The sequence below is a fragment of the Salmo trutta genome, chromosome 12, assembly GCF_901001165.1.
Source record: "Salmo trutta chromosome 12, fSalTru1.1, whole genome shotgun sequence".
Classification (NCBI taxonomy): Eukaryota; Metazoa; Chordata; class Actinopteri; order Salmoniformes; family Salmonidae; genus Salmo; species Salmo trutta.
In genome coordinates, this window is record NC_042968.1 from 42,328,236 (window position 1) to 42,440,175 (window position 111,940).

General features: G+C 45.8%; 2 protein-coding genes and 1 long non-coding RNA gene across 3 annotated transcripts; 1 reads left to right on the plus strand and 2 right to left on the minus strand.

Moving 5' to 3' along the window:
• The first annotated feature begins 2,624 nt into the window (after positions 1-2,624).
• On the plus strand, positions 2,625-72,192 carry LOC115203572 (calcium and integrin-binding family member 2). Its single transcript, XM_029768353.1, has 6 exons — positions 2,625-3,058; positions 3,764-3,798; positions 45,275-45,386; positions 51,621-51,768; positions 53,153-53,348; positions 70,810-72,192. The coding sequence occupies exons 1-6, from the start codon at positions 3,008-3,010 to the stop codon at positions 70,829-70,831; spliced, it is 564 nt and encodes a 187-aa protein (XP_029624213.1). The 5' UTR covers positions 2,625-3,007; the 3' UTR covers positions 70,832-72,192.
• A 27,348-nt stretch (positions 72,193-99,540) lies between these two features.
• LOC115202542 (E3 ubiquitin-protein ligase RNF12-like) lies at positions 99,541-101,244 on the minus strand. The gene is made up of 3 exons (XM_029766667.1): positions 101,221-101,244; positions 100,856-101,128; positions 99,541-100,645 (listed from the first exon to the last, which is right to left on the minus strand). Exons 1-3 carry the CDS (start codon positions 101,242-101,244, stop codon positions 99,614-99,616), a joined length of 1,329 nt encoding a protein of 442 aa, XP_029622527.1. The 3' UTR covers positions 99,541-99,613.
• A 1,839-nt stretch (positions 101,245-103,083) lies between these two features.
• Positions 103,084-106,673, minus strand: LOC115202719 (uncharacterized). Its single transcript, XR_003880028.1, has 3 exons — positions 106,583-106,673; positions 104,116-104,205; positions 103,084-103,823 (listed from the first exon to the last, which is right to left on the minus strand). It is a non-coding gene; the product is annotated as an uncharacterized LOC115202719 (long non-coding RNA).
• Between the last annotated feature and the right edge of the window lie 5,267 nt (positions 106,674-111,940).

A 111,940-nucleotide genomic window follows, 5' to 3' on the forward strand; every position in this document is an offset into this window, starting at 1 on the left:
CACACACTTATCAAGAGAACATCCCTACTGCCTCTGATCTGGAGGACTCACGAAACACAAATGCTTCGTTTGTAAATTATGCTCAGAGTGTTGGAGTGTGCCCCTGGCTATCCCCTGGTTTGCTTAATATAAGAAATTAGAAATGATTTATACTTTTTCTTTTGATAAATAAATATATTTTAGCCATTACATTTACTTTTAATACTTAAGTATATTTAAAACCAAATACATTTAGACTTTTACTCAAGTAGTATTTTACTGGGTGACTTTTACTTGAGTCACTTTCTATGAAGGTATTTTTAGTTTTACTCAAGTATGACAATTGGTTCCACCACTGCTACTTTGTTGTACAACTCAACTATGTACTTCATAGTTGAGTGTCAAACTCATTCCATAGGGCCGAGTGTCTGCGGGTTTTCGCTCCTCCCTTGTATTTGATTGATGAATTAAGGTCCCCAATTAGTAAGGAACTCCCCTCACCTGGTTGTCTAGGTCTTAATTGAAAGGAACAACTAAAAACCAGCAGACACTAGGCACCTCAAACTCTACTCTGGACCTTGAAGCCAGATCCACTGCGTTTTTTATCCTAATCAGGGACTGATTTAGACCTTAGACATCAGGTGGGTGCAATTAATTTTCAGGTAGAACAGAAAACCAGCAGGCTCATAGGGCAGGGTTTCCCCAACTCAGTCCTGGGGTCCCCCGCCTGGATGCATGTTTTGTGTTCCCCCCCCCCAGCATTGACTACACAATCAAAGCTTGGTTATTTGAATCAGCTGTGTAGTGCTAAAGCAACAACAACCAAAACGTGCACCCGGGGGGCCCAGGACCGAGTTTGGGAAACCCTGTAGAAGGGTAAGAGTGGAAGACCCCTGCATTAGATCCTCCATTGAACGAGTTTGACACCCCTGATTCATCCTCCATCCAATCCTTTCTGCAGTACATATCTCCACCACCAGATGGCAGGCTTCCCTTCTCTTTATTCACCACGCTAGCTTCATCTGTACAGAAACAAATTCAGACTATGGATATAACCTATAGGACTATAGATTCAGATCTTTATGGATCTAACCTATTATTAAAGGACTACAGATTCAGATCTGTATGGATCTAACCTATTATTAAAGGACTACAGATTTAGATCTTTATGGATCTAACCTATTATTAAAGGCCACAGGGTTTTTATATATGTTCTTTGTAACTGCCTATTTACCACCACAAACCGATGCTGGCACTAAGACCGCACTCAGCAAGCTGCATAGGGCCGTAAGAAAACAGGAAATTGCTCAACAAGAGGTGGTGCTCCTAGAGGCCGGTGATTTTAATGCAGTGGAACTGAAATCATTTTTGTTACCTAATTTCTACCAGCATGTCACCTGTGCAACTAGAGTAGACAAAACTCTAGATCACCTTTACTCCACACACAGAGACACATTCAAAGCTCCCCCACGCCCTCCATTTGGCAAATCTGATCATAACTCTATCCTCCTGATTCCTGTTTACAAGCAAAAACTCAAACAGGAAGCGCTCATTGATGCTAAGCTACAGGACTTTTTCGCTAGCACAGACTGCAATATTTTCCGGGATTCATCCAATGGCATTGAGGTGATATGAACCTGCCAGATAAGCTAAATGCCTTCTATGCTCGCTTCGAGGCAAACAATGCTGAACCGTGCATGAGAGTACCAGCTGTTCTGGGGGACTGTGTGATAACAGTCCAGGGGCCATATCATTATCACATGTAAAGTAGCCTCCTACTGTAGGGGCCATATAATTATTACATGTAAAGTAGCCTACTACTGTTGGGGCCATATCATTACCACATTTAAAGTAGCCTACTACTGTAGGGGCCATATAATTATTGCATGTAAAGTAGCCTACTACTGTAGGGGCCATATCATTACCACATGTAAAGTAGTCTACAACTGTAGACTATAGGGGCCATATAATTATCACATGTAACAGGGGCATGTGCCTCCATAAGTGAACTACAGCGATCATGTGATTTAAATGTAAATGTAAAAAAAAAATGGAACTGTGAGCTTATTGGTCTGTTAGAATTAATTGGTTGTGTGCTGTGACTGGTTGCAGGTATGAAGACACCTATATTCCTATAAAATATTGGCTAATTCCCTGTTCTGTAAATCTGTAGAGAGTAGTGAAAGACAGACTGGTAGCCTGCAAGCTGGAGTTCATTCACAGTTCACACATTTTCCATCCAGTCTCTCTGTTATGTTAATGTTTTACATGTAAGTATCCTAAGTACATTGGTACAAAGGGCTTGCCTATTTTATTAGCATTTACCAGTCTAGGCAGTCTTCGACGTTTGTCCTTAATAGTATTGCGTAATCTTCACTGTGAGTCATTTTAACTTCTATTACATTTTAAAACGACAGATTCCTCTATGGATATGATTTATATTTCTTAATATTTTTATATTCAAAACTATAGTGACATCTGTTAGATCTATATACAGTAGCTTCTGTTAGATTTAATGTATATAGCTTCTAATGGTGTTTTTAAAAGCGCCATATACCGTTTCCATAGGAACCCATCAGGTAGCTGGACAGATCTGACCAGTTGGCTGCCTAAATGACGCCGCCTGCTGGCTTGTCTTGGTCTGCAACGGTAGGCTACTGTATCGGTACTACATCCTGAAACACTCCAGTGACGAGACAACATTGAACAAGGGCAGAGTCAGTGGTACCTGACCCACCCTCGCCACGCTGCTGCTCCAAGGATGCAGGGAAAGGAATATATTTGTCTTTTTCGTCACACCTCTTTACAAAATCACCTGTTCGGAAACGAGGTCTAGGCCTACTTTCTCTGCGAATTTGCATTTCTAATCAACGCGTTTTTGTTCGTTTAAATCCACGTTTGGGTTTTATGAATCAAATCTTTCACAAGATAATGCGATGATGTCGTCTTAGATGACTGAAACAGAAATAAGCACGTCACGAACGTCCAATGTAATGTATCTGTGTGATGGGGGAAATACTCAACCAGGATGGGTAATAAGCAAACGATATTTACTGATGAACAGTTCGAGGCATATCAGGTAAAATGTGTTCAAATTGTTTTTCTTTCATCTCGTTTAGGCTACTTAATTTCCATATTGTTAAATCAAAATACATGTAACAACAATATTTATTGTGGATTAAGTAACTTAGATAGGCCTATTTATATTTATTAACCCATATTTTTAATTAAAAAAAACATCAGGAAATTAATCTGACATGATGAATTGCAAATGGCCATAATGGAAAGTAAGTTTATTTTCAGGCAAATGTATCTTTCTTTTACACACTGAGATAATTTTCCGCACGCTATTGTTGTTTATTGTTGGGTGGTTGAGATAAGTCCCAGGGAGGTGGACTACTGGCTATATACTGTGAGATTCCATCCCTAACGGAACCCTATTCCCTATTACCAGAACCCTTATCAAAAGTAGTGCGCTGTATAGGAAATAGGGTGTCATTTAGCTGATACACTAAATTATCACGGAGGTGTACAGGTTTGGTTACCACCAAACAAAGGAATAAATATGCTTGTTTCATAATAGCGCCACGTAAACCTGTGTATGATTTGATTTGTTGTAAACCCCATTGAGCATGAGGTACCTCATCTAAACTCTCCCAGGGTTTAGTGCCCAATGGTTGGCATCAAATGAGGGCGGCTGCCACACCGCCCATCTTTTAAACCTGCTCGCTTTTTCGTCCTGTTCATTCAAACGGGATTTTAACGTTCCTTTGTCTCTTTACAGGACTGCACATTCTTCACACGCAAAGAAATCCTACAGTAAGTTTATTTTATACGGTGCATGTGCTTTACCATCCGTATGTTAACACAATGGATCTGAGACTGTTCATTCCACTTCCCTTTATTCATGAAACACATGATGACCATGGACTGAGGCTGCAATGGTTACTTAACCCAGTGAGCACAAGACGTTGAACATACCTATTGTCTTGTGCTCATAGGGATTATTGTCACACAGCACAGGAGGTTGGTGGCACCTTCATTTGGGAGAACGGGCTCGTGGTAATGACTGGAGCGGAATTGGTGGAATGGTATCAAATACATCAAAATCATGGTTTCCAGGTGTTTGATGCCGTTCCATTTGCTCCGGACATTATTATGAGCAGTTTTCCCCTCAGCAGTCTCTGTGTAACCAGTCCAGTCTTTAGAATTCACAAACTAAAAATGGGTTAATGCACTTCTTTCCATTGGAAACCAAGCCCAGCCAGCAGCTGCAGCCTTCATTAGTTTAACCAAAGCCCAGCCAGCAGCTGCAGCCTTCATTAGTTTAACCAAAGCCCAGCCAGCAGCTGCAGCCTTCATTAGTTTAACCAAAGCCCAGCCAGCAGCTGCAGCCTTCATTAGTTTAACCAAAGCCCAGCCAGCAGCTGCAGCCTTCATTAGTTTAACCAAAGCCCAGCCAGCAGCTGCAACCTTCATTAGTTTAACCAAAGCCCAGCCAGCAGCTGCAGCCTTCATTAGTTTAACCAAAGCCCAGCCAGCAGCTGCAGCCTTCATTAGTTTAACCAAAGCCCAGCCAGCAGCTGCAGCCTTCATTAGTTTAACCAAAGCCCAGCCAGCAGCTGCAGCCTTCATTAGTTTAACCAAAGCCCAGCCAGCAGCTGCAGCCTTCATTAGTTTAACCAAAGCCCAGCCAGCAGCTGCAACCTTCATTAGTTTAACCAAAGCCCAGCCAGCAGCTGCAGCCTTCATTAGTTTAACCAAAGCCCAGCCAGCAGCTGCAGCCTTCATTAGTTTAACCAAAGCCCAGCCAGCAGCTGCAGCCTTCATTAGTTTAACCAAAGCCCAGCCAGCAGCTGCAACCTTCATTAGTTTAACCAAAGCCCAGCCAGCAGCTGCAGCCTTCATTAGTTTAACCAAAGCCCAGCCAGCAGCTGCAACCTTCATTAGTTTAACCAAAGCCCAGCCAGCAGCTGCAGCCTTCATTAGTTTAACCAAAGCCCAGCCAGCAGCTGCAGCCTTCATTAGTTTAACCAAAGCCCAGCCAGCAGCTGCAACCTTCATTAGTTTAACCAAATCCCAGCCAGCAGCTGCAACCTTCATTAGTTTAACCAAAGCCCAGTCAGCAGCTGCAACCTTCATTAGTTTAACCAAAGCCCAGCCAGCAGCTGCAACCTTCATTAGTTTAACCAAAGCCCAGCCAGCAGCTGCAGCCTTCATTAGTTTAACCAAAGCCCAGCCAGCAGCTGCAACCTTCATTAGTTTAACCAAAGCCCAGCCAGCAGCTGCAACCTTCATTAGTTTAACCAAAGCCCAGCCAGCAGCTGCAACCTTCATTAGTTTAACCAAAGCCCAGCCAGCAGCTGCAGCCTTCATTAGTTTAACCAAAGCCCAGCCAGCAGCTGCAGCCTTCATTAGTTTAACCAAAGCCCAGCCAGCAGCTGCAACCTTCATTAGTTTAACCAAACCCAGCCAGCAGCTGCAACCTTCATTAGTTTAACCAAAGCCCAGCCAGCAGCTGCAACCTTCATTAGTTTAACCAAAGCCCAGCCAGCAGCTGCAACCTTCATTAGTTTAACCAAAGCCCAGCCAGCAGCTGCAGCCTTCATTAGTTTAACCAAAGCCCAGCCAGCAGCTGCAGCCTTCATTAGTTTAACCAAAGCCCAGCCAGCAGCTGCAGCCTTCATTAGTTTAACTAAAGCCCAGCCAGCAGCTGCAACCTTCATTAGTTTAACCAAAGCCCAGCCAGCAGCTGCAACCTTCATTAGTTTAACCAAAGCCCAGCCAGCAGCTGCAGCCTTCATTAGTTTAACCAAAGCCCAGCCAGCAGCTGCAACCTTCATTAGTTTAACCAAACCCAGCCAGCAGCTGCAACCTTCATTAGTTTAACCAAAGCCCAGCCAGCAGCTGCAACCTTCATTAGTTTAACCAAAGCCCAGCCAGCAGCTGCAGCTTCATGAAATAAAGGTTAAAATCTCACCTTTCTGGTAAAAATATAGCTGTTTTTAAGCTAGTTTCCCGCAACTCTACCCATTTTGTCATGGGGCTGAGAGAATGTTGTTAGTTTTAAACCTAAATTCCTGCAACTCTAGACATTTTGCCATCGGGCTGAGAGAAAATGTGCATTTTCTGAAATTGTACACATTTTTCCTTGGCTTAGGCCATGTTCTGAAACCTGTGTCGCACGAAGCAATTTGGACACAATTTCTGTTGCCGATGCCAAGTTACAAGTGACGTCATCAACTTTGCTGAAACACAAACCTGTCATACATCACATCATGTTTTCATAAATGATTTGTTTATCCAAATGTTTAGTAATTGTAACCACATCAATATAGACAGCTAGTTGCCTATTTGCCAACCACGTTTTTGATGTATTTGATACCCTTGATGATGAGCTGAGTTTAGCTAGCTAGCTAGTGCAGTTCATGTTAAACAATTTACAGTTGAAGTCGGAAGTTTACATACACTTAGGTTGGAGTCATTAAAACTCGTTTTTCAACCACTCCACAAATGTCTTGTTAACAAACTATAGTTTTGGCAAGTCGGTTAGGACATCTACTTTGAGCATGACACAAGTAATTTTTCCAACAATTGTTTACAGAAAGATTATTTCACTTATAATTCACTGTATCACAATTCCAGTGGGTCAGAAGTTTACATACACTAAGTTGACTGTGCCTTTAAACAGCTTGGAAAATTCCAGAAAAGTATGTCAAGGCTTTAGAAGGTTCTGATAGGCTAATTGACATCATTTGAGTCAATTGGTGTTGTACCTGTGGATGTATTTCAAGGCCTACCTTCAAACTCAGTGCCTCTTTGCTTGACATCATGGGAAAATCAAAAGAAATCAGGCAAGACCTCAGAAAAACATTTGTAGACCTCCACAAGTCTGGTTCATCCTTGGGAGCAATTTCCGAACGCCTGAAGGTACCACGTTCATCTGTACAAACAATAGTATGCAAGTATAAACACCATGGGACCACGCAGCCGTCATACCGCTCAGGAAGGAGACGAGTTCTGTCTCATAGAGATGAACGTTCTTTGGTGCGAAAAGTGCAAATCAATCCCAGAACAACAGCAAAGGACCTTGTGAAGATGCTGGAGGAAACAGGTACAAAGTATCTATATTCACAGTAAAACGAGTCCTATATCGACATAACGTGAAAGACCGGTCAGCAAGGAAGAAGCCACTGCTCCAAAACCGACTTAAAAAAGCCAGACTACGGTCTGCAACTGCACATGGGGACAAAGATCGTACTTTTTGGAGAAATGTCCTCTGGTCTGATGAAACAAAAAGGGAACTGTTTGGCCATAATGACCATCGTTATGTTTGGAGGAAAAAGGGGGAGGCTTGCAAACAGAAGAACACCATCCCAACCGTGAAGCACGGGGGTGGCAGCATCATGTTGTGGGGGTGCTTTACTGCAGGAGGGACTGGTGCACTTCACAAAATAGATGGCATCATGAGGGAGGAAAATGATGTGGATATATTGAAGCAACATCTCAAGACATCAGTCAGGAAGTTAAAGCTTGGTCGCAAATGGGTCTTCCAAATGGACAATGACCCCAAGCATTCTTCCAAAGTTGTGGTAAAATGGCTTAAGGACAACAAAGTCAAGGTATTGGAGTGGCCATCACAAAGCCCTGACCTCAATCCTATAGAATATTTGTGGGCAGAACAGAAAAAACACTGCCTTGACTGTGGGCTTTCAGCTAACTCCTAGTCTCCAGTCCACACTGCCTTGCCTGTAACTTGGAGTGTCTCCAAAGAGAGGGCATCTCTGTCTCCCCCCTCTCCCTCTCTCCCTCTCTCTCCCTCTCTCCCTCTCTCCCTCTCTCCCTCTCTCTCTCTCCCTCTCTCCCTCTCTCTCCCTCTCTCTCCCTCTCTCTCCCTCTCTCTCTCTCTCTCTCCCTCCCTCCCTCTCTCCCTCTCTCCCTCTCCCCTCCCTCCCTTGTTCTCTCTTTTTGCTGGCCTCAGTATTCTAAAGCAATGAAATTCCTGAAGGGTTGCTAGTGCCCTTCCAGAGTGACTTATGGTAGGAAATCGCTCCCCGCTTACAATTAAAAACCTGTAGGAGCTTGTTTTTGTTTTTTTTAAACCAATAGCCATTTGTTTTCTTGAAATATACTGTAGGTCAGGGCCACTTCAATAATCCTCTGAAGTTGCAAAGCTGCATCGGCAACATTAAAATGACGTATTGGATGTAGATTCCTATTAACACACACTTATTGTCTTTTGATGCGTTGTAGATGACCAATGTATAGTGTAGTGCTGGTCGTTTGCTGATAGTTGCAGACTAATTTGCTGTAATACTCTGTACTCTCTCCTTGTTAATCAGACTGATACATCTGTCTGTAATACTGATACTCTACAGTATATATTTCTACCCTACAGTATATACTGCTACTCTACAGTATATACTGCTACCCTACAGTATATCCTGCTACCCTATAGTATATACTGCTACCCTACAGAATCTACTCCTACTCTACAGTATATACTCCTACTCTACAGTATATACTGCTACCCTACAGTATATACTTCTACCCTACAGTATATACTGCTACCCTACAATATATACTTCTACCCTACAGTATATACTGCTACCCTACAGTATATACTCCTACTCTACAGTATATACTCCTACTCTACAGTATATACTGCTACCCTACAGTATATACTGCTACTCTACAGTATATACTTCTACCCTACAGTATATACTTCTACCCTACAGTATATACTGCTACCCTACAATATATACTTCTACCCTACAGTATATACTTCTACCCTACAGTATATACTGCTACCCTATAGTATATACTGCTACTCTACAGTATATACTCCTACTCTACAGTATATACTCCTACTCTACAGTATATACTGCTACCCTACAGTATATACTGCTACTCTACAGTATATACTGCTACTCTACAGTATATACTGTACAGTATTTTGTCTGGGAAAAACTAACTAAAACTTGCTGAATGTTTGCGGAAAATTTAATTCTTAACAGAGTCTGTATTTTCTGTAACGGTTTAATCCTTCCCTTGTGTTGGAAAAGGATATCCACTTATGTTCCGGGTCAGTTTGACCCAGGACAGTAGCCCTTATCACCATGTCGATCAATCCATCCTACATTCATCGTTTCAAGTTATGAAGTGAACATGATCTACCTGTCCAATAGTCAGTTGATTCCCTTTTAACCAGACATCCCATAATAGGGGATTGTTTACTGTCAACAACACCCTCTTTCTTCCACTGATTCTGATTTCTGGCTGTGGTAACACACCTCTCTGTTCTGCTATGGTGAACCCCTCCAGGATTTATGGAGGCCACTTTTCCATTCTGTCACGACTTCTACCGAAGTCGATACCCCTCTTTGTTCGAGTGGTGCTCGGTGGTCGACGTCACCGGTCTTCTAGCTATCACTGATCCATTTTTCATTATCCATTGGTTTTGTCTTGTTTCTTTTCACACCTGGTTCCAATTCCATTCATTACCTGTTGTGTATTTGACCCTCTGTTTCCCCTCATGTCCTTGTCTGAGATTGTTTGATGTTATTGTGTTCGTGTTGTTTTTATTAGGTGTGCGACGGGTATGTGTACCCATTTAGAGTTTTGTATATATTCTCTTTTTGGAGTTTGTTTAAAAAGTGTATTAAACTTCTCCACTTATATTAAGTTTGTTTCTCCTGCGCCTGACTTCCCTGTCACCTACACACACACACACACGTCGATGACAGATTCTCGGTGGTTAAGGAGTGGAGTAATCTATAATTGTTTTTGTCGACTCCACACCTCTACGGTTCTGCTTCTCACCTCATAGTGCTTTAAGTGACTGAATTTGAATGTGTGTTCCAACTAAGGTATTAAGTAAACAGTAGAGATGACTTATCCATGAGTCAATTCAATTCCCTCCATATGTCCCATAATAGTTCATCTAATTTAAAACAACCTCCTCCTTGATTCCACTTTCTCCACGGTCTGTTTTCCGGGTGTGGTAACAGTTGGTACACCTCGGTTCCTCTGGACGTTGCTGTTCTTCAAACTGAGAGCCACTTCCTTTCTGTTATACCAGGACAGGATGTACCTCACCTCAACTTCCTTTCTGTTATACCAGGACAGGATGTACCTCACCTCAACTTCCTTTCTGTTATACCAGGACAGGATGTACCTCACCTCAACATCCTTTCTGTTATACCAGGACAGGATGTACCTCACCTCAACTTCCTTTCTGTTATACCAGGACAGGATGTACCTCACCTCAACATCCTTTCTGTTATACCAGGACAGGATGTACCTCACCTCAACATCCTTTCTGTTATACCAGGACAGGATGTACCTCACCTCAACATAGTTCATTCAGACCAGAGAGGTTCTACTGAGCCTGGTTTTCAGAGGTATGACGCACACACTGTCCCCAAGATGGATGGTTGCAATCGCCAGCGATGTGCCACAAATGACCCAATAAAACGGCAGCACACCAAGCTGTAGTGTGAATCATGAGGAGAGGAGGGGCACCTGGCCGCCCGGCTGCTAAGCAATATATGGATGGGATTTACTAAGTCATTAGTAGTGGGGCTAGCTCTCTCTCTCTCTCTCCCACTCTCTGTCTCTCTCTCTCTTTCTTTCCCACTCTCTTTCTCTTTCCGTCTCTCTCTCTGTCTTGCTTTCACTCTTCTCTCTCTCTCTCACTGCCTCTCTCTCTCTCCTTCTCTTCTCTCTATCTCTATCTCTCTCTCTCTCCATCTCCTCTCTCTCTCTTCTCTCTCTCTGCAGGCTGGCTGTGTGGGGTAATGGTGTCAGAGCTATAAAGTGAGGTTTTATTTGTGAGCTGATGGATTTGTTATAGGGATCCGTTTCAGTAATGTTGGTAATCAAAGGACAAAGTCATGATGAAATGACATAGGGTGACAGTGGAGGAGGAGTTCCAGACTCCAGGGCCGGCGCCACAACCAATCAGTTGGACGGGGCATTTCATTTCCATGGGGGGGGGGGTCACGTGACCTCCTACTATGTGCAACATTTTCTATGGGTTTTATATTAACTGACATGTCGTTTTACTCTAAAAATCTATTCCCTTTTAATGTGCCGTGAATACAACCAGTCATGATGTTTTAATCTGATTTGTCAGACAAATCACTTTAAAAAAAAATGAGGTTACCATCCAAAATTGAGATGACGCTGGAGAGACGAAGCAGGTACTGGGAGTAAAACACTTAATAAAGATGGACATGGAACGAGACAGGAACAGCGTCAGCAGACTAATACTAAAGACAAAAACAATACAATGCAGCAGCAGGGAACAGAGCTGGGAACGGACAAATATAGGGGAGGAGATAAACAGGTGATGTTTGAGTCCAGGTGAGTCCAATAACGCTGATGCACGTGACGAGGGAAGGCAGGTGTGCGTGATGCTGGGCAGCCTGGCGCCCTCAAGTGCCAGGGGGAGGGAAGAGCGGGAGCAGACGTGACAGTACCCCCCCTCTTGGGGCGCCACCCGGCATCCCACCTGGGCGAACCGGCCGAGACATGGGCGCTGGGCAAGCCGGTTGGGGCGTGGAAGCCCGACGAACCGGCAGGAGCGTGAGAGCCTGGCGAGCCGGCTGAGGCATGGGAGCCTGACGATCCGGCTAATGCAAGACGCCTGTCGATCCCGCTGCAGAGAAAGGGAGCCCGATGATCCGGTTGAGAGTGACGTGGGATGGGAAGCAGCCGAGCCAAGGAAACCTCTCGAGCCAGCCAGGGCGTGGAAGCCCGACGGGCTGGCTTAGGCACCCCCGGTTCCATCGGCGGCGGAATCCACCCCAACGTCACCAACAAAACAAAAAACTCCTGGACCCAGCTGGGCGAACAAGAACTGACGATCCGGCTGAGGCCCGACGTGGGATGGGCGCCAACCGAGCCAGCTAGGGCATGGAAGCCCGACGAGCTGGCTAGGCACCCCCGGTTCCATCGGCGGCGACCCAGAACCGTTGCCACCATACCAACCGGAACGCCAGTACTCCCCGATGCTTCGTATGAGGGCTGCTGCATTCTGCCACATGGAATGACGCTGGAGAGACGAAGCAGGTACTGGGAGTAAAACACTTAATAAAGATGGACATGGAACGAGACAGGAACAGCGTCAGCAAACTAATACTAAAGACAAAAACAATACAATGCAGCAGCGGGGAACAGAGCTGGGGAACTGACTAATATAGGGTAGGAAAAGAACAGGTGATGAGTGAGTCCAGGTGAGTCCAATAACGCTGAAGCGAGCGACGAGGGAGGGCAGGTGTGCGTGATGCAGGGTAACCTGGCGCCCTCAAGTACCAGGGGGAGGGAAGAGCGGGAGCAGACGTGACACGCTGTGCACCCGCCAACCTTCCTTCAATTCGCAAATGGCTGAAACTATCTCACCAGGAGAAAGCATCCGATCGAGTGAAACAGCGCCCCTCTGTCTTACTATATTTTTATTTATTTATTTATTTCACCTTTATTTAACCAGGTAGGCAAGTTGAGAACAAGTTCTCATTTACAATTGCGACCTGGCCAAGATAAAGTAAAGCAGTTCGACAACATACAAAAACATAGAGTTACACATGGAGTAAAACAACATACAATCAATGATGCAGTAGAAAAAATAAGACTATATACAATGTGAGCAAATGATGTGAGATAAGGGAGGTAAAGGCAAAAAAATGCCATGGTGGCAAAGTAAATAAAGTATGGCAAGAAAAACACTGGAATGGTAGATTTGTAGTTTGAAGAAAGTTAAAAGTTAAAATATAAATAATATGGTGCAAAGGAGCAAAATAAATAAAATAAATAAATACAGTAGGGGAAAAGGTAGTAGTTTGGGCTCAATTAAAGAAGGGCTATGTACAGGTGCAGTGATCTGTGAGCTGCTCTGACAGCTGGTGCTTAAAGCTAGTGAGGGAGATAAGTGTTTCCAGTTTCAGAGATTTTTGTAGTTCGTTCCAGTCATTGGCAGCTGAGAACTGGAAGGAGAGACGACCAAAGGAGGAGTTGGCTTTAGGGGTGACCAGAGAGATATACCTGCTGGAGCGCGTGCTACAGGTGGGTGCTGCTATGGTGACCAGTGAGCGGAGATAAGGGGGGACTTTACCTAGCAGGGTCTTGTAGATGACCTGGAGCCAATGTGTTTGGCGACGATTATGAAGTGAAGGCCAGCCAACGAGAGCATACAGGTCGCAGTGGTGGGTTGTATATGGGGCTTTGGTGACAAAACGGATGGCACTGTGATAGACTGCATCCAGCTTGTTGAGTAGGGTATTGGAGGCTATTTTGTAAATGACATCGCCGAAGTCGAGGATTGGTAGGATGGTCAGTTTTACGAGGGTATGTTTAGCAGCATGAGTGAAGGATGCTTTGTTGCGAAATAGGAAGCCAATTCTAGATTTCACTTTGGATTGGAGATGATTGATGTGAGTCTGGAAGGAGAGTTTACAGTCTAACCAGACACCTAGGTATTTGTAGTTGTCCACAAATTCTAAGTTATGTATATGTAACCCATGTATCTGATGCTGTCTGGACAAAAAGAGTATGACATGCCAGACAGCATCAGATACATGGTCTACACATACTGAGACAGAGAGGTGCTGTTTCACTGTCCAGACAGCATCAGATACATGGTCTACACATACTGAGACAGAAAGGTGCTGTTTCACTGTCCAGACAGCATCAGATACATGGTCTACACATACTGAGACAGAGTGGTGCTGTTTCACTGTCCAGACAGCATCAGATACATGGTCTACACATACTGAGACAGAGAAGTGCTGTTTCACTGTCCAGACAGCATCAGATACATGGTCTACACATACTGAGACAGAGAGGTGCTGTTTCACTGTCCAGACAGCATCAGATACATGGTCTACACATACTGAGACAGAGAGGTGCTGTTTCGCTGTCCAGACAGCATCAGATACATGGTCTACACATACTGAGACAGAAAGGTGCTGTTTCACTGTCCAGACAGCATCAGATACATGGTCTACACATACTGAGACAGAGTGGTGCTGTTTCACTGTCCAGACAGCATCAGATACATGGTCTACACATACTGAGACAGAGAGGTGCTGTTTCACTGTCCAGACAGCATCAGATACATGGTCTACACATACTGAGACAGAGAGGTGCTGTTTCACTGTCCAGACAGCATCAGATACATGGTCTACACATACTAAGACAGAGAGATGCTGTTTCACTGTCCAGACAGCATCAGATACATGGTCTACACATACTGAGACAGAGGTGCTGTTTCACTGTCCAGACAGCATCAGATACATGGTCTACACATACTGATACAGAGAGGTGCTGTTTCACTGTCCAGACAGCATCAGATACATGGTCTACACATACTGAGACAGAGAGGTGCTGTTTCACTGTCCAGACAGCATCAGATACATGGTCTACACATACTGAGAGAGAGAGGTGCTGTTTCACTGTCCAGACAGCATCAGATACATGGTCTACACATACTGAGACAGGGAGGTGCTGTTTCACTGTCCAGACAGCATCAGATACATGGTCTACACATACTGAGACAGGGAGGTGCTGTTTCACTGTCCAGACAGCATCAGATACATGGTCTACACATACTGAGACAGAGAGGTGCTGTTTCACTGTCCAGACTGCATCAGATACATGGTCTACACATACTGAGACAGAGTGGTGCTGTTTCGGTGTCCAGACAGCATCAGATACATGGTCTACACATACTGAGACAGAGAAGTGCTGTTTCACTGTCCAGACAGCATCAGATACATGGTCTACACATACTGAGACAGAGAGGTGCTGTTTCACTGTCCAGACAGCATCAGATACATGGTCTACACATACTGAGACAGAGAGGTGCTGTTTCACTGTCCAGACAGCATCAGATACATGGTCTACACATACTGAGACAGAAAGGTGCTGTTTCACTGTCCAGACAGCATCAGATACATGGTCTACACATACTGAGACAGAGTGGTGCTGTTTCACTGTCCAGACAGCATCAGATACATGGTCTACACATACTGAGACAGAGAGGTGCTGTTTCACTGTCCAGACAGCATCAGATACATGGTCTACACATACTGAGACAGAGAGGTGCTGTTTCACTGTCCAGACAGCATCAGATACATGGTCTACACATACTGAGACAGAGAGATGCTGTTTCACTGTCCAGACAGCATCAGATACATGGTCTACACATACTGAGACAGAGGTGCTGTTTCACTGTCCAGACAGCATCAGATACATGGTCTACACATACTGAGACAGAGAGGTGCTGTTTCACCGTCCAGACAGCATCAGGTACATGGTCTACACATACTGAGACAGAGAGGTGCTGTTTCACTGTCCAGACAGCATCAGATACATGGTCTACACATACTGATACAGAGAGGTGCTGTTTCACTGTCCAGACAGCATCAGATACATGGTCTACACATACTGAGACAGAGAGGTGCTGTTTCACTGTCCAGACAGCATCAGATACATGATCTACACATACTGAGACAGAGAGATACTTTTTTACTGTCCAGACAGCATCAGATACATGGTCTACACATACTGAGACAGAGAGGTGCTGTTTCACTGTCCAGACAGCATCAGATACATGGTCTACACATACTGAGACAGAGAGGTGCTGTTTCACTGTCCAGACAGCATCAGATACATGGTCTACACATACTGAGACAGAGAGGTGCTGTTTCACTGTCCAGACAGCATCAGATACATGGTCTACACATACTGAGACAGGGAGGTGCTGTTTCACTGTCCAGACAGCATCAGATACATGGTCTACACATACTGAGACAGAGTGGTGCTGTTTCACTGTCCAGACAGCATCAGATACATGGTCTACACATACTGAGACAGAGAGGTGCTGTTTCACTGTCCAGACAGCATCAGATACATGGTCTACACATACTGAGACAGAGAGGTGCTGTTTCACTGTCCAGACAGCATCAGATACATGGTCTACACATACTGAGACAGAGAGGTGCTGTTTCACTGTCCAGACAGCATCAGATACATGGTCTACACATACTGAGAGAGAGAGGTGCTGTTTCACTGTCCAGACAGCATCAGATACATGGTCTACACATACTGAGACAGAGAGGTGCTGTTTCACTGTCCAGACAGCATCAGATACATGGTCTACACATACTGAGACAGAGAGGTGCTGATTCACTATCCAGACAGCATCAGATACATGGTCTACACATACTGAGACAGAAAGGTGCTGTTTCACTGTCCAGACAGCATCAGATACATGGTCTACACATACTGAGACAGAGTGGTGCTGTTTCACTGTCCAGACAGCATCAGATACATGGTCTACACATACTGAGACAGGGAGGTGCTGTTTCACTGTCCAGACAGCATCAGATACATGGTCTACACATACTGAGACAGAGAGGTGCTGTTTCACTGTCCAGACAGCATCAGATACATGGTCTACACATACTGAGACAGAGAGGTGCTGTTTCACTGTCCAGACTGCATCAGATACATGGTCTACACATACTGAGACAGAGTGGTGCTGTTTCGGTGTCCAGACAGCATCAGATACATGGTCTACACATACTGAGACAGGGAGGTGCTGTTTCACTGTCCAGACAGCATCAGATACATGGTCTACACATACTGAGACAGAGTGGTGCTGTTTCACTGTCCAGACAGCATCAGATACATGGTGTACACATACTGAGACAGAGAGGTGCTGTTTCACTGACCAGACAGCATCAGATACATGGTCTACACATACTGAGACAGAGAGGTGCTGTTTCACTGTCCAGACAGCATCAGATACATGGTCTACACATACTGAGACAGAGAGGTGCTGTTTCACTGTCCAGACAGCATCAGATACATGGTCTACACATACTGAGACAGAGAGGTGCTGTTTCACTGTCCAGACAGCATCAGATACATGGTCTACACATACTGAGACAGAGAGGTGCTGTTTCACTGTCCAGACAGCATCAGATACATGGTCTGACATACTGAGACAGAGAGGTGCTGTTTCACTGTCCAGACAGCATCAGATACATGGTCTACACATACTGAGACAGAGAAGTGCTGTTTCACTGTCCAGACAGCATCACATACATGGCCTACACATACTGAGACAGAGAGGTGCTGTTTCACTGTCCAGACAGCATCAGATACATGGTCTACACATACTGAGACAGAGAGGTGCTGTTTCACTGTCCAGACAGCATCAGATACATGGTCTACACATACTGAGACAGATAGGTGCTGTTTCACTGTCCAGACAGCATCAGATACATGGTCTACACATACTGAGACAGAGAGGTGCTGTTTCACTGTCCAGACAGCATCAGATACATGGTCTACACATACTGAGACAGAAAGGTGCTGTTTCACTGTCCAGACAGCATCAGATACATGGTCTACACAAACTGAGACAGAGTGGTGCTGTTTCACTGTCCAGACTGCATCAGCTACATGGTCTACACATACTGAGACAGGGAGGTGCTGTTTCACTGTTCAGACAGCATCAGATACATGGTCTACACATACTGAGACAGAGTGGTGCTGTTTCACTGTCCAGACAGCATCAGATACATGGTCTACACATACTGAGACAGAGTGGTGCTGTTTCACTGTCCAGACAGCATCAGATACATGGTCTACACATACTGAGACAGGGAGGTGCTGTTTCACTGTCCAGACAGCATCAGATACATGGTCTACACATACTGAGACAGGGAGGTGCTGTTTCACTGTCCAGACAGCATCAGATACATGGTCTACACATACTGAGACAGAGAGGTGCTGTTTCACTGTCCAGACAGCATCAGATACATGGTCTACACATACTGAGACAGAGTGGTGCTGTTTCGGTGTCCAGACAGCATCAGATACATGGTCTACACATACTGAGACAGGGAGGTGCTGTTTCACTGTCCAGACAGCATCACATACATGGCCTACACATACTGAGACAGAGAGGTGCTGTTTCACTGTCCAGACAGCATCAGATACATGGTCTACACATACTGAGACAGAGAGGTGCTGTTTCACTGTCCAGACAGCATCAGATACATGGTCTACACATACTGAGACAGAGAGGTGCTGTTTCACTGTCCAGACAGCATCAGATACATGGTCTACACATACTGAGACAGAGAAGTGCTGTTTCACTGTCCAGACAGCATCAGATACATGGTCTACACATACTGAGACATAGAGGTGCTGTTTCACTGTCCAGACAGCATCAGATACATGGTCTGACATACTGAGACAGAGAGGTGCTGTTTCACTGTCCAGACAGCATCAGATACATGGTCTACACATACTGAGACAGAGAAGTGCTGTTTCACTGTCCAGACAGCATCAGATACATGGTCTACACATACTGAGACAGAGAGGTGCTGTTTCACTGTCCAGACAGCATCAGATACATGGTCTACACATACTGAGACAGAGAGGTGCTGTTTCACTGTCCAGACAGCATCAGATACATGGTCTACACATACTGAGACAGAGAGGTGCTGTTTCACTGTCCAGACAGCATCAGATACATGGTCTACACATACTGAGACAGAAAGGTGCTGTTTCACTGTCCAGACAGCATCAGATACATGGTCTACACAAACTGAGACAGAGTGGTGCTGTTTCACTGTCCAGACAGCATCAGCTACATGGTCTACACATACTGAGACAGGGAGGTGCTGTTTCACTGTTCAGACAGCATCAGATACATGGTCTACACATACTGAGACAGAGTGGTGCTGTTTCACTGTCCAGACAGCATCAGATACATGGTCTACACATACTGAGACAGAGAAGTGCTGTTTCACTGTCCAGACAGCATCAGATACATGGTCTACACATACTGAGACAGAGAGGTGCTGTTTCACTGTCCAGACAGCATCAGATACATGGTCTACACATACTGAGACAGAAAGGTGCTGTTTCACTGTCCAGACAGCATCAGATACATGGTCTACACATACTGAGACAGAGTGGTGCTGTTTCACTGTCCAGACAGCATCAGATACATGGTCTACACATACTGAGACAGAGAGGTGCTGTTTCACTGTCCAGACAGCATCAGATACATGGTCTACACATACTGAGACAGAGAGGTGCTGTTTCACTGTCCAGACAGCATCAGATACATGGTCTACACATACTGAGACAGAGAGATGCTGTTTCACTGTCCAGACAGCATCAGATACATGGTCTACACATACTGAGACAGAGGTGCTGTTTCACTGTCCAGACAGCATCAGATACATGGTCTACACATACTGATACAGAGAGGTGCTGTTTCACTGTCCAGACAGCATCAGATACATGGTCTACACATACTGAGACAGAGAGGTGCTGTTTCACTGTCCAGACAGCATCAGATACATGATCTACACATACTGAGACAGAGAGATACTTTTTTACTGTCCAGACAGCATCAGATACATGGTCTACACATACTGAGACAGAGAGGTGCTGTTTCACTGTCCAGACAGCATCAGATACATGGTCTACACATACTGAGACAGAGAGGTGCTGTTTCACTGTCCAGACAGCATCAGATACATGGTCTACACATACTGAGACAGAGAGGTGCTGTTTCACTGTCCAGACAGCATCAGATACATGGTCTACACATACTGAGACAGGGAGGTGCTGTTTCACTGTCCAGACAGCATCAGATACATGGTCTACACATACTGAGACAGAGTGGTGCTGTTTCACTGTCCAGACAGCATCAGATACATGGTCTACACATACTGAGACAGAGAGGTGCTGTTTCACTGTCCAGACAGCATCAGATACATGGTCTACACATACTGAGACAGAAAGGTGCTGTTTCACTGTCCAGACAGCATCAGATACATGGTCTACACATACTGAGACAGAGAGGTGCTGTTTCACTGTCCAGACAGCATCAGATACATGGTCTACACATACTGAGAGAGAGAGGTGCTGTTTCACTGTCCAGACAGCATCAGATACATGGTCTACACATACTGAGACAGAGAGGTGCTGTTTCACTGTCCAGACAGCATCAGATACATGGTCTACACATACTGAGACAGAGAGGTGCTGTTTCACTATCCAGACAGCATCAGATACATGGTCTACACATACTGAGACAGAAAGGTGCTGTTTCACTGTCCAGACAGCATCAGATACATGGTCTACACATACTGAGACAGAGAGGTGCTGTTTCACTGTCCAGACAGCATCAGATACATGGTCTACACATACTGAGACAGGGAGGTGCTGTTTCACTGTCCAGACAGCATCAGATACATGGTCTACACATACTGAGACAGGGAGGTGCTGTTTCACTGTCCAGACAGCATCAGATACATGGTCTACACATACTGAGACAGAGAGGTGCTGTTTCACTGTCCAGACTGCATCAGATACATGGTCTACACATACTGAGACAGAGTGGTGCTTTTTCGGTGTCCAGACAGCATCAGATACATGGTCTACACATACTGAGACAGGGAGGTGCTGTTTCACTGTCCAGACAGCATCAGATACATGGTCTACACATACTGAGACAGAGTGGTGCTGTTTCACTGTCCAGACAGCATCAGATACATGGTGTACACATACTGAGACAGAGAGGTGCTGTTTCACTGTCCAGACAGCATCAGATACATGGTCTACACATACTGAGACAGAGAGGTGCTGTTTCACTGTCCAGACAGCATCAGATACATGGTCTACACATACTGAGACAGAGAGGTGCTGTTTCACTGTCCAGACAGCATCAGATACATGGTCTACACATACTGAGACAGAGAGGTGCTGTTTCACTGTCCAGACAGCATCAGATACATGGTCTACACATACTGAGACAGAGAGGTGCTGTTTCACTGTCCAGACAGCATCAGATACATGGTCTGACATACTGAGACAGAGAGGTGCTGTTTCACTGTCCAGACAGCATCAGATACATGGTCTACACATACTGAGACTGAGAAGTGCTGTTTCACTGTCCAGACAGCATCACATACATGGCCTACACATACTGAGACAGAGAGGTGCTGTTTCACTGTCCAGACAGCATCAGATACATGGTCTACACATACTGAGACAGAGAGGTGCTGTTTCACTGTCCAGACAGCATCAGATACATGGTCTACACATACTGAGACAGATAGGTGCTGTTTCACTGTCCAGACAGCATCAGATACATGGTCTACACATACTGAGACAGAGAGGTGCTGTTTCACTGTCCAGACAGCATCAGATACATGGTCTACACATACTGAGACAGAAAGGTGCTGTTTCACTGTCCAGACAGCATCAGATACATGGTCTACACAAACTGAGACAGAGTGGTGCTGTTTCACTGTCCAGACTGCATCAGCTACATGGTCTACACATACTGAGACAGGGAGGTGCTGTTTCACTGTTCAGACAGCATCAGATACATGGTCTACACATACTGAGACAGGGAGGTGCTGTTTCACTGTCCAGACAGCATCAGATACATGGTCTACACATACTGAGACAGGGAGGTGCTGTTTCACTGTCCAGACAGCATCAGATACATGGTCTACACATACTGAGACAGAGAGGTGCTGTTTCACTGTCCAGACTGCATCAGATACATGGTCTACACATACTGAGACAGAGTGGTGCTGTTTCGGTGTCCAGACAGCATCAGATACATGGTCTACACATACTGAGACAGGGAGGTGCTGTTTCACTGTCCAGACAGCATCACATACATGGCCTACACATACTGAGACAGAGAGGTGCTGTTTCACTGTCCAGACAGCATCAGATACATGGTCTACACATACTGAGACAGAGAGGTGCTGTTTCACTGTCCAGACAGCATCAGATACATGGTGTACACATACTGAGACAGAGAGGTGCTGTTTCACTGTCCAGACAGCATCAGATACATGGTCTACACATACTGAGACAGAGAAGTGCTGTTTCACTGTCCAGACAGCATCAGATACATGGTCTACACATACTGAGAAATAGAGGTGCTGTTTCACTGTCCAGACAGCATCAGATACATGGTCTGACATACTGAGACAGAGAGGTGCTGTTTCACTGTCCAGACAGCATCAGATACATGGTCTACACATACTGAGACAGAGAAGTGCTGTTTCACTGTCCAGACAGCATCAGATACATGGTCTACACATACTGAGACAGAGAGGTGCTGTTTCACTGTCCAGACAGCATCAGATACATGGTCTACACATACTGAGACAGAGAGGTGCTGTTTCACTGTCCAGACAGCATCAGATACATGGTCTACACATACTGAGACAGATAGGTGCTGTTTCACTGTCCAGACAGCATCAGATACATGGTCTACACATACTGAGACAGAGAGGTGCTGTTTCACTGTCCAGACAGCATCAGATACATGGTCTACACATACTGAGACAGAAAGGTGCTGTTTCACTGTCCAGACAGCATCAGATACATGGTCTACACAAACTGAGACAGAGTGGTGCTGTTTCACTGTCCAGACAGCATCAGCTACATGGTCTACACATACTGAGACAGGGAGGTGCTGTTTCACTGTTCAGACAGCATCAGATACATGGTCTACACATACTGAGACAGAGTGGTGCTGTTTCACTGTCCAGACAGCATCAGATACATGGTCTACACATACTGAGACAGAGAAGTGCTGTTTCACTGTCCAGACAGCATCAGATACATGGTCTACACATACTGAGACAGAGAGGTGCTGTTTCACTGTCCAGACAGCATCAGATACATGGTCTACACATACTGAGACAGAGAGGTGCTGTTTCACTGTCCAGACAGTATCAGATACACGGTCTACACATACTGAGACAGAAAGGTGCTGTTTCACTGTCCAGACAGCATCAGATACATGGTCTACACATACTGAGACAGAGGTGCTGTTTCACTGTCCAGACAGCATCAGATACATGGTCTACACATACTGAGACAGAGAGGTGCTGTTTCACCGTCCAGACAGCATCAGGTACATGGTCTACACATACTGAGACAGAGAGGTGCTGTTTCACTGTCCAGACAGCATCAGATACATGGTCTACACATACTGATACAGAGAGGTGCTGTTTCACTGTCCAGACAGCATCAGATACATGGTCTACACATACTGATACAGAGAGGTGCTGTTTCACTGTCCAGACAGCATCAGATACATGGTCTACACATACTGAGACAGAGAGATACTTTTTTACTGTCCAGACAGCATCAGATACATGGTCTACACATACTGAGACAGAGAGGTGCTGTTTCACTGTCCAGACAGCATCAGATACATGGTCTACACATACTGAGACAGAGAGGTGCTGTTTCACTGTCCAGACAGCATCAGATACATGGTCTACACATACTGAGAGAGAGAGGTGCTGTTTCACTGTCCAGACAGCATCAGATACATGGTCTACACATACTGAGACAGAGAGGTGCTGTTTCACTGTCCAGACAGCATCAGATACATGGTCTACACATACTGAGACAGAGAGGTGCTGTTTCACTGTCCAGACAGCATCAGATACATGGTCTACACATACTGAGACAGAAAGGTGCTGTTTCACTGTCCAGACAGCATCAGATACATGGTCTACACATACTGAGACAGAGTGGTGCTGTTTCACTGTCCAGACAGCATCAGATACATGGTCTACACATACTGAGACAGGGAGGTGCTGTTTCACTGTCCAGACAGCATCAGATACATGGTCTACACATACTGAGACAGGGAGGTGCTGTTTCACTGTCCAGACAGCATCAGATACATGGTCTACACATACTGAGACAGAGAGGTGCTGTTTCACTGTCCAGACAGCATCAGATACATGGTCTACACATACTGAGACAGGGAGGTGCTGTTTCACTGTCCAGACAGCATCAGATACATGGTCTACACATACTGAGACAGAGTGGTGCTGTTTCACTGTCCAGACAGCATCAGATACATGGTCTACACATACTGAGACAGAGAGGTGCTGTTTCACTGTCCAGACAGCATCAGATACATGGTCTACACATACTGAGACAGAGAGGTGCTGTTTCACTGTCCAGACAGCATCAGATACATGGTCTACACATACTGAGACAGAGAGGTGCTGTTTCACTGTCCAGACAGCATCAGATACATGGTCTACACATACTGAGAGAGAGAGGTGCTGTTTCACTGTCCAGACAGCATCAGATACATGGTCTACACATACTGAGACAGAGAGGTGCTGTTTCACTGTCCAGACAGCATCAGATACATGGTCTACACATACTGAGACAGAGAGGTGCTGTTTCACTATCCAGACAGCATCAGATACATGGTCTACACATACTGAGACAGAAAGGTGCTGTTTCACTGTCCAGACAGCATCAGATACATGGTCTACACATACTGAGACAGAGTGGTGCTGTTTCACTGTCCAGACAGCATCAGATACATGGTCTACACATACTGAGACAGGGAGGTGCTGTTTCACTGTCCAGACAGCATCAGATACATGGTCTACACATACTGAGACAGGGAGGTGCTGTTTCACTGTCCAGACAGCATCAGATACATGGTCTACACATACTGAGACAGAGAGGTGCTGTTTCACTGTCCAGACTGCATCAGATACATGGTCTACACATACTGAGACAGAGTGGTGCTGTTTCGGTGTCCAGACAGCATCAGATACATGGTCTACACATACTGAGACAGGGAGGTGCTGTTTCACTGTCCAGACAGCATCAGATACATGGTCTACACATACTGAGACAGAGTGGTGCTGTTTCACTGTCCAGACAGCATCAGATACATGGTGTACACATACTGAGACAGAGAGGTGCTGTTTCACTGTCCAGACAGCATCAGATACATGGTCTACACATACTGAGACAGAGTGGTGCTGTTTCGGTGTCCAGACAGCATCAGATACATGGTCTACACATACTGAGACAGGGAGGTGCTGTTTCACTGTCCAGACAGCATCAGATACATGGTCTACACATACTGAGACAGAGTGGTGCTGTTTCACTGTCCAGACAGCATCAGATACATGGTGTACACATACTGAGACAGAGAGGTGCTGTTTCACTGTCCAGACAGCATCAGATACATGGTCTACACATACTGAGACAGAGAGGTGCTGTTTCACTGTCCAGACAGCATCAGATACATGGTCTACACATACTGAGACAGAAAGGTGCTGTTTCACTGTCCAGACAGCATCAGATACATGGTCTACACAAACTGAGACAGAGTGGTGCTGTTTCACTGTCCAGACTGCATCAGCTACATGGTCTACACATACTGAGACAGGGAGGTGCTGTTTCACTGTTCAGACAGCATCAGATACATGGTCTACACATACTGAGACAGGGAGGTGCTGTTTCACTGTCCAGACAGCATCAGATACATGGTCTACACATACTGAGACAGGGAGGTGCTGTTTCACTGTCCAGACAGCATCAGATACATGGTCTACACATACTGAGACAGAGAGGTGCTGTTTCACTGTCCAGACTGCATCAGATACATGGTCTACACATACTGAGACAGAGTGGTGCTGTTTCGGTGTCCAGACAGCATCAGATACATGGTCTACACATACTGAGACAGGGAGGTGCTGTTTCACTGTCCAGACAGCATCACATACATGGCCTACACATACTGAGACAGAGAGGTGCTGTTTCACTGTCCAGACAGCATCAGATACATGGTCTACACATACTGAGACAGAGAGGTGCTGTTTCACTGTCCAGACAGCATCAGATACATGGTGTACACATACTGAGACAGAGAGGTGCTGTTTCACTGTCCAGACAGCATCAGATACATGGTCTACACATACTGAGACAGAGAAGTGCTGTTTCACTGTCCAGACAGCATCAGATACATGGTCTACACATACTGAGAAATAGAGGTGCTGTTTCACTGTCCAGACAGCATCAGATACATGGTCTGACATACTGAGACAGAGAGGTGCTGTTTCACTGTCCAGACAGCATCAGATACATGGTCTACACATACTGAGACAGAGAAGTGCTGTTTCACTGTCCAGACAGCATCAGATACATGGTCTACACATACTGAGACAGAGAGGTGCTGTTTCACTGTCCAGACAGCATCAGATACATGGTCTACACATACTGAGACAGAGAGGTGCTGTTTCACTGTCCAGACAGCATCAGATACATGGTCTACACATACTGAGACAGATAGGTGCTGTTTCACTGTCCAGACAGCATCAGATACATGGTCTACACATACTGAGACAGAGAGGTGCTGTTTCACTGTCCAGACAGCATCAGATACATGGTCTACACATACTGAGACAGAAAGGTGCTGTTTCACTGTCCAGACAGCATCAGATACATGGTCTACACAAACTGAGACAGAGTGGTGCTGTTTCACTGTCCAGACAGCATCAGCTACATGGTCTACACATACTGAGACAGGGAGGTGCTGTTTCACTGTTCAGACAGCATCAGATACATGGTCTACACATACTGAGACAGAGTGGTGCTGTTTCACTGTCCAGACAGCATCAGATACATGGTCTACACATACTGAGACAGAGAAGTGCTGTTTCACTGTCCAGACAGCATCAGATACATGGTCTACACATACTGAGACAGAGAGGTGCTGTTTCACTGTCCAGACAGCATCAGATACATGGTCTACACATACTGAGACAGAGAGGTGCTGTTTCACTGTCCAGACAGTATCAGATACACGGTCTACACATACTGAGACAGAAAGGTGCTGTTTCACTGTCCAGACAGCATCAGATACATGGTCTACACATACTGAGACAGAGGTGCTGTTTCACTGTCCAGACAGCATCAGATACATGGTCTACACATACTGAGACAGAGAGGTGCTGTTTCACCGTCCAGACAGCATCAGGTACATGGTCTACACATACTGAGACAGAGAGGTGCTGTTTCACTGTCCAGACAGCATCAGATACATGGTCTACACATACTGATACAGAGAGGTGCTGTTTCACTGTCCAGACAGCATCAGATACATGGTCTACACATACTGATACAGAGAGGTGCTGTTTCACTGTCCAGACAGCATCAGATACATGGTCTACACATACTGAGACAGAGAGATACTTTTTTACTGTCCAGACAGCATCAGATACATGGTCTACACATACTGAGACAGAGAGGTGCTGTTTCACTGTCCAGACAGCATCAGATACATGGTCTACACATACTGAGACAGAGAGGTGCTGTTTCACTGTCCAGACAGCATCAGATACATGGTCTACACATACTGAGAGAGAGAGGTGCTGTTTCACTGTCCAGACAGCATCAGATACATGGTCTACACATACTGAGACAGAGAGGTGCTGTTTCACTGTCCAGACAGCATCAGATACATGGTCTACACATACTGAGACAGAGAGGTGCTGTTTCACTGTCCAGACAGCATCAGATACATGGTCTACACATACTGAGACAGAAAGGTGCTGTTTCACTGTCCAGACAGCATCAGATACATGGTCTACACATACTGAGACAGAGTGGTGCTGTTTCACTGTCCAGACAGCATCAGATACATGGTCTACACATACTGAGACAGGGAGGTGCTGTTTCACTGTCCAGACAGCATCAGATACATGGTCTACACATACTGAGACAGGGAGGTGCTGTTTCACTGTCCAGACAGCATCAGATACATGGTCTACACATACTGAGACAGAGAGGTGCTGTTTCACTGTCCAGACAGCATCAGATACATGGTCTACACATACTGAGACAGGGAGGTGCTGTTTCACTGTCCAGACAGCATCAGATACATGGTCTACACATACTGAGACAGAGTGGTGCTGTTTCACTGTCCAGACAGCATCAGATACATGGTCTACACATACTGAGACAGAGAGGTGCTGTTTCACTGTCCAGACAGCATCAGATACATGGTCTACACATACTGAGACAGAGAGGTGCTGTTTCACTGTCCAGACAGCATCAGATACATGGTCTACACATACTGAGACAGAGAGGTGCTGTTTCACTGTCCAGACAGCATCAGATACATGGTCTACACATACTGAGAGAGAGAGGTGCTGTTTCACTGTCCAGACAGCATCAGATACATGGTCTACACATACTGAGACAGAGAGGTGCTGTTTCACTGTCCAGACAGCATCAGATACATGGTCTACACATACTGAGACAGAGAGGTGCTGTTTCACTATCCAGACAGCATCAGATACATGGTCTACACATACTGAGACAGAAAGGTGCTGTTTCACTGTCCAGACAGCATCAGATACATGGTCTACACATACTGAGACAGAGTGGTGCTGTTTCACTGTCCAGACAGCATCAGATACATGGTCTACACATACTGAGACAGGGAGGTGCTGTTTCACTGTCCAGACAGCATCAGATACATGGTCTACACATACTGAGACAGGGAGGTGCTGTTTCACTGTCCAGACAGCATCAGATACATGGTCTACACATACTGAGACAGAGAGGTGCTGTTTCACTGTCCAGACTGCATCAGATACATGGTCTACACATACTGAGACAGAGTGGTGCTGTTTCGGTGTCCAGACAGCATCAGATACATGGTCTACACATACTGAGACAGGGAGGTGCTGTTTCACTGTCCAGACAGCATCAGATACATGGTCTACACATACTGAGACAGAGTGGTGCTGTTTCACTGTCCAGACAGCATCAGATACATGGTGTACACATACTGAGACAGAGAGGTGCTGTTTCACTGTCCAGACAGCATCAGATACATGGTCTACACATACTGAGACAGAGAGGTGCTGTTTCACTGTCCAGACAGCATCAGATACATGGTCTACACATACTGAGACAGAGAGGTGCTGTTTCACTGTCCAGACAGCATCAGATACATGGTCTACACATACTGAGACAGAGAGGTGCTGTTTCACTGTCCAGACAGCATCAGATACATGGTCTACACATACTGAGACAGAGAGGTGCTGTTTCACTGTCCAGACAGCATCAGATACATGGTCTGACATACTGAGACAGAGAGGTGCTGTTTCACTGTCCAGACAGCATCAGATACATGGTCTACACATACTGAGACAGAGAAGTGCTGTTTCACTGTCCAGACAGCATCACATACATGGCCTACACATACTGAGACAGAGAGGTGCTGTTTCACTGTCCAGACAGCATCAGATACATGGTCTACACATACTGAGACAGAGAGGTGCTGTTTCACTGTCCAGACAGCATCAGATACATGGTCTACACATACTGAGACAGATAGGTGCTGTTTCACTGTCCAGACAGCATCAGATACATGGTCTACACATACTGAGACAGAGAGGTGCTGTTTCACTGTCCAGACAGCATCAGATACATGGTCTACACATACTGAGACAGAAAGGTGCTGTTTCACTGTCCAGACAGCATCAGATACATGGTCTACACAAACTGAGACAGAGTGGTGCTGTTTCACTGTCCAGACTGCATCAGCTACATGGTCTACACATACTGAGACAGGGAGGTGCTGTTTCACTGTTCAGACAGCATCAGATACATGGTCTACACATACTGAGACAGAGTGGTGCTGTTTCACTGTCCAGACAGCATCAGATACATGGTCTACACATACTGAGACAGAGTGGTGCTGTTTCACTGTCCAGACAGCATCAGATACATGGTCTACACATACTGAGACAGGGAGGTGCTGTTTCACTGTCCAGACAGCATCAGATACATGGTCTACACATACTGAGACAGGGAGGTGCTGTTTCACTGTCCAGACAGCATCAGATACATGGTCTACACATACTGAGACAGAGAGGTGCTGTTTCACTGTCCAGACTGCATCAGATACATGGTCTACACATACTGAGACAGAGTGGTGCTGTTTCGGTGTCCAGACAGCATCAGATACATGGTCTACACATACTGAGACAGGGAGGTGCTGTTTCACTGTCCAGACAGCATCACATACATGGCCTACACATACTGAGACAGAGAGGTGCTGTTTCACTGTCCAGACAGCATCAGATACATGGTCTACACATACTGAGACAGAGAGGTGCTGTTTCACTGTCCAGACAGCATCAGATACATGGTGTACACATACTGAGACAGAGAGGTGCTGTTTCACTGTCCAGACAGCATCAGATACATGGTCTACACATACTGAGACAGAGAAGTGCTGTTTCACTGTCCAGACAGCATCAGATACATGGTCTACACATACTGAGACATAGAGGTGCTGTTTCACTGTCCAGACAGCATCAGATACATGGTCTGACATACTGAGACAGAGAGGTGCTGTTTCACTGTCCAGACAGCATCAGATACATGGTCTACACATACTGAGACAGAGAAGTGCTGTTTCACTGTCCAGACAGCATCAGATACATGGTCTACACATACTGAGACAGAGAGGTGCTGTTTCACTGTCCAGACAGCATCAGATACATGGTCTACACATACTGAGACAGAGAGGTGCTGTTTCACTGTCCAGACAGCATCAGATACATGGTCTACACATACTGAGACAGATAGGTGCTGTTTCACTGTCCAGACAGCATCAGATACATGGTCTACACATACTGAGACAGAGAGGTGCTGTTTCACTGTCCAGACAGCATCAGATACATGGTCTACACATACTGAGACAGAAAGGTGCTGTTTCACTGTCCAGACAGCATCAGATACATGGTCTACACAAACTGAGACAGAGTGGTGCTGTTTCACTGTCCAGACAGCATCAGCTACATGGTCTACACATACTGAGACAGGGAGGTGCTGTTTCACTGTCCAGACAGCATCAGATACATGGTCTACACATACTGAGACAGAGTGGTGCTGTTTCACTGTCCAGACAGCATCAGATACATGGTCTACACATACTGAGACAGAGAAGTGCTGTTTCACTGTCCAGACAGCATCAGATACATGGTCTACACATACTGAGACAGAGAGGTGCTGTTTCACTGTCCAGACAGCATCAGATACATGGTCTACACATACTGAGACAGAGAGGTGCTGTTTCACTGTCCAGACAGCATCAGATACATGGTCTACACATACTGAGACAGAAAGGTGCTGTTTCACTGTCCAGACAGCATCAGATACATGGTCTACACATACTGAGACAGAGTGGTGCTGTTTCACTGTCCAGACAGCATCAGATACATGGTCTACACATACTGAGACAGAGAGGTGCTGTTTCACTGTCCAGACAGCATCAGATACATGGTCTACACATACTGAGACAGAGAGGTGCTGTTTCACTGTCCAGACAGCATCAGATACATGGTCTACACATACTGAGACAGAGAGATGCTGTTTCACTGTCCAGACAGCATCAGATACATGGTCTACACATACTGAGACAGAGGTGCTGTTTCACTGTCCAGACAGCATCAGATACATGGTCTACACATACTGAGACAGAGAGGTGCTGTTTCACCGTCCAGACAGCATCAGGTACATGGTCTACACATACTGAGACAGAGAGGTGCTGTTTCACTGTCCAGACAGCATCAGATACATGGTCTACACATACTGAGACAGAGAGGTGCTGTTTCACCGTCCAGACAGCATCAGGTACATGGTCTACACATACTGAGACAGAGAGGTGCTGTTTCACTGTCCAGACAGCATCAGATACATGGTCTACACATACTGATACAGAGAGGTGCTGTTTCACTGTCCAGACAGCATCAGATACATGGTCTACACATACTGAGACAGAGAGGTGCTGTTTCACTGTCCAGACAGCATCAGATACATGATCTACACATACTGAGACAGAGAGATACTTTTTTACTGTCCAGACAGCATCAGATACATGGTCTACACATACTGAGACAGAGAGGTGCTGTTTCACTGTCCAGACAGCATCAGATACATGGTCTACACATACTGAGACAGAGAGGTGCTGTTTCACTGTCCAGACAGCATCAGATACATGGTCTACACATACTGAGACAGAGAGGTGCTGTTTCACTGTCCAGACAGCATCAGATACATGGTCTACACATACTGAGACAGGGAGGTGCTGTTTCACTGTCCAGACAGCATCAGATACATGGTCTACACATACTGAGACAGAGTGGTGCTGTTTCACTGTCCAGACAGCATCAGATACATGGTCTACACATACTGAGACAGAGAGGTGCTGTTTCACTGTCCAGACAGCATCAGATACATGGTCTACACATACTGAGACAGAGAGGTGCTGTTTCACTGTCCAGACAGCATCAGATACATGGTCTACACATACTGAGACAGAGAGGTGCTGTTTCACTGTCCAGACAGCATCAGATACATGGTCTACACATACTGAGAGAGAGAGGTGCTGTTTCACTGTCCAGACAGCATCAGATACATGGTCTACACATACTGAGACAGAGAGGTGCTGTTTCACTGTCCAGACAGCATCAGATACATGGTCTACACATACTGAGACAGAGAGGTGCTGTTTCACTATCCAGACAGCATCAGATACATGGTCTACACATACTGAGACAGAAAGGTGCTGTTTCACTGTCCAGACAGCATCAGATACATGGTCTACACATACTGAGACAGAGAGGTGCTGTTTCACTGTCCAGACAGCATCAGATACATGGTCTACACATACTGAGACAGGGAGGTGCTGTTTCACTGTCCAGACAGCATCAGATACATGGTCTACACATACTGAGACAGGGAGGTGCTGTTTCACTGTCCAGACAGCATCAGATACATGGTCTACACATACTGAGACAGAGAGGTGCTGTTTCACTGTCCAGACTGCATCAGATACATGGTCTACACATACTGAGACAGAGTGGTGCTTTTTCGGTGTCCAGACAGCATCAGATACATGGTCTACACATACTGAGACAGGGAGGTGCTGTTTCACTGTCCAGACAGCATCAGATACATGGTCTACACATACTGAGACAGAGTGGTGCTGTTTCACTGTCCAGACAGCATCAGATACATGGTGTACACATACTGAGACAGAGAGGTGCTGTTTCACTGTCCAGACAGCATCAGATACATGGTCTACACATACTGAGACAGAGAGGTGCTGTTTCACTGTCCAGACAGCATCAGATACATGGTCTACACATACTGAGACAGAGAGGTGCTGTTTCACTGTCCAGACAGCATCAGATACATGGTCTACACATACTGAGACAGAGAGGTGCTGTTTCACTGTCCAGACAGCATCAGATACATGGTCTACACATACTGAGACAGAGAGGTGCTGTTTCACTGTCCAGACAGCATCAGATACATGGTCTGACATACTGAGACAGAGAGGTGCTGTTTCACTGTCCAGACAGCATCAGATACATGGTCTACACATACTGAGACAGAGAAGTGCTGTTTCACTGTCCAGACAGCATCACATACATGGCCTACACATACTGAGACAGAGAGGTGCTGTTTCACTGTCCAGACAGCATCAGATACATGGTCTACACATACTGAGACAGAGAGGTGCTGTTTCACTGTCCAGACAGCATCAGATACATGGTCTACACATACTGAAACAGATAGGTGCTGTTTCACTGTCCAGACAGCATCAGATACATGGTCTACACATACTGAGACAGAGAGGTGCTGTTTCACTGTCCAGACAGCATCAGATACATGGTCTACACATACTGAGACAGAAAGGTGCTGTTTCACTGTCCAGACAGCATCAGATACATGGTCTACACAAACTGAGACAGAGTGGTGCTGTTTCACTGTCCAGACTGCATCAGCTACATGGTCTACACATACTGAGACAGGGAGGTGCTGTTTCACTGTTCAGACAGCATCAGATACATGGTCTACACATACTGAGACAGGGAGGTGCTGTTTCACTGTCCAGACAGCATCAGATACATGGTCTACACATACTGAGACAGGGAGGTGCTGTTTCACTGTCCAAACAGCATCAGATACATGGTCTACACATACTGAGACAGAGAGGTGCTGTTTCACTGTCCAGACTGCATCAGATACATGGTCTACACATACTGAGACAGAGTGGTGCTGTTTCGGTGTCCAGACAGCATCAGATACATGGTCTACACATACTGAGACAGGGAGGTGCTGTTTCACTGTCCAGACAGCATCACATACATGGCCTACACATACTGAGACAGAGAGGTGCTGTTTCACTGTCCAGACAGCATCAGATACATGGTCTACACATACTGAGACAGAGAGGTGCTGTTTCACTGTCCAGACAGCATCAGATACATGGTCTACACATACTGAGACAGAGAGGTGCTGTTTCACTGTCCAGACAGCATCAGATACATGGTCTACACATACTGAGACAGAGAAGTGCTGTTTCACTGTCCAGACAGCATCAGATACATGGTCTACACATACTGAGACATAGAGGTGCTGTTTCACTGTCCAGACAGCATCAGATACATGGTCTGACATACTGAGACAGAGAGGTGCTGTTTCACTGTCCAGACAGCATCAGATACATGGTCTACACATACTGAGACAGAGAAGTGCTGTTTCACTGTCCAGACAGCATCAGATACATGGTCTACACATACTGAGACAGAGAGGTGCTGTTTCACTGTCCAGACAGCATCAGATACATGGTCTACACATACTGAGACAGAAAGGTGCTGTTTCACTGTCCAGACAGCATCAGATACATGGTCTACACAAACTGAGACAGAGTGGTGCTGTTTCACTGTCCAGACAGCATCAGCTACATGGTCTACACATACTGAGACAGGGAGGTGCTGTTTCACTGTTCAGACAGCATCAGATACATGGTCTACACATACTGAGACAGAGTGGTGCTGTTTCACTGTCCAGACAGCATCAGATACATGGTCTACACATACTGAGACAGAGAAGTGCTGTTTCACTGTCCAGACAGCATCAGATACATGGTCTACACATACTGAGACAGAGAGGTGCTGTTTCACTGTCCAGACAGCATCAGATACATGGTCTACACATACTGAGACAGAGAGGTGCTGTTTCACTGTCCAGACAGTATCAGATACACGGTCTACACATACTGAGACAGAAAGGTGCTGTTTCACTGTCCAGACAGCATCAGATACATGGTCTACACATACTGAGACAGAGTGGTGCTGTTTCACTGTCCAGACAGCATCAGATACATGGTCTACACATACTGAGACAGAGAGGTGCTGTTTCACTGTCCAGACAGCATCAGATACATGGTCTACACATACTGAGACAGAGAGGTGCTGTTTCACTGTCCAGACAGCATCAGATACATGGTCTACACATACTGAGACAGAGGTGCTGTTTCACTGTCCAGACAGCATCAGATACATGGTCTACACATACTGAGACAGAGAGGTGCTGTTTCACCGTCCAGACAGCATCAGGTACATGGTCTACACATACTGAGACAGAGAGGTGCTGTTTCACTGTCCAGACAGCATCAGATACATGGTCTACACATACTGATACAGAGAGGTGCTGTTTCACTGTCCAGACAGCATCAGATACATGGTCTACACATACTGATACAGAGAGGTGCTGTTTCACTGTCCAGACAGCATCAGATACATGGTCTACACATACTGAGACAGAGAGATACTTTTTTACTGTCCAGACAGCATCAGATACATGGTCTACACATACTGAGACAGAGAGGTGCTGTTTCACTGTCCAGACAGCATCAGATACATGGTCTACACATACTGAGACAGAGAGGTGCTGTTTCACTGTCCAGACAGCATCAGATACATGGTCTACACATACTGAGAGAGAGAGGTGCTGTTTCACTGTCCAGACAGCATCAGATACATGGTCTACACATACTGAGACAGAGAGGTGCTGTTTCACTGTCCAGACAGCATCAGATACATGGTCTACACATACTGAGACAGAGAGGTGCTGTTTCACTGTCCAGACAGCATCAGATACATGGTCTACACATACTGAGACAGAAAGGTGCTGTTTCACTGTCCAGACAGCATCAGATACATGGTCTACACATACTGAGACAGAGTGGTGCTGTTTCACTGTCCAGACAGCATCAGATACATGGTCTACACATACTGAGACAGGGAGGTGCTGTTTCACTGTCCAGACAGCATCAGATACATGGTCTACACATACTGAGACAGGGAGGTGCTGTTTCACTGTCCAGACAGCATCAGATACATGGTCTACACATACTGAGACAGAGAGGTGCTGTTTCACTGTCCAGACAGCATCAGATACATGGTCTACACATACTGAGACAGAGAAGTGCTGTTTCACTGTCCAGACAGCATCAGATACATGGTCTACACATACTGAGACAGAGAGGTGCTGTTTCACTGTCCAGACAGCATCAGATACATGGTCTGACATACTGAGACAGAGAGGTGCTGTTTCACTGTCCAGACAGCATCAGATACATGGTCTACACATACTGAGACAGAGAAGTGCTGTTTCACTGTCCAGACAGCATCACATACATGGCCTACACATACTGAGACAGAGAGGTGCTGTTTCACTGTCCAGACAGCATCAGATACATGGTCTACACATACTGAGACAGAGAGGTGCTGTTTCACTGTCCAGACAGCATCAGATACATGGTCTACACATACTGAGACAGAGAGGTGCTGTTTCACTGTCCAGACAGCATCAGATACATGGTCTACACATACTGAGACAGAGAGGTGCTGTTTCACTGTCCAGACAGCATCAGATACATGGTCTACACATACTGAGACAGAAAGGTGCTGTTTCACTGTCCAGACAGCATCAGATACATGGTCTACACATACTGAGACAGAGTGGTGCTGTTTCACTGTCCAGACAGCATCAGATACATGGTCTACACATACTGAGACAGAGAGGTGCTGTTTCACTGTCCAGACAGCATCAGATACATGGTCTACACATACTGAGACAGAGAGGTGCTGTTTCACTGTCCAGACAGCATCAGATACATGGTCTACACATACTGAGACAGAGAGGTGCTGTTTCACTGTCCAGACAGCATCAGATACATGGTCTACACATACTGAGACAGAGGTGCTGTTTCACTGTCCAGACAGCATCAGATACATGGTCTACACATACTGAGACAGAAAGGTGCTGTTTCACTGTCCAGACAGCATCAGATACATGGTCTACACATACTGAGACAGAGAGGTGCTGTTTCACTGTCCAGACAGCATCAGATACATGGTCTACACATACTGAGACAGAGAGGTGCTGTTTCACTGTCCAGACAGCATCAGATACATGGTCTACACATACTGAGACAGAGAGGTGCTGTTTCACTGTCCAGACAGCATCAGATACATGGTCTACACATACTGAGACAGAGAGGTGCTGTTTCACTGTCCAGACAGCATCAGATACATGGTCTACACATACTGAGACAGAAAGGTGCTGTTTCACTGTCCAGACAGCATCAGATACATGGTCTACACATACTGAGACAGAGTGGTGCTGTTTCACTGTCCAGACAGCATCAGATACATGGTCTACACATACTGAGACAGAGTGGTGCTGTTTCACTGTCCAGACAGCATCAGATACATGGTCTACACATACTGAGACAGAGAGGTGCTGTTTCACTGTCCAGACAGCATCAGATACATGGTCTACACATACTGAGACAGAGAGGTGCTGTTTCACTGTCCAGACAGCATCAGATACATGGTCTACACATATTGAGACAGAAAGGTGCTGTTTCACTGTCCAGACAGCATCAGATACATGGTCTACACATACTGAGACAGAGTGGTGCTGTTTCACTGTCCAGAAAGCATCAGATACATGGTCTACACATACTGAGACAGAAAGGTGCTGTTTCACTGTCCAGACAGCATCAGATACATGGTCTACACATACTGAGACAGAGTGGTGCTGTTTCACTGTCCAGACAGCATCAGCTACATGGTCTACACATACTGAGACAGGGAGGTGCTGTTTCACTGTCCAGACAGCATCAGATACATGGTCTACATATACTGAGACAGAGTGGTGCTGTTTCACTGTCCAGACAGCATCAGATACATGGTCTACACATACTGAGACAGAGAGGTGCTGTTTCACTGTCCAGACAGCATCAGATACATGGTCTACACATACTGAGACAGAGAGGTGCTGTTTCACTGTCCAGACAGCATCAGATACATGGTCTACACATACTGAGACAGAAGTGCTGTTTCACTGTCCAGACAGCATCAGATACATGGTCTACACATACTGAGACAGAGAGGTGCTGTTTCAGTAACTCGGATGATTTATCTGTGATTGATGCGTCTTTCTGTCGGTGTGCGTCTGTCCCAAAAAAAGTATAAATATTTTGTGTGTGTGCGTGCGTGCTTGTCTCTCTCGCTGTGTCCTTCCTTGCCTTTTAAACGTTGTCAGTGGAGACTGTTTACAGACGGGTCATCAGGTCATTAATCACTGGAGAGTTAGTCACTATTAGGGGCAGAGCCCTGTGCCTAGTTGGGATGCACAATATAAGACTGGAATGGAAATGGCCTGGTCTATACACACCGAGGGTACAAAACATTAGGAACACCCGCTGTTTCTATGACACAGTGTATATTTACTCTCTAAAGGACGTGCTTCACGTATTTACTTCCATCTGCTGTGAAGATGGATTATTATCACACACACACACACACACACACACACACACACACACACACACACACACCTAGTACATAACACTAGGTCCTAGTGGACATCCCTGCAGGGTACAGATAGTGTCTGTCTACTATGGTTAAAGAGACACCTGGGGAGTGATGCTCCTATCTACTTCCCCAGAGTCACATGAACTTGTGGACACCATGTATATGTCTCTGTGTCCAGTATGAAGGAATGCTACACTATATATGTACAAGTATGTGGACAAGGGGAGGTGGGGAGGTAGAATGGAGGAATGTCCTGTGGGGAGGGGGGAGGTAGAATGGAGGAATGTCCTGTAGGGAGGGGGGAGGTAGAATGGAGGAATGTCCTGTAGGGAGGGGGGAGGTAGAATGGAGGAATGTCCTGTGGGGAGGGGGGAGGTAGAATGGAGGAATGTCCTATAGGGAGGGGGGAGGTAGAATTGAGGAATGTCCTGTCTGGAGGTATAATGGTAGAATGGAGGAATGTCCTGTCTGGAGGTATAATGGTGAATTGAGGAATGTCCTGTCTGGAGGTAAAATGATAGAATTGAGGAATGTCCTGTCTGGAGGTATAATGGTGAATTGAGGAATGTCCTGTCTGGAGGTATAATGGTAGAATTGAGGAATGTCCTGTCTGGAGGTATAATGGTGAATTGAGGAATGTCCTGTCTGGAGGTAAAATGGTGAATTGAGGAATGTCCTGTCTGGAGGTATAATGGTGAATTGAGGAATGTCCTGTCTGGAGGTAAAATGGTGAATTGAGGAATGTCCTGTCTGGAGGTATAATGGTAGAATTGAGGAATGTCCTGTCTGGAGGTATAATGGTGAATTGAGGAATGTCCTGTCTGGAGGTATAATGGTGAATTGAGGAATGTCCTGTCTGGAGGTATAATGGTAGAATTGAGGAATGTCCTGTCTGGAGGTATAATGGTAGAATTGAGGAATGTCCTGTCTGGAGGTATAATGGTAGAATTGAGGAATGTCCTGTCTGGAGGTATAATGGTGAATTGAGGAATGTCCTGTCTGGAGGTATAATGGTAAATTGAGGAATGTCCTGTCTGGAGGTATAATGGTAGAATTGAGGAATGTCCTGTCTGGAGGTATAATGGTAGAATTGAGGAATGCATTAGCTTATTTGATAAAGTGTTGCCTGGTTTCCAAACTGGTATCCTTACTGACATGCTCTGTTTCACCATGGGGAATCAAAGCCACAGAGCTTCATTTGGATTCCATGCTGTTATTTGGGCCATCTCACTGGCCTCATAGTCACCTGGTGTACCTGTGTTTCTGCCGGGTGACACTGGGTAGAGAGATGTGTGGAGGTGTGACATAAAGGAGATGAGTTGTAATGACAGAACCTCCTATCTGAGCTGGTGAGCATAATGGACAGACGTCGCTGCTGGACTCCTGGACTGATCTCCTCACCCAGAACCTAATCTATCTGAGCTGACGTCGCTGCTGGACTCCTGGACTGATCTCCTCACCCAGAACCTAATCTATCTGATCTGACGTCGCTGCTGGACTCCTGGACTGATCTCCTCATCCAGAACCTAATCTATCTGAGCTGACGTCGCTGCTGGACTGATCTCCTCATCCAGAACCTAATATATCTGAGCTGACTACGCTGCTGGACTCCTGGACTGATCTCCTCACCCAGAACCTAATCTATCTGAGCTGACGTCGCTGCTGGACAGATCTCCTCATCCAGAACCTAATATATCTGAGCTGACATCGCTGCTGGACTCCTGAACTGATCTCTACACCCAGAACCTAATCTATCTGAGCTGACGTCGCTGCTGGACTCCTGGACTGATCTCTGCACCCAGAACCTAATCTATCTGAGCTGACGTCGCTGCTGGACTCCTGGACTGATCTCTGCACCCAGAACCTAAGCTGCCATTAAGGCAGACACGAGAGACTGGAACACAGATGGATGTCCAGTACAGGACCATTCCTACCCTATCTGCACAGGACAGAGAGGGATCTCCTTCCTAGCTGCTCTGAAGACAGAAGATACATGGTCCTAATGGATGGATGTCCTGTACAGGACCATTCCTACCCTATCTGCACAGGACAGAGAGGGAGCTCCTTCCTAGCTACACGCTGCTCTGAAGACAGAAGATACATGGTCCTAATGGACCGTTCAAGACTGGGGCATATAAGCAGAGAGGCTTTTATTTTTGTGAAGTGGCTATTTGAACCTAATATATTAAACATTTCATTACCCCTCATAGCACCAATTGGGGTCATTTTGACACCAGAAGCATATATTTTTTAATTAACTAGGCAAGTCAGTTAGAACAAATTCTTATTTTCAATGACAGCCTAGGAACAGTGGGTTAACTGCCTTGTTCAGGGGCAGAATTACAGATTTTTACCTTGTCAGCTCAGGGATTCGATCCAGCAACCTTTCGGTTGGTGCTTATCTTTTCCATTAATTTTAGATTGAAACATACAGCTGTATCTACACAACAGATGAACTGGGACGTGGACTTTTCTCACATATTCCTGACACATACCCATGACTGCCCTCAACATTTTGAGGTCTGAAAACATCTTGACAAACACTAGGCTACCTGCCAAACCCATGATATGTCTGATCATAGCCTAAATGTGGCTTATTGAATTCTTCAAATTTTTTCATGACTTTGTCAATCAACTTGTTATTAATAAATCGAAATAATTGTTTACTGTTTCTGTATTAATATGGACTTCAGGTCCTTTGGGGTCATTTTGACCCCATCCTAAAGCACCTAATTCTGCCTACAGTCATGTTGACCCCATCCTAAAGCACCTAATTCTGCTTACAGTCATGTTGACCCCATCCAAAAGCACCTAATTCTGCTTACAGTCATGTTGACCCCATCCAAAAGCACCTAATTCTGCCTGCAGTCATCTTGACCCCATCCAAAAGCACCTAATTCTGCCTACAGTCATGTTGACCCCATCCTAAAGCACCTAATTCTGCTTACAGTCATGTTGACCCCATCCAAAAGCACCTAATTCTGCTTACAGTCATTTGATAGATAAGACCTTTATTTGAATCTGGGTTTCTATTGTGCTCCCGAGTGGCGCAGCAGGTCTAAGGCACTGCATCTCATTGCAAGAGGCGTCACTACAGTCTCTGGTTCGAATCCAGGCTGTATCACATCCGGCCGTGATTGGGAGTCCCATAGGGCGGCGCACAATTGGCCCAGTGTCATCCGGGTTTGGCCAGGGGTAGGCCGTCATTGTAAGTAAGAATTCGTTCTTCTTAACTGACTTGCCTAGTTAAATCAAAATAAAGGTTACATTTCTCTGGAGACATAATAACAAGTTATCCATAGCATCAGAATGGGGAGAGAGACCTGTATCAGTGATTTAGACCAGATAGACAGATCCCCTGCAAAGATGGGGCACTTTATGTACTTGCCTATGGTTATAACTGGTTATCACTGGTTATAACTGGTTATCACTGATTATCACTGGTTATCACTGATTATCACTGGTTATCACTGGTTATAACTGGTTATCACTGGTTATAACCGATTATCACCGATTATCACTGTTCATCACTGGTTATAACTGTTCATCACTGGTTGTAACTGGTTATAACTGATTATCACTGGTTATCACTGATTATAACTGGTTATAACTGGTTATCACTGGTTATCACTGATTATAACTGGTTATAACTGGTTATCACTGGTTATAACTGGTTATCACTGGTTATAACTGGTTATAACTGGTTATCACTGGTTATAACTGGTTATAACTGATTATCACTGGTTATCACTGATTATCACTGGTTATAACTGGTTATAACTGGTTATCACTGGTTATTACTGGTTATCACTACACATGACCTTGTACAAAATCTAAATTGAACTGTAATATTACATTATTAACATGTCTAATGACGTTTTGATACTAATGAAGTGTCCAGTGCATTCAGAAAGTATTCCGACCCCTTTACTTATTCCACCATTTGTTACGTTACAGCCTTATTCTTAAAAGGATACATTTCCCCCCCCCCCCCCCCCCCCACCCCATCAATCTACACACAATATACCCAATCTAGTTGTAGAAACATCTCAAGGATGATCAATGGAAACAGGATGCACCTTAGCTCAATTTCGAATCTCATAGCAAAGGGTCTGAATACTTACGTAAAATAAGGTATTTCTGTCTTTTAATTTAGACATTTGCAAGAAATTCTAAAAACCTGTTTTCACTTTGTCATTATGGTGTATTGTGTGTAGATGTTATTTATATTTTTTATTCAACCTTTATTTAACTAGGCAAGTCAGTTAAGAACAAATTCTTATTTGCAATGACAGCCTCCACCGGGTCCAAACCCTAACCTGGACGATGCTAAGCCAATTGTGCACCGCCCTATGGGACTCCCAATCACGGCTGGTTGTGATACAGCCTGGATCCCCCACGCCACTCAGGGGGATTATGAGGAGTATTTAAAAAATATATATACACTGCTCAAAAAAATAAAGGGAACACTTAAACAACACATCCTAGATCTGAATGAAATAAATAATTTTATTAAATACTTTTTTCTTTACATAGTTGAATGTGCTGACAACAAAATCACACAAAAATAATCAATGGAAATCCAATTTATCAACCCATGGAGGTCTGAATTTGGAGTCACACTCAAAATTAAAGTGGAAAACCACACTACAGGCTGATCCAACTTTGATGTAATGTCCTTAAAACAAGTCAAAATGAGGCTCAGCAGTGTGTGTGGCCTCCACGTGCCTGTATGACCTCCCTACAACGCCTGGGCATGCTCCTGATGAGGTGGCGGATGGTCTCCTGAGGGATCTCTTCCCAGACCTGGACTAAAGCATCCGCCAACTCCTGGACAGTCTGTGGTGCAACGTGGCGTTGGTGGATGGAGCGAGACATGATGTCCCAGATGTGCTCAATTGGATTCAGGTCTGGGGAACGGGCGGGCCAGTCCATAGCATCAATGCCTTCCTCTTGCAGGAACTGCTGACACTCTCCAGCCACATGAGGTCTAGCATTGTCTTGCATTGTCTTGCATTAGGAGGAACCAAGGGCCAACCGCACCAGCATATGGTCTCACAAGGGGTCTGAGGATCTCATCTCGGTACCTAATGGCAGTCAGGCTACCTCTGGCGAGCACATGGAGGTCTGTGCGGCCCCCCAAAGAAATGCCACCCCACACCATGACTGACCCACCGCCAAACCGGTCATGCTGGAAGATGTTGCAGGCAGCAGAACGTTCTCCACGGCGTCTCCAGACTCTGTCACGTGCTCAGTGTGAACCTGCTCTCATCTGTGAAGAGCACAGGGCGCCAGTGGCGAATTTGCCAATCTTGGTGTTCTCTGGCAAATGCCAAACGTCCTGCACGGTGTTGGGCTGTAAGCACAACCCCCACCTGTGGACGTCGGGCCCTCATACCACCCTCATGGAGTCTGTTTCTGACCGTTTGAGCAGACACATGCACATTTGTGGCCTGCTGGAGGTAATTTTGCAGGGCTCTGGCAGTGCTTCTCCTGCTCCTCCTTGCACAAAGGCGGAGGTAGCGGTCCTGCTGCTGGGTTGTTGCCCTCCTACGGCCTCCTCCACGTCTCCTGGTGTACTGGCCTGTCTCCTGGTAGCGCCTCCATGCTCTGGACACTACGCTGACAGACACAGCAAACCTTCTTGCCATAGCTCGCATTGATGTGCCATCCTGAATGAGCTGCACTACCTGAGCCACTTGTGTGGGTTGTAGACTCCGTCTCATGCTACCACTAGAGTGAAAGCACCACCAGCATTCAAAAGTGACCAAAACATCAGCCAGGAAGCATAGGAACTGAGAAGTGGTCTGTGGTCCCCACCTGCAGAACCACTCCTTTATTGGGGGTGTCTTGCTAATTGCCTATAATTTCCACCTGTTGTCTATTCCATTTGCACAACAGCATGTGAAATGTATTGTCAATCAGTGTTGCTTCCTAAGTGGACAGTTTGATTTCACAGAAGTGTGATTGACTTGGAGTTACATTGTGTTGTTTAAGTGTTCCCTTTATTTTTTTGAGCAGTGTATATATATCTATATATTTTAGAATAAGGCTGTAACATAACAAAATGTGGAAAAAGTCAAGGGGTCTGAATACTTTGTGAATACTTTATGTTTTGCTATGATTGTTGTTTTTCCCAATAGTTTCTTCTCTGGGTCAAAATGACCCCCAGTTGGTAATATGTAAAATATGTTGGTAGTATGAAGGAGGTTAAACATCCCAGTACAAGGTGCTTACCTCAGAGAATTAAAGAGAATTGGCTCCAAAAATGTAAGTTTGTCAAGATGTTTTCAGACCTCAAAATGTTGAGGGTGGCCATGGATATGTGTCAGGAATGTGTGAGAAAAGTCCACGTCCCAGTTAATCTGTTGTGTAGATACCAGCTGTATGTTTCAATCTAAAATGAATGGAAAAGATAAGCACCATATACTGTATGTGAATATATTTATGACTGATTGAGTCGACTGTACTGATGCTAGACCTCTGCATACGATGTCCATAATGGCTCTACATTTCTCTAGCTTGGTCCCAGATCTGTTTATGCTCGTACAGTTAACTCCTACGGTTATTGACACGACAGCACAAACAGATCTTGGACCAGGCTAAATCACTTCTGCCTTGTAAACAAAAGAGTCCAAACCCATAAGGTTATGTGTGTAGATGTTTCCTAACCTTGTCCTGTCTGTGTGTCCTAGGTTACATGGGAGATTCCATGAGCTGGCTCCTCACCTAGTGCCACTGGACTACACCAACCAGCCTGACGTCAGACTCCCCCTGGCTCTCATCGTCAGCATGCCAGAACTAAAGGTACAGCCTTCTGATGTTCTGATCTTTTTGTTCTCATGGTATTGATACTCGTTTGGTGTTAATGTCAGTTAAGTGTAAATATTTATCTCTTCATAAATTGAACTTAAAGTTGAAACTTAAATGATATGTTCTTCAGAGTTATCTGTCTGGCTGCTAGGTTATTTTATACACACCACCTGTATGTTTTATGAGCTGGTAAATGTAATGTAGATGAACCTCTTTATCCCTCTGTTCAATGTTATTGGAAGACATTAAGGTTATAAGCGTAACTTGTTCTAGCCAACCCTACAGTGAGGTGATATGGGCCAGTAGATAGTTGCTTGGTAACAGTGAGGTGATATGGGCCAGTAGATAGTTGCTTGGTAACAGTGAGGTGATATGGGCCAGTAGATAGTTGCTTGGTAACAGTGAGGTGATATGGGCCAGTAGATAGTTGCTTGGTAACAGTGAGGTGATATGGGCCAGTAGATAGTTGCTTGGTAACAGTGAGGTGATATGGGCCAGTAGATAGTTGCTTGGTAACAGTGAGGTGATATGGGCCAGTAGATAGTTGCTTGGTAACAGTGAGGTGATATGGGCCAGTAGATAGTTGCTTGGTAACAGTGAGGTGATATGGGCCAGTAGATAGTTGCTTGGTAACAGTGAGGTGATATGGGCCAGTAGATAGTTGCTTGGAAACAGCGAGGTGATATGGGCCAGTAGATAGTTGCTTGGTAACAGTGAGGTAATATGGGCCAGTAGATAGTTGCTTGGTAACAGTGAGGTGATATGGGCCAGTAGCTAGTTGCTTGGTAACAGTGAGGTGATATGGGCCAGTAGATGGTTGCTTGGTAACAGGGAGGTGATATGGGCCAGTAGATAGTTGCTTAGTAACAGCGAGGTGATATGGGCCAGTCGATAGTTGCTTGGTAACAGCGAGGTGATATGGGCCAGTAGATAGTTGCTTGGTAACAGGCAGGTGATACTGTATGGAACAGTAGATAGTTGCTTGGTAACAGTGAGGTGATATGAGCCAGTAGATAGTTGCTTGGTTACAGTGAGGTGATACTGTATGGAGCAGCAGATAGTTGCTTGGTAAACACTGAGGTAATACTGTATGGAGCAGTAGATAGTTGCTTGGTAACAGGGAAGTGATACTGTATGGAGCAGTGGATAGTTGCTTGGTAACAGGGAAGTGATACTGTATGGAGCAGTAGATAGTTGCTTGGTTACAGGGAGGTAATATGGAGCAGTAGAAGGTTGCTTGGTAACAGGGAGGTAATATGGAGCAGTAGATAGTTGCTTGGTAACAGGGAGGTAATATGGAGCAGTAGATCGTTGCTTGGTAACAGGGAAGTGATACTGTATGGAGCAGTAGATAGTTGCTTGGTAACAGGGAGGTAATATGGAGCAGTAGATAGTTGCTTGGTAACAGGGAGGTAATATGGAGCAGTAGATAGTTGCTTGGTAACAGTGAGGTGATACTGTATGGAACAGTAGATAGTTGCTTGGTAACAGGGAGGTGATACTGTATGGAACAGTAGATAGTTGCTTGGTAACAGGGAGGTAATATGGAGCAGTAGATAGTTGCTTGGTAACAGGGAGGTAATATGGAGCAGTAGATAGTTGCTTGGTTCCAGTGAGGATTCATGTGATCGTTACTACTGTGATGTGTTAAGGCTGTTTCCTGGTGAGCAGCATTCCATTCACCCTCTGCTGACTCAACCTCACTTGTCATTAGTCAGCCTCAATATGTCTCCATCCCCTCCCTCTCTCCCTCCCTCCCTCCCTCCCTACATGCCTCCCTCCAACCCCTCCCTCCTCCAACCCCTCCCTCCCTCCATGCCTCTATCCCTCCCTCCCTCCATCCCCTCCCTCCCTCTCTCCCTCCCTCCCTCCCTCCCTCCCTCCCTCCATGCCTCCATCCCTCCCTCCCTCCATCCCCTCCCTCCCTCCCTCCCTACATCCCTCCCTCCCTCCCTCTCTCCCTCCCTCCCTCCCTCCCTCCATCCCCTCCCTCCCTCTCTCCCTCCCTCCCTCCCTCCCTCCATCCCTCCCTCCCTCCCTCCATCCCTCCCTCCCTCCATCCCCTCCCTCCCTCCCTCCATGCCTCCATCCCTCCCTCCCTCCCTCTCTCCCTCCCTCCCTCCCTACATCCCTCCCTCCCTCCAGCCAGTCCAGCAGTGCACAGTCCAGTCACCAGAGCCCACGCAGACAGACTGGGTCATTTAAACAGAGGAGAACCTGGACTCAGTCTGTGGTGATATTGTTGAGTCATCACACCTCTTTTCTTTTTCTTGACTCGTCCGATTGGTCATTTGAATTCTTCTTTTAATAAATCACGATATGTAATCACTCAGTGCTCAGTAAACATACTGTAGAATATTGTTTGAGCTACCGTTGCAGCATACTGTTGGGAGCATAAATCAGTCTTTATATAACAAATATTGTATGGCTTTTCCAATACAGACAACATCAGAGCCTAGCGAATCACTTACACTATGTAGGGAACAGGGTACCATTTGGGAGTGGGACACAGTCATGGTACCAGTAACCAGTAGTGGAAAAAGTACCCAATTGTCATACTTGAGTAAAAGTAAAGATACTTTAATAGAAAATGACTCAAGTTAAAGTGAAAGTCACCCAGTAAAATACTACTTGAGTTATAGTCTAAAAGTATTTGGTTCTAAATATACTTAAGTATCAAAAGTAAATGTAATTGCTAAAATATACTTAAGTAGTGTCACGTCCTGGCCAGTATAGGGTTAATTAGTATTGTAGTTTGGTCAGGACGTGGCAGAGGGTATTTGTTTTATGTGGTTCAGGGTGGTGTGTTAGTTAGGAGGGCGTTTGATTTATTATTTCAGGGTTTTGAGTTGTGGTCTATGTTTATGTAGTTCTATGTGTAGTCTAGTGAGTGTGTTTCTATGTTGGGTTAATTGGGGTGGACTTCCAATTGAAGGCAGCTGTTTGGTGTTGCCTTTGATTGGAAGTCCTATATTAGTTGGGTGTGTTTGTCTGTGCATTTGTGGGAGATTGTTTCTTGTTTTGCTGAGTGAGCCTTTCAAGACTGTTTAGTGTGTGTCAACATTACAGGACTGTCAGTTCATCGTTTGTTCTCTTTTGTTATTTTTGTGTTCATTTTGGAGTTAATAAATCTCAAGATGAGCTTACTCATACCTGCTGCGTTTTGGTCCTCCATTTCCAACGACAAGCGTGACAAGTATCAAAAGTAAAAGTATAAATCTTTTTCAAATTCCTTATATAAAGCAAACCAGACGGCAGCATTTTCTTCTATTTTTTTAATTTACAAATAGCCAGGGTCATGCGCCAACACACAGACATAATTTACAAACCAAGCATGTGTTTAGTGAGTCTGCCAGATCAGAGGCTGTAGGGTGTCCTGCTGACCGTTCAGAATGTAACGAGTACTTTTGAGTATCAGGGAAAATGTATGGAGTAAAAAGTAAATCATTTTCTTTAGGAATGTAGTGAAGTAAAAGTAAAAGTAGTCAAAAATATAAAAAGTAAAGTACAGATACCCCAAAAAACTACTTAAGTAGTACTTTCAAGTATTTTTACTTAAGTACTTTACACCACTGGCACTAACAGGGCTGTAAAGCTCCCAGCGACTGGGGCCCGTTCAGCGGTGAATTATGGTCCTCTGACAACAAGCAGAGCCAAAATGGACAACAGGCAGAGCCAAAATGGACAACAGGCAGAGCCAAAATGGACAACAAGCAGAGCCAAAATGTATAACAGGCAGAGCCAAAATGGACAACAGGCAGAGCCAAAATGGACAACAGGCAGAGCCAAAATGGACAACAGGCAAAGCCAAAATGTATAACAGGCAGAGCCAAAATGGACAACAGCCAGAGCCAAAATGTATAACAGGCAGAGCCAAAATGGACAACAGGCAGAGCCAAAATGGACAACAGGCAGAGCCAAAATGGACAACAGGCAGAGCCAAAATGGACAACAGGCAGAGCCAAAATGGACAACAGGCAGAGCCAAAATGGTCGCCCAAAGGTCACCAGGTTGCGAATCAACGCCTCACCTACACAGATGTATGCATTAATTAGCCTAGCTTAGCCTAGCCTCCAGGACGCTGTGGGATGATTTATAACAGGACCCAGAGACACTGCTGTGTACTGTACCCTGCTCTGGCAAATGAATGGTACATAGAGTAGTGTGTGTGTGTGTGTGTGTGTGTGTGTGTGTGTGTGTGTGTGTGTGTGTGTGTGTGTGTGTGTGTGAGCTCATGCACGTTAGGTAGCGTTAAGCCTCAAAGCCGCCAACAGGGATAAATGTTTTTTTAAATCTTTCTGAAAGGACTTTTGTCAAGCAGCTAGTTACTGACAACAACAAAAACCAGCATTTACCATGATTTCTGTGTTAATATGGAGGGATGAAACATTAACTCTCTTTAGTATACTAGTAGTGCAGTGAAGCTGAACATGTAGACTCAATAGTGGGCTTTGTGATAAAAGCACCACATGTGGTACGGAGGGTAGATAGATGTATGTACCATGAAAATATATTGATATGGAGCCAGCACCTATAACTCAAAAAGAACACATGTTATTTAAATGTAAGTCTCTAGTCAATGTCTCTACACCAAGTCAAACTTCATTGGAACTGAGTTAGCTCCAAAGTAAGAGGTCATGGTCTGATTGGTCTCCGGCGCCCATATCGGTGGCCATCTTAGGTCGTACCGGTATGTCGCCAATTTCCCCGCCTCTGGGTATCACAGAAACACAACGCTTTGAGTTCATAGCAGACTAATGTTCTTAACGTTTGGCGATGGGTGAAATTGATCAGAATCTCAACATAAACACAGTTGATGTTTTTGGGGTTAAAAAAGCTTTTAAGATGATTGAGGGCAATTCCACGATAACAGAATGATGCTGAGACTCAATGTAATTCCACGGTAACAGAATGATGCTGAGACTCAATATAATTCCATGGTAACAGAATGATGCTGAGACTCAATATAATTCCATAGTAACAGAATGATGCTGAGACTCAATATAATTCCATGGTAACAGAATGATGCTGAGACTCAATATAATTCCATAGTAACAGAATGATGCTGAGACTCAATGTAATTCCACAGTAACAGAATGATGCTGAGACTCAATATAATTCCATGGTAACAGAATGATGCTGAGACTCAATATAATTCCATAGTAACAGAATGATGCTGAGACTCAATGTAATTCCACAGTAACAGAATGATGCTGAGACTCAATATAATTCCACGGTAACAGAATGATGCTGAGACTCAATATAATTCCACGGTAACAGAATGATGCTGAGACTCAATATAATTCCATAGTAACAGAATGATGCTGAGACTCAATATAATTCCATGGTAACAGAATGATGCTGAGACTCAATATAATTCCATAGTAACAGAATGATGCTGAGACTCAATGTAATTCCACAGTAACAGAATGATGCTGAGACTCAATATAATTCCACGGTAACAGAATGATGCTGAGACTCAATATAATTCCACAGTGACAGAATGATGCTGAGTCTCAAATGTATGTCAAACACAAAAACAATGATTGCAAATTTCAACAAACCGTACAACTTTATGCACAAGGACGACTTTTAACAACTTCCACGGGAGATCTGAGACAAAAAGCACCTTTACTTGAATAGTGCAGATACAAAGTTAGGTAACAGAACGACGGTTTGTGCTGCTGGTGGTGTCATTCTGTTACCAAACGTGGCATCTGCAGTGTGTGATGTCTGGGGCTGTTCTGTCACCTACTGACCTCGTGAAGATCTGCTATAGTGGGACACAGCACTTTACTCTGTATCTATTTACATCACAGTCATGGTTGAGACTCCATATTCCTCTTAGTAGTACCTGTAGCATGATGTACTACAATACCCATAATGCCCTGTATACAGTACTGACTCACTCATGATGTACTACAATACCCATAATGCCCTCTACACCAAGTCAAACTCATGATGTACTACAATACCCATAATGCCCTGTATACAGTACTGACTCACTCATGATCGACTACAATACCCATAATGCCCTGTATACAGTACTGACTCACTCATGATCGACTACAATACCCATAATGCCCTGTATACAGTACTGACTCACTCATGATCGACTACAATACCCATAATGCCCTGTATACAGTACTGACTCACTCATGATCGACTACAACACCCATAATGCCCTGTATACAGTACTGCCTCAGATTGTTCTTCTTACCCTTACAGGAGAACCCTTTCAGACACCGCATCGTGGAAGTCTTCTCTGAGGACGGACAAGGCAACATGAGCTTCAATGACTTTGTAGACATGTTCTCTGCTCTCTGCGAAACGGCTCCAAGAGAACTGAAGACCATATATGCTTTTAAAATCTATGGTTAGTATTGAGTAGACTAGTATGTCTCCTATGGTTAGTATTGAGGAGACTAGTATGTCTCCTATGGTTAGTATTGAGGAGACTAGTATGTCTCCTATGGTTAGTAGACTAGTATGTCTCCTATGGTTAGGAGACTAGTATGTCTCCTATGGTTAGTACTGAGGAGACTAGTATGTCTCCTATGGTTAGGAGACTAGTATGTCTCCTATGGTTAGTAGACTAGTATGTCTCCTATGGTTAGTACTGAGGAGACTAGTATGTCTCCTATGGTTAGTACTGAGGAGACTAGTATGTCTCCTATGGTTAGTACTGAGGAGACTAGTATGTCTCCTATGGTTAGTACTGAGGAGACTAGTATGTCTCCTATGGTTAGGAGACTAGTATATCTCCTATGGTTAGTACTGAGGAGACTAGTATGTCTCCTATGGTTAGTACTGAGGAGACTAGTATGTCTCCTATGGTTAGGAGACTAGTATATCTCCTATGGTTAGTACTGAGGAGACTAGTATGTCTCCTATGGTTAGTACTGAGGAGACTAGTATGTCTCCTATGGTTAGGAGACTAGTATGTCTCCTATGGTTAGTACTGAGGAGACTAGTATGTCTCCTAGGGTTAGTACTGAGGAGACTAGTATGTCTCCTAGGGTTAGTACTGAGGAGACTAGTATGTCTCCTAGGGTTAGTACTGAGGAGACTAGTATGTCTCATATGGTTAGTACTGAGGAGACTAGTATGTCTCCTATGGTTAGTACTGAGGAGACTAGTATGTCTCCTAGGGTTAGTACTGAGGAGACTAGTATGTCTCCTAGGGTTAGTACTGAGGAGACTAGTATGTCTCCTATGGTTAGTAATGAGGAGACTAGTATGTCTCCTATGGTTAGTACTGAGGAGACTAGTATGTCTCCTATGGTTAGTACTGAGGAGACTAGTATGTCTTATGGTTAGAACTGAGTGAGAGTGTGTTTATTCTCTGTCTGTCTGTCTGTCTGTCTGTCTGTCTGTCTGTCTGTCTGTCTGTCTGTCTGTCTGTCTGTCTGTCTGTCTGTCTGTCTGTCTGTCTGTCTGTCTGTCTGTCTGTCTGTCTGTCTGATGACAACTAGGACTCTGACTCATAGTTACTCTGTTTTATCTTGCTTATTTAGTTACTTATTTCGTTATTTAGTTACTTAATTTCGTTATTTAGTTACTTATTTCGTTATTTAGTAACTTATTTAGTTCGGCTTTTTGAATTTCTTGTGGAGCATAGGCCATCAGCAAACTGCTTCCAACCCATTCTGTCCTGCGCCATTCAAACAAGTTTTGAATCTCTTCATTTCTCCCATTTTAATCTCTTCATCTCCTTTCTCCCACTGTTTTTTAATCTCTTCCTCTTTCCCGTGTGTCAGATTTTAACGTGGATAACTTCCTGTGTAAGGAGGATCTGGAGAAGACGTTGAACCGGCTGACTAAAGGAGAGCTGACCCCTGAAGAGGTCAATCTGGTCTGTAGCAAGGCCATGGAGGAGGCTGACCTCGACGGGGACAGCAAGCTCTCCTTCTCTGACTTTGAGAACATGATCTCTAAAGCGCCAGACTTTCTAAGGTAACATGTCATGGACGTGATCTGGTGTGTCAGGCTAGTGTATAATGTCATGGAGGTGGAGATAACTTCTGCTGCTCAACATAATTCTGCTTTCAGACAGAGAACTTCTGCTGCCCTGTATAATGCTGCTTTCAGACAGAGATAACTTCTGCTGCTCTGTATAATGCTGCTTTCAGACAGAGATAACTTCTGCTGCTCTGTATAATGCTGCTTTCAGACAGAGATAACTTCTGCTGCTCTGTATAATTCTGCTTTCAGACAGAGATAACTTCTGCTGCTCTGTATAATGCTGCTTTCAGACAGAGATAACTTCTGCTGATCTGTATAATGCTGCTTTCAGACAGAGATAACTTCTGCTGATCTGTATAATGCTGCTTTCAGACAGAGATAACTTCTGCTGATCTGTATAATGCTGCTTTCAGACAGAGATAACTTCTGCTGCTCTGTATAATGCTGCTTTCAGGCAAAGATAACTTCTGCTGCTCTGCATAATGCTGCTTTCAGACCGAGATTAAACACAGAGAGAGAGAACCAATAGTGCTTGATCAGAGCCTTTTTACTGCGGACCAATCAATCTATCAACAGTATTGTAAATCGTTTTCATTTGAGAGCCCAAACCAGGCGGAAAGAACTGGCTAGTAAAAACCTCTCCCATTCCAGAGAGCTTGATTTAGCTGGCCAATGATATGGCCCGTAAATCTGCCAATCACACGGGGGCGGCTGTAGATTGGCTTGAACTCTTCCTGGTTTCCATGGTTTATTGGTGGAGTGTGTTGCCGTGGCAACCAGGTCAGGCTTGTGGCGGGATGCTGCTGCCTGTGACCAGAGACAGTGACAGATAAACATGATGGCTCTGTAAGACATAAATAGCGATAAACAACAACATGTCTCTCTCCTCCTGTAACAGGTGTCTGGCGAGTGAATGTTGTTATAGACATTTACATGTTAAAGGGATACTTTGGGATTTTGGCAATGAGGCCCTTTATCTAATTCCCCAGAGTCAGGAGAACTTGTGGATACCGTTTTTACGTCTCTGTGTCCAGTATGAAGGAAGTTAAGAGGGAGCCAATGCTAACTAGCGTTAGCGCAATGACTGGAAGTATATGGGTGTCTACTAGCATGCTAGCTGATAGACTTGTCCATTGTTTACACAGGATGGAAATGGGTATTTGGCGCTTTGGCTTACAGTAGAAGGATAAGAACAGACATAAAACATACACATTACACACATTTGAGTGAGGCTGGTTTACACAGGCAGCACAATTCTGATCCTTTTGCCATCAATTGGTCTTTTGACCAATCAGATCAGATATTTTGCCAATAACAGGGCTGCCATAGTAGATGCTCCTATGCAGATGGACTTTCCTCCAGCCACAATCTGTCCCAGACCTGCCCTCCTAATAGACTTGTATTAGAACCATGTCATTGCAGCGTTAAGTTGTCGGTTTTCAACAACCTGTCAGTATCTTTAGAGTCACTGCTGAGGTGTGGGATACTCTGACTGGCCTGATGCCCTATTAGAATGGCGGAGGCCCCCCTCTCCGAACAGACCCCTGGATCCCTTGTCCCCAGAGTTAAAGATCCGTATTACTTTCATGTGTTTCTTAACCTCTACTTTAGACACACATTGTTGTGGTCCCCCTCCCTTCACATTTCTCAATGTCAATCAAACGTCCACGCGACATCTGAATACCAACCATTTGATCTCAATCAGTTTCATGAGGATATTCATTTTCTTTAGATCTTGAGGTGTACAGTCGTGGCCAAAGGTTTTGAGAATGACACAAATATTAATTTTCACAAAGTCTGCTGCCTCAGTGTCTTTAGATATTTTTGTCAGATGTTACTATGGAATACTGAAGTATAATTACAAGCATTTCATAAGTGTCAAAGGCTTTTATTGACAATTACATGAAGTTGATGCAAAGAGTCAATATTTGCAGTGTTGACTTCTTTTTCAAGACCTCTGCAATCCGCCCTGGCATGCTGTCAATTAACTTCTGGGCCACATCCTGACTGATGGCAGCCCATTCTTGCATAATCAATGCTTGGAGTTTGTCAGAATTTGTGAGTTTTTGTTTGTCCACCTGCCTCTTGAGGATTGACCACAAGTTCTCAATGGGATTAAGGTCTGGGGAGTTTCCTGGCCATGGACCCAAAATATCGATGTTTTGTTCCCCGAGCCACTTAGTTTGCCTTATGGCAAGGTGCTCCATCATGCTGGAAAAGGCATTGTTCATCACCAAACTGTTCCTGGATGGTTGGGAGAAGTTGTTCTCGGAGGATGTGTTGGTACCATTCTTTATTCATGGCTGTGTTCTTAGGCAAAATTGTGAGTGAACCCCACTCCCTTCGCTGAGAAGCAACCCCACACATGAATGGTCTCAGTGTCACGTCCTGGCCAGTAGAAGGGTTAATTAGTATTGTAGTTTGGTCAGGACGTGGCAGGGTGTATTCGTTTTATGTGGTTCGGGGTGGTGTGTTTTGGTGAAGGGTCATTTGGTTTAAGTATTCCGGGGTTTTTGGGCACTGTTTGGTTTTCAGGTATTCTATGTTTAGTCTAGTATGTCTGTTTCTATGTTTGGTTAATTGGGGTTGGGACTCTCAGTTGAAGGCAGGTGTTGTCTATCTGCCTTTGATTGAGAGTCCCATATATTAGGGTGTGTTTGTGTTTGTTATTGGTGGGTGATTGTTCTGTGTTTAGCCTTGTGCCTTACCAGACTGTTTTTTTTTTGTTGATCGTTCATTCTTTGTTATTTTGGTGTTCATTTTGTATTTATTAAAAGCAAGATGAGCATACACATACCTGCTGCGTTTTGGTCCTCCTTCACCGACGACAACCGTGACACTCAGGATGCTTTACTGTTGGCATGACACAGGACTGATTGTAGTGCTCACCTTGTCTTCTCCGGAAAAGCTTTTTTCCGGATGCCCCAAACAATCGGAAAGTGTATTGATCAGAGAAAATGACTTTACCCCAGTCCTCAGCAGTCCAATCCCTGTACCTTTTGCAGAATATCAGTCTGTCCCTGATGTTTTTCCTGGAGAGAAGTGGCTTCTTTGCTGCCCTTCTTGACACCAGGCCATCCTCCAAAAGTCATCATCTCACTGTGCGTGCAGATGCACTCACACCTGCCTGCAGCCATTCCTGAGCAAGCTCTGTACTGGTGGTGCCCCGATCCCGCAGCTGAATCAACTTTAGGAGATGGTCCTGGCGCTTGCTGGACTTTCTTTGGCGCCCTGAAGCCTTCCTCACAACAATTTAACTGCTCTCCTTGATCCGATAAATGGTTGATTAAGGTGCAATCTTACAGGCAGCAATATCCTTGCCTGTGAAGCCCTTTTTGTGCAAAGCAATGATGACAGCACGTGTTTCCTTGCAGGTAACCATGGATGACAGAGGAAGAACAATGATTCCAAGCACCACCCTCCTTTTGAAGCTTCCAGTCTGTTATTCGAACTCAATCAGCATGACAGAGTGATCTCCAGCCTTGTCCTCGTCAACACTCACACCTGTGTTAACGAGAGAATCACTGACATGATGTCAGCTGGTCCTTTTGTGGCAGGGCTGAAATGCAGTGGAAATGTTTTTGGAGGATTCAGTTCATTTGCATGGCAAAGAGGGACTTTGCAATTAATTGTAATTCATCTGATTACTCTACATAACATTCTGGAGTATATGCAAATTGCCATCATACAAACTGAGGCAGCAGACTTTGTGAAAATTAATATTTGTGTCATTCTCAAAACTTTTGGCCACGACTGCACAGTGTTGTTTAGAAGTAGCCTACAGTGTTGTTTAGAAGTAGCCTACAGTGTTGTTTAGAAGTAGCCTACAGTGTTGTTTAGGAGTAGCCTACAGTGTTGTTTAGAAGTAGCCTACAGTGTTGTTTAGAAGTAGCCTACAGTGTTGTTTAGAAGTAGCCCACAGTGTTGTTTAGAAGTAGCCTACAGTGTTGTTTAGAAGTAGCCTACAGTGTTGTTTAGGAGTCTACAGTGTTGTTTAGAAGGAGTCTACAGTGTTGTTTAGAAGGAGCCTACAGTGTTGTTTGGAAGTAGCCTACAGTGTTGTTTGGAAGGAGCCCACAGTGTTGTTTGGAAGTAGCCTACAGTGTTGTTTGGAAGGAGTCTACAGTGTTGTTTGGAAGGAGCCCACAGTGTTGTTTGGAAGGAGCCCACAGTGTTGTTTGGAAGTAGCCTACAGTGTTGTTTGGAAGGAGCCCACAGTGTTGTTTGGAAGTAGCCTACAGTGTTGTTTGGAAGGAGTCTACAGTGTTGTTTGGAAGGAGCCCACAGTGTTGTTTGGAAGGAGCCCACAGTGTTGTTTGGAAGGAGTCTACAGTGTTGTTTGGAAGGAGTCTACAGTGTTGTTTGGAAGTATCCTACAGTGTTGTTTGGAAGGAGCCTACAGTGTTGTTTGGAAGTAGCCTACAGTGTTGTTTGGAAGTAGCCCATAGTGTTGTTTGGAAGTAGCCCATAGTGTTGTTTGGAAGTAGCCTACAGTGTTGTTTGGAAGTAGCCTACAGTGTTGTTTGGAAGTATCCTACAGTGAGTGAATTTTTGAGCAGAGACTCCTAACAAACTGTAGCATAGTGGCAAACGCTGTTTAATTATGTCCACATGAAAGTAAAATGTGACCATCCTAAAACGTCATAAGAAATGAGGTGGTGTTTTTTTTTGTCTTCCTGTAACGTTATTCTATACTATTATATTCTGTTCTGTTATATAGAATACTATCATTATGTGATCTTGTAGACATTGATTCAGCTTTGAAGTAGCCTGTTCTCTATGAATAGAGCAGAGACTGGCAGTAGCCTGTTCTCTATGAATAGAGCAGAGACTGGGAGTAGCCTGTTCTTTAGGAATAGAGCAGAGATTGGCAGTAGCCTGTTCTCTATGAATAGAGCAGAGACTGGCAGTAGCCTGTTCTCTATGAATAGAGCAGAGACTGGCAGTAGCCTGTTCTCTACGAATAGAGCAGAGACTGGCAGTAGCCTGTTCTCTATGAATAGAGCAGAGACTGGGAGTAGCCTGTTCTCTATGAATAGAGCAGAGACTGGGAGTAGCCTGTTCTCTATGAATAGAGCAGAGACTGGCAGTAGCCTGTTCTCTATGAATAGATCAGAGACTGGGAGTAGCATGTTCTCTATGAATAGAGCAGAGACTGGGAGTAGAGGATCCCCCCACATGAACAGAAGCTTCGGAACCTTTAGCTGTCGGGAAGAGGGGTCCAGAAAAGTGAGATCCATAGCCACTCTATATTAGAATACCTATTAAGGACAACAGCATTTCTTCTCCACTTAACCTCCTTTCTCACCTCCAAAATGAAACGTTAGTTCTTGAAGCTTATGATGATTCTAGATCCTGCTGGATGTAATGTATCCATGGCCATCTCCCCAGTCCATTAGATGTAATGTATTCACGGCCATCTCCCCAGTCCATTAGATGTAATGTATCCATGGCCATCTCCCCAGCCCATTAGATGTAATGTATCCATGGCCATCTCCCCAGTCCATTAGATGTAATGTATCCATGGCCATCTCCCCAGCCCATTAGATGTAATGTATCCATGGCCATCTCCCCAGCCCATTAGATGTAATGTATCCATGGCCATCTCCCCAGCCCATTAGATGTAATGTATCCATGGCCATCTCCCCAGCCCATTAGATGTAATGTATCCATGGCCATCTCCCCAGCCCATTAGATGTAATGTATCCATGGCCATCTCCCCAGCCCATTAGATGTAATGTATTCATGTCCATCTCCCCAGTCCATTAGTGTCACGTCCTGGCCAGTATAGGGTTAATTAGTATTGTAGTTTGGTCAGGACGTGACAGAGGGTATTTGTTTTATGTGGTTCGGGGTGGTGTGTTTTTGTTAAAGGGCATTTGGTTTAAGTATTCCGGGGTTTTTGGGTACTGTTTGGTGTTCTGGTATTCTATGTCTAGTCTAGTATGTTTGTTTCTATGTCTGGTTAATTGGGGTTGGGACTCTCAGTTGAAGGCAGGTGTTGTCTATCTGCCTTTGATTGAGAGTCCCATATATGAGGGTGTGTTTGTGTTTGATGTTGTGGGTGATTGTTCTGTGTTCAGCCCTAGGCTTTGCCAGACTGTTTGTGGTTGTTAGCTCGTTCTCGTTTCGTTTTGTTATTTTTTGTACGTTCATTGTTGATAGTAAATAAAAGTCAAAATGAGCATACACGTACCTGCTGCATTTTGGTCCTCCTTCACCGACGACAACCGTGACAGAATCACCCACCACTCAAGGACCAAGCAGCAGAGGAAGGAGCAGACGGCGTTCGAGTTGGACTGGCGGGAGAAGTGGACTTGGGAGGAAATTCTGGACGGGGCCGGACCTTGGCACCAGGCTGGGGATTATCAGCGCCCGCAGTGGGAAATTGAGGCAGCCAAGGCGGAGAGGCGGTGGTACGAGGCCAGAGACGCGCTGAAGGAGATGCACGAGAGGCACCCCCAAGAAAATTTTGGGGGGGGGCACACGGGTAGTTTGGCTAGGCGAAGGAAGAGCCGGAAGCCAGCTACCCGTGGTTATATGGAGGAGCGTATGGGGTGGAGAGCGCTATGTTTCGCTGAGAAGCGCACTATCTCACCCATACGCACGCACAGTCCGGTGCGAGTTATTCCAGCCCCTCGCAGGTGCCGTGCTAGAGCGGGCATCCAGCCTGGTAGGAGGATGCCTGCGCAGCGCATCTGGTCGCCGGAACGCCTCCGAGGACCAGGCTACCCAACTCCCGCTCTACGCACGGCTACCATCAGGCCCCTGCACAGCCCAGTCTGCCCTGTACGAGCACTCCGCTCGTGCAGGGCTACTAGTTCCATCGAGCCAAGGCGGGTTGTGCAGGAGGTAAGATCTAGACCGGCTGTGCGCCTCCATAGCCCTGGGTTTCCAGCTCCTGTCTCTCGTGCGGACCCGGAAGTACGTCCACCCAGTCCGACTCGTCCTGTTCCCGCTCCCCGCACTAAACTGACAGTGCGTAAACCCAGCCTCGCCAGTCAACAGTCGTCGGAGCTGCCCGCCAGTCAACAGTCGTCGGAGCTGCCCGCCAGTCAACAGTCGTCGGAGCTGCCCGCCAGTCAACAGTCGTCGGAGCTGCCCGCCAGTCAACAGTCGTCGGAGCTGCCCGCCAGTCAACAGTCGTCGGAGCTGCCCGCCAGTCAACAGTCGTCGGAGCTGCCCGCCAGTCAACAGTCGTCGGAGCTGCCCGTCAGTCAACAGTCGTCGGAGCTGCCCGCCAGTCAACAGTCGCCGGAGTGGTCAGACTGCGCTGAACTGCCGGAGTGGCCAGACTGCGCTGAACTGCCGGAGTGGCCAGACTGCGCTGAACTGCCGGAGTGGCCAGACTGCGCTGAACTGCCGGAGTGGCCAGACTGCGCTGAACTGCCGGAGTGGCCAGACTGCGCTGAACTGCCGGAGTGGCCAGACTGCCCTGAACTGCCGGAGTGGCCAGACTGCCCTATTTTTTGTTAAGGTGCTTCTGGGGTAGCACCTTTAAGGGGGGGGTACTGTCACGTCCTGGCCAGTATAGGGTTAATTAGTATTGTAGTTTGGTCAGGACGTGACAGAGGGTATTTGTTTTATGTGGTTCGGGGTGGTGTGTTTTTGTTAAAGGGCATTTGGTTTAAGTATTCCGGGGTTTTTGGGTACTGTTTGGTGTTCTGGTATTCTATGTCTAGTCTAGTATGTTTGTTTCTATGTCTGGTTAATTGGGGTTGGGACTCTCAGTTGAAGGCAGGTGTTGTCTATCTGCCTTTGATTGAGAGTCCCATATATGAGGGTGTGTTTGTGTTTGATGTTGTGGGTGATTGTTCTGTGTTCAGCCCTAGGCTTTGCCAGACTGTTTGTGGTTGTTAGCTCGTTCTCGTTTCGTTTTGTTATTTTTTGTACGTTCATTGTTGATAGTAAATAAAAGTCAAAATGAGCATACACGTACCTGCTGCATTTTGGTCCTCCTTCACCGACGACAACCGTGACAGAATCACCCACCACTCAAGGACCAAGCAGCAGAGGAAGGAGCAGACGGCGTTCGAGTTGGACTGGCGGGAGAAGTGGACTTGGGAGGAAATTCTGGACGGGGCCGGACCTTGGCACCAGGCTGGGGATTATCAGCGCCCGCAGTGGGAAATTGAGGCAGCCAAGGCGGAGAGGCGGTGGTACGAGGCCAGAGACGCGCTGAAGGAGATGCACGAGAGGCACCCCCAAGAAAATTTTTGGGGGGGGCACACGGGTAGTTTGGCTAGGCGAAGGAAGAGCCGGAAGCCAGCTACCCGTGGTTATATGGAGGAGCGTATGGGGTGGAGAGCGCTATGTTTCGCTGAGAAGCGCACTATCTCACCCATACGCACGCACAGTCCGGTGCGAGTTATTCCAGCCCCTCGCAGGTGCCGTGCTAGAGCGGGCATCCAGCCTGGTAGGAGGATGCCTGCGCAGCGCATCTGGTCGCCGGTACGCCTCCGAGGACCAGGCTACCCAACTCCCGCTCTACGCACGGCTACCATCAGGCCCCTGCACAGCCCAGTCTGCCCTGTACGAGCACTCCGCTCGTGCAGGGCTACTAGTTCCATCGAGCCAAGGCGGGTTGTGCAGGAGGTAAGATCTAGACCGGCTGTGCGCCTCCATAGCCCTGGGTTTCCAGCTCCTGTCTCTCGTGCGGACCCGGAAGTACGTCCACCCAGTCCGACTCGTCCTGTTCCCGCTCCCCGCACTAAACTGACAGTGCGTAAACCCAGCCTCGCCAGTCAACAGTCGTCGGAGCTGCCCGCCAGTCAACAGTCGTCGGAGCTGCCCGCCAGTCAACAGTCGTCGGAGCTGCCCGCCAGTCAACAGTCGTCGGAGCTGCCCGCCAGTCAACAGTCGTCGGAGCTGCCCGCCAGTCAACAGTCGTCGGAGCTGCCCGCCAGTCAACAGTCGTCGGAGCTGCCCGCCAGTCAACAGTCGTCGGAGCTGCCCGTCAGTCAACAGTCGTCGGAGCTGCCCGCCAGTCAACAGTCGCCGGAGTGGTCAGACTGCGCTGAACTGCCGGAGTGGCCAGACTGCGCTGAACTGCCGGAGTGGCCAGACTGCGCTGAACTGCCGGAGTGGCCAGACTGCGCTGAACTGCCGGAGTGGCCAGACTGCGCTGAACTGCCGGAGTGGCCAGACTGCGCTGAACTGCCGGAGTGGCCAGACTGCCCTGAACTGCCGGAGTGGCCAGACTGCCCTATTTTTTGTTAAGGTGCTTCTGGGGTAGCACCTTTAAGGGGGGGGTACTGTCACGTCCTGGCCAGTATAGGGTTAATTAGTATTGTAGTTTGGTCAGGACGTGACAGAGGGTATTTGTTTTATGTGGTTCGGGGTGGTTTGTTTTTGTTAAAGGGCATTTGGTTTAAGTATTCCGGGGTTTTTGGGTACTGTTTGGTGTTCTGGTATTCTATGTCTAGTCTAGTATGTCTGTTTCTATGTCTGGTTAATTGGGGTTGGGACTCTCAGTTGAAGGCAGGTGTTGTCTATCTGCCTTTGATTGAGAGTCCCATATATGAGGGTGTGTTTGTGTTTGATGTTGTGGGTGATTGTTCTGTGTTCAGCCCTAGGCTTTGCCAGACTGTTTTGTTGTTCGTTCGTTTTCGTGTTTTTTTTGTTTTTGGAGTGTTCTTTTGATAATTAAATAAAAGTCAAAATGAGCATACACGTACCTGCTGCGTATTGGTCTACCTTTTCCGACGATGATTTCGTTATATCGTCTGAAGACGAAGACAACCGTGACAATTAGATGTAATGTATTCATGGCCATCTCCCCAGCCCATTAGATGTAATGTATCCATGGCCATCTCCCCAGCCCATTAGATGTAATGTATCCATGGCCATCTCCCCAGCCCATTAGATGTAATGTATCCATGGCCATCTCCCCAGCTCATTAGATGTAATGTATCCATGGCCATCTCCCCAGCCCATTAGATGTAATGTATCCATGGCCATCTCCCCAGCCCATTAGATGTAATGTATCCATGGCCATCTCCCCAGCCCATTAGATGTAATGTATCCATGGCCATCTCCCCAGCCCATTAGATGTAATGTATCCATGGCCATCTCCCCAGCTCATTAGATGTAATGTATCCATGGCCATCTCCCCAGCCCATTAGATGTAATGTATCCATGGCCATCTCCCCAGCCCATTAGATGTAATGTATCCATGGCCATCTCCCCAGTCCATTAGATGTAATGTATCCACGGCCATCTCCCCAGCCCATTAGATGTAATGTATTCACGGCCATCTCCCCAGTCCATTAGATGTAATGTATTCATGGCCATGTCCCCAGTCCATTAGATGTAATGTATTCATGGCCATGTCCCCAGCCCATTAGATGTAATGTATCCATGGCCATCTCCCCAGCCCATTAGATGTAATGTATCCATGGCCATGTCCCCAGTCCATTAGATGTAATGTATCCATGGCCATCTCCCCAGTCCATTAGATGTAATGTATTCACGGCCATCTCCCCAGTCCATTAGATGTAATGTATTCATGGCCATGTCCCCAGTCCATTAGATGTAATGTATTCATGGCCATGTCCCCAGCCCATTAGATGTAATGTATCCATGGCCATCTCCCCAGCCCATTAGATGTAATGTATCCATGGCCATGTCCCCAGTCCATTAGATGTAATGTATCCATGGCCATCTCCCCAGTCCATTAGATGTAATGTATTCATGGCCATCTCCCCAGCCCATTAGATGTAATGTATCCATGGCCATCTCCCCAGCCCATTAGATGTAATGTATCCATGGCCATCTCCCCAGCCCATTAGATGTATACACTGTCTGGATGACCCTGCAGGGCACTTCATGCAAAAGATTGTCCATTTCCAGCTTTGGCAGGGTAAAAAGTCTTCGGTACAGTATTGTCCTGTCATCTGAACCTCGGTCCAATGTGACATTGATACTAGTTCACTGGCCAGGCCTTGTGAAATGTCAGTACAGTGGCTCTATGTCACTTTAAGTAGCTCTATTAGCAGCAGAGTACTGTTGTAGGTTAATGGGAGTGTTACAGCTCTGGCTGGGTCTTCCTCCCAAATGGCACCCTATGCCCTATATAGTGCACTACTTTAGACCAGAGTCAGTAGGACTCTGGCACCCTATGCCCTATGTAGTGCACTACTTTTCATCATGGCTTAAGCACTATGTATGGAATAGGGTGCCATTTGGGATGCGGACTTGTTCTGTTCTGTTCTGTGATTCTCTCCTCGGGAAAGACGCCATTTCTCACTCACACAGAAAATGGCTTTTGTATAATCTCAGCTGCAACTGACAGTCAGCCAGACTGGCACACAATACATATGAACAAGAGAGGAGAGAAGAGGAGAGGAGAGGAGGAGAGGGGAGGAGAGAGGAGAGAGGAGAGAGGAGAGGAGAGGAGAGGAGAGGAGAGGAGAGGAGAGGAGAGGAGAGGAGAGGAGAGGAGAGGAGAGGAGAGGAGAGGAGGAGAGTTGTGAAATAATGTCAGGAATAAATCTGTCAGATGTTTCTAAAAGGAGATCTGGTTGAAGATGGAAGGGTTAATTCAAGATAGATGGTTTCATGGCAGCATAACTCTCTCAAGGTTTCTCCTCCGTCCCCTCCAGAGGTATCCAGTCAGCAGATATACTGTATCTATTGTTGATAAGGTTATTAGTCATGCTAGATGTATCCAGTCAGCCGGTACAGTGCATTCGGAAAGTATTCAGACCCCTTGACTTTTTCCACATTTTGTTACGTTACAGCCTTATTCTAAAATTGATTAAATAAATAAAAAATCCTCATCAATCTACACACAATACCCCATAATGCACAAAGCAAAAACAGTTTTTTTTAATTACATTTTTTGCTAATTTATTACAAATAAAAAACTGAAATATCACATTTACATAAGTATTCAGACCCTTTACTCAGTACTTTGTTGAAGCACCTTTGGCAGTGATTACAGCCTCGAGTCTCATTGGGTATGATGCTACAAGTTTGGCACACCTGTATTTGGGGAGTTTTTCCCATTCTTCTCTGCAGATCCTCTCAAGCTCTGTCAGGTTGGATGGGGAGCGTCGCTGCACAGCTATTTTCAGGTCTCTCCAGAGATTGAGTCTAGGTGTCACGAATTTCGTCGTGGTGTTGCAGGGAAGACCAAAATGCAGCGGGTATATGGATACTCATTCTTTTAATGAAAAAAATATGTAAAGCATCCACAGAAAAAAATAACAATAAACAGTACTCACGACTAACAACAGTGTGGCAGGCTCAACAAGCAGTGCTCACAAACAATTCCCCACAAACACACAGACAAACACACCCAACTAATATAGGACTCCCAATCAAAGACAACACCCCACACCTGCCTTCAGTTGGGAGTCCTCCCCAATCAACTCTACATAGAAACACCCAACCTAGACAGAACATAGAAAACACAATTCCTTCTGCCACGCCCTGACCAAAACGTATACACTTACTCCCTCTGCTGGTCAGGACGTGGCCACTCTGGCATCTCCGGGCAGTCTGGCCACTCTGGCATCTCCGGGCAGTCCGGCCATTCTGGCATCTCCGGGCAGTCCGGCCACTCTGGCATCTCCGGGCAGTCTGGCCACTCTGGCATCTCCAGGCAGTCTGGCCACTCTGGCATCTCCGGGCAGTCTGGCCACTCTGGCATCTCCGGGCAGTCTGGCCACTCTGGCATCTCCGGGCAGTCTGGCGACTCTTGACTGACGGGCAGCTCTGGCGACTCTTGACTGACGGGCAGCTCTGGCGACTCTTGACTGACGGGCAGCTCTGGCGACTCTTGACTGACGGGCAGCTCTGGCGACTCTTGACTGACGGGCAGCTCTGGCGACTCCTGACTGACGGGGCTGGACTGACGCACTAGAAGCCTTGTGCGTGGGGCTGGTACTGGACATGCCAGCCTGGAGACACGCACCTTCGGGCTAGTGCGGGGAGCTGGCCTGGGGCTCCATTCTTGCCCCGCAAAACTGCCCTTGTGCCCCCCCCAAAAAAATTATTGGGGCTGCCTCTCGAGTTTCCTAAACTCCTCCATAGCCCTGGAAACGCTCAACCTTATTTCTGTCCATGTCCATCCTTCCTCCTCGTTCCTCTGCTGCTTGGTCCAAGTTTGGATGGGAGATTCTGTCACACTTATCGTCGTCGTCAGACGATATGGCAAAATCATCGTCGGAAAAGGAGGACCAATATGCAGCAGGATTGACAATGCTCATCTTGAAGTTTATTAACTCAGAAGTGAACACAAAAAATAATAAACAACGTACTCACGATTTACTAGACAGTCCTGTTAGGCTCACACACGCTAAACAAGAAACAATCTCCCACAAATGACAAACACAAACACACCCTAATATATAGGACTCTCAATCAAAGGCAAAGAGAAAACACCTGCCTTCAATTGAGAGTCCCAACCGCAATTAACCAACCATAGAAACACACTCACTAGAATACACATAGAAATACATAAACATAGACCATAAACCAAAAACCTGGAAATACAAAATCAAACGCCCTTCTACCAAAACACCACCCCGAACCACATAAAACAAATACCCACTGCCACGTCCTGACCAAACTACAATAACAATTAACCCTTATACTGGCCAGGACGTGACACTAGGCCACTCAAGGACATTCAGAGACTTGTCCCAAAGACACTCCTGCGTTGTCTTGGCTGTGTGCTTAGGGTTGTTGTCCTGTTGGAAGGTGAACCTTCGTCCGAGTCTGAGGTCCTGAGCGCTCTGGAGCAGGCTTTCATCAAGGATCTCTCTGTACTTTCCTCCATTCATCTTTCACTCAATCCTGACTAGTCTCCCAGTCCCTGCGGCTGAAAAACATCCCCACAGCATGATGCTGCCACCACCATGCTTCACCGTAGAGATGGTGCCATGGTTTCCTCCAGATGTGAAGCTTGGCATTCAGGCCAAAGAGTTCAATCTTGGTTTCATCAGAACAGAGAATCTTGTTTCTCATGTTCTGAGAGTCCTTTAGGTGCCTTTTGGCAAAACTCCACGTGAGCTGTCATTAGGGCTGTGGCGGTCACGAAATTTCGTCAACCGGTGATTGTCAAGCAAACAACTGTCGGTCTCCCAGTAATTGACTGTTAAATAACATAAACACATGTAGCATCTCCTGGCTTCCACACAGCCTACAAGCCACTGTTGCCGATCTTTGGAACATCTACATTTTAAAAAGTCTAATAAATCCATGTAATATATCCTACACCTTCACAATAAATCCATGACTTATTTTAGACAGGTCTAAAGATACCTGATATGAAGAAAATGTAGTCTATTTCAGAAGAACAGAGTAGCATACTCTGAGTTGTCCTGATGTTAGGTCCTGATCTGGCTATGCCATATGGCTGTGGGGCTACACTAGTTCATTTAGCAGACAAGATTTGCTTAGAATTGCGTGTCATTATTTTATATTATTTTATGGTATTGTTACGAACCGGCTCAGAGTTCGCAACAAAAGGGAGACAACGTGGAGACAAGGAATATGAAAATATATATTTATTAAATAAAGTAACTAAATAATTAACCATGGTGTGTGTAACCAGTAATCAGTAGTGTGAGTGAGTGTTTTGCATGCCTGAATGTAATTATGCAAGGTGTTGAAAGGTGACAAAGCAAATAACCAAAAAGCCACAAAACTACCACAACAGAAATCAACCAAGGTGTCTGCATGGAGAGAGTCTCTCCAATCAATGTGGAAGAGGTCTATTTATCATGGGACACACCCGGGCCCAGGTGTTTACCATGTAGCTGACGACCCTTCCAACTCCGCCCACCGGCATCCTAATAAGGAAACAAGAACAAAGAGAGAGAGAATACGGCAGACAGAGTGGGAGGGTCGTCACAGTATGAAGAATACAACTGAACAAAATTTAATAAAATAGAAAGGATATTTTCTCCAAACGATTTGAGGGAGTGCGCACATGCGGCAATTCTGTGTTGAGCGGTTAACAAAGAAATAGGTCCTCCTATATGCTGAATTTACATTTTACATTTTAGTCATTTAGCAGACGCTCTTATCCAGAGCGACTTACAGTAGTGAATGCATACATTTCATACATTTATTTTTCCGTACTGGCCCCCCGTGTGAATCGAACCCACGACCCTGGCGTTGCAAACACCATGCTCTACCAACTTATCCAATTTAGAGTTATTAATGTACATTTAGTTGTTTTATAAACGTTGGGCTATATGTTTAGATTTTTAATACATTGTAAGGCTGCATGATGAGACTCTAATTATGATTTGAAAAAAGTTGCTTGAAAGGCCTGAGCTCTGCTTTGCTTTTTTTGCGCAGGCTGTACACACTTCATCAGTCTCTCATTCACAATTTCACAAGCACTTGATAATGCCTCGGAATTTCCCAGCAGGATCCCCTTTGTGTGCCCGTAATGCACCCTAAAATCCATGCCTTTTGTGGCCATTGGCCGTTGTGTCCTTCTCCCTGAGTGCTGCGTGCTCCGAAGCACCTCTCACTCACATGGCTCTCCATCACGTGATTGGGTCTTTCTCACAGGCTACAAGTGAAGACAGACACATCGGGGACGCAACTGCGCTTGTCCTTATCCAATTCCGATCTTATCAAAACATATAGGCCTATGGGCTAGGCTCGATGAGAAGTGATACAAACCTTATGAAAACATATAGGCCTATTGGCTAGGCTACATGAGGTGTGATACTAACCTTATCAAAACATATAGGCCTATGGGCTAGGCTCGATGAGAAGTGATACAAACCTTATCAAAACATATAGGCCTATTGGCTAGGCTACATGAGGTGTGATACTAACCTTATCAAAACATATAGGCCTATTGGCTAGGCTACATGAAGTGTGATACAGACCTTATTAAAACATATAGGCCTATTGGCTAGGCTACATGAGGTGTGCGACTAGGATTATAAAAAATTGAAAGAAAAAAAAGGCGTTGTTTGATATGCTGGGCATCATTCACAAGTGATCGGCTAATATTGTCACCAATCAGACTATTCTTGATTTAATCTTGTCTTTACATGTACTAAATAATATATTGATGTGACATTAGTTTTGATTTAGAATGGCCCATTATCATGCACCTGTATTGAAACGGGTAGGGGAAAAGAATACATCACATCTATAACGAATAGAGAATGGAGGATGCTTTTTCCCGTGGTTCATTTTCATGCCAGCCAGGTAGGCTATACTCCTGTTGTAAAGATAAGCAATGTGCTAAATATTAGGAAAGTTGAGAAATAAATATAGTAAGCTGATGGGATCCTCCTCCTCCCTTTAATTAATCTTTTTAGTAGAGGCCATCACTCTGTTTGAGCCTATGCAAATGTTGCGCAACATGAGCTCATGGGCTCTCATGAAGTGTTTGATTATATATTCCATGACATTTGCATTGATGTCAGAGTGATAAGAGGGACAATAGAGTGCTGAGTACCAGGCAGTTATCTGGTAGGTTACTAATGACCAGCAGCAGCATCAGAGCTTGGAGAAGCCTAATTACCGTGACTAAATGTTCACGTGGAATTTGACTGTCTTGTGGCGGTAATATGGTCACAGCAACAACCCTAGCGCTCATGTTCCTTTTACTGAGGACGGGCTTCTGTCTGGCCAGTCCATCATAAAGGACTGATTGGTGGAGTGCTGCAGAGATGGTTGTCCTTCTGGAAGATTCTCCCATCTCCACAGAGGAACCCTGGAGCCCTGTCAGAGTGACCATTTGGTTCTTGGTCACCTCCTTGACCAAGGCCCTTCTCCCCCGATTGCTCAGTTTGGCCGGGCGGCCAGCTCTAGGAAGTGTCTTGGTGGTTCCAAACTTCTTCCATTTAAGAATGATGGAGGCCACTGTGTTCTTGGGGACCTTCAATGCTGCAGAAATGTTTCGGTACCCTTCCCCAGATCTGTGCCTCGATACAAACCGGTCTCGGAGCTCTACGGACAATTCCTTCGACCTCATTGCTTGGTTTTTGCTCTGACATGCACTGTCAACTGTGGGACCTTATATAGACAGGTGTGTGACTTTCCAAATCATGTCCAATCAATTGAATTTACCACAGGTGGACTCCAATCATCATGGGATATTGTGTGTAGATTGATGAGAATGTATTTATTTATTTAATCCATTTTAGAATAAGTCTGTAAAGTAACAAAATGTGTAAAAAGTCAAGGGGTCTGAATACTTTCCTGAAAGCTCTGTATATATTGTTGATAAGGGCACAACACTTCTGAAAGAAGGTAAATACCACTGTTGACAAAATAACTCGCCTCGTAGACAGCCCAGTTAAAGTGATACATAACTCCAAAAATCAACATTTATTATTACATGTTTTCAGACCTCTAAAATGTTTTTCTATTTTTTGTTGAATGAGTCCATGATGCCCCACGGCTATCTGTTGTAAATGCAGTTGCGTAACTAACTATGTCCTCGTGTTGTGTTTTCCATTTCCAGCACGTTCCACCTACGGATTTGAGGTGATTCAGCCACTCCCATGATGAGGCTTTAGACAACGATGGAAGAGGGAGGAAGATGAAGAAGAAGAATGTGGTCCCTTTCTGTGTTCGTCGGATGACGTCATCCCTGAAGACTCCTCCCAGAGTCTCTGTGGCCCCGACCCACAGCAGAATGACCCCTGACCTCAACCTCAGTACAGCATAGTGCCTACCAAAAAACGTTAGTAGAGAAGTCTTGTCTTTCCCAAGTCTATCTTCGATCGATACGATGTTTGTACAAAATATAACATTGAAAAGGAAGTGGAACAAAGTTTGGCTTCGGCTGCAGGAAATGGACCCCGAGGGGATTTCTTTTCTCGGAAGCACAGGTCCTTTTTTTGCCAATTCATGTTCTATAGGAAGGACGTTATCGACCACAACACATTTCCATTTTCGGAAGAGAAGATCATTAATGCATGATTGTTTTCTCTTATAATCGATTGTAACTTGTTAAAAGATGGAAACACAAACAGACTCCAAATGGAGATGAACTGATGAACAACGAGGGGCTAATTTTGATACCTGTAGGGCTTAGCTACTAAACAACCTATAAGCAGTTTTCTAGAAGATGGTGGATTTTTTGCAGAATTGTTAGTTTTTCTTCTTTCTTTAAACTGACCTAACCTTTTTAAGTGTGTACATTGAATGGACACTGACTGACAACAATGTGGAAGTGGATCGAACAACAAGATATTTTCTGTCTGACGTGTACGGAAGACAAAAACAGTAAGATATATAGTATATAAAGTATTACAAGCACAGTTTTAGCACCAAGGGCAGAACAGTTGAAGAGCTATGCAATATATCTTTATGAAATGCATGAGTGTTACATAAATTGCAAATAGCTTTTTTATTTATGCTCCAGTCCAGTATAGTGTTGAGTACTGCTGGAACACAATGACAATCAGAACCTGTGATGTAGTGGTAACATTAACAAATAGGTGGGTAAACGCTGATCGCCGTTTGCGGCGATTAAAATAACGCTCCTCTATGCTTTCAACTCTCTTTAAATTTTCCTGCTAAAGGTAAAGGTAAAACTCTCGCACAATTTTCTTTTGAAAAAGGTAGGTTTTCTGTGCGTTTCCCCTCCACTACACCACCGATCATAATGTTACCTAACTGTTCTGCAGTTAGAGGAAGGGCTCTGTTCTTTGTCTCATCACCCCTTCCATTATGTTATGCTTTGTTACCTTGTCCTGCCTCTCAACTTGATATAATGGCATTAACTTCACTTAAGAAATAACGTTTTCAGTCTTTCATATGATAAGAGCGTTTGGCTAGACTTGATTAAATACATTTTCTGTTGCTTCGATGTTTAATGAACCTTCTTTTTGGAAAGTTATCATTGTTTCTCCTGGTATTTCTTCTCAAACTTGTGGGTAATAATAACATTTTACTTCCAACATTAACTTGAGCTTAAAATGAACCTTGCTAAAAGATGACGAAATGATGTGAACCCAGTGTACACTCTAATTTAGACAGGAAACCTTCCAGTCATTATCCGTATCTGCATGGCTGCATTAAGTCAATCTGCCAAAAAAACTGTTATAGCTCGCTCAAACTAAACATCCTTTTTTCAAACCAACTATACAATATTTAATCTGGGCTCGTTGTTTCCTTCAAGTTTGATTCAGAATGATTTTTTTTCAGTTAAAGCCAGTGTCCTGTCCAAAGGCCTTGTTAAAGATGCTGTTAATTCTCAGATGTTAAAGGCCGCTGTAAATGTATGTTCTGTGAGTTATCCATGCGGCCCAGTGTTATGCATGCATTAACATTATGACTAGGGAGAAAGATCTCACCATGCCACACTCCACTAAATCTCCCTGGACTGAAACCTACACTGTCTGTTAAAGGCCAGATAGGGGACATTATGTTGCACTCCGACCCTGTAGCCATGCCAACCTAGTAGAAACGGACAGTCATTTGAATGAAGACACTAGACAGTAGGTGGTTTTCAACAGTGAACCACAGTTGAATTGATTTATCCTTGGGAGGTGCGTAATAACTAGCCAAAGAGATGAGAATACATTAAGGAAGATGAAGAGTGTAAAGTCCCAAATGGTTCCCTAATCCCTATAGAGTGCACTACTTTTGACCAGAGCACTATGGGGATAGGATATGATCATTCCAACCTTTCAACTGTTTCTTCTGGTCGGTCTTCTGGTCGGTCTTCAGGTCGGTCTTCTGGTCGGTCGTGTGGTGCAGTCGGTCGTTAAGCCGGTCCGAGGCATAATAGCAACACTTAATTTCTCATCTCCAGATCCCTTTACTGTCCTCGTCTCCAGATCCCTTTACTGTCCTCATCTCCAGATCCCTTTACTGTCCTCGTCTCCAGATCCCTTTACTGTCCTCATCTCCAACTCCCTTTACTGTCCTCATCTCCAGCTCCCTTTACTGTCCTCATCTCCAGATCCCTTTACTGTCCTCGTCTCCAACTCCCTTTACTGTCCTCATCTCCAGATCCCTTTACTGTCCTCGTCTCCAGATCCCTTTACTGTCCTCATCTCCAGATCCCTTTACTGTCCTCATCTCCAGATCCCTTTACTGTCCTCATCTCCAGATCCCTTTACTGTCCTCATCTCCAGATCCCTTTACTGTCCTCGTCTCCAGATCTCTTTACTGTCCTTATCTCCAGATCCCTTTACTGTCCTCGTCTCCAGATCCCTTTACTGTCCTCATCTCCAGATCCCTTTACTGTCCTCGTCTCCAGATCCCTTTACTGTCCTCGTCTCCAGATCCTTTACTGTCCTCATCTCCAGATCCCTTTACTGTCCTCATCTCCAGATCCCTTTACTGTCCTCATCTCCAGGTCCCTTTACTGTCCTCGTCTCCAGATCCCTTTACTGTCCTCATCTCCAACTCCCTTTAATGTCCTCGTCTCCAGATCCCTTTACTGTCCTCGTCTCCAGATCCCTTTACTGTCCTCATCTCCAGATCCCTTTACTGTCCTCATCTCCAGATCCCTTTACTGTCCTCATCTCCAGGTCCCTTTACTGTCCTCGTCTCCAGATCCCTTTACTGTCCTCATCTCCAACTCCCTTTACTGTCCTCATCTCCAGATCCCTTTACTGTCCTCGTCTCCAGATCCCTTTACTGTCCTCATCTCCAACTCTCTTTACTGTCCTCATCTCCAGATCCCTTTACTGTCCTCATCTCCAGATACCTTTACTGTCCTCATCTCCAGATACCTTTACTGTCCTCGTCTCCAGATACCTTTACTGTCCTCGTCTCCAGATCCCTTTACTGTCCTCATCTCCAGATCCCTTTACTGTCCTCATCTCCAGATACCTTTACTGTCCTCGTCTCCAGATCGCTTTACTGTCCTCATCTCCAACTCCCTTTACTGTCCTCATCTCCAGATCCCTTTACTGTCCTCATCTCCAGCTCCCTTTAAATCAAATCAAATCAAATTTATTTATATAGCCCTTCGTACATCAGCTGAAATCTCAAAGTGCTGTACAGAAACCCAGCCTAAAACCCCAAACAGCAAGCAATGCATGTGAAAGAAGCACGGTGGCTGGGAAAAACTCCCTAGGAAAAACTCCTGAGAAAGGCCAAAAACCTAGGAAGAAACCTAGAGAGGAACCAGGCTATGAGGGGTGGCCAGTCCTCTTCTGGCTGTGCCGGGTGGATATTATAACAGAACATGGTCAAGATGTTAAAATGTTCGTAAATGACCAGCATGGTCAAATAATAATAATCATAGTAATTGTCGAGGGTGCAACAAGCACGTCCGGTGAACAGGTCAGGGTTCCGTAGCCGCAGGCAGAACAGTTGAAACTGGAGCAGCAGCATGGCCAGGTGGACTGGGGACAGCAAGGAGTCATCATGCCAGGTAGTCCTAGGGCTCAGGTCCTCCGAGAGAAAGAAAGAAAGAAAGAGAGAATTAGAGAGAGCATATTTACATTCACACAGGACACCGGATAAGACAAGAGAATACTCCAGATGTAACAGACTGACCCTAGCCCCCCGACACATAAACTACTGCAGCATAAATACTGGAGGCTGAGACAGGAGGGATCAGAAGACACTGTGGCCCCATCCGATGATACCCCCGGACAGGGCCAAACAGGCAGGATATAACCCCACCCACTTTGCCAAAGCACAGCCCCCACACCACTAGAGGGATATCTACAACCACCAACTTACCGTCCGAAGACAAGGCCGAGTATAGCCCACAAAGATGTCCGCCACGGCACAACCCAAGGGGGGGGCGCCAACCCAGACAGGAAGACCACGTCAGTGGTTCAACCTACTCAAGTGACGCACCCCTCCCATGGACGGCATGGAAGAACACCAGTAAGTCAGTGACTCAGCCCCTGTAAAAGGGTTAGAGGCAGAGAATCCCAGTGGGAAGAGGGGAACCGACAAGGCAGAGACAGCAAGGGCGGTTCGTTGCTCCAGCCTTTCCGTTCACCTTCACACTCCTGGGCCAGACTATACTTAATCATAGGACCTACTGAAGAGATAAGTCTTCAGTAAAGACTTAAAGGTTGAGACTGAGTCTGCGTCTCTCACATGGGTAGGCAGACCATTCCATAAAAATGGAGCTCTATAGGAGAAAGCCCTACCTCCAGCCGTTTGCTTAGAAATTCTAGGGACAATTAGGAGGCCTGCGTCTTGTGACCGTAGCGTACGTGTAGGTATGTACGGCAGGACCAAATCGGAAAGATAGGTAGGAGCAAGCCCATGTAATGCTTTGTAGGTTAGCAGTAAAACCTTGAAATCAGCCCTTGCCTTAACAGGAAGCCAGTGTAGGGAAGCTAGCACTGGAGTAATATGATCAAATTTTTTGGTTCTAGTCAGGATTCTAGCAGCCGTATTTAGCACTAACTGAAGTTTGTTTAGTGCTTTATCCGGGTAGCCGGAAAGTAGAGCATTGCAGTAGTCGAGCCTAGAAGTAACAAAAGCATGGATTAATTTTTCTGCGTCATTTTTGGACAGAAAGTTTCTGATTTTTGCAATGTTACGTAGATGGAAAAAAGCTGTCCTTGAAGCAGTCTTGATATGTTCTTCAAAAGAGAGATCAGGGTCCAGAGTAACGCCGAGGTCCTTCACAGTTTTATTTGAGACGACTGTACAACCATCCAGATTAATTGTCAGATTCAACAGAAGATCTCTTTGTTTCTTGGGACCTAGGACAAGCATCTCTGTTTTGTCCGAGTTTAAAAGTAGAAAATTTGCAGCCATCCACTTCCTTATGTCTGAAACACAGGCTTTACTGTCCTCATCTCCAGATCACTTTACTGTACTCATCTCCAGATACCTTTACTGTCCTCATCTCCAGATCCCTTTACTGTCCTCATCTCCAGCTCCCTTTACTGTCCTCATCTCCAACTTAATTTACGACGGAGAGAAAGAGAGGGAGGGGGATGGAGGGACGGTGGGAGAGAGAGAGAAATAGAGAAACTGCTATCACATCCAGGAGGGAGAGAGAGACTGCTATCACATCCAGAAGGGAGAGAGAGACTGCTATCACATCCAGGAGGGAGAGAGAGTCTGCTGTATTATATAGCTGGTTGTATTAACAGCCTGTGTTATAGAGCTGGTTGTGTTAACAGCCTGTATTATAGAGCTGGTTGTGTTAACAGCCTGTGTTATAGAGCTGGCTGTATTAACAGCCTGTGTTATAGAGTTGGTTGTATTAACAGCCTGTATTATAGAGCTGGTTGTATTAACAGCCTGTGTTATAGAGCTGGTTGTATTAACAGCCTGTGTTATAGAGCTGGTTGTGTTAACAGCCTGTATTATAGAGCTGGTTGTGTTAACAGCCTGTGTTATAGAGCTGGCTGTATTAACAGCCTGTGTTATAGAGTTGGTTGTATTAACAGCCTGTATTATAGAGCTGGTTGTATTAACAGCCTGTGTTATAGAGCTGGTTGTATTAACAGCCTGTGTTATAGAGCTGGTTGTACTGAACATCCTGTGTTATAGAGCTGGTTGTATTAACAGCCTGTATTATAGAGCTGGTTGTATTAACAGCCTGTGTTATAGAGCTGGGTGTATTAACAGCCTGTATTATAGAGCTGGTTGTATTAAGAGCCTGTGTTATAGAGCTGGTTGTATTAACAGCCTGTATTATAGAGCTGGTTGTATTAACAGCCTGTGTTATAGAGCTGGTTGTATTAACAGCCTGTGTTATAGAGCTGGGTGTATTAGCAGCCTGTGTTATAGAGCTGGTTGTATTAACAGCCTGTGTTATAGAGCTGGTTGTATTAACAGCCTGTGTTATAGAGCTGGTTGTATTAACAGCCTGTGTTGTAGAGCTGGGTGTATTAACAGCCTGTGTTATAGAGCTGGTTGTATTAACAGCCTGTGTTATAGAGCTGGGTGTTGAACAGCCTGTATTATAGAGCTGGTTGTATTAACAGCCTGTGTTATAGAGCTGGTTGTGTTAACAGCCTGTGTTATAGAGCTGATTGTATTAACAGCCTGTGTTATAGAGCTGGTTGTATTAACAGCCTGTGTTATAGAGCTGGGTGTATTAACAGCCTGTATTATAGAGCTGGTTGTATTAACAGCCTGTGTTATAGAGCTGGTTGTATTAACAGCCTGTGTTATAGAGCTGGTTGTATTGAACAGCCTGTGTTATAGAGCTGGTTGTATTAACAGCCTGTGTTATAGAGCTGGTTGTGTTAACAGCCTGTGTTATAGAGCTGGTTGTATTAACAGCCTGTATTATAGAGCTGGGTGTTGAACAGCCTGTATTATAGAGCTGGTTGTATTGAACAGCCTGTGTTATAGAGCTGGTTGTATTAACAGCCTGTGTTATAGAGCTGGTTGTATTGAACAGCCTGTGTTGTAGAGCTGGTTGTATTAATAGCCAGTGTTATAGAGCTGGTTGTATTAACAGCCTGTGTTATAGAGCTGGGTGTTGAACAGCCTGTGTTATAGAGCTGGTTGTATTAACAGCCTGTGTTATAGAGCTGGGTGTATTAACAGCCTGTGTTATAGAGCTGGTTGTATTAACAGCCTGTGTTATAGAGCTGGTTGTTTTAACAGCCTGTATTATAGAGCTGGTTGTATTAACAGCCTGTGTTATAGAGCTGGTTGTATTAACAGCCTGTGTTATAGAGCTAGTTGTATTAACAGCCTGTGTTGTAGAGCTGGTTGTATTAACAGCCTGTGTTATAGAGCTGGTTGTGGTAACAGCCTGTGTTATAGAGCTGGTTGTATTAACAGCCTGTATTATAGAGCTGGGTGTTGAACAGCCTGTATTATAGAGCTGGTTGTATTGAACAGCCTGTGTTATAGAGCTGGTTGTATTAACAGCCTGTGTTATAGAGCTGGTTGTATTAACAGCCTGTATTATAGAGCTGGTTGTATTGAACAGCCTGTATTATAGAGCTGGTTGTATTAACAGCCTGTGTTATAGAGCTGATTGTATTAACAGACTGTGTTATAGAGCTGGTTGTATTAACAGCCTGTGTTATAGAGCTGGTTGTATTAACAGACTGTGTTATAGAGCTGGTTGTATTGAACAGCCTGTGTTATAGAGCTGGGTGTATTAACAGCCTGTGTTATAGAGCTGGGTGTATTAACAGCCTGTGTTATAGAGCTGGTTGTATTAACAGCCTGTGTTATAGAGCTGGTTGTATTAACAGCCTGTGTTATAGAGCTGGTTGTATTAACATCCTGTGTTATAGAGCTGGTTGTATTAACAGCCTGTGTTATAGAGCTGGTTGTATTAACAGACTGTGTAATAGAGCTGGTTGTATTAACAGCCTGTGTTATAGAGCTGGTTGTATTGAACAGCCTGTGTTATAGAGCTGGGTGTATTAACAGCCTGTGTTATAGAGCTGGGTGTATTAACAGCCTGTGTTATAGAGCTGGTTGTATTAACAGCCTGTATTATAGAGCTGGTTGTATTAACAGCCTGTATTATAGAGCTGGTTGTATTAACAGCCTGTGTTATAGAGCTGGGTGTATTAACAGCCTGTATTATAGAGCTGGTTGTATTAACAGCCTGTGTTATAGAGCTGGTTGTATTAACAGCCTGTGTTATAGAGCTGGTTGTATTAACAGCCTGTGTTATAGAGCTGGGTGTATTAACAGCCTGTATTATAGAGCTGGGTGTATTAACAGCCTGTGTTATAGAGCTGGTTGTATTAACAGCCTGTGTTATAGAGCTGGTTGTATTAACAGCCTGTGTTATAGAGCTGGTTGTATTAACAGCCTGTGTTATAGAGCTGGTTGTATTAACAGCCTGTGTTATAGAGCTGGGTGTTGAACAGCCTGTATTATAGAGCTGGTTGTATTAACAGCCTGTGTTATAGAGCTGGTTGTGTTAACAGCCTGTGTTATAGAGCTGATTGTATTAACAGCCTGTGTTATAGAGCTGGTTGTATTAACAGCCTGTGTTATAGAGCTGGGTGTATTAACAGCCTGTATTATAGAGCTGGTTGTATTAACAGCCTGTGTTATAGAGCTGGTTGTATTAACAGCCTGTGTTATAGAGCTGGTTGTATTGAACAGCCTGTGTTATAGAGCTGGTTGTATTAACAGCCTGTGTTATAGAGCTGGTTGTGTTAACAGCCTGTGTTATAGAGCTGGTTGTATTAACAGCCTGTATTATAGAGCTGGGTGTTGAACAGCCTGTATTATAGAGCTGGTTGTATTGAACAGCCTGTGTTATAGAGCTGGTTGTATTAACAGCCTGTGTTATAGAGCTGGTTGTATTGAACAGCCTGTGTTGTAGAGCTGGTTGTATTAATAGCCAGTGTTATAGAGCTGGTTGTATTAACAGCCTGTGTTATAGAGCTGGGTGTTGAACAGCCTGTGTTATAGAGCTGGTTGTATTAACAGCCTGTGTTATAGAGCTGGGTGTATTAACAGCCTGTGTTATAGAGCTGGTTGTATTAACAGCCTGTGTTATAGAGCTGGTTGTTTTAACAGCCTGTATTATAGAGCTGGTTGTATTAACAGCCTGTGTTATAGAGCTGGTTGTATTAACAGCCTGTGTTATAGAGCTAGTTGTATTAACAGCCTGTGTTGTAGAGCTGGTTGTATTAACAGCCTGTGTTATAGAGCTGGTTGTGGTAACAGCCTGTGTTATAGAGCTGGTTGTATTAACAGCCTGTATTATAGAGCTGGGTGTTGAACAGCCTGTATTATAGAGCTGGTTGTATTGAACAGCCTGTGTTATAGAGCTGGTTGTATTAACAGCCTGTGTTATAGAGCTGGTTGTATTAACAGCCTGTATTATAGAGCTGGTTGTATTGAACAGCCTGTATTATAGAGCTGGTTGTATTAACAGCCTGTGTTATAGAGCTGATTGTATTAACAGACTGTGTTATAGAGCTGGTTGTATTAACAGCCTGTGTTATAGAGCTGGTTGTATTAACAGACTGTGTTATAGAGCTGGTTGTATTGAACAGCCTGTGTTATAGAGCTGGGTGTATTAACAGCCTGTGTTATAGAGCTGGGTGTATTAACAGCCTGTGTTATAGAGCTGGTTGTATTAACAGCCTGTGTTATAGAGCTGGTTGTATTAACAGCCTGTGTTATAGAGCTGGTTGTATTAACATCCTGTGTTATAGAGCTGGTTGTATTAACAGCCTGTGTTATAGAGCTGGTTGTATTAACAGACTGTGTTATAGAGCTGGTTGTATTAACAGCCTGTGTTATAGAGCTGGTTGTATTGAACAGCCTGTGTTATAGAGCTGGGTGTATTAACAGCCTGTGTTATAGAGCTGGGTGTATTAACAGCCTGTGTTATAGAGCTGGTTGTATTAACAGCCTGTATTATAGAGCTGGTTGTATTAACAGCCTGTATTATAGAGCTGGTTGTATTAACAGCCTGTGTTATAGAGCTGGGTGTATTAACAGCCTGTATTATAGAGCTGGTTGTATTAACAGCCTGTGTTTTAGAGCTGGTTGTATTAACAGCCTGTGTTATAGAGCTGGTTGTATTAACAGCCTGTGTTATAGAGCTGGGTGTATTAACAGCCTGTATTATAGAGCTGGTTGTATTAACAGCCTGTGTTATAGAGCTGGTTGTATTAACAGCCTGTGTTATAGAGCTGGTTGTATTAACAGCCTGTGTTATAGAGCTGGTTGTATTAACAGCCTGTGTTATAGAGCTGGTTGTATTAACAGCCTGTGTTATAGAGCTGGGTGTTGAACAGCCTGTGTTATAGAGCTGGTTGTATTAACAGCCTGTGTTATAGAGCTGGTTGTATTAACAGCCTGTATTATAGAGCTGGGTGTATTAACAGCCTGTATTATAGAGCTGGTTGTATTAACAGCCTGTATTATAGAGCTGGTTGTATTAACAGCCTGTGTTATAGAGCTGGGTGTATTAACAGCCTGTATTATAGAGCTGGTTGTATTAACAGCCTGTGTTATATAGCTGGTTGTATTAACAGCCTGTGTTATAGAGCTGGGTGTATTAACAGCCTGTGTTATAGAGCTGGTTGTATTAACAGCCTGTATTATAGAGCTGGTTGTATTAACAGCCTGTGTTATAGAGCTGGGTGTATTAACAGCCTGTATTATAGAGCTGGTTGTATTAACAGCCTGTGTTATAGAGCTGGTTGTATTAACAGCCTGTGTTATAGAGCTGGTTGTATTAACAGCCTGTGTTATAGAGCTGGGTGCTGTGAAGGGATATTGCAGAAACAGTAAAACGGCCATAAGGACATTGATTCTAATTACTGAGCCGCTCAGCCAAGTACGGTGATGTGTCCATCCACCCCTCCCTGCAGCCAAGACACACACACACACACACACACACACACACACACACACACACACACACACACACACACACACACACACACACACACACACACCTCTGCACACATGCACACACACACACACACACACACACCTCTGCACACACACACACACACACACACACACACCTCTGCACACATGCACACACACACACACACACACACACCTCTGCACACACACACACACACACACACACACACACACCTCTGCACACATGCACACACACACACACACACACACACACACACACACACACACACACACACACACACACACACCTCTGCACACATGCACACACACACACTCACACACACACACACACACACACACACACCTCTGCACACATGCACACACACACACACACACACACACACACACACACACACACACACACCTCTGCACACATGCACACACACACACTCACACACACACACACACACACACACCTCTGCACACATGCACACACACACACACACACACACACCTCTGCACACATGCACACACACACACACACACACACACCTCTGCACACACACACACACACACACACACACACCTCTGCACACATGCACACACACACACACACACACACACACACCTCTGCACACACACACACACACACACACACACACACACACCTCTGCACACACACACACTCACACACACACACACACACACACACACACACACACACACACACACACACCTCTGCACACATGCACACACACACACTCACACACACCACACACACACACACACCTCTGCACACATGCACACACACACACACACACACACACACACACTCACACACACACACACACACACACACACCTCTGCACACATGCACACACACACACTCACACACACACACACACACACACACACCTCTGCACACATGCACACACACACACACACACACACACACACACACACACACACTCACACACACACACACACACACACACACCTCTGCACACATGCTATCTCTTTCTCTCGCTCTCTATCTTTCTCTCTGTCACACACAGACACTCACAACACACACTGACACACACACCTCACTGCAGACCCAATGCAGACCCTCACTGCAGACCCTCACTGCAGACCCAATGCAGACCCTCACTGCAGACCCAATGCAGACCCTCACTGCAGACCCTCACTGCAGACCCAATGCAGACCCTCACTGCAGACCCTCACTGCAGACCCAATACAGACCCTCACTGCAGACCCAATGCAGACCCTCACTGCAGACCCAATGCAGACCCTCACTGCAGACCCTCACTGCAGACCCTCACTGCAGACCCAATACAGACCCTCACTGCAGACCCAATGCAGACCCTCACTGCAGACCCACTGCAGACCCTCACTGCAGACCCAATACAGACCCTCACTGCAGACCCTCACTGCAGACCCAATGCAGACCCTCACTGCAGACCCAATGCAGACCCTCACTGCAGACCCTCACTGCAGACCCACTGCAGACCCTCACTGCAGACCCAATACAGACCCTCACTGCAGACCCACTGCAGACCCTCACTGCAGACCCAATGCAGACCCTCACTGCAGACCCACTGCAGACCCTCACTGCAGACCCAATGCAGACCCTCACTGCAGACCCTCACTGCAGACCCACTGCAGACCCTCACTGCAGACCCAATTCAGACCCTCACTGCAGACCCAATGCAGAACCTCACTGCAGACCCAATTCAGACCCTCACTGCAGACCCAATTCAGACCCTCACTGCAGACCCAATGCAGACCCTCACTGCAGACCCAATTCAGACCCTCACTGCAGACCCAATCACCTGAGGCACCATGGGGGAGGTGTTGCGTAACACTACGTCCAGATGACCTGTGGGGGTCGACATTACCGTCCAGTAATGAAACCTCCACTAGAAGGACCAGAGGTGTTATCATGTAGCTTGGGTGTTATCCGTAGACTCATGTAGCCTGGGTGTTATCCGTGGGCTCATGTAGCCTGGGTGTTATCCAACTACTCATGTAGCCTGGGTGTTATCCGTAGACTCATGTAGCCTGGGTGTTATCCGTAGACTCATGTAGCGTGGGTGTTATCCATGGACTCATGTAGCCTGGGTGTTATCCGTAGACTCATGTAGCCTGGGTGTTATCCGTGGACTCATGTAGCCTGGGTGTTATCCGTGGACTCATGTAGCCTGGGTGTTATCCGTGGACTCATGTAGCCTGGGTGTTATCCATGGACTCATGTAGCCTGGGTGTTATCCGTGGACTCATGTAGCCTGGGTGTTATCCGTGGACTCATGTAGCCTGGGTGTTATCCATGGACTCATGTAGCCTGGGTGTTATCCGTGGACTCATGTAGCCTGGGTGTTATCCATGGACTCATGTAGCCTGGGTGTTATCCGTGGACTCATGTAGCCTGGGTGTTATCCATGGACTCATGTAGCCTGGGTGTTATCCGTGGACTCATGTAGCCTGGGTGTTATCCATGGACTCATGTAGCCTGGGTGTTATCCATGGACTCATGTAGCCTGGGTGTTATCCATGGACTCATGTAGCCTGGGTGTTATCCAACTACTCATGTAGCCTGGGTGTTATCCATGGACTCATGTAGCCTGGGTGTTATCCAACTACTCATGTAGCCTGGGTGTTATCCGTGGACTCATGTAGCCTGGGTGCCAGTCTGTCTCTGCTCTCTTGCCAAATCCTTATGGAATTGTCATGTTTGGTGTGACAAGGATTTGGCAAAATAGTACAAACATATCTGGGACCAGTCTAGCACTCATGACCGATTTCAATATCCTTCTATTCATCTAACATCTATCAGCCCTCCATTAGAAGTCCTGCTTCTCCTTCAAATGTCTCTTTGAACCAGATCTATCAGCAATCCATTAGAAGGCCTGCTTCTCCTTCAAATGCCTCTTTGAACCAGATCTATCAGCAATCCATTAGAAGGCCTGCTTCTCCTTCAAATGTCTCTTTGAACCAGATCTTGTATTATATCATTTGTAAACTTCGAAAGGATCAAAGTTAAGGGCACACATGCCTCCTCAGCCCCCTCAGTCTCTAACTGGGGATGACGCCTCTGGGAAGTGCTGTTTCTAAGCTTCAGTTTCAGCCATCACCTTCCTGAATGCATTGTGATTGTATTACAGTCAGATGTGCTCCATCTATTGGCGCCCTGCTCTAAAAGAGGTCTGTCGTGGGTATTGTGATTAGGTTACCGGTTATTCTGTTTTTCTGCCACTTTACTCCTAACCTGATAATGTGTCCTGTCCTCTCTATGTCCTGTCCTCTCTATGTCCTGTCCTCTATGGCTGAGTCTCTTTAGTAAAGAGAGGAGCTGTTGTCAGTTGTCTGTCTTGGCAAGACAGCACAGACTTATCTGGAACCAAGCTAAAAGTACCTGACACTGTACTGAGAGAAACTCCTCTCTGTCTCTCTGTCTGTCTCTCATCCTCGGTACTGAGAGAAACTCCTCTCTGTAACCTCCCTGAGATGGTGATAACCTCCCTGAGATGGTGATAACCTCCCTGGGATGGTGATAACCTCCCTGGGATGGTGATAACCTCCCTGAGATGGGGATAACCTCCCTGAGATGGTGATAACCTCCCTGAGATGGGGATAACCTCCCTGAGATGGGGATAACCTCCCTGGGATGGGGGTAACCTCCCTGAGATGGTGATAACCTCCCTGAGATGGGGATAACCTCCCTGAGATGGTCTCCCTGAGATGGTGATAACCTCCCTGAGATGGGGATAACCTCCCTGGGATGGGGGTAACCTCCCTGAGATGGGGATAACCTCCCTGAGATGGGGATAACCTCCCTGGGATGGGGGTAACCTCCCTGGGATGGTGATAACCTCCCTGGGATGGGGGTAACCTCCCTGAGATGGGGGTAACCTCCCTGAGATGGGGATAACCTCCCTGAGATGGGGATAACCTCCCTGAGATGGGGGTAACCTCCCTGAGATGGTGATAACCTCCCTGAGATGGTGATAACCTCCCTGAGATGGGGGTAACCTCCCTGAGATGGGGGTAACCTCCCTGAGATGGTGATAACCTCCCTGAGATGGTGATAACCTCCCTGAGATGGTGATAACCTCCCTAAGATGGGGATAACCTCCCTGAGATGGGGATAACCTCCCTGGGATGGGGGTAACCTCCCTGGGATGGGGGTAACCTCCCTGAGATGGGGATAACCTCCCTGAGATGGGGATAACATCCCTGGGATGGGGGTAACCTCCCTGGGATGGGGGTAACCTCCCTGGGATGGGGGTAACCTCCCTGAGATGGGGATAACCTCCCTGAGATGGGGATAACCGATAACCTCCCTGAGATGGGGATAACCTCCCTGAGATGGTGATAACCTCCCTGAGATGGGGATAACCTCCCTGAGATGGGGATAACCGATAACCTCCCTGAGATGGGGATAACCGATAACCGCCCTGAGATGGGGATAACCGATAACCTCCCTGAGATGGTGATAACCTCCCTGGGATGGGGATAATCTCCCTGAGATGGGGATAACCTCCCTGAGATGGGGATAACCTCCCTGAGATGGGGATAACCTCCCTGAGATGGGGATATCCTCCCTGACATCTTGATAACCTCCCTGAGATGGTGACAACCTCCCTGAGATGGGGATAACCTCCCTGAGATGGTGATAACCTCCCTGAGATGGGGATAACCTCCCTGAGATGGGGATAACCTCCCTGAGATGGTGATAACCTCCTTGAGATGGGGGTAACCTCCCTGACATCTTGATATCCTCCCTGAGATGGTGATAACCTCCCTGACATCTTAATAACCTCCCTGAGATGGGGATAAACTCCCAGAGATGGGGATAACCTCCCTGGGATGGGGATAACCTCCCTGACATCTTGATAACCTCCCAGAGATGGTGATAACCTCCGTGAGATGGGGATAACCTCCCTGAGATGGTGATAACCTCCCTGAGATGGGGGTAAACTCCCTGAGATGGGGATAACCTCCCTGAGATGGGGATAGCCTCCCTGAGATGGTGATAACCTCCCTGAGATGGGGATAACCTCCCTGAGATGGTGATAACCTCCCTGAGATGGGGATAACCTCCCTGAGATGGGGATAACCTCCCTGAGATGGGGATAACCTCCCTGAGATGGTGATAACCTCCCTGAGACGGGGATAACCTCCCTGAGATAATGATAACCTCCCTGGGATGGTGATAACCTCCCTGAGATGGTGATAATCTCCCTGAGATAATGATAACCTCCCTGGGATGGTGATAACCTCCCTGGGATGGGGATAACCTCCCTGGGATGGTGATAACCTCCCTGAGATGGGGGTAACCTCCCTGACATCTTGATAACCTCCCTGAGATGGGGATAACCTCCCTGAGATGGGGATAACCTCCCTGAGATGGGGATAACCTCCCTGGGATGGGGATAACCTCCCTGAGATGGGGATAACCTCACTGAGATGGGGATAACCTCCCTGAGATGGGGCTAACCTCCCAGAGATGGTGATAACCTCCCTGGGATGGGATAACCTCCCTGACATGGGGAAAACCTCCCTGAGATGGTGATAACCTCCCTGAGATGGGGATAACCTCCCTGAGATGGGGATAACCTCCCTGAGATGGTGATAACCTCCCTGAGATGGGGATAAACTCCACCTCCCTGAGATGGTGATAACCTCCCTGAGATGATGATAACCTACCTGAGATGATGATAACCTCCCTGAGATGATGATAACCTCCCTGAGATGGTGATAACCCCCCTGAGATGGTGATAACCTCCCTGAGATGGTGATAACCTCCCTGAGATGGGGATAACCTCCCTGAGACGATGATAACCCCCTGAGATGATGATAACCTCCCTGAGATGATGATAACCTCCCTGAGATGGTGATAACCCCCCTGAGATGGTGATAACCTCCCTGAGATGGTGATAACCTCCCTGAGATGGGGATAACCCCCCTGAGATGGGGATAACCTCCCTGAGATGGGGATAACCCCCCTGAGATAGTGATAACCCCCCTGAGATGGTGATAACCTCCCTGAGATGGGGATAACCTCCCTGAGATAGTGAAAATATCCCTGAGATGGTGATAACCTCCCTGAGATGGGGATAACCTCCCTGAGATGGTGATAACCTCCCTGAGATGGCGATAACCTCCCTGAGATGGGGATAAGCTCCCTGAGATGGTGATAACCTCCCTGAGATGGGGATAACCTCCCTGAGATGGGGATAACCTCCCTGAGATAGTGATAACCTCCCTGAGATGGGGATAATCTCCCTGAGATGGGGATAACCTCCCTGAGATGGGGATATGCTCCCTGAGATGGTGATTATCTCCCTGAGATGGGGATAACCTCCCTGAGATGGTGATAACCTCCCTGACATCTTGATAACCTCCCTGACATCTTGATTATCTCCCTGAGATGGTGATAACCTCCCTGACATCTTGATAATCTCCCTGAGATGGGGATAACCTCCATGACATCTTGATAATCTCCCTGGGATGGGGATAACCTCCCTGAGATGGGATAACCTCCCTGAGATGGGGATAACCTCTCTGACATCTTGATAACCTCCCTGAGATGGTGATAACCTCCCTGACATCTTGATAATCTCCCTGAGATGGGAATAATCTCCCTGAGATGGGAATAATCTCCCTGAGATAGTGAATACCCCCCTGAGATGGTGATAACCTCCCTGACATCTTGATAATCTCCCTGAGATGGGGATAATCTCCCTGAGATAGTGATTACCCCCCTGAGATGGTGATAACCTCCCTGAGATGGTGATAACCTCCCTGAGATGGTGATAACCTCCCTGAGATGGGGATAACCTCATCTGGAGCTGGTGTATTAAACCTCATCTGGAGCTGGTGTATTAAACCTCATCTGGAGCTGGTGTATTAAACCTCATCTGGAGCTGGTGTATAAATTCTCATCTGGAGCTGTTGTATTAAACCTCATCTGGAGCTGGTGTATTAAACCTCATCTGGAGCTGGTGTATTAAACCTCATCTGGAGCTGGTGTATTGAACCTCATCTAGAGCTGTTGTATTAAACCTCATCTGGAGCTGGTGTATTAAACCTCATCTAGAGCTGTTGTATTAAACCTCATCTGGAGCTGGTGTATTGAACCTCATCTGGAGCTGGTGTATTAAACCTCATCTGGAGCTGGTGTATTGACCCTCATCTGGAGCTGGTGTATTAAACCTCATCTGGAGCTGGTGTATTAAACCTCATCTGGAGCTGGTGTATTAAACCTCATCTGGAGCTGGTGTATTAAACCTCATCTGGAGCTGGTGTATTAAAACCTCATCTGGAGCTGGTGTATTAAACCTCATCTGGAGCTGGTGTATTAAACCTCATCTGGAGCTGGTGTATTAAACCTCATCTGGAGCTGGTGTATTAAAACCTCATCTGGAGCTGGTGTATTGAACCTCATCTAGAGCTGTTGTATTAAACCTCATCTGGAGCTGGTGTATTAAACCTCATCTAGAGCTGTTGTATTAAACCTCATCTGGAGCTGGTGTATTACACCTCATCTGGAGCTGGTGTATTAAACCTCATCTGGAGCTGGTGTATTAAACCTCATCTAGAGCTGTTGTATTAAACCTCATCTGGAGCTGGTGTATTAAACCTCACTGGAGCTGGTGTATTAAACCTCATCTGGAGCTGTTGTATTAAACCTCATCTGGAGCTGGTGTATTAAACCTCATCTGGAGCTGGTGTATTAAACCTCATCTGGAGCTGGTGTATTAAACCTCATCTGGAGCTGGTGTATTAAAACCTCATCTGGAGCTGGTGTATTAAACCTCATCTGGAGCTGGTGTATTAAACCTCATCTGGAGCTGGTGTATTAAACCTCATCTGGAGCTGGTGTATTAAACCTCATCTGGAGCTGGTGTATTGAACCTCATCTAGAGCTGTTGTATTAAACCTCATCTGGAGCTGGTGTATTAAACCTCATCTAGAGCTGTTGTATTAAACCTCATCTGGAGCTGGTGTATTAAACCTCATCTGGAGCTGGTGTATTGAACCTCATCTAGAGCTGTTGTATTAAACCTCATCTGGAGCTGGTGTATTAAACCTCATCTAGAGCTGTTGTATTAAACCTCATCTGGAGCTGGTGTATTACACCTCATCTGGAGCTGGTGTATTAAACCTCATCTGGAGCTGGTGTATTAAACCTTATCTAGAGCTGTTGTATTAAACCTCATCTGGAGCTGGTGTATTAAACCTCACTGGAGCTGGTGTATTAAACCTCATCTGGAGCTGTTGTATTAAACCTCATCTGGAGCTGGTGTATTAAACCTCATCTGGAGCTGGTGTATTAAACCTCATCTGGAGCTGGTGTATTAAACCTCATCTGGAGCTGGTGTATTAAACCTCATCTGGAGCTGGTGTATTAAACCTCATCTGGAGCTGGTGTATTAAACCTCATCTGGAGCTGGTGTATTGAACCTCATCTGGAGCTGGTGTATTAAACCTCATCTGGAGCTGTTGTATTAAACCTCTTCTGGAGCTGGTGTATTAAACCTCATCTGGAGCTGTTGTATTAAACCTCATCTGGAGCTGGTGTATTAAACCTCATCTGGAGCTGGTGTATTAAACCTCATCTGGAGCTGGTGTATTAAACCTCATCTGGAGCTGGTGTATTAAACCTCATCTGGAGCTGGTGTATTAAACCTCATCTGGAGCTGGTGTATTAAACCTCATCTGGAGCTGGTGGATTAAACCTCATCTGGAGCTGTTGCATTAAACCTCATCTGGAGCTGTTGTATTAAACCTCATCTGGAGCTGTTGTATTAAACCTCATCTGGAGCTGGTGTATTAAACCTCATCTGGAGCTGGTGTATTAAACCTCATCTGGAGCTGGTGTATTAAACCTCATCTAGAGCTGTTGTATTAAACCCCATCTGGAGCTGGTGTATTAAACCTCATCTGGAGCTGGTGTATTAAACCTCATCTGGAGCTGGTGTATTAAACCTCATCTAGAGCTGGTGTATTGAACCTCATCTGGAGCTGGTGTATTAAACCTCATCTAAAGCTGGATCCTGGGTTGGCTCTCCTTTGAGAAATAGATATATGAAGGGTAAACAAGATGGCGGATGTGTTGGATCAGAGCTCTTCTATTGGTTGTATTTATGAGCAGAAGTCAAGTGATATTTCTCACTAATAGTAGGCATATTACTTTATGGTAAACAATTTGGATACAACGTGACGATTACTATTAGTAAGTCATTCCTTATTTATTCTGGGTCAGATATTACATCTCTCGCAGTTTTGTAACACTGCATCTTTTAACAAGTATCATCCATCCCTTCCTCCTCCCTGCCTCTGTCCAACACCCCACCGTGCCCTCCTTCTCCTCCTCCCTGCCTCTGTCCAACACCCCACCGTGCCCTCCCACCCCACCGTGCCCTCTCCTCCTTCTCCTCCTCCCTGCCTCTGTCCAACACCCCACCGTGCCCTCCCACCCCACCGTGCCCTCCCCTCCTTCTCCTCCCTGCCTCTGTCCAACACCCCACCGTGCCCTCCTTCTCCTCCTCCCTGCCTCTGTCCAACACCCCACCGTGCCCTCCCACCCCACCGTGCCCTCCCCTCCTTCTCCTCCTCCCTACCTCTGTCCAACACCCCACCGTGCCCTCCCCTCCTTCTCCTCCTCCCTGCCTCTGTCCAACACCCCACCGTGCCCTCCCACCCTACCGTGCCCTCCCCTCCTTCTCCTCCTCCCTGCCTCTATCCAACACCCCACCGTGCCCTCCCACCCCACCGTGCTCTCCCCTCCTTCTCCTCCTCCCTGCCTCTGTCCAACACCCCACCGTGCCCTCCTTCTCCTCCCTGCCTCTGTCCAACACCCCACCGTGCCCTCCCACCCCACCGTGCCCTCCCCTCCTTCTTCTCCTCCCTGCCTCTGTCCAACACCCCACCGTGCCCTCCCACCCCACCGTGCCCTCCCCTCCTTCTCCTCCTCCCTGCCTCTGTCCAACACCCAACCGTGCCCTCCCACCCCACCGTGCCCTCCCCTCCTTCTCCTCCTCCCTGCCTCTGTCCAACACCCAACCGTGCCCTCCCACCCCACCGTGCCCTCCCTTCCTTCTCCTCCTCCCTGCCTCTGTCCAACACCCCACCGTGCCCTCCCCTCCTTCTCCTCCCTGCCTCTGTCCAACACCCCACCGTGCCCTCCTTCTCCTCCTCCCTGCCTCTGTCCAACACCCCACCGTGCCCTCCCACCCCACCGTGCCCTCCCCTCCTTCTCCTCCCTACCTCTGTCCAACACCCCACCGTGCCCTCCCCTCCTTCTCCTCCTCCCTGCCTCTGTCCAACACCCCACCGTGCCCTCCCACCCCACCGTGCCCTCCCCTCCTTCTCCTCCTCCCTGCCTCTATCCAACACCCCACCGTGCCCTCCCACCCCACCGTGCCCTCCCCTCCTTCTCCTCCTCCCTGCCTCTGTCCAACACCCCACCGTGCCCTCCTTCTCCTCCCTGCCTCTGTCCAACACCCCACCGTGCCCTCCCACCCCACCGTGACCACTGTTACTGTAGCCAGCTACTGTGGCCTTAAGACGGGTGACTGATTCAACTTTCACTTTTTTAATTTAGTACTTTCATTACAGTGTCCCGGACCTCTCCGTACCTGTGCATGCAGGCTGCGTCTGCCCAGGGGGGGAACATGCCGTTCGAGAGGCCTGTCAGAGTAACGAGTTATAGACCTACCCTGCCTATCTCCCTCTGCTGGACCTTAGCCAAACAGAGACCAGCACAGAGCAGATATGGGTTTACATACTATTCAAAATCTTTCAAATACGTTTAGCATTGGCTTTAGCCATTATTAAGTTCCAGATGGGTTAGGACTTTTGCAGGGTATTCTATTGTTTCCATTGTAACAGGCAAGCTCAATGAAGCCCAGGTAATGTATTAGAAATGATCATATTTGAATAGTACTTGAACCCTGGTCTGGTACAGAGAAGCAGAGAGGTGCATACAGGGCCAATTGTGGCAAAATTGAATTAGGGTGGGGGGTGGGGGGGTTGTGCCGTGCCTAAAGGCCGTTGTAATATCTCAGCCTGGCTAGGAACTGCTGTCAGCCCTCTCTCTCAGCCTGGCCAGGAACTGCTGTCAGCCCTCTCTCTCAGCCTGGCTAGGAACTGCTGTCAGCCCTCTCTCTCAGCCTGGCCAGGAACTGCTGTCAGCCCTCTCTCTCAGCCTGGCTAGGAACTGCTGTCAGCCCTCTCTCTCAGCCTGGCTAGGAACTGCTGTCAGCCCTCTCTCTCAGCCTGGCCAGGAACTGCTGTCAGCCTTCTCTCTCAGCCTGGCCAGGAACTGCTGTCAGCCCTCTCTGTCAGCCTGGCCAGGAACTGCTGTCAGCCCTCTCTCTCAGCCTGGAATCAGGAATCAGATTTCAACACTGACTATTTAAAACCTTAATCTCCATTAGTGTTTCCCCTCTCCGCCACTGGCGGTGTTTGTGTTTGTGTGTCAGGGTCTTGTGTAAGCCCATGTCCTGTCTTGTGTTCCATTGATGTTTGATGGGCTGATGTTGTTGGGAAGTTGAGTTTTTATCCATCTCAACATGGTGGAGGAAGCAGTAAAGAAACACGGCAGAGAGGTTAGAGAATATACAGTATGTCTGCAGGCCATAATAGAAAACCTAGTTGTCAAACAGGGAAATGGTTCCAATCGTTTTTCCACCTTTCATTTATCCCATTTGGGATTTTAGAAACACTTAAAATCAGGACTGTGTTTTGTATAGGTTTACCCTGGCATGACGTTTTGATAACTGTGTAAATCTCCCTCGGACAAGGTGACTTTTATCAATATATTTGCCTGTATTTACCCCCCCAACAAGGAAATGCTAATTAGCTGCTAATGTGGCTATCATAAAGAACTACAAATACCATGATGATCTGGACGAGACTGACGAATCAGGACAAAGGTAAGAATCTCTGGGTTAATTATTTAATGTTGGCTAAATGTAGTAATAAATAAATTGGTTGAATTTCTTGTGCAAGGGAATAGGGTGCCATAGGGCTCTGATATAAAGTAGTGCACTATATAGGGAATAGGGTGCCATAGGGCTCTGATATAAAGTAGTGCACCATATAGGGAATAGGGTGCCATAGGGCTCTGATATAAAGTAGTGCACTACATAGGGAATAGGGTGCCATGGGGCTCTGATATAAAGTAGTGCACTATATAGGGAATAGGGTGCCATAGGGCTCTGATATAAAGTAGTGCACTATATATAGGGAATAGGGTGCCATAGGGCTCTGATATAAAGTAGTGCACTATATAGGGAATAGGGGGCCATTTGGGAATCCCCGTTCAGCAGGAAGTCATTCTCCCCGGCCTGCTCTAAGTGCTGGGATGGGAACACATTAAACAGTTGGTGTGGAGCTGAGATAAAGTCCAGTCATTTCTGCTTGACATTTAGCTCTGTGACCAGCCAACACTATTAGCTATCGTCCACTTAACCATGTCTACAACCGTTACCTCACAATTACACCTGACCTAATGCCCAGAGCCGGATAACATCTGGCACGAGTTGAAGTCTGGTTTTCTGATTAACCAAATAACAGCGGGGTGAAATCTGGCATAGAACGTCATCAGTACATAATGTTCTGACTGGCTTGTTGTGACATTAGCTTCATAACCAAATGACAATCATTTATTAAAGACGTCATTTTCATGACAACATCAAAACATCTGGGAATAATGTCATGTTGCACGGTCGTCATGAGTATGGTAGTTTAATCAGAATTCAAGTGGTGTAACTATTCCAATGGGTAAAATGAAACAGAGGGGTTCCATAAAGAGGAAGTAGTATTATATAGTACAGAGGGGTTCCATTAACAGGAAGTAGTATTATACAGTACAGAGAGATTCCATAAAGAGGAAGTAGTATTATACAGTACAGAGAGATTCCATAAAGAGGAAGTAGTATTATACAGTACAGAGAGGTTCCATAAAGAGGAAGTAGTATTATACAGTACAGAGAGATTCCATAAAGAGGAAGTAGTATTATACAGTACAGAGAGGTTCCATAAAGAGGAAGTAGTATTATACAGTACAGAGGGGTTCCATAAAGAGGAAGCAGTATTATACAGTACAGAGATTCCATAAAGAGGAAGTAGTATTATACAGTACAGAGGGGTTCCATAAAGAGGAAGTAGTATTATACAGTACAGAGGGGTTCCATTAACAGGAAGTAGTATCATACAGTACAGAGAGATTCCATAAAGAGGAAGCAGTATTATACAGTACAGAGAGATTCCATAAAGAGGAAGTAGTATTATACAGTACAGAGAGGTTCCATAAAGAGGAAGTAGTATTATACAGTACAGAGAGATTCCATAAAGAGGAAGTAGTATTATACAGTACAGAGAGGTTCCATAAAGAGGAAGTAGTATTATACAGTACAGAGAGATTCCATAAAGAGGAAGTAGTATTAAATAATACAGTCTAACATCTGAATTCTCTCACTGAGGTTTATGTGTCTTTAATGTACCAGGTATCCCTCCCTAAACCCTCCATATACCCTCCATATACCCTCCATAGACCCTTCATAGACCCTCCAGAGACATTACTGTGATGCCCTCTATCAGAAAACATCAACCATCCATAGACCCTCCATAGACCTTCCATAGACCCTCCATACATACTACTGTGACATAGACTGACCAGGTGAATCCAGGTGAAAGCTATGATCCCTTTTTGATGCCACTTGTTAAATCCACTTCAGACAGTTTAAAGAAGGATTTATAAGCTTTGACACAATTGAGACATGGATTGTGTATGTGTGACATTCAAAGGGTGAATCGGCAAGACAAAATATTTAAGTGCCTTTGAACGGGGTATGGTAGTAGGTGCCAAGCGCACCAGTTTGAGTGTGTCAAGACCTGCAACGATGCTGAGTTTTTCACGCTCAACAGTTTCCCTGTGTGTATCAAGAATGGTCCACCACCCAAAGGACATCCAGCCAACTTGACACAACTGTGGGAAGCCTTGGAGTCAACATGGGCCAGCATCCCTGTGGAACGCTTTGGACACCTTGTAGAGTCCCTGCCCCGATGAATTGAGGCTGTTCTGAGGGCAAAAGGGGATGCAACTAAATAATGTTTTGTACACTCAGTGTATAGCTTCACTAGTTTCTCTCTCTTTCTCTCTCTCTCTCTATCTCCTCTCTCTCTCTCTCTGTCTCCTCTCTCTCTCTCTCTCTCTCTCGCTCTGCTCGATACAGCTTGAGTTTCAATTTCCAAGTACAATCAATGTGGAGATAAGGAAAAATGCATTTAATTTATATTTGCTAATAAAACACATTTAACACAGAGATAACACAAGTCCACACATTTCCTAAATACAATAACATTGATCAAATAATTGTCTTCCTGCTGGTAGGTTTGTTGCTGAATCTGCAGGGTGCAGGTTGGTTTGTTGCTGAATCTGCAGGGTGCTGGTTGGTTTGTTGCTGAATCTGCAGGGTGCTGGTTGGTTTGTTGCTGAATCTGCAGGGTGCTGGTTGGTTTGTTGCTGAATCTGCATGGTGCTGGTTGGTTTGTTGCTGAATCTGCAGGGTGCTGGTTGGTTTGTTGCTGAATCTGCAGGGTGCTGGTTGGTTTGTTGCTGAATCTGCATGGTGCTGGTTGGTTTGTTGCTGAATCTGCAGGGTGCTGGTTGGTTTGTTGCTGAATCTGCAGGGTGCTGGTTGGTTTGTTGCTGAATCTGCGTGGTGCTGCTATTTCTTCTTGTATTCAGGGAATAATTTTCTCCATGTGATATTCTGCATAGCAACAGAATCAATAGAATATATTTTATCATATACGGTGTGGGTATATACAGTACCAGTCAAAAGGTTGGACACACTTACTCATTCAAGGGTTTTTCTTTATTTTTAATACATTGTAGAATAATAGTGAAGACATCAAAACTATGAAATAACACATATGGAATCATGTAGTAACCAGAAAAGTGTTAAACAAATATTATATTTGAAATTCTTCAAAGCAGCCACCCTTTGCCTTGCTGTCATATTTGCACACTCTTGGCATTCTCTCAACCAGCTTCATGAGGAATGCTTTTCCAAAGGTCTTGAAGAAGATCCCACATATGCTGAGCACTTGTTGGCTGCTTTTCCTTCACTCTGCAGTCCAACTCATCCCAAACCATCTCAATTGGGTTGAGGTCGGGTGATTGTGGAGGCCAGGTCATCTGATGCAGCACTCCATCACTATCCTTGTTGGTCAAATAGCCCTTACACAGCCTGGAGGTGTGTTGGGTCATTGTCCTGTTGAAAAACAAATGATAGTCCCACTAAGCGCAAACCATATGGGATGGCGTATAGCTGCAGAATACTGTGGTAGCCATACTGGTTAAGTGTGCCTTGAATTCTAAATAAATATCACTGACAGCATCACCAGCAAAGTATCCCACACATCACACCTCCTCCTCCATGCTTCACACATGGGAACCACACATGCGGAGATCATCTGTTCACCTACTCAGCGTCTCACAAAGACACGGCAGTTGAAACCAAAAATCTCAAATTTGGACTCATCAGACCAAAGGACAGATTTCCACCGGTCTAATGTCCATTGCTCGTGTTTCTTGGCCCAAGCAAGTCTCTTCTTATTATTGGTATCCTTTAGTAGTTGTTTCTTTGCAGAAATTCGACCATCAAGGCCTGATTCAGTTGATGTTGAGATGTGTCTGTTACTTCAACTGTATTATACTGTATCTTAGTCTATGCCGCTCTGCCGTTGCTCATCCATATATTTATATATTCTTAATTCCATTCCTTTACTTAGATTTGTGTGTATTGGCTATATGTTGTGAAATTGTTAGATATTACTAGTTAGATATCACTCCACTGTTGGAGCTAGAAACACAAGCATTTCGCTACACCCACAATAATATCTGCTAAACACGTGTATGTGACCAATAAAACATGATTTGATTTGATTTGAAGCATTTATTTGGGCTGCAATCTGAGGTGCAGTTGACTCTGATGAACTTATCCTCTGCAGCAGAGGTTCCTCTGGGTCTTCCTTCCTATGGCGGTCCTCATGAGAGCCAGTTTCATCATAGCGCTTGAAGGTTTTTGTGACTGCACTTGAAGTAATGTTCAAAGTCCTTGAAATCTTCCGGATTGACTGACCTTCATGTCTTAAAGTAATGATGGACTGTTGTTTCTCTTTGCTTATTTGAGCTGTTCTTGTCATAATATGGACTTGGTCTTTTACCAAATAAGACGATCTTCTGTTTAACACCCATACTTTGTCACAACACAACTGATTGGCTCAAACACATTAAGAAGGAAAGAAATTCCACAAATTAACTTTCAACAAGGCACACCTGTTAATTGAAATGCATTCCAGGTGACTACCTCATGAAGCTGGTTTAGAGAATACAAAGAGTGTGCAAAGTTGTCATCAAGGCAAAGGGTGGCTACTTTGAAAAATATCAAATCTCAAATATATTCTTGATATGTTTAACACTTTTTTGGTTACTACATGATTCCATATGTGTTATTTCATAGTGTTGATGTCTTCACTATTATTCTACAATGTAGAAAATATTACAAATAAAGAAAAACTGCAGAGTGAAGGGAAAGCATCCAACAAGTGCTCAGCATATGTGGGATCTCCTTCAAGACCTTTGGAAAAGCATTCCTCATGAAGCTGGTTGAGAGAATGCCAAGAGTGTGCAAATATGTCAGCAAGGCAAAGGGTGGCTGCTTTGAAGAATTTAAAATATAATATTTGTTTAACACTTTTTTGGTTACTACATGATTCCATATGTGTTATTTCATAGTTTTGATGTCTTCACTATTAAAACATTATACTGCCCCAATTCACAGGACATGGTTAGGTGAGTGTCCGGCTTTGTAAAGTAGCTGTTGGGTCCAGTTAAAGCAGCAAAGTAGAGTCAGATTACTGCTGCCAAAAGAAGAGATGGGGGGGGGGAGTCAATCCTAAAACGTAGTTGTCCAACCCAACCCAACCCAGTTGTCCAACCCAACCTTCAATAGGTGGCCAGACTTTTACAAAAAGTGGAGACAAGTTAACCAATGATGAGACCATGCCTCAACCATGTTCAAATTATAGACTTGTGTTGAATTCCAGAGACTAGTGTTTAATATGTCAGCAAGGCAAAGGGTGGCTGCTTTGAAGAATTTAAAATATAATATTTGTTTAACACTTTTTTGGTTACTACATGATTCCATATGTGTTATTTCATAGTTTTGATGTCTTCACTATTATTCTACGATGTAGAAGATAGTAAAAATAAAGAAAAACCCTTGAATGAGTAGGTGGGTCCAAACTTTGGAATCGTACTATATATATACATACATACAGTCGGTATTTACAGGTTACTGACAAAATACAGGAAACACCAACATTAAGTGTGTTAATGGGGCGTTGGGTCTCCACCAGTCAGAAGGCTTCAATGCACCTTGTCATAGATTCTACAAGTGTCTGGAACTCTATTGGAGGGATGTGACACCAGTCTTCCACCAGAAACTCCATCACTTGGTGTTTTGTTGGTGGTGGAAAACGCTGTCTCAGGCTCCACTCCAGAATCTCCCAGAAGTGCTCAGTTGGGTTGAGATCTGGTGACTGACACACACACACACACACACACACACACACACACACACACACACACACACACACACACACACACACACACACACACACACACACACACCTTTAAACCCCTTATGGGTTGAGATCTGGTGACTGAGACACACACCTTTAAACCCCCTATGCTCCTTTTGAGATCTCTTCTTCTATCCATGGTAACCAAAACAATGAAACGCTGGGCATTTTTTATGACCCTAAGCATGATGGGATGTTAATTGCTAATTAACTCAGGAACCACACCTGTGTGGAAGCACCTGCTGCTTTCAATATACTTTGAATCCCTCATCTACTCAACTGTTTTCCTTTATTTTGCCAGTTACCTGGACTGTATGTATTTATGTAAGAATCATTTCATTTTCATAACATCGTGATGATCATTTTGTGTATCTAGATACTCAAGGAGTATTTCAGTAGTTCTTTACCTTTTTGCCCCAAGTAGACTCCTTGGATTTCAGGCCCTCCAGCATCTCATAGGTGTTTCCCTCCTGGTCTGTGGCGGTGCTTTGTGTCCCCTTCAGGCCACCGTCCCCTGGGATCTGCTCATAGGTGTTGTCTGTAATCAGATGACGGGGAGGAGATGGCCCCTCTGGAACCTCTGCATACATACTCTCCTCTTGCTGAGGAGTCTGGTCCTGGGGGTTAGGGCTCCTGCCACGGTCTCCTTCTCTCTGCTTCTGTAGTCCCTTCCAGGGGGTGTCCTGGCCCTCACCAAGCCCGACAGAGGCCTGGTACAGTGGATTGGTGCTCAGCTGATCCAGGCTGTGTGGTCCACCGTGGATCTGTGGCTGGGGGTTTTCCCTGGGGTCCTGAAGAGAGTAGGCGTGGCAGGTGACCCTCTTGGGGGGATTGGGGGAGTGAGAGGTGTGGGGGAAGCAGGGGATGGTTATCCTATTGGAGTACCCCTCCTCCTCCTCCTCCTCCGTGGTGTCGTCCAGGCGGGGTAGAGAGCGGCTCCGTCCATCTGGCAGGGTCAGCTCAGAGTACATGACTCCTCCTGCTGCTGTGGAGGTGTTATTGAAGGACCAGGGGCCGGTGCTTCTCCTCTGGTTCAGACTCCCAGTACTGGCCAGTCTCTCCACTTTGTTCTGGTTAGTATGTATTTCTGCGTATTGGGTTTGACTGTGAGATTTGGTCTTGTTCTGGTTAAAATGTATTTCTGCGTATTGGGTTTGACTGTGAGATTTGGTCTTGTTCTGGTTAAAATGTATTTCTGCGTATTGGGTTTGACTGTGAGATTTGGTCTTGTTCTGGTTAAAATGTATTTCTGCGTATTGGGTTTGACTGTGAGATTTGGTCTTGTTCTGGTTAGAATGTATTTCTGCGTATTGGGTTTGACCGTGAGATTTGGTCTTGGTTTGGTCATGGTGTATTTCAGACAAGGTTCCACTCAGAGAGTGGGTCAGAGGTGGGCCTCGCCTTGGTACTGGAGGTACTGCTTGCTAAAGACAAAACACAGGAAATACATTGGGGTTTAAGTCATACAATATTTCTGTATGAAATGTGCTGAGGTTAAAGATCACCTGAAGATGAACTAATACCAGTGGAAAGGTTTCCTACACTACAGGTCACGACCCTGTCGGGTAATAACATGTCGTTCCATCACCGCTTATAACCTGACTTCAGCCATCGTAGCGGCTAGCCTACTGTACCTGTGGGAGGGACTTCCTGCCAATGGATACTGTTGATGTCAACTTCCTGTTGTTGGTTTTGGGTGGCAGCACGGGTGGCACTGCAGGGGGCTGCCTAGTTGGCGGCAGGTCATTCCATTGGTGCTGCTCATTCCGTGGGTCATTCCGTGGGTCATTCCGTGGGTCATTCCGTGGGTCTTTTTGAAGGTCATTCTGTTGGTGTTGGTCATTCTTCTGTTCGTTCTGCTGGTCCCAGTAACTTCTCAGGGCTCGGACATTGACCCCACCGGTCTTCTATTTGGCCTCAAACTGGACCACATCATACAGCTCTCCTGAGCTTGACTAAACACAGAACACAGATAGACTGGGATGGCATGAGAAGATACAACACAGATAGACTGGGATGGCATGAGAAGATACAACACAGATAGACTGGGATGGCATGAGAAGATACAACACAGATAGACTGGGATGGCATGAGAAGATACAACACAGATAGACTGGGATGGCATGAGAAGATACAACACAGATAGACTGCGATGGCATGAGAAGATACAACACAGATAGACTGCGATGGCATGAGAAGATACAACACAGATAGACTGGGATGGCATGAGAAGATACAACACAGATAGACTGGGATGGCATGAGAAGATACAACACAGATAGACTGGGATGGCATGAGAAGATACAACACAGATAGACTGGGATGGCATGAGAAGATACAACACAGATAGACTGGGATGGCATGAGAAGATACAACACAGATAGACTGCGATGGCATGAGAAGATACAACACAGATAGACTGCGATGGCATGAGAAGATACAACACAGATAGACTGGGATGGCATGAGAAGATACAACACAGATAGACTGGGATGGCATGAGAATATACAACACAGATAGACTGGGATGGCATGAGAAGATACAACACAGATAGACTGGGATGGCATGAGAAGATACAACACAGATAGACTGGGATGGCATGAGAAGATACAACACAGATAGACTGGGATGGCATGAGAAGATACAACACAGATAGACTGCGATGGCACGAGAAGATACAACACATCATACAGCTGTCCTGCTTGACTAAACACAGACCACAGATAGACTACAACACATCATACAGTATGTAGAGGTCAGGGACTCTGTAATGCTATTGGTTCTCCTACCTGACGACAGTATGTAGAGGTGAGGGACTCTGTAATGCTATTGGTTCTCCTACCTGACGACAGTATGTAGAGGTGAGGGACTCTGTAATGTTATTGGTTCTCCTACCTGACGACAGTATGTAGAGGTGAGGGACTCTGTAATGCTATTGGTTCTCCTACCTGACGACAGTATGTAGAGGTGAGGGACTCTGTAATGCTATTGGTTCTCCTACCTGACGACAGTATGTAGAGGTGAGGGACTCTGTAATGTTATTGGTTCTCCTACCTGACGACAGTATGTAGAGGAGAGGGACTCTGTAATGCTATTGGTTCTCCTACCTGACGACAGTATGTAGAGGTGAGGGACTCTGTAATGCTATTGGTTCTCCTACCTGACGACAGTATGTAGAGGTGAGGGACTCTGTAATGTTATTGGTTCTCCTACCTGACGACAGTATGTAGAGGTGAGGGACTCTGTAATGCTATTGGTTCTCCTACCTGACGACAGTATGTAGAGGTGAGGGACTCTGTAATGTTATTGGTTCTCCTACCTGACGACAGTATGTAGAGGTGAGGGACTCTGTAATGCTATTGGTTCTCCTACCTGACGACAGTATGTAGAGGTGAGGGACTCTGTAATGCTATTGGTTCTCCTACCTGACGACAGTATGTAGAGGTGAGGGACTCTGTAATGCTATTGGTTCTCCTACCCGACGACAGTATGTAGAGGTGAGGGACTCTGTAATGTTATTGGTTCTCCTACCTGACGACAGTATGTAGAGGTGAGGGACTCTGTAATGCTATTGGTTCTCCTACCTGACGACAGTATGTAGAGGTGAGGGACTCTGTAATGTTATTGGTTCTCCTACCTGACGACAGTATGTAGAGGTGAGGGACTCTGTAATGCTATTGGTTCTCCTACCTGACGACAGTATGTAGAGGTGAGGGACTCTGTAATGCTATTGGTTCTCCTACCTGACGACAGTATGTAGAGGTGAGGGACTCTGTAATGTTATTGGTTCTCCAACCTGACGACAGTATGTAGAGGTGAGGGACTCTGTAATGTTATTGGTTTCTCCTACCTGACGACAGTATGTAGAGGTGAGGGACTCTGTAATGTTATTGGTTCTCCTACCTGACGACAGTATGTAGAGGTGAGGGACTCTGTAATGCTATTGGTTCTCCTACCTGACGACAGTATGTAGAGGTGAGGGACTCTGTAATGCTATTGGTTCTCCTACCTGACGACAGTATGTAGAGGTGAGAGACTCTGTAATGCTATTGGTTCTCCTACCTGACGACAGTATGTAGAGGTGAGGGACTCTGTAATGCTATTGGTTCTCCTACCTGACGACAGTATGTAGAGGTGAGGGACTCTGTAATGCTATTGGTTCTCCTACCTGACGACAGTATGTAGAGGTGAGGGACTCTGTAATGTTATTGGTTCTCCTACCTGACGACAGTATGTAGAGGTGAGGGACTCTGTAATGCTATTGGTTCTCCTACCTGACGACAGTATGTAGAGGTGAGGGACTCTGTCATGTTATTGGTTCTCCTACCTGACGACAGTATGTAGAGGTGAGGGACTCTGTAATGCTATTGGTTCTCCTACCTGACGACAGTATGTAGAGGTGAGGGACTCTGTCATGTTATTGGTTCTCCTACCCGACGACAGTATGTAGAGGTGAGGGACTCTCCAAAGGGCTGGATGGGATGGACTCTGTAGTGCTCTATCAGTTCTGTGAGGCTGTGGTGAGGCTGGTCGTCCCCGGAGATAATGAACAGCCCAGCTTGGTCCTGGTTGATCACAAAATGGCGGCAGCGGTCTTGTCCTCTGAGGAAGAATACAGGGTTAGTGAAGTGACATGTGACGGCATGAGAAGATACAATACTGACTACAGACCTTGTTTTGGCGTAACAGTGTGTGAACAATCTAAATAGGCTTCTTGTTTATTCCTTCTATTGAACATAACCTTCTGAAAAAAACACATGCAATTACAATCTTTAAATCCTTTCCCAACCCACTGTAGGCTATGCTGCACATTTGGTTTTTTAAAGGAATGAAATGATATTTTAATGTTTTGTTATGAAGTGTCTTAGGTAACCAAACCAGTGCTAGGAATCACTTGTATGAGAGGATGTATCCGATGGCTTTGTCACTGAGTCTGATGAGAAAACATCCCAGAGGCTTATCTCTCAGCTGCTCCTCTGCTTCCCTGACAGAAAGGGAGGAAGTAAAAAACACAATACGCCGTCACTAATTTCACTGGGAAATTTGCTTTAATATACTGTATAGCACATTGTTATCTCTCTCTTTATCTCTTTCCCTCTTTCTCCCTATCTCTCTCTCCCTCATTCTCTCTCTTCCTCTTTATCTCTCTCTCTCTCGCTCTCTAAACAGGTTTACATCCAACCTTTTTACGCCAGTAAAGTCCGTGTCAGATAAAAAAAAAAAATCCATGACAGGCCTGATGGAAAACAGAAAAACGTTCGGTGAAATTTCAAAATGTCGACAAAACAAAATACTCTAGACAACGTGGGGTGAGTAAGATGAATTATGTGAGAAATGTTGTTGGAAATGCCTTTTATGCGCAAGATATTAATATAACAACCATCGTATCGCAGTTATCTTGGGAGTCAGGCGATGCCATGTTGTGTGGTCCTCCCGCTACAACTCGTTTGGGAAAGCGTGCTGTTTATTAGGCTACATATGAAATACATTCTGATGAACTTCACAGGGTGGTGCAGGTGGAAGGTGATGAGCTCGATGTTCCTTTCCAATAAATATCGAATAATAATCTCATTATGTAGGTTATACCTGCATTCCAGACGACAGCACATGGCAGTACCAGAGCGGGACACATGTTTCTGTGAGAAAACCATCAAATCAAATCAAATCAAATGTATTTATATAGCCCTTCGTACATCAGCTGAAATCTCAAAGTGCTGTACAGAAACCCAGCCTAAAACCCCAAACAGCAAGCAATGCATGTGAAAGAAGCACGGTGGCTGGGAAAAACTCCCTAGGAAAAACTCCTGAGAAAGGCCAAAAACCTAGGAAGAAACCTAGAGAGGAACCAGGCTATGAGGGGTGGCCAGTCCTCTTCTGGCTGTGCCGGGTGGATATTATAACAGAACATGGTCAAGATGTTAAAATGTTCGTAAATAATAATAATCATAGTAATTGTCGAGGGTGCAACAAGCACGTCCGGTGAACAGGTCAGGGTTCCGTAGCCGCAGGCAGAACAGTTGAAACTGGAGCAGCAGCATGGCCAGGTGGACTGGGGACAGCAAGGCCCAACGCTCTAACCACTAGGCTACCTGCTGGTTACTGGCCTGGTTACTGGCCCAACGCTCTAACCACTAGGCTACCTGCTAGTTACTGGCCCAACGCTCTAACCACTAGGCTACCTGCTGGTTACTGGCCCAACGCTCTAACCACTAGGCTACCTGCTGGTTACTGGCCCAACGCTCTAACCACTAGGCTACCTGCTGGTTACTGACCCAACGCTCTAATCACTAGGCTACCTGCTGGTTACTGACCCAACGCTCTAACCACTAGGCTACCTGCTGGTTACTGGCCCAACGCTCTAACCACTAGGCTACCTGCTGGTTACTGGCCCAACGCTCTAACCACTAGGCTACCTGCTGGTTACTGGCCCAACGCTCTAACCACTAGGCTACCTGCTGGTTACTGGCCTGGTTACTGGCCCAACGCTCTAACCACTAGGCTACCTGGTAGTTACTGGCCCAACGCTCTAACCACTAGGCCACCTGCTGGTTACTGGCCCAACGCTCTAACCACTAGGCTACCTGCTGGTTACTGGCCTGGTTACTGGCCCAACGCTCTAACCACTAGGCTACCTGCTAGTTACTGGCCCAACGCTCTAACCACTAGACTACCTGCTGGTTACTGGCCCAACACTCTAACCACTAAGCTACCTGCTAGTTACTGTTCCAACGCTCTAACCACTAGACTACCTGCTGGTTACTGGCCCAGCGATCTAACCACTAGGCTACCTGCTGGTTACTGGCCCAGCGATCTAACCTAGCGATCTAACCTGCCGCCCCCTAAATGCGATGGAAACCCGTTTAACTTGTATTTTGTATTCGGTACATTGGAATCATTACGCACAGCAGTTTATCTACAACAAGTTCATTTGATGGCTCTGGTGGGGGGGGAATGTCTTTATACGGATTGTAGAATATTCACATGAAAATCTGTCGCCGATTGGATGGAAACCTAGCTTCAGTTTCTCTCTTGCACCTCTCACGTTTAGACACATTATTCACTGACTAATGACAATTACTTGAGATAAAGAGCCTAAAATGCTCATTCTTTCTGCCTGTTTCAGAGGCTGTGGTATGAATCTACAGTATAATGTATTACTATACTCAATGAACAATGAGGCATCAAAAACCATGTCGCAGTAGTAGACAGAGAACTTCATTTGCTTTCAGACCTTCAGAATACCTCAAGACATAGATGTGATCTGCTAAAAGTGACACTAAGACAGTTCTATGTATTCCCACTGCTGTCCTGAGTCATCCGGATTCCTCATTATGCACCTTGGAGGTGTTTACAGCACTTACTTTCTGGTGGTGAAGCCTTGGAACCAGCCGGGAAAGTTTCCTTTATGGAGGAGAATGAGAGGGGCCTGGGTCTCTGTAAACCACTGTAGAACCAGCTCCTTCAGCCCTCCTCCTCCTCCTCCTCCTCTTCCTCCTCCTCCTCCTCCTCCTCAGCCCTCCTCCTCCTCTTCCTCCTCCTCCTCCTCCTCCCTCTGTTGTAGACTCCATATGAAGGTCCACGCAACTGGTCCTCTGTTCTATTCTATCTCTGATCTATTCTCTCTCCCTGTTCTGTCTCTCTCTCTCCTTTCTCTCTGTCTCTCTCCCTGTTGTCTGTCTCTCTCTCCTTCCTCTCTGTCTCTCTCCCTGTTGTCTGTCTCTCTCTCTCCTTTCTCTCTGTCTCTCTCCCTGTTGTCTGTCTCTCTCTCTCCTTCCTCTCTGTCTCTCTCCCTGTTGTCTGTCTCTCTCTCCTTCCTCTCTGTCTCGCTCTCCTTTCTGTCTGTCTCTCTGTCTCTCTGTCTCTCTCTCTCTTTGTCTCTCTGTCTCTCTGTCTGTCACCAGGTCCGAGCAGCGTAGAAACAGTGGGTAACGGCCATTTGCACCATCTTCTCAGTCCTTAATGAAAGGTGTCCGTCACAGCTTCAAAACAGATCCTAGAAGAACAGACACCAGGACCCCGCTGGCACACACCACACCTTATACTCAGCACACACAGCAGCTCTGACAATGGTTGGAGACTGATTCAGGGCCTCATTTTCATATTTTCCGTTGCACGTCATCCAGTGTGTGTGTGTGTGTGTGTGTGTGTGTGTGTGTGTGTGTGTGCATTCATGTGTATGTGTGTGTGTGCATTCCTGTGTGTGTGTGTGTGTGTGTGTGTGTGTGTGTGTGTGTCCCATTGGCCTTACCTCTACCAGTCCTACTACCTCTATACCTGAGTCAGTCATTTACCTATCTGTCTTTCTGATTCCACACCACACTGTGACAACGGGGCTGGAAATACATACAAACTCTCTTTCCTGCAGTCAAATGACCCAGTGGCCCCATGGGTCGGAAATCAGGTGTTTCTATGTCAAACGGTTTAGTTACATTTCAGTCTTCTGTGATGTATATAAAGTGTAATATTGGGATGTAAACTCAACATGGAATACATTTTAACTCTATACCCTGAACAAGACAGTTCCCCGGGCACCGAAGACGTGGATGGCGATTAAGGCAGCCCCCCCCCCCCCCCCCCACACACCTCTCTGATTCAGAGGGTTTTGGGTTAAATGAGGAAGACACATTTCAGTTGAATGGATTCCGTTGTAAAACTGACTAGGTATCCCCCCCCCCTTTCCTTCTTTAAGCCCATAACCATGTGTGTGAGGTGTATACTTTGTGTGAAAGTAGATTTGTTTAAGACTACCCAGAAACACTGTGACCCCTGATTTAACTCACTGCAGTAAAAGGTTATTAAAAACAAAACAGATCATGATTTACAGCCAAATTCATCTGGAGACAAGCTGCTGACAGGTGTTGTATTAAGCCATCTAGACTTCCTGTGACATACACCTAGAGGCTGTTTCATTGGCTCCTGAGAGCTGATAATACGGACCTATGTGTCACAACACTGGTTTGAACTCTTCTTATTGACTCTGATTATGTCTGGATATGGAGAGATGTTTCTTTCTGCCAACCCTAAGAGAACATGTACCCTGTTAAATAACGTCTGTCTGTCTGTCTGTCTGTCTGTCTGTCTGTCTGTCTGTCTGTCTGTCTGTCTGTCTGTCTGTCTGTCTGTCTGTCTGTCTGTCTGTCTGTCTGTCTGTCTGTTGAATAACCTCTGTCTGTCTGTCTGTCTGTCTGTCTGTCTGTCTGTCTGTCTGTCTGTCTGTCTGTCTGTCTGTCTGTCTGTCTGTCTGTCTGTCTGTCTGTCTGTCTGTCTGTCTGTCTGTCTGTCTGTCTACAAATAAACAGATAAACTTAGATTGGCGTAAAATAAGAAAATAAGTCTGAAACCAAGCTGACAAACATTGTGATGTTTTCACTGTGTTCTCTGCTGGACAGATGAAATGTGATATATCATTCCCATAATATGAGGGACACTCCCAGCATCTTCCCAGCATGGATATAAATACCTGACGCTGTAATTACATTTACCCAGAGTACAGAATCTGATTCCATTGGTTGATTCTCATCACCCAGAGTACAGAATCTGATTCCATTGGTTGATTCTCATCACCCAGAGTACAGAATCTGATACCATTGGTTGATTCTCATCACCCAGAGTACAGAATCTGATTCCATTGGTTGATTCTCATCACCCAGAGTACAGAATCTGATTCCATTGGTTGATTCTCATCACCCAGAGTACAGAATCTGTTACCATTGGTTGATTCTCATCACCCAGAGTACAGAATCTGTTACCATTGGTTGATTATCTTCTATTATCTGTTCTCTGTCATTGCCACCACATCTGTCATCGGTCCTCTCCTGATCCACTACCTGGACCCATCTGTCATCTGTCCTCTCCTGATCCACTACCTGGACCCATCTGTCCTCTCCTGATCCACTACCTGGACCCATCTGTCATCTCCTGATCCACTACCTGGACCCATCTGTCCTCTCCTGATCCACTACCTGGACCCATCTGTCCTCTGTCCTCTCCTGATCCACTACCTGGACCCATCTGTCCTCTCCTGATCCACTACCTGGACCCATCTGTCATCTGTCCTCTCCTGATCCACTACCTGGACCCATCTGTCATCTGTCCTCTCCTGATCCACTACCTGGACCCATCTGTCATCGGTCCTCTCCTGATCCACTACCTGGACCCATCTGGCCTCTCCTGATCCACTACCTGGACCCATCTGTCCTCTCCTGACCACTACCTGGACCCATCTGTCATCTGTCCTCTCCTGATCCACTACCTGGACCCATCTGTCATCTCCTGATCCACTACCTGGACCCATCTGTCCTCTGTCCTCTCCTGATCCACTACCTGGACCCATCTGTCATCTGTCCTCTCCTGATCCACTACCTGGACCCATCTGTCATCTCCTGATCCACTACCTGGACCCATCTGTCATCGGTCCTCTCCTGATCCACTACCTGGATCCATCTGTCCTCTCCTGATCCACTACCTGGACCCATCTGTCATCTCCTGATCCACTACCTGGACCCATCTGTCATCTGTCCTCTCCTGATCCACTACCTGGACCCATCTGTCCTCTCCTGATCCACTACCTGGACCCATCTGTCATCTGTCCTCTCCTGATCCACTACCTGGACCCATCTGTCCTCTCCTGATCCACTACCTGGACCCATCTGTCATCTGTCCTCTCCTGATCCACTACCTGGACCCATCTGTCCTCTCCTGATCCACTACCTGGACCCATCTGTCATCTGTCCTCTCCTGATCCACTACCTGGACCCATCTGTCATCTGTCCTCTCCTGATCCACTACCTGGACCCATCTGTCATCTGTCCTCTCCTGATCCACTACCTGGACCCATTTGTCATCTGTCCTCTCTTGATCCACTACCTGGACCCATCTGTCCTCTCCTGATCCACTACCTGGACCCATCTGTCATCTGTCCTCTCCTGATCCACTACCTGGACCCATCTGTCCTCTGTCCTCTCCTGATCCACTACCTGGACCCATCGGTCCTCTCCTGATCCACTACCTGGACCCATCTGTCATCTGTCCTCTCCTGATCCACTACCTGGACCCATCTGTCCTCTCCTGATCCACTACCTGGACCCATCTGTCCTCTGTCCTCTCCTGATCCACTACCTGGACCCATCTGTCATCTGTCCTCTCCTGATCCACTACCTGGACCCATCTGTCCTCTCCTGATCCACTACCTGGACCCATCTGTCCTCTGTCCTCTCCTGATCCACTACCTGGACCCATCGGTCCTCTCCTGATCCACTACCTGGACCCATCTGTCCTCTCCTGATCCACTACCTGGACCCATCTGTCATCTGTCCTCTCCTGATCCACTACCTGGACCCATCTGTCATCTCCTGATCCACTACCTGGACCCATCTGTCATCTGTCCTCTCCTGATCCACTACCTGGACCCATCTGTCATCTGTCCTCTCCTGATCCACTACCTGGACCCATCGGTCCTCTCCTGATCCACTACCTGGACCCATCTGTCATCTGTCCTCTCCTGATCCACTACCTGGACCCATCTGTCATCTCCTGATCCACTACCTGGACCCATCTGTCATCTGTCCTCTCCTGATCCACTACCTGGACCCATCTGTCCTCTCCTGATCCACTACCTGGACCCATCTGTCCTCTCCTGATCCACTACCTGGACCCATCTGTCATCTCCTGATCCACTACCTGGACCCATCTGTCATCTCCTGATCCACTACCTGGACCCATCTGTCATCGGTCCTCTCCTGATCCACTGGGAATGATGTGGTTAGAAACTTAGTGTTCACATATCTTTCTGAAAATATCCTGCTTTCTCTCTCTCTCTGCCTCTGTATTCAATTTCAATTTCAATTTAAGGGCTTTATTGGGAAACATATGTTTACATTGCCGAAGCCAGTGAAATAGATAATGAACAAAAGTGAAATAAACACTAAAAATGAACAGTAAACATTACACTCACGAAAGTTCCACAATTATAAAGACAAATAATTAAAGTACAAAAGGGAAAATAAATAAACATAAATATGGGTTGTATTTACAATGGTGTTTGTTCTTCACTGGTTGATCTTTTCTTGTGGCAACAGGTCACAAATATTGCTGCTGTGATGTCACACTGTGGTATTTCACCCAGTAGACATGGGAGTTTATCAAAATTGGGTTTGTTTTCAAATTCTTTGTAGGTCTGTAATCTGAGGGAAATATGTGTCTCTAATATGGTCAAACATTTGGCAGGAGGTTAGGAAGTGCAGCTCAGTTTCCACCTCATTTTGTGGGCAGTGTGCACATAGCCTGTCTTCTCTTGAGAGCCAGGTCTGCCTACTGGTGGCCTCTCTAAATTGCAAGGCTATCTTCTGAGCTGGTGCTGCTTGGTGACCTAAACTGGGACATGCTTTACACCCCGGCCATCCTACAATCTAAGCTTGATGCCCTCAATCTCACACAAATTATCAATGAACCTACCAGGTACAACCCCAAATCCGTAAACACGGGCACCCTCATAGATGTCATCCTAGCTAACTCACCCTCCAAATACACCTCTGCTGTTTTCAATCAGGATCTCAGCGATCACTGCCTCATTGCCTGCATCCATAATGGGTCAGCGGTCAAACAACCACCCCTCATCACTGTCAAACGCTCCCTAAAACACTTCAGCGAACAGGCCTTTCTAATCGACCTGGCCCGGGTATCCTGGAATGACACTGACCTCATCCCGTCAGTAGAGGATG

Excerpts from the sequence above, each read along its gene's own strand:
- LOC115203572 (XM_029768353.1), top strand. The coding sequence starts at position 3,008 with ATGGGTAATAAGCAAACGATATTTACTGATGAACAGTTCGAGGCATAT. Across the intron at positions 3,059-3,763 it reads AACAGTTCGAGGCATATCAG|GACTGCACATTCTTCACACG; the intron begins GTAAAATGTGTT and ends GTCTCTTTACAG. Across the intron at positions 53,349-70,809 it reads AAAGCGCCAGACTTTCTAAG|CACGTTCCACCTACGGATTT; the intron begins GTAACATGTCAT and ends TTCCATTTCCAG.
- LOC115202542 (XM_029766667.1), bottom strand. The coding sequence starts at position 101,244 with ATGCCATCCCAGTCTATCTGTGTT. Across the intron at positions 101,129-101,220 it reads CATCCCAGTCTATCTGTGTT|AAGACCGGTGGGGTCAATGT; the intron begins GTATCTTCTCAT and ends GAGGCCAAATAG. Across the intron at positions 100,646-100,855 it reads GCAGGAAGTCCCTCCCACAG|CAAGCAGTACCTCCAGTACC; the intron begins GTACAGTAGGCT and ends TTTTGTCTTTAG.